General features: G+C 42.8%; 1 protein-coding gene across 1 annotated transcript; it reads right to left on the bottom strand.

Annotated features, from left to right (window-relative positions):
- Window positions 1-2,803: 2,803 nt before the first annotated feature.
- Window positions 2,804-87,654, bottom strand: LOC126455835 (IQ and ubiquitin-like domain-containing protein). Its single transcript, XM_050091597.1, has 4 exons — window positions 85,955-87,654; window positions 47,494-47,623; window positions 16,938-17,120; window positions 2,804-2,980 (listed from the first exon to the last, which is right to left on the bottom strand). Exons 1-4 carry the CDS (start codon window positions 87,652-87,654, stop codon window positions 2,804-2,806), a joined length of 2,190 nt encoding a protein of 729 aa, XP_049947554.1.
- Between the last annotated feature and the right edge of the window lie 34,242 nt (window positions 87,655-121,896).

Raw genomic sequence — 121,896 nt, 5'->3', positions numbered from 1 at the left:
ACAGGCCCACTAGTGCTTCGAAGAGGAAACTTGGAAAGGATGAGAATTTCTTACTGACAAAGAACATCATGTAAACAGTTTACGTTTTATTAGATTTGTGTGTGTTAGGACAAGTTTTATAAGATACTATCTCATGTAAGGTTTGTGGTGGGAAATTTAGCATCTGTGAGGACACATCTGCAAGGACTGGACTTGGTAACAAATTTGTTATTCAGTGCAAAGTTTAAGGCTTTCTACATCATTTTGGACTTCTCAAAAATGCATGAATGACTTGTTTGAGAGCAATGTTAGGTTCTTGTATGGAATGAGGTGTACAGGTAAAGGACTGACTGCAGCTCAAGTATTACGTGCAAAGCTAAACTTGCCAAACTCACCAACCAGATCAATTAAGTACACCGAAGTAATTGGTGAATGTGTCAAATCTGTCACTGTAGCTTCTATGAAAGGTGTTGCTAAAGAAGTAGCATTAAGTAACACAACATATTTACCTGTAGCAGAAGAGAGGTAACACATCTAAAAATTCAGTTGCAAGTGTCACTAGTGTAGATACAGGTAAAATTTTGGAGACACAGGCAAAATTTTAGACATCGAACGGCTCACTAAATACTGCCATCGCCGGCCGGAGTGGCCGTGCGGTTCTAGGCGCTACAGTCTGGAACCGAGCGACCGCTACGGCCGCAGGTTCGAATCCTGCCTCGGGCATGAATGTGTGTGATGTCCTTAGGTTAGTTAGGTTTAATTAGTTCTAAGTTCTAGGCGACTGATAACCTCAGAAGTTAAGTCGCATATTGCTCAGAGCCATGTGAACCAAATACTGCCATCAGTGTAAATCAGTTGACAATGGAACAAGTGAAAGTCATAAATCAAATTGTGCTAAGAATTAATGAGGGAACTAGTGGGGGTGTGGAGGCTACTGCAGTTGTTTCTGTGTTCAGACGCTCACAGCAGGAAAGATGTGTGTGCTACACTGAGTACTTGGGGAGGCGGTGATTCGAAGGCTTTCAGATCAGCAGTGGAAAGTCAACCTGATGGTGAAAAGCATATTTTAAAGATTGAATGTGTGGGCCACGTTCGAAAACGGATTGGAACACGCCGTCGAAAAGGAAAAGAGAAGATATCAGATGGAAAGACTCTAAATGGTAAAGGAAGACTTACAGGAAAAACATTGATGGACTCTAGCAATATTATGGAATGGCAACAAGAAACAATACACATGATCTACAAGGGATGAAAAGAGCAGTGTGGGCTACATTCTTCCACAAATTATCCACTGATGATATACGTATACATGGTCTTTGCTCACCCAGTTCTGACTCATGGGGCAAGTACCGCAAAGCTCAGGAGACAGGTACAGAGGAACAATTTAGACACAAAAATGGCATACCATTTGCAGTGATGGAAGCTATTAAACAAATACATAGAGATGATGACTATGATGATAGAGAGTTAGTTTATCCTGAACTTCCTTCCTAATGTCTCCGTGGTCTAACGCAAAACCCGAATGAGTCTTTCAATAATGTCGTTGGGACCCGCATGCCAAAAAACGTCTTTGTAGGAATGAAAACTATATGCTTGGGTGTTTGTGACGCTATGATGAAAAGATCGTAATAAGGGAGGAATTAGGGTACTAGAGCAACTTGGTATTGCTCTAGGACCCAACATACTGCAAGCCTCCCAGCTAATGGATCGACTCAGAATCATAAAAGTCCAGCGTGCAGCAGAGGCAATAAACAAAGAAGCAAGAGGCAGTAAGACAAAGAAGTTTTAGGTTTCCAAGGTGATCAAGAAGAGGATCCAGATAATGCTTATTATGGGCCTGCCTCTTTCTAGGTGAAGACATGACTCCATATGTGAGTTAACATCAAATGAAAACGTTTAAACTTTATTTCCTGAAAATGACTTTTTTAAGGATTTGACCCATTATCTCATGAACTATTACAGATATGTATATCTAATTTTACACTATGTTACCTTTTAGTATACTGCTGCCGCTGAACCACCAAAACATTTTTAGCTATAATGGTTTTTTACTTACAGAAGCAAGATTGGATTTCAAAAATTGAACAAAAATTTTTAAAAAATCATAACTAATTAATTATCTGCCTGTACGTCATGATTCTGGTTCAGTAATCAGAAAAGGAGTGAAACTATACTTTCTAAAATTTTATATCTCTATCTATCAAAGGTTCTGAGATAATGTCTCATCAATGTTGTAAATGTAACACTTACAGCATAGCATGTACATACCCCCCTTAATGTGTTCTATAGTTAAGCTTGAGCTTCGACAATGATTACCTTTCCATGATATTTATGTCATTCTCCAACATCCGACCTGTCAGTCAGCAAGACTCGGCGGAACCAGAAGCACCTCTGAAGATAATCGACGTACCTCTGCATTAAATGTCAGGAACAAAACAGTTTCATAGGGCGGGACAACATGTAAGACTAACCAAGTAATAAACAACCCATCGTCAAAGCCTACATGGCATAGAAAATGAAAGATGGTTGGGCAAAGAAATGAAAGTAAGAAGATATTTTGTTTTGCAGAAGCAGGGGAAACCTTGTCAATATTTTTCTGCAAACATGACTACTGCGAGTATCTCTCCCCATATTTGAGGCACTCTGCTGGCGAAACTTATTATCACAACTGGATATGCAACGGCCAATATCCGCCCCGGTCACAAAGGTTAGTGGCGGGGAGCGGTAGCAAAATGCCATGGCTACACGCTGGAAGGAAAAGAATGACGTCATTGTGAGTGCGGTATAATTGCGCAGAGTACAGCGAGCAGCAACGGCGGGCAGCCTAGGGCTGGAAGGCATCGGCCTCCAGTGTGGGAGGGCAGTAGACGACATCGTCCTGCACCTTCTCCCACGCCCCGCTGTGCCGGAAGCGGCGCTCCGCCTCCGCCAGGTTCCGGAAGCGCTGCCTGGCCAGCAGGTGGCGCACCCGCACATCCTCCACGAAGCCCGGCTCGTACACCTGCGATAAATAAATACGTACGGTGTTTTCACATGACCGCATCGAGTTTCTAATGATACTGCTCAACGCTAATTCTCGCTGTTTACTAAAAGAAGGCTTGGTTCAAATGGCTCTGAGCAATATGGGACTTAACATCTATGGTCATCAGTCCCGTAGAACTTAGAACTACTTAAACCTAACTAACCTAAGGACAGCACACAACACCCACCCATCACGAGGCAGAGAAAATCCCTGACCCCGCCAGGAATCGAACCCGGGAACCCGGGCGTGGGAAGCGAGAACGCTACCGCACGACCACGAGATGCGGACTACTAAAAGAAGCAATGCCAGTATTACCTTCATTAGTTCACAGTCAAGATTATTTATTCACACTGTCTCTGGAGAAACTCAAACAATTTTAATACTATTTCTCAAAATTAATAATGCTATTTCTTAGGTAACTGTGAAGGAAGAAAAAGAGCTCTGTATGTGTGAAATTCTTGTCCGACGTGGGCCTGATGGTCCTAATCAGATCAAATGAAATAAATAAATAAACAAATAAATAACCGATCCATTAGTTTAATATACAACATGGTACTTAATATAATTCATATACAGGACGGAGAAAAATTGTGTCGCGAAATTTGAACCCCGGATAGCTGATGCCAGTAGGGAGCAAAATTACTAATGTTGGCCGCGGGATTACCCTGTTGCTGGATACTCTGGACAATGCACGACCGCGAATGCTTTGCCTGCCGGAGATCGCGATGTACCCAAGGCAGCCTGCACGCTCGGTGGTAGCGCGCCAGCCTTCCACTCTGGGGGCGAATACGCCGGGGTCCCGGCACATCCATTGTAGTTTCCTGGTAAGACGTACTGGGAAGAAACCCGTCAACGGCTGTCAGTTCGCGTACAGGAAGTCTTCTACAAATTGTGTCAGCCCTGAAAAGGTCCTTTTTTGTAGCTAGAACATTGTTTACATAAAGCAGGTGCTCGAACTGGCGACCCTCTGACGCGACAGAAGCTTGGTAACGTCGAACGGTGTTTTGTCGAACTCTTTCAAAGATTCCTGGCATTGCCCTGATGTGATTGGTGGCATGTTTCTAGACGGTTCGCGTCCGGATGGGTGAACTAGAACCTTGAAGAATCCCCACAGGGAAAGTCCGGTGGCATGAGGTCTGGCGATCACGGGGGCCATGTCCTACGAGCACCTCTGCCAACTACGCGGCCATCGAAGAACTCATTTAAATATCCGCGCACGGCACGCCTGCAACGTGAGGGCGCCCCATCACGCTGCAACCACATGCGTAGCCGTATGTCCAAGGAAACATCTTCCAACAGGCCAGGTAGAGTTTCTTGCAAAAAGTGAAGGTAATATGCCCAGGTACGTCGAGGAGGTAGACGGAACGGCCCAATCAGATGATCACCCACAATGCCTGCCCAAATGTTGAGCGAAAATCATTCCTGGTGTCCGTGGACGTACGTGACATGAGGATTTCCCCTTGCCCAGTAATGAACGTTTCGAGTGTTGTAAAGGCCATCCCGATGGAAGTTGCACTCGTCGGTAGACAGCACAATGGCAGGGAAGTCGTGATCTCGTGCAACATGTCGCAGCAACCACCGACAAAACCCTAGTATGTGTTCATAGTCCGCCACATGATTATAAGTCTTGGTCAGGGTGGAAACTAAATGGATGCTGGCTGTCATCCTTCAAAACCGCCCAGACTAACCGATGAGTGACCCCTATGTCGTGTCCAACCGCTCGAGTACTTGTCGTAGGTGCTTCCTCGAAGCGCTCGAGAACAGTGCCTTCAAATGCAGCATCTCGTCGTGTTCGAGGTCTTCCAGCATCACTATGATATCCCGCTAACGAGTCTGTTTCGTCAAGTCACCGGGGAATTGCTGTAACCATCTGTGGCTGTGCGTGACGTCTTGTTGGGTAGCGTTCCTCATACAACCGTCGAGCTTCATGCGCATTACCGTCGGCTAGTCCATAAACAAAGACCATATCACGCTGTTCTTCAAACGAATACTGTGCCACCATGCTTACTGTATGAGTAAATCACACGTGATGTGTGTGTGCTCCGAAGCGAAGCGAAGCTGATGTGAGGTGGAGACAAACAGCAAGACCTTTTCGACACGTGTGCGTATCACGTTGGGGCAGTAACGCGGAGAGAGATGTTTGTATGTGTGAACCGACAACCATAGCGCTGCCCGTCAACCGACGAACGGCAACAGGGCAGTCCCATGGCCAATCGGTGTGCATGGCGTCAAGTTTCCGTAGTTTAAAAATGGTGCGTTGTCAACCTACACAACATTTCCTACTGGCATCAGCTATCCAGACTTAAAATTTCATGACACAATTTTTCTCTAACCTGTACAATTTTCTTTACGCCAGTTTTTATAACTTGCATACCATTTACACCGCAAATACATTTCTATCATTACTACACTGACAAAAAAAATCGCGGCACCAAAAAATAATTAATGTATAGTAACGAAATTTCTGGAATACATTTGTGTGGGTAACATATTTAAGTGATTAACATAACGAGATCACAGATTAATGTAAGCGCGAGATAAGGCATTGCAAATATGCAATGCTTGTACATTAATAACAGGTGTAACCACCAGGATGTTGGATGTAAGTACGCAAACCTACATGCATTGTGTTGTACAAGCGCCGCATGTCAGTTTGTGTGATGGAGTTCCATGTCTGTTGCACTTGGTCAGTCAATATACGAACGGTTAATGCTGTTAGCGGACGACGCTGCAGCTGTCCTCCTATGACGTCCCAACATGCTCGATTAGAGGCAGATCTGGTCATCGAGCAGGCCAAGGCAACATGTCAACGCTCTGAAGCGCATGCTGGGTTACAACAGCGGTATGTGGTCGAGCGTTATCCTGTTGGAAAACACCCCCTGGAATGCTGTCATAAGTGGCATCTCAACAGGTGGAATCACCAGACTGACGTACAGTTTCGTAGTCAGGGTACGTGGGATAACCACGAGGGTTCTCCTCCTGTCGTACGAAATCGCAACCTAGACCATAACCCCAGATGTGGGTCCAGTGTCTCTAGCACAGCGACGGGTTGGTTATAGGCCCTCAACTGGCCTCTGTCTAACCAACACGAGGCCATAACTGGCACTGATGCAGAACCAGTTTTCATCGGAAAACACAACGGACCTCCTCCTGCGTAGTGATCTATGCCATTCATGCAAGAGCATGCATCACGTATGTCAATTGTAGAGCTCAGAATAAAGATGTCCATGATCGCAATTAGTTTGTAAACATCGGGCCACATACTGTGGGGAAGTACAAACATAAAAAAGTCTTGCATTACCTAGGTTCGGCTACTTACGGAACTAGTAAAGGAAACTGGAATAGAGATCAACATAAACATGATTTCTCCCCTTTTATTGTTCATGAAAATCACACATTGCATGTTGTAACGCCATACAGTGAGACCTTCAAAGCTGGTGGTCCAGATTGCTGTACACACCGGTACCTCTAATATCCAGTAGCACGACCTCTTTCACTGATGCATGCCTGTATTCTTCGTGGCATACTATCCACAAATTCATCAAGGCGATGTTGGTCCAGATTGTCCCACTCTTCAACGGTGATTCAGCATAGATCCCTAAGCGTGGTTGGTGGGTCACGTCGTCCATAAACAGCCCTTTTCAATCCATCCCATGCGTGTTCGATAGGGTTCATGTCTGGAGAACATAATAGCAACTCTAGCCGAGAGATGTCGTTATCCTGAAGGAAGTCATTCACAATATGTACACAATGGGGGCGCGAAATGTCGTCCATGAAGAAGAATGCCTCGCCAATATACCGCCGATATGGTTGCACCATCGGTCGGAGGATGGCATTCACGTATCATACAGCCGTTACGGCGCCTTCCACGATCACCAGCGGCGTACTTCGGCCCCACATAATGCCACCCCAAAACATCAGATATAGCCTCCACCTTGCAGCACTCGCTGGACAGTGTGACTAAGGCGTCCAGCCAGACCGGGTTGCCTCTGAACACGTCTCCGACAATTCACTGGTCGAAGGCATATGCGACACTCATCGGTGAAGAGAACGTGATGCCAATCCTGAGCGGTCCATTCGGCATTGGTGCCATCTGTACCGCACTGCATGGTGTCGTGGTTGTAAAGATGGGTCTCGCCATGGACGTCGGGAGTGAAGTTGCACATCATGCAGCCTATTGCGCCCAGTTTGAGTCGTAACACGACGTCCCGTGGCTGCAGCAAAAGCATTATTCAACATGGTGGCGTTGCTGTCAGGGTTCCTCCGAGCCATAATCCGTAGGTAGCGTACATCCACTGCAGTGGAACAAGGCATATCAACGACAGTTCCTGTCTCTCTGTATCTCATCCATGTCCGAACAACATCGCTTAGGTTCACTCCGAGACTCCTGGAGACTTCCCTTTTGAGGCCCTTCTTGGCACAAAGTAACAATGCAGACACGATCGAACCGCGGTATTGACCGTGTAGGCGTGGTTGAAATACAGACAACACGAGCCCTGTACCTCCTTCCTGGTGGAATGACTGGAACTGATCGGCTGTCGGACCCCCTCCGTCTAATAGACGCTGCTCATGCGTTGTTATTTACATCTTTGGGCGGGTTTAGCGACATCTCTGAACAGTCAAAAGGGAATGTGTCTGTGATTAAACATCCACAGTCAACGTCTATCTTCCGGAGTTCTAAGAACTGGGGGTGATGCGAAACTTTTATTGATGTGTGTATCACTCGACATGTGTGAAATCTAGTTGCCGGAGAGCATTTACAATCTCCGTGCAGCGAGGAGGAACGAAGGAGCTCTGGTGCCAAGGAAGACCACTGGCACCACAGGAGACGCATATGATGTAGATAAGCGATAGTTGTTATACACTATTCAGAGACATGTTAATGAGAGATCTTTGAGATAGTAATATCACTTGGTTTTAGGAGTAGTAATTTCCCATGTAACGTGTATACGTTTATAAAAGTTGGTGACAACATACAGAGTTAACTGGAACCAATCTGCACTTTATTTAAGCAGAGAAGCAGTGTTTTGTTTTATAACCACTTCACGTATAGAAGTCTGCACGGAAGAAAGAAGTTCGACGCCAAGGAAGAACAGGGCACAGAACAGCTGGATCCTGAGAAAAATCACAAGAGTAGCAAGGTTGAATCTCTAGACCAGGCTGTGGCCGAGCGGTTCTAGGCGCTACTGTTTGGTACCGCGCGACCGCTGCGGTCGCAGGTTCGAATCCTGCCTCGGACATGGATGTGTGTGATGTGCTTAGGTTAGTTAGGTTTAAGTAGTTCTAAGTTCTAGGGGACTGATGACCTCAGAAGTTAAGTCCCATAGTGCTCAGAGCCATTTGAACCAGGCTAATAAGAGTTTTAAGGTGGCGGTGTTAAGTGTAGCTGCATGGAGCAAGAGGCTCAGAACAGACGTTGCTCAAGCATTCAGAACATCGCCACACAAGCTGAATATAGAAGTCATCAGCCATTAATAAACAGTTCATGTGGCGACCGTCTGGTGATAAGTGGAATGTGGCAAATAAAAAACAGACTGAAAGGAAGAAATTCCGTAATAAATCAGCACAGAGAAGACGTGATGACAAGGGCAACGGGTATCATAAGCAAGAACGTCGGTGCACCTTGGCTAAGAGTATCCGTCTGAACAGACGAAACATGTTGCCTTAGACGATGCGGCAAGAGCCAGCACGCAACCAGCGACGTCGGTCCGGCACGCAGCCGTCAACGAGTCATCCAACGCTAGAGCGCGGTCTACGCCACCGCGACGCTAGCACACGATCTGCACCACTGCGACGCCAGTATTTCACTTCGAAACTGTTTTTGTGAGCGTAGTGGGGTAATATTTTTGAGTTTATTTATGTTAATACGGAAATGTTACTACAAAAATTGGAAGAGGTACAGAGACATTCAAATGAAAGGTTTCCACAAGGAACAGAACAATCTAAGGAAAAATTTTCAAAGACTGATAAGTGATTCGTAAAATTACTGGGCAGTCATTGCAAATTTCAAGAGAGTTTGCTCAACCACGTCAAGACTTAGGAAATCAGATTAAAGGCACTCACGCGCAACTAATGGAAAACCGAAACAGACTGCGACTAGAATTAGAAACGCAGATTAAAGACACTCACGAAGCGTTAGAGGCGCATTTAAAACATAAGCTAGGTCAAAGACTTAAGGTGTTAAGTGCAGAGATACACACCAAAGTCTTGAAACAATATGACTTAGTTCGGGAAGAGGTATGTTGTGTACATAGTTCCGCTTAGTTAGCGCGTACACAACTTTCCCACTAGAGCACGGCCCGCTAAGAACATCAGCGCAGGCACAGCCCTCGTCCGTCTCTGCACTATGAGATGGCGCTGCCATAGAGACGGACCAAATTCTGCTTCCGCTGATCCACGTATTAATATGTAATGAAGCCAATGAGATTGCTGCTAACGTAGAAACTTTTCTCCTCGCGGATCACACTCGCGCAGTGATACATGAACGCGCGAGGTATTATAACGAGTGTACAGACCTCCGATTAGTCAGTCTGCATTTGTCTGCACCTGTCTGTACCAGTCTGCATTAGTCTGTACGAGTCTAAAGTCAAGTTTTAGTCTGCACCTAATAAGATTATCATATTCCTGTACATAGCCATGAAGGTAAATGTATAGACACTTATCAAGTATCAGAGATATATGTGAGAATAAGATTAACGTACCAATACCAAAGGAACTTCAGATTGTCAATTGTAAATAGCATCCAGAACCATGTTAAGTAATTTTTATACTTGTTATTATTTTAATAAGTGTGTGTGAAAATTAATCAAGTTCTGTTTAAAGTTGGTCGCCGTCAATCTGCTACTCCAAGTGTGCAAGTGGCATTTCCATCGTCTGAAGAGTGACAAGTCAAATAATCTGATGGTGTGTATACTGAAGGTCTTACAGAACACACACCACAAGGTCCATGAACATGTTAAAGATTTGCACATGGACATAGATAGTTTTCATAAACAGAATGTAAGTTGGTAAAAAATCAGATGTCAGATGCGCAAACGCACTTAGAAATTTTAGAACAGAGAAGCGACAACGGAGATTTCGTATATTCACATGAAATACATTCAAGTTTGGAGGAAAAAATACAAGAATTGTTAGATCATAAATTTCAGGAGTCTTCACGCACTTTAGAAAACGGGCAGTTTTCCTGGGAGGAAGCCACTAAAAACACGAATGAGTTTAAAAGACTGTGGGACGAATTGGAAAAAGCTAGAAGGAAACTGAGAGAAAGTCAAGTTAAAGATACATCTTCCAATGAAACAACACTATTAGAGGAATTACAGTTGGAAAGCGGAATGAACTTTTATAAGCATTTTCCAAAGTTTAAACCAGATAGGGAAGTACATCCAACGTACTTCCTGGGAGTATCTTCCAGGTTATTATCACAAAAGTGGGATGACTCTAGAAATACAGATTTCGTTTTGAGTTATTTACTACGGGGCGCTGCTGAGTGGGGCAAGGCCCATTCGGAAGAGTTTCCTCGTGGGACGATTTTCAGGAGAAATTCAAGCGTAAGTATTGGTCTAAAACAATACAAGAGAAACTGACTCTAGAATCATTAGACCCAAATCATTTTAACATTCATGGGGTAGGTTCAAAAAGTATATAGAATGGCGTCTAACAGGATCCAATTATTCTCTCTTAATATCAGAAAAAACGGGAGGTTAATTATTGTCAGGTAAATAAAAGTCACAATAATAAATTCAAATAACAAAGACGGGAAGTACGAAGTGTTGATACAATAGACGAAGTACATCTAGCAAACGTATTGGTAAAGCGTTACCGTACTATGTAAGAAAGGAAATTTTACATAGTGGATCGTCTACCGTGAATGAATTACTGTTGTTTGTTGAAAATCTAGATACGATGAATAATCGCAGTCACGAGGATGCGTGCCAGGAAGGAGGTAAATTGAACTCTAAATATCAGAAAAAACGGGAGGTTAATTATTGTCAGGTAAATAAAAGTCACAATAGTAAATTCGAACAACAAAGACGGGAAGTACGAAGCTTTGATACATAAATATTCACAAATAGTGGCCTGAAGGAAGGTGCTCGAGTAGTGCAGATTTTTCGGCACATCAAACAAAATAGTAACGGAAAACAATCGACGTCCTGGTAAAGATGTCAGATTCAGTACGTGTCCAACTAAGTGTAGGCCCATATGAAAAAAGTTTGTTGCCTTTAGTGAGGTAACACCACTACGAAATTGGTTACTCGCTGAAGGAGACAAAGAAAAAGGTATTGAGATTACTAAACCAATAGTTTCGGAAACAACTGACGATCAGGAAGTGAGTGTGTCCATAGATTCGGGGAATGAAATTTCTATTGTGTCCCAGTTTTTGTTCGATGTAATAAAATGTGAGAGTATATCCAATACTGCCAATTACTGGTGTATATGTAGTAGGTAGTAGAAATAACTGGAAGCAAAGCAAGATAAATTAAGCATGAAGTACGGTTACCGAAAGCACTAAACCATTTTACGTTTATGCAGTCATTCTTAATAGTGCCTAATGTAAATTTGCAATTGTTAGTAGCTATTGATTGGCTGATATGATTTAAAGTAATACTAGATTTCTCAGCATGGATATTAACATGTACTTATCAAGATGAAGTATTTGAAGCATCATTTAGTGAGGAGATTACTAGTAATAACAAGATATGTAACATCCACCTCATAGCAACAAGCACTGTGACGGATTTAGAGAACAGTTCATATCCACAAAGTACGCTGCAAAAACTAATTAGGACCAAAGCTCATGAATCTGATTTGTTAATTGAGTTACAGAAAAATAATCTATACCATATACTGAGGAAGTATAGTAAAGTTTTCTTAAATAAACCTAGAGTACTTCGTAACTATGAATGTAGTTTTATGATCAAAGATGAATCGCCTTTTTTCTATAAACCCTATCTGGCACCATTAAGTGTAGGGCCAGCCAAACAAAAGGAGATTAATGAAATGTTATAAGCAGGAATAATAGAATGGAGTTATAGTGTATGCAATAACTTGTCATTAGTAGTGTCTAAAGCGATTGGGGGAGTACATCTAGTGTTGGACACATGTACTCTAAATTAGCACATAGAACCTGAAAAAGATCGACCAGTCAGTATAGACAAAATATTGATGAAGTTTGAATAAGGAAAGTATATTAGATCGATGGACCTTAGATTTGGGTACTGGTAAGTCAAACATGATGAGATTTCAAAGAAATTTACTGCTTATTTGTATGAGGGTAAGTCATACCAATTTGGAGAGTTACCATTTGGATTAAATATCTCAATGTCGATATTCACGAGAGTCTTGGACGCTGGACTGAGTAATAATTTATTGAAAGAAGTAATAACCTATGTAGATGACATACTTCTAGTGTCCAAGACATGGGAAGAACATTGTGATTTACTGGTTAGAATATTAGGAAGGTTTCACGTTAAAGGAATCGCTATAAGACTGTCAAAGTTGATTTTTAGGAGAGAAGAAGTGAAGTTTCTTGGTCACTTGGTAGATATAAGCGAAATAAAAGCAGATCCAGACAGGATAAGAGCCATAAAATAATGTCCAGAACCTAAAAGTACGAAACAATTGAAAGCATTTCAGGGACTAGCAGGATTCTTTAGGAAATATATTCCAGATCAGCCTATGAATAATCTTAAGTTATTAAACTTACTGAAGAAAAAACTAAATGGCTTTGGAATGATGAAGAGTCTAAGACCTATAATGAGAATTAAGTAGTTCTAGTAGAGGCATCCATTTTAAAACAGCCACAGATGGACAAACCTTTCAGGTTAAATAATGACACATCAGAGTATGGAATAGCGTGTGAGTTGTTTCAGAGAGAGTGGGAAATTATCATGGGAGAACATAATACACTAGCTTCTGCGAGCTGAGCTCTAACCAAACATGAGTAGAGCTACAGAGTAACAGAAAAAGAATTATTTGCTATAGTGTTGAGTATCAAAAAATTTCAAATTCTAATATGAGGATCAAAAATAATAGCGTATACTAATCACGAAGCACTAGATTTAGTTTTCGAAATTAAGTATATAATTACGGTTACCAATGGGCATGAATTATTTTGTAAGAACAGAAGGTCCTGGAGCTACCTTCAACATTAATTTTTTATCAATAAGTTATACTAATAATGAAGAAAGAATCCTAACCTTGAGAATAATGAAGGACATCATTGATGATCCATATTTTAGGGATAAGTGGAAAACCTTAGACCAAGGAGGGACAATTGATAACGGTATGGTAAATCATGTTCTGTTTTGGAGATTAAAGAAAATTAGACTCAAATGGAGACTCTTTACTGAAACCTGTAGGACTTGGTTTAATTACATTTATTCATCAAGCGTATGGACAGTTTGGGGTACGAAAATGTGGAAAACATAGGGTACTTTAAGAACTTAAGTAAAATGATGCTGTTTGTACTACATACATGTGAAACTTGCCAAAACATGAAAGACAACAATCAAGCAATAATGTATAAGTTATACCCGACTCTACCTACAGGCTAACATGAGCTCGCAGCTGTTGACTTCTTTGGCCAAATACCAACGAGGAGAGGAAAGGGGGAGGTAACATATATCTGTATTGGTTGAGTGTTGGTCTAAGTATGTTAAACTCTACCCTATTAAACATGCTGACACAGAGACAGTGATTAGATGGATTGCCACCTATGGAAATAACGGATAAGCCTTTTATAGGAGAACCTTTACTAAAAGTGTTTACTTGGCCTCAGGCTGAAACTAGAGCGACAGAGGAGCTACATCAATAATTGTAGAAAAATATAACAGACAGTGAGGATTCGCGAGTGAAACGGTATAATATACAAGTGTGAATACCGGAATTTAATATTGAAGATCTAGTACTAATTAATGATCAAGAGAGAGACAAGTAAATTTTTTTCCCAAGTATGTCGGCTCGTACAGAGTCGAAGGGGTACCACACCCAAAAGCATTATTTTTGATAGGGCCAACAACGGGGAAAGAGAAAAGTTTATACAACGTGGAAATAATAAAAAGCACAAACAATGAACTACTTGAAGGAAAAAAGTCAGTCGCCTATGAATTTGAAGAACACAGTACAAGATGTGTCATTTCATGGTTATCGAGGACGTAACTGATGGTTTTTGTTAACTTTTGTAGTAATTTGATGTGTTGTAGGTGGGTTTGTGTTTAGCTTTTAGGGGTATGTGTGGAATTTATGCCTACTACAGGTCACACACAAACGCCCTCACATACACAGACACACACACCTACATGCATACACACACTTAAAGACTATGCACAAACAAAGATGCATAAGGGGTCTTCTAGATTTGTCATTGTTTCAAGGAAGTGGACTACACCTGTCAGTATAGACTAACCATTTAGCGGCTACGCATCCACACTTCAACACTTGACTTGCTTCCCAGGAGAAAAACACAATGTCTTCCTCTTGCCACACATACTTGGAGATATTAATCAACCTAAAAACATAAGACTTGTAATAGCTATAATTATTAGTCTACAAACGACATAAATATTTATGTAATGTTCTTCACCACATCATCCTCAGTCACCAATAGAAATACATGCACTCATACCTGTTACACCCCATATACACCATCTAAAAGCTGTTTTTAAGCATTATTTTCCTGCATCTGGTTGCGACTATTTCTTCATCATTTGGCGGACCTTGATGACGAAATAGCAGTTGCAGGAAAATAAAGTAAATAAAGTTTTATATCAGTTCTTTGTTAGTTTATATAATAATTGCATCTTTCTCTGTTCATTCTAGCGATCCAGAATACATCATATAGCGTTTCTTAGATTGATGCTCTGTTTCTTGACTTCCAGAAAGCCTTCATCCAGTTTCGTACCATACTTACACAATATTCGCAAAACTATGTTACTGAACTGAAGACTTCTAGAAAATCGTTGTTGATGGAGACAAGTTGGGAGAAGTGAAAGTAACATTTTGTGTAACTCAAGATAATGTGGTACGCTTGCTTTTGTTCAGCACATATACGAGAAAACTGTTTGCCGAAAAAGTTCCGAGAATGGTTTTATGCACGGCAAATAAGCGACATCAGCGCAGTAATTACGGTGGCAGTTTGAACTAACAACCATAAACTACAGATTTTCATTTGGCCTGTCAGTTGCGAACAGGCAGACGCATTGACTCAACATGGTTGTGTCACGAATCGCAATGAACTGAAGATGCCTAAGTCAAGTATTCGAGATTTCTCCATAATGTTTTGAAAAACAGAAGTATGTGAGTGAAGTTTGCCCCACACACCTTGACTATTGAACAAAAAACAACGACGTGTAGATCCTTGTCGCAATCTGACTGAAATGTAAAACGTGGACAATTTTTTTCTAGAAAAAATCATCACGGGTGACGATACTTGAAGTTATCAATATGAGCCTGCCATGGATAACAATATATACAACATTTTAAAGAAGGCCTTTTCTGACATTTCCACATGGTTATATGAACGTTCTTTACGTTGTACTTGTGGAGGGGAGACTATGTAAAAGACACGAAGCATTAAAACTAACATCTTAATTTTTTTATAGTAAAGACAGCCCACTGGTTGCAATGGATTTTATAGTCGAATTGACCATGGTTTCGACTCCTAAACTAAGGGAGTCTTCATCAGAATTCTTTACTATAAAAAATATTTTCACGGTTGCTGCACACAGCTATGTTTAAAGTGGTAAAATCTTTAATTTTCTTTATTTTTTTGTTAATCCAGTCTCGAAAATTTTTGGACTGACCTAGCAAATAACGGTTTTACACCTATGAGGCTGTTCGCAGAAGATGTAACTGTATATGGGGGTTGATATCGTTAGAAAATTGTTACGAAATGCGAAGAGTCTGACAAAAGATCAGCGCCTGGTGGAAATATTTACTCCTGAACCTCAACATAATTAAACGTAATGCAAGGCGCGTAAATAGACGAAAAATGTAATGTCGTTTGGCTAACGATCGGCAATTACTATTTGGCAAACACCAAGTACTAGTACGAGTTATGATGATAGGATAGCAGAAAAATCAGCTGTGAGGAAGGTAGCTTACGTATTTAGATCTATCATAAAGATGCTACAAAACCGTAATTCAAACATTACCAAGGCGGCTTACAGAATCTTTGTTTGACCAATGCTTAAGTACAGTTCGTCGATCTGGAATTCTTAAGAAATTAATTAAAGAATGTATTGACGATCTAAGAACAGCTCCACTTTTCGTTAATGGCTCATTCAATAAGTGCGAGAGCGTCACAAAAATGCTCAACACATTCCAGCACGAGCCGCTATAACAAAGGCTTTGTGCATCACAGAGAGCTCTATTTTCAAAATTCTTAAGAGTCCACGTTCCAGCAACAGTCAAAGAGCAAATTACTCCTCCCCTCCGCAATATGCATATCATGTAATTATCACGACAGTAAAACTAGAGTGATTTGGACTTATACTAAAGGATGACTCTAATATTTCTTATCGTGTGACATGTATGGAACAGAAATAAGTCACAACGTCGATTCGCTCGAAATCCTAGCTCCAAAATGACTGCCACCTCTGGTTTCCGCCCTTTGCGAAGAATGGGCTGCCATTCTTCCACGACCTTCAAACATTTCATTAAAAATGTACCCAGAAGATTTCAAGCAGTCATAAACTGAACTGGAACGTGGACTAACAATATTGACAGCAGAACTCTCCACTATGCACAATGCATTTCTTGTAGAGTCTCACACTGGAATTCGTTGAGCATTTCTGTAAATCTCTCGCGCTGATTAAACAAATCAGTGACGACAAGCGGAGCCCTTCTTAGAATCTTCTCTACATCTCGCATGAAATGAACTTCTTAATAACCGCCGTGCCGTAGCTTGTACAGGTGCGGATGCAGGGTGAGGACAAACCTTGTGGCTTGTGACGCGCACGTGGGCACGGGCTTCCGCGTCTGTGAGCAGGACACAGTTCCAGGGCGCCCAGTCTTTGCCCACGTCCCAGCGAGACATCCGCAGGTCGCGCACGATCTTGTTCTCACTGAGGATGGACCGCGCGTGCCAGATGTTCGTCACCAGGTAGTGGAAGTCGTCCTCCTGCCACACAACAACACCAGCCCTCTCAATATTTTTATCAGTTTAAATACATTACCCTCCATATGTTTGGAAACACATGCTGCCCATACAGAAGAGCAACATGGGAGTGGTATGTGTGAGTTATTGACTGTAATAAAGAATAACATGCTCAAAGAACGATTAACAATGATACTTACAGTACTGTACAGATAAATATTGTACATATACATACATATTGATATTGCTCAGCTTTATATAAACTGATTTACCTGTCCAAGCAGTTCTACTAAAAACGCTGGGTGGCGCCAGTAGCGCACGACTGTGTAGAGGTACGTTGTTTACAATTCTGTTCGGTTGTAAATCCGTTTGTAATCAGTCCCCTAGACTTAGAACTACTTAAAATTAGCTAACCTAAGGACATCTCACACACATCCATGCCCGAGGCAGGATTCGAACCTGCAACCGTAGCAGCAGCGCGGTTCCGGACTGAAGCGCCTAGAACAGCTCGGCTACAGCGGCCGGCGAAGATAGTACACATGCAGCGCAAGTAATAGAAAATGGCCCCAAAATGCCAGATTCATAATGTTTCATGAGTAAAGATAATAATTACGCACCAGTAAGGCAACACAGTTCGACAAATATCAAAGAAACGGAAGATTTCCGTCAGTAGAGTCGTCAAGGCCATAAAGCGACATCGGGGTACAGGCTCCTACGATATTCATCCTCGCTCAGCAGCAGCCAGGAAAATAGCAAAACACCAGGAAAAGTGAAACTTCCTGGCACATTAAAACTGTGTGCCCGACCGAGACTCGAACTCGGGACCTTTGCCCTTCGCGGGCAAGTGCTCTACCAACTGAGCTACCGAAGCACGACTCACGCCCGGTACTCACAGCTTTACTTCTGCCAGTACCTCGTCTCCTACCTCCCAAACTTTACAGAAGCTCTCCTGCGAACCTTGCAGAACTAGCACTCCTGAAAGAAAGGATATTGCGGAGACATGGCTTAGCCACAGCCTGGGGGATGTTTCCAGAATGAGATTTTCACTCTGCAGCGGAGTGTGCGCTGATATGAAACTTCCTGACAGATTAAAACTGTGTGCCCGACCGAGACTCGAACTCGGGCACACAGTTTTAATCTGCCAGGAAGTTTCATATCAGCGCACACTCCGCTGCAGAGTGAAAATCTCATTCTGGAAACATCCCCCAGGCTGTGGCTAAGCCATGTCTCCGCAATATCCTTTCTTTCAGGAGTGCTAGTTCTCCATGTATAGGAGACGAGGTACTGGCAGAAGTAAAGCTGTGAGTACCGGGCGTGAGTCGTGCTTCGGTAGCTCAGATGGTAGAGCACTTGCCCGCGAAAGGCAAAGGTCCCGTGTTCGAGTCTCGGTCGGGCACACAGTTTTAATCTGTCAGGAAGTTTCATTTCAGCGCACACTCCGCTGCAGAGTGAAAATCTCATTCTGGAAACATCCCCCAGGCTGTGGCTAAGCCATTTCTCCGCAATATCCTTTCTTTCAGGAGTGCTAGTTCTGCGAGGTTCGCAGGAGAGCTTCTGTAAAGTTTGGAAGGTAGGGGACGAGGTACTGGCAGAAGTACAGCTATGAGTACCGGGCGTGAGTCGTGCTTCGGTAGCTCAGTTGGTAGAGCACTTGCCCGCGAAAGGCAAAGGTCCCGAGTTCGAGTCTCGGTCAGGCACACAGTTTTAATCTGCCAGGAAGTTTCATATCAGCGCACACTCCGCTGCAGAGTGAAAATCTCATTCTGTAAACCAGGAAAAGTATTTGATAGTGACTAGAAACGGTAAAGATTCGAAATTGTCCGTGAATTGACTGCAGAACAAAACGCAACTAAGGATACATCAGTGAGTGAGACAACAGTGAGACGCCTCCTGGCCGATAACAATCTCCAGGTTTATGTAGCAGCAAGGGCGCCATTGTTGGGGCGCGTGAATTCCTAAGGGATCAAACTGCTGAGATCATCGGTACCGTTGTTGCAGCCTGTTAAGAGGAAGAAAAGATTTAAATAGGCTACAACACACCAACATTGGATAGCAGGAGACTGGGGCAGAGCCTTATTCTCTCATGAATCCAAATTCGAAATATTTGGAAGTAAACGCAGTCAATTCGCACGCCGTTTACCTCATGAACGCTTGTATCCTCAGTGTGTTGAAAAATGGCTCTGAGCACTATGGGACTTAACATCTGAGGTCATCAGTGCCCTAGACTTAGAACTACTTAAACCTACCTAACCTAAGGACATCACACACCCATGCCCGAGGCAGGATTCGAACCTGCGACCGTAGCAGCACCGCGGTTCCGGACTGAAGCGCCTAGAACCGCACGGCCACAACGGCCGGCCCTTAGTGTGTAATTGGAACTGTGAAGCATGGAGGGTGTTCTGTGATTGTATGTGGATCTTTCGGAGGGAAAAAAGTTGGACATTTGCTGAAAGTACATGAAAAAATGAACCAAAAGAATTATCATGCCGTTATCCAGCGACATGTCAAGATATGCGGTTTGCGTCTGGCTGGCAAAGAGTTACGCCAGCAGCAAGACAAAGACCCGAAAAATACATTCCGCTTGCGTCAGAACTATGTGAAATCTCTAGAGGTTCAGAAAATTCTGAAAAACAAGGAACGGCCTCTCTCGCCCGTACTATTGGGTAAGCTGGACAGGAGGATCCGAAAACGGGGACTAATAAGTGAGGTACACTAGTGGGAAGTCCTGCAGCAAGAATGGAGACTAATTCTAACTGAAACGCTGGCAAAATTGACCCAACGCATATCGAGTGTATGTAAGGCAGTGTAAGCGTGGCTATTTTGGGGAATCTAAAATTTAATAGTTGCATTTACCTATGAATTGTTTGAGCTTCAAAACATTTAGAAAACAATTAAATGCAGTTTTATAATGTATTTTCTTCCCATTGTCCACAGTCCCTTGGTGTTTCCAAACTTATGGAGGGTACTTTATGTACAACGACTGTCATATCTAACATATATGTAACTACTAAAAAGTTTGTGATGTGCTCACATGGAACGAAAAAACTTGAAGAGTTCCTGGAACAGTTATATTCTATCCATCCTAATTTAAATTCGCAATGGCATTTCAAAAAATGATCAACTACATTTCCTAGAGTTGTTGGTTAAGAGAAGACTAGGGAAATCCCTGAGCTCGCGATGAGCTCTAACCCCACGCCTCGAGGCATCCGTCACAAAGAAATTCGATGCTAAAGACAGTTCCACTGAGATCAAACACTTTCAGACAAGGAGATCATAACCGGAGAATTACAACACCTATCAATAGCGTTCCAGAGGAATGGGTACTGAGATCGGCAAATCGAGCGATCTTCGCAGTCAAAATCAAAAACGACTGAGAAAAGAGTTGACTGAGACAGGCAAAGAACCTTATGCTGACTCAACATCTGGTAAAAGCGGTAGACTCCTACAGAAACACTATACCCAGCGTACTTCGCTCCAGTCAACATACATGAAAACTTTTATGTGTATTGTTAAAGACACTCGAGGTCTCCAAAAGCCTAGTATGTACGGCATTCCATGCGAATGTGGCATATCTTATATGGGGCAGACTATTTGTAGGCTAAAGGAACACCTAGAAGTTAAACAATAGAGAGGATCTGCTTCAAACCAAGAAGGATATAAACTAGGGCACATGACTATTTGTATGTATAAATTCATATATAAAAACAAATATATTTTAATATGTGTATCCTCTCGTTGTATAAGAATAATCCTGCTCCTGCTCGTTCTTTTTATTATTCTGGGTGCCTTGGAAAGACATGGTACTGCAAAGTGAGGATACCACAGGGTAAGATAGTACAGATAGTGAGTATATGGTGTACACCGTAGAAGTGAACTTATGAGAGTGTAAAATTGTGAAAATATGAAGATGAATGTGTAAATTTCGTGTGGACATCAAAGTGTTGTTATTCATGTTTTATCTCGTATAGCTTACGTTAAGGAAATTTTCGTTTGTTGTTGGATATTTATCTAAGGGTGATAAATTACATTTTAACTAAATTAGATGAGTAGACGTTATGTTATATGTAGTAATGTAATTTACATTATGTATGCTCCGACTAAAAAATTCCGTGGAAATTGTTTCCAGATGGATTATAAAGAAATGAAAACAGTAGGAGAGAGATACAAAACATCAGCGGCACATCCGACTGAAACAACCAAATAAATCAGTTGTCGCCGTAGACCGCCGGGGACGACCTCGCACATAACCACGAAATGAAATATTACGAAATCAGTAACGTGATGCAAATGCCATGTTTCTGCGACAGTGTAACTAAGAAGTCTATCGAAAGGAGGATGCCGGCCGAAGTGGCCGAGCGGTTCTAGGCGCTACAGTCTGGAACCGCGCGACCGCTACGGTTGCAGGTTCGAATCCTGCCTCGGGCATGGATGTGTGTGATGTCCTTAGGTTTGTTAGGTATAAGTAGTTCTAAGTTCTAGGGGACTGATGACCTCAGATGTTAAGTCCCATGGTGCTCAGAGCCATTTCAACCATTTTTTTTAAAAATTAGGATGTCGGAAACTCTAATAAACACGGATGGATGTTTCAATTTGAACGGAACTTGGGGTCTCTATGCCGATCCCTCGGCCATCACATCCATCCGAACTGGGAAATGTTGCCAGAGCGCAACCTTCAGTTCATAAGACTCCACACAAGCCTGACGTCGTTTTGAAGCCGTACGCTCTATGGAAGACGAAACGACCTGGCTATCGGCTTTCGTAATCGTTCGGTTCACAACACGTGAAGCGAAGGGCGACGTTCAAAGCAATAACGCTCACTTCAAGTAGAGAGAACTCAAAGTTACACTTTGTCGTTAATGCAGGATACGGTGACCTCGAAGCTACAGTGCTTTTAAATTTGTAAAGTTCTGCATTCTTGTGGACTGGGCTGTGAATAGGGGAGAGATTGAAGTATTGGCAACAATTAACTCTGAAAGTTATTGAAAAAGTAAATAAGAATCCTAAAACGCCTTCATCAACCCCGAAAGTGAAACGACTTACTGATTTACATGTAAAAAGAATTACATAAAATAAAAAGGCTGAAGCCAGCCAGCACTGAATCCAGTAACGCATATACACTGTGTGATCAAAAGTATTCGGACACCCCCCCCCCCCCCCAAAAAACATAGATTATCATCTTAGGTGCATTGTGCTGTCACCTACTGCCAGGTATTCCATATCAGCGAGCTCAGTAGTCATTAGACAACGTGAGAGAGCAGAATGGGGAATTCGCGGAACTCACGGACTTCGAACGTAGTCAGGTGATTGGGTGTCACTTGTGTCATACGTCTGTACGCCAGATTTCCACTCTCCTAAACATCCCTAGGTCCACTGTTTCCGATGTGATAGTGGAATGGAAACGTGAAGGGACACGTACAGGACAAAAGCGTACAGGCCGACCTCGTCTGTTGACTGACAGAGATCGCCGACAGTTGAAGAGGGTCGTAATGTGTAATAGGCAGACATCTATCCAGACCATTACACAGGAATTCCAAACTGCATCAGGATCCACCGCAAGTACTATGTCAGTTAGGCGGAGGTGAGAAAACTTGGATTTCATGGTCGAGTGGCTGCTCATAAGCCACACATCACGCCTGTAAATGACAAACGACGCCTCGCGCTTGGTGAAAGGAGCGTAAACATTGGACGATTGAACAGTGGTAAAACGTTGTGTGGAGTAACGAATCACGGTACACAATGTGGCGAACCGATAGCAGGGTGTGGGTATGGCGAATACCCAGTGAATGTCATCTGCCAGCGTGTGCAGTGCCAACAGTAAAAATCGGAGGCGATGGTGTTATGGTGTGGTCGTGTTTTTCATGGAGGGGGCTTGCACCCCTTGTTGTTTTGCGTGGCACTATCACAGCACAGACCTACATTGATGTTTTAAGCACCTTCTTGCTTCCCACTGTTGAAGAGCAATTCGGGGATGGCGCTTGCATCTTTCAACACCATCGAGCACCTGTTCATAATGTACAGCCAGTGGCGGAGTGGTAACACGACAGTAACATCCCTGTAATGGACTGGCCTGCACAGAGTCCTGACCTGAATCCTATAGAACCCCTTTGGGATGTTTTGGAGTGCCGAATTCGTACAAGGCCTCATCGACTGACACCGAAATCTCTCCTCGGTGCAGCACTCCGTGAATAATGGGCTGGTATTCCCCAAGAAACCTTCCAGCACCTGACTGAACGTATGCCTGCGAGAGTGGAAGATGTCATCAACACCATATTTAATTCCAGCATTACTGATGGAGGGCGCCACAAACTTGTAAGTCATTTTCACCCTGGTGTCCGGATACTTTTGATCATATAGTGTATGCATATACGACAGTTTTCATTAAGATGTCTCAACTAAATAAGTTAATTTTTAGACACTCTGAAAACTAATTTAAGGAGTTGGTTTGTAAGTAGAAAGAATGGGTAGCCCTTCTAGTAGACGACTAAAAGCAGTAGCTCATTTATCTTATGTCCAATGAATAAATGCTGTTTCAAAACACCAACACATTGACGATCTCTCGAAAACACGTTGGTATTGGTAAAATTTGTTGTAACAAAAAGATGGAAATGTAGTACTGGTGGTTAAAGACGTAATTTAATTGAAGAGGTTTGTTTAGAAAAGAATTGTCCTAAAAGAACTAGCTCGTGAATTGCGTTTTATACTTTATAGATAGCAGAGGATCAAGTAGGTAAAAAGACGAGGACTAGTGAAGTCCTTGGGTAACAGAAGATATATTTAATTTAATTGATGAAAGGAGAAAATATAAAAATGCAGTAAATGAAGCAGGCAAAAAGGAATACAAACGTCTCAAAAATGAGCTCGACAGGAAGTGCAAAATGACTAAGCAGGGATGGCTAGAGGACAAATGTAAGGATGCAGAGGCTTATCTCACTAGGGGTTAGATAGATACTGCCTACAGGAAAATTAAAGAGACCTTTGGAGAAAAGAGAACGACTTGTATGAATAGACTATCAAGAGCTCAGATGGAAAGCCAGTTCTAAGCAAAGATGGGAAAGCAGAAAGGTGGAAGTAGTGTATAGAGGGTCTATACAAGGGTGATGTACTTGAGGACAATATTATGGAAATGGAAGAGGATGTAGATGAAGATAAAATGGGAGATACGATACTGCGTGAAGAGTTTGACAAATCACTAAAAGACCTGAGTCGAAACAAGTTCCCGGAAGTGGACATTCCATTAGAACTACTGACGGCCTTGGGAGAGCCAGTTCTGACAAAACTCTACCATCTGGTGAGCAAGATGATTGAGCTAGGCGAAATAGCCTCAGACTTCAAGAAGAATATAATAATTCCAATCCCCAAAAAGGCAGGTGTTGACAGATGTGAAAAATACGGAACTATCAGTTTAATAAGTCACGGCTGCAAACTACTAACGCGAATTCTTTACAGACGAATGGAAAAACTAGTAGAAGCCGACCTTGGGGAAGATCAGTTTGGATTTCGTAGAAATACTGGAACACGTGAGGCAATACTGACCCTACGACTTATCTTAGAAACTAGATTAAGGAAAGACAAACCTACGTTTCTAGCATTTGTAGACTCAGAGAAAGCTTTTGACAATGTTGACTGGAATACTCTCTTTCACATTCTGAAGGTGGCAGGGGTAAAATACAGGGAGTGAAAGACTATTTACAATTTGTCCAGAAACCAGATGGCAGTTATAAGAGTCAAGGGGTATGAAAGGGAAGCAGTGATTGGGAAGGGAGTGAGACAGGGTTGTAGCCTCTGCACGATGCTATTCAATCTGTATATTGAGCAAGCAGTGAAGGAAACGAAATAAAAATTCGGAGTAGGTATTAAAATCCATGGAGAAGAAATAAAAACTTTGAGGTTCGCCGATGACATTGTAATTCTGTCAGAGACAGCAAAGGACTTGGAAGAGCAGTTGAACGGAATGGATAGTGTCTTGAAAGGAGTAGTAACAGTAAGATCAACCATGGCACTTATAAGACAAAAAGCTTATTGCAGTTATAGAAGCCAAACACATTAGGGAATTATGTAAAAAATGAATCTACAAAGCTACATTACAGGTCAATAAATGTAACAAAACTTATATCTCTGGCTACAAATGACGTGAAACTTAGACTTTGGGATACCACAGACATAAAACTTAGACTTCTGGCTAGTGGCGACATAAACAAGAGTATGACAGTTCGTAAGTTAAATCTGTAGTAGACCTACTTACATTTCAGCGAACCATATAAACAGAAACATTTCCACCAAACTATATACAATTATATCATTTGTACACAGTTGTGTCAACTGTATCAACTAATCATACAAACGGAAAAATATGAATGAAAGTAATCATCTTGTGGTGCAATTCTTCTTGTTATTGTAAGGGGTCCGTAGGCCCTTACTATAAGTTTTGCGACAGCACAGGTCGACAGGACAGACAATCGATAGTGTGTGTCGGGTTGCGAGAGCGAGAGCGAGTGTTGAGTTAGTAGTGTGTGGTACGCGCTGCGGGCCGAGCCGGGTGGAGGTCTGTTGCTGGAATGCAACACCGTACCGACAAAGGGAGTGGCCATCGCCGTGGTTTAGCCACTTTGTGTTAGGAATATTCGGGAAAGTGAAAAAGTATAATTACTAGTGTGACTCAGTGATATTTTTGTGCCGATGTTGTAATTACGCGTCTACCGCGCCGGCATCATTTGGATTGCAGTGTTGGATTGTAATGGTGGATTACAATGATTGAAATTGCGTGTGACGATAATGAATAACGAAAGGGCCTGTGCTGTGATTAGCCGTTATTAATTCTGTACGACGAAGGCAGTGGCTGTCTCCTTACGTTGTGTTTTTGGTGATAAATATAGGTTGTTGATTAATGAAGCTGTGTTGCTGTTCTTCTTGGCACCAGACATTCATTATTGCAGCATTCGAGAAAAACAAATTGGAATGTAACGAATCTGTAGCAGTCCAATCCGATTGCCAGCCCCATTAGGTACACGGTCACATTAATTAGTATCTATTTTGGGCTGCTATCAGATCCCGATCGAGCGGGATAAGTCAGTTAAATATATCAGGAGTGTTACATTATGTAAGGGTGAAACAAAACTGAAAAAAAGATGTCTTGCATAAAGCGGAATTTCTCATCCCACAAATGAATGTGTATACAAGATAGATACACATTAGTGATTTAAGTTCAAAAGAAGACGATGGACACCACAGCTAACTGCCACCCAATAAGTCTCATAAGCGGGCTTAGCAAAGTATTCGAAAGTATTGTCAAGAAGAGTAATGAAGAGCATCTCACCACAGGTCAAACAATACACCCTTAAAATTTCGGATTCCAACGAAAGGTCTTCGCAGAACTACACCTGCTATACCTGACTGACTGAACAAATAACCTAGAATTTTCAATTAGCTAAGTTAGCTGCCGCCGTCTTCCTGGTCAGTGAGTGTGCGTTCGACAAAGTCTGGAAGGAGAAGCTACTTAGGCAATTATAGGAGTTCGCTAGTAGACGAGACAGCTACAGCCGTCTAATCGCCAGCTTTCTTCACAACAGACGTTTCGTAGTCCATATCGAAGGACAACGGCCAGACGTTAAAACTTTTACCCCCTGGGCTACCACAAGCATCAGCGCTGTCTCCTCTCCGTTTGCAATTTGTGTCAACGACACACTCAGAGCGCACCAGGGGCAGAGCGCCCAGGCCGCGGACGGTAAGGCGTTCTTCTCCAATGGTAGAACCCACACGACCAGCACCCGCCGACTCCAACGACAATCGATTTCACAAGCGAATAGTGTTGGAAACACAAGGTAAAGTTAAGCGCAAAGAAGAAAACAGCTGTCTTCTACAGCTAAAAACAACCAATGTTACGAGACACGTTGCAACAGCAAACATGAACATACCATAGAGTCCAACTTTCCGGTATCGGGTTTGGAACAACATTTGTCCTTCCTTCCACAAAGCTGTTGAGGAGCTTAGAACTAGATCATGTCAATAGCAAGGAAGTTCATACTCATCTTCCTGAGCGACGAATTAAGGGTGACAACAAAGTTCGACTATATAAGCGTGCGGTGTTATCGAAAATACTATATGACAGTTTCGTTAAGAGCCTAACCAGTGAAACTAGAGTCCATGAAATGCTTACCATGGATTCTAAAAGGAAACTGGTATTCGAAAACAGCAGACTAACACCACGACTCTCGCATGGACATGCTGGACATAACAATACGGAAATGGTCAACAACTCCACATAGCCAGGATAGACCATGTAGGGTAAGTCAGGGCGATATGGTGAATCGGGTGAAATGGTGAATTGGTTTAATTCTTTACTGGTTAAGCAGTTGTTTCTGTATGTCTGCATGCCAACAGTGTATGGTCATCTGTGCAGTGTGCACATGTTCAGCTCAGTTTTAAAAACCGTAGGTACTTTGTACAAAACTGTTTTCGATGGTAAATAATTTTTATATGCTGCATGCATTTGTAGATGTTACTTCAGGTAGCGTAGTCCACGGGGTATTTTTTGATATATTCTACCTTCTCATAACCTAGAAATCGTTGCGTCTAGTGTTTTGAACTTCTTGCTGTGCTATTCACCGTTTCACACATAGCAAATGGGAGAAATGGTCAATTCGGGCAGGGGTGATACGGTGAAGGACTTTTCTTGTGTGTAAAGCTTTTATTTAGCTACATCCCAACCAGGGTTTTTGACAAGTCATGAAATGTTAGCGTTTCCTATCCCATCCGAGAGTTATATTCTGTTTTATCCGACGTCTCAATACAATCGTTAATTTAAAAATCAGTCTTTTTTATATTTTTTGCGAGTACAGTTTGGTTTGTCAGTGATTAAAAAAGTAAATGTTCTAACTACCGCCATTGTTCCAGGCAAAGATGCCTACGTTTTACAAAAGACAAAAAGGACCCAGCCGTGCTGATTGGACAGAGCAGCAACTCAACGATGCCGTAAAAGAGGTGCAATATGGAATGAACCTGAATAAAGCCTCAAAGGAGTTTCACGTTCCATGGTCAACGCTGAAGAGACGATTAGCAAACGGGTGCTTTACAAAAAAACCTTTGGGTGGACCGCCTGTACTAACACAAGAATGTGAGAAAAGGTTGGTAAAACATATTATAAAATTACAAAACTTCAGATTTGCACCTACAAGGACAGAAGTACGTACCATGGCATATAAACTAGCTGAGAAATATAACCAACATCACAAATTTAACTGAGAAAAGTAAATTGCTGGAATGGACTGGCTACATTTATTCTTAAAAAGAAATCCGGAACTCTCGATTCCGCAAATCGGGAGGAGTTTCACAAGCACGGTCAAGGGGTCTAGTACGAAAAACGTTTCAGACTATTTTTCATTGCTGCAGAACATCTTCGTAGAGCATAACCTCCATGATAAGCCGGGAAATATATTCAACGTAGATGAGTCCGCACTTCAGCTGAATAATAGACCAGGTTACGTGTTGGCAGCAAAGGAGTCTAAGAGCACTCCAGCGATAACATCCGGTGAAATGGGTGAAACCAAATCATATCTGCAATAGCTTGCTGTAATGAATAGGGCATGTTTTTACCCCCATCTTGTGTTTTGAAGGGAAAAAATGAAAAGGCCGCGTACAAGGACGGTATGCCGCCGGGTTCCACGATTTTATTGTGACAAAAGTCGGCGTACGTAACAACTGATATTTTTCTTCTGTGGCTAAGGAACCATTTTGCACCGAGGAAGCCTGAGGGAGCATTGTGCTTATTTTGGACGGACACAGCTCTCATTGCAGCAGCGTGGATACATTAGAGTTTGCAGAAGAAAAAAAACATAATTTTGTTCTGTCTACCCAGCCACACCACACACTATCTGCAGCCGCTAGACAGAGGATTTTTTAAAGCTCTGAAATCCTATTATTTCAGTGCTTGTAATTCGTACATTAAAATGAATCCAAATAGAAAAATTTCCAGACTAGTGTTCGGAGGACTGCTTACAAATGCATGGGTACAAGCAGTTACGAGTGAGAATGCAATATCGTGGTTCGGAAGCACAGAAATCATCCCGTTTAATCCTGATGTCATCCCCGAATACGCGTTTTTAACATCAGCTGCAGATCAACATCAGGAAGACATCGAACGACATGAAAACAGACCTACTTCAGCTCGACCAAGTTGTTCACACTGGCAGGAGATGCCTAATCCCTCGGAAGAAGCAACTGCAGATGTAGATAACGATCAGGGACTTCAACACATACAAGCTTCACCACAACCGGGCTGTTCGCAACGGGCGGAAAATCCACAGGAAAACATGCAGTTTTCATCAGAAGCAACAGATATGACCTCGATAGTGGCAACAGAAGAATCTCAAATAACCCCTGGCAAACTCTTTGACCGTATTTCGCCGATACCTATCCCAGATAAAGTTGCATCTGCAAGGAAGAAGTCCAGAGCTTTAGCTGAGGTTTTGACTTCTCCAGAAAACATCGATAACCTGCGAAACAAGAAACGACAAAATGAGTCAGTGGAGAGGAGAGCAAATGCTAAAAAGAGGACCAAAGGAGAAACCGTAGCCAAAGGAAAAACCGTAACCAAAGGAAAAATCGTAACCATAGAGACTACCAAGGGAAGTATCGAAAAGAAGCAGCCTAAGAAACGAAAAGCGTCTGCCCCTGACACCGAATCCGACTCGTCGCTGGATATCCAACTGCAAGACGATGATGACGACGCGGATGATGAAGAGTGTTGTTGTGTAGAGTGTGGTGACCTGTACAGTTGCACTTAAGAGGATGTGGATTGGATCAAATGTATCAGCTACCAACGTTGGCTGCATGAAGACTGTTCAAAATATGAATCTGTGTGTGACGTATGTGGCAAAATGCAGGGGAAAATAAGTTCACCATTTCACCCAAAGGGCATTCGCCATTTCACCCATATACATGGGTGAAATGGTGAAATTGATAAAAATAAGTATTGTTTTTTTTTAACTTTTGTAGTGCCTTAAAGAGGATGTGGTACTGTTAATGTGTTACTTATGTATTTTGTGAAAGGAGAGTGTTTTTATTTTGTTTAAATAAACAATTTCTTGTCTTCTACGAGGCTCAAATTTTGTGTTCACCATATCACCCTGGCTTTCCCTACATAGAGCTGTCAGGCAACTAGAACAAACGGGCACAACAGATCCACGCCCCTGTCATAGATACGGAGTTCCAAAGACGTTAACTCAGGTGGTGCAAAACGAATCTTTTAGAACAACAGTGTCAGAGGTAGGCTTCCAAACCCTTCTCTTGCTCCTTCATGTCCCCACCGAAGTGTAACAAATAAAACGCTACCGAAGCCTCAACTTATAGGTAAACAAGATGTGAAGGTCGTCAGAAGGCGATTGAACTTCGATAACACACGGAAAAAAACAATAGTTTACTGCGTGGTTGGACTCCAGGCAGCGAATACACATAACAAAAATGGTTCAAATGGCTCTGAGCACTATGGGACTGAACTGCTGTGGTCATCAGTCCCCTGGAACCTAGAACTACTTAAACCTAACTAACCTAAGGACATCACACACATCCATGCCCGAGGCAGGATTCGAAACTGCGACCGTAGTGGTCGCGCGGTTCCAGACTGTAGCGCCTAGAACCGCTCGGCGACTCAGGCCGGCGAATACACATAACACCTCGATTCACGGCACCTGGTTCGGTCGCCGAAATATTGAGCACAAAATGGAAACAGGAACGCAGCTGAACAACCAAAAGTACACCATTAACTAAACTCCATTATCATGTTTAGAGGCCACGCGATGTTGACGTGAACAGCCATAAGGGGAATCGGATAGAGCTCCTCGCATGGCACTTGACCGCTCAGCTGCTGGCGTGTGAAGAGACGAGGAGGAAGTGTCATTGTGAGACTGAGCAGTATAAGATCGCAAGTATCTCCACAGAAAGAACTACAAAGTGACTATATTTTTTATTTATTCTCGTATAAGAAACATCCATATTATACATAGTCATGACTGTATTAGTTTTGCCCAAAACTTGGCCATTGGAAAAAGTGCATTTTCTGTTCCTTGATCAAATTCATCTTCTATGAAGGAGGCTGGATACAATCGACACTGAAGCATATGATGAACAGTCCGGTCTTCTCTGTAGTCTCACGGAATATATGTTGATCAGAGTAACCTTTGATCTGCAAACTGCAGATCTCAGTCTATTCAGGGCCTGCAAGTCGTCCATTTCTCATCATGGCTAAAAACTCTTTTCCAGCCAGAGGGAAGACAGGTCGTAGGCCTAGTTCAACCTAGCTTTTTTGGCAGTGGTTCTAAGTGCCGTCGATGTTCTAAGAATCTCCACCTTGACATCAGTCGTAGCCACAATATTTCTTTCCCCTTTTTTTCAGAAAATAAGTTCTTAACTGGATTTATATCATATCTAGTTGATCTTCGTTATATATATGCTGGCCATCAAGAGTTTAGATTTGCTACCGTTCATTTTAAACTCCTGTTATTTTAACATTGTTGTGAACCTCAGTATGTTTTTCTGGCAGCCATTATATCAACACAGTAGACTATAGCAAGATAGGAATACCTACAAAGCTTTTATGGACTGAGTAAGGGGATTTAATGTTGTTGACTGGAAAAGTTCTTGAAAGCTAAACCAAGGAACTAGAATAGCTGAAGGTTTGCTTACAATGACTCCTCGTTAAATGCAGAATCTTATAGTTTTAACAGTCAAAACAGATAGTACAGAAATTCGTTTCTACAGTGCTAAATAAAAGAACGACACACCGACAGAATATCCTGCTTGAACTTTCACTGTAGGAAATAAGTAACGCTATTCTAGATTCACTGTGAAATTTCTTAGCGAAATGGATGACGTATTTTGTGAGTAACATTGTGTTTTATTGTACAGCGTCGTACAAAGTAATCTTGGTACTGGAGACAAACGAGAATCATGTCTTTACAAATGAAATAGAAATCCCTTTACCGTAGAAATGACGCACTGTAACACATGAGACTGCTATATAATTTATTTTTAATTGTACGATAGATTTAAGTCAGAGCCCATTACCCAGTACATTATGGATAACGGACAATGTTGTACAACAGGTACTAGAAAATAGTCGCTGATCGAAACTGGTCGTACACTTAAAAGAAAATTATACGGCAGCTCCATTCGTTACAATATCTCATTCTTAGGAATTATCAAAATTGTGAAACACAATCAAAAATGGTTCAAATGGCTCTGAGCACTATGGGACTTAACATCTGAGGTCATCAGTCCCCTAGAACTTAGAGCTACTTAAACCTAACTAACCGAAGGACATCACACACATCCATACCCGAGGCAGGATTCGAACCTGCGACCGTAGCAGTCGCGCGGTTCTACACTGAAGGGCCTAGAACCGCTCGGTCACAGCGCCCGGCCGAAACACAATCGACAAAAACTATTTTTATCTGTTTTATACATTAGTAACTATGTGAGCAAGTATATTACAAATTTTAGTATGGAATTTATGAACCTAACCTAACCTAACCTAACCGCATGTAACAGAAAGAAAAGTAATTACTTTTGTCTCATCCATGTTTCGCTCCTACGTGTTTTTGAAATTCCTAACATCATGAGTTACGCGAGTATTTTGAGAAAGTGTGTCACATGCTCTATACAGTGCACAAACCAAGCTAGACTTTTTAAGAATAGGTGCGCCATCTTCCGCTGTCCGTTCACGTTTAACATTTCTGTCCATATGTGATGCTCTGCAGATTTATTCAAATGACTTGCTAAAAAATGCCACAGTTACTCGCAGTAGCGTAAGGTGATGTAATTTCTTCAGGTTTCAACCTGCTTCTCGTCTAAGAAAGCACTAGATGTCAAACTGTCAATATACATCAGTTGCAGGAGCTTATGAGTATACTTCTTCGTCATCCTCATTTAGTAAACAGGTGCTGAAAACATCGCCTTGTCTTTCTCGAGAAATCGCAGCTGATTCATTGATTCCGAGAATGCTGTTTCTTTTAATTTTTTCTGTGAATTTTTGTTTTATTTTCAGCCTTCAGCACGCGGTACTCATCAATCATATGTTGATTTAATTTCTCTCGGTACCTATTTCTTATCTCATTAGTAGCAGGTGAAACCTTTCACCATCCCTATTTTTACAATTCGCATAATTTTCCAAACATCTACGGACCCTAAAATATGAACGATATCCGTTCATGATACAGACAGATTACATGGCGAAATAAAATTAATCAGTTTTTATTTTATTCCAGTCAGCCAGCAGAAACATCTGCACTTTTTCTCTTACTGACTTCTCGCTACGCGAATGCCTTTGTCAGTCAGCTTTTATTTTTGAGACCCAATCGAAATTCAGAATTACGAGGGTCACTCCAAAAGAAATGCACACTATTTTTGTAAAAATACAGTTTTCATTCTGCATGTGTGAAAGTTTTACAGTGTGTAGATACATCCTTCCCACTTGTTTTCAAACTTAGTTCAACCCGTTCCCGTCAGTGGCGCCGTCACAGCATGTCTTCAAGATGGCTGCTACACTTGACGTTCGTCAGAAGCAACGTGCTGTCATAGAATTCTTGTGCTGTGAAAACGAGCCTGTGGGAGACATCCACAAAAGTGTATGGAGATGCTGCTGTCGATCGCAGTACAGTTAGTCGGTGGGAAAGCAGGTTACGTGATGAAAGCGGGCACGGCAATATTGAGGATTGTCCTCGCAGTGGCAGGCCTCGTACTGCACATACTTCAGACAATGTGCAGAGAGTTAACGAGTTGGTGACTGCTGATAGACGCATCACAGTGCCCGGATTGTCACGCTACGTTGGGATAGGGGAAGGAAGTGTTTGCAGAATACTGAAAGTGTTGGCGTTCAAAAGGGTTTGTGTCAGGTGGGTTCTCAGGATGTTGACAGTGGCTCACAAAGAAACAAGAAAAACAGTATGCAGCGAATCTTTTGGAACAGTACGAGAATGGTAGAGATGAATTTCATGGAAGAATTGGGACAGGTGATGAAACATGGCTCCATCATTTTTCACCAGAGACGAAGAGGCAATCAATGGAGTAGCATCATGCAAATTCACCCAAGAAAAAAAATTCAAAACCACACTTTCTGCTGGAAAAGATATGGCTGTGGTTTTTTTTTTTTTCGATTCCGAAGGACTCTTGCTTGTGGACATCATGTCAAGTGGAACCTCTATGAATTCTGATGCATATGTGACGACACTGAAGAAACTTCAAGCTTGACTGAGTCGTGTTCGACCACATCGGCAAAAGCAGGATGTTTTGCTGTTGCACGACAATGGACGGCCACATGTCAGTCAAAAAACCATGGAAGCGATCACAAAACTCGGATGGACAACACTGAAACACCTGCCCTACAGTCCTGACTTGGCTCCATGTGACTATCATCTCTTTGGGAAACTGAAAGACTCTCTTCATGGAACAAGGTTTCAAGATGATGACTCCCTTGTGCACGCTGCTAAACAGTGGCTCCAACAGGTTGGTACAGAATTTTACCGTGCGGGTATACAGGCGCTGGTTCCAAGATGGCGTAAGCCAGTTGAGAGGGATGGAAATTATGCGGAGAAATGAAAATATTGTTCCTAAAGGACGTATCTACACACTGTAAAACTTTCAAACATGTAGAATAAAAGATGGATTTTTAAAAAATAGTGTGCATTTCTTTTGGAGTGACCCTCGTATTTCACCCATTCGTACTGAAACGTAGTGATGGCTGCAACATTCTCCTGTGTCTAATAGTATCCAGTTAGAGAACTCTTAGCCTCAACGTAGATCACTGAGTGAGACAATGTGGCATGTAAGTTGAAGAGCGAGTCAGATCTCCGTCCATTTACCTTATTTCGATTCCCCACTGTTTTCCTAGATCACGTAAGATGATGACGATAGTGTTCCTCTAAAGTGGCCTTAGCCAATTTTCTTCCCCAAACTTGTTCAATGCAAGCTTCTGCTCTGCTTTTAGTGACTTCAAACACAACGGGACATTAAAATCCTAATGTTCCTCTCAACTTTCATTTTAGGATGTGTGTTTATTTCAGTTTGACAAATTGCAACAAGCTTCCATGTTTTCTTAAGTTTCGTCAGTTTCTTCGAGCGTGGGTACACAGTTTGCCAGCTTGGCTTCCGACAACTAATTATAGTTGAATTTCCAAATTACCATGTCCCATCCACTCCAAGTAGACGAGGTGATATTCCAAAAGGCAGACCAAGGGGAAAATGGTACATGCATTGCACTGAAGAAAACTTCTGCCTCCAAGAAGACAAATAATCAGTCATTGCAGTGCTGATAAACCGAACTCATGCATGTGTTACGCATCGTTTCTGACTCTTTGGCCAGCTTAGTAGACCAAGATAAGCGAAACGTACCTGACAATGTGATCTGTCGCCGATCGCTGGGCACTGACTAATGAAACACTCATCATAGCCGTGGGCGGCTCGCCTTCATATTCCAATATGGCTACTGAAGCGTTATGCTGGACATATAACACATTGACCCTATGGAGCCATGATCGCAGATGAAGACTGCTATAAATTGCAGATGTCACTGACAACAAGCCAGCGGTCAGTCATATGGCTCCTTCCCCAGCCGTCCCATACCATGTTCCAACAAAGCGACGAACATCCACATTACATGTGGGGCATGATTTCTTAGCAGAATACAGGGTGTACATGATAACTTATAACGTACCATGGTGGTTTAGGGGAAGTCTAGACGAACAATTCTATATACAGGATGTTCAAACAAAAGTGTCGCATACTTTGACAGGTGGCAGTACTCACCGAAACAAGAAAAATAAGATGATAATTAAATGGACACCCTAGGTGCTAACAGGTGTTGATATACTTCATTTGGGACGCGTTGAAAATGTGTGCCCCGACCGGGGCTCGAACAAGGCGCACTATGAATGTAGTGGTGTGGACATGTTGGGAATGTGGGTCTCATGGGGAGCGTGCAAGGGATAAGTCCCTGCAGGCACGCTATCCTCTGTGCCCTCGGTGGCTCAGATGGATAGAGCGTCTGCCATGTAAGCAGGAGATCCCGAGTTCGAGTCCCAGTCAGGGCACACATTTTCAACATGTGCCCAATGAAGTATATCAACGTCTGTTGGCAGCTAGGGTGTCCACTTAATTATCATTTCATTTCTAGCAAAGCTGCGTGGTCATGAACGGTAGCTGTTCTTTCGGGAACAGATACTACCGTCATATACAGCATAAGAAAAATAAGTCCAGCACACAAGGGTCCCCGAGAATGCATACTTTCTAAGTCCAATGACCATGGGTCTGGAAATGCATACTTTCTGCGATAAACACGTGTTTAAAGGAGATGTTCAACATGTCGTCCATTCATGACAATGCACCCCTCTACCTTCCGCCATAAGGAATGGCACACCCTTTGAAGTGTACCTGGTTGTTGTATCTGCTGACATGCACTGAATGTCCATCCCTGTAGTGTCCACACATCATTGATTGGCACGGCGCAGGCCAATTCCTTCAAGTGTCCCCATGACCAAAAGTGTCCCCCTGAGGTCTGGGAAAAAAGCAGTCCGAGGTGTGCCCCTCCCTCCTCATACCCCCACCCTCACGCTATCGTGCATGAACCACATTTGCATTCGTTGCTGCAATGCAAGGTGGGCAATCCATTAATGAGAAAGTCCAGATAATTCGCCCCAGTTAACTTATGTGGCAGGACGTATGGCCCTACTAATCTATCGCCAAGTATGCCTGCCCATACGTTGATGGAGAGTTGGTCTTGCTGACCTCTTTCCTGAATTGCTTGGGGATTTACGCTAACTTGTATGCTGGTTATGGAAATCCACAGCACCATCTCTTGTGAACCCTGCCTCATCGGTACGCGAAGTCTTGGATGTGAACAGTGGATTCGCGGCATTCTTCTGCAACAGCCATTGACAGAAGCGCCATCTGCCATGATGATCCTGTGGCTTTAGGGCCTGAACGCCCTGTGGATGATATGGGAACAGCAATTGTTCATGAAGTACCCCCCCCCCTCCTCCCAAGATTAGAGAGTGAGATACGCCTTCTGATGCTGCTAATCGTCGCACGGTGGTACGAGAGGCTTCTTCACCGCACGTAGCATATGCACCTCCATGTCAGGTGGGTGGTCTGCGTGGGGCCTTCCACTGTCAGTCTTCCGAGGTGCAAGGGTAACTGTGTCCCTCAGACGCTAGAAAAGTATGACGAACAGCTTATCAGAGGGCATTTGTGCTGTGGATATTTTTCAGCGTAAAGGACACGGGCCCGCCGGCTACGTCCATCTGCTAAACCATCAGCCACTTCTCTTGTCCATTGCTAACAAGTGGTGGTAGAGAGAAAATGCAAATGTACTACACCATTTGTACGTATAACAGCGTAATAACAGTAAATACATAAGTGAATTCGCGTTTGGAAGAAAGTAAAACACCATGATACGTACCCAGAGTTGACAGTGCTGCATAATAAGGTACACAAATACAACGAAAACTGACGCAGCCTACGACACGACTCGAATCACAAAACTGACTGCCGACCACGTAATGGTAGGCAGAGTACTGTGAGTAAGACATTATAAATCCTGCCGACAGATCTGATGGAGCACCAACGCAACGTCTGTGCTAATATCCGCAACCGAGCGTCGTACAGCCCTTCCTGTAAACACGTGTTTTTCTCGGGAAGTGCGCGAATCCGGACCCATGTTTATTGGACTTATTTTTCTTGTTTGGATGAGTACTACTACCTCTTAAAGTATTCTACACTTTTTTTAACACCTTGAAGGACACATAATCTATCGCGTCGAGAAACAAACTCAGATTGGCGTAAAAAAACCTTGTAAGCTGCAGCGCATGCGCGCTGCGCTATTTTTGTGTATTCTCGCCCTCTTATGCCACCAGCTCAGTCGGTCAGCTTTATAAAATTATTTCGTAAATTATGAAAAGAGCTAGTTTGCTTTTATTCGGCAGCATTAGTTTATTGTGTTAACCGGCTTTCGGCTTATGAGGCCATCATCAGACATTTACTGACTACTGTCGCCAAAGACGTTACAATGTTTGTAAACGACATTGGAAAAGAACTTACACATCTACACTGAAGCACAAACGCACAGTAAATGATATCTTTGACAGTGTGGTGGTAATGCAATGAAAAACTAAAAAGTTGAACAATAAACAAATATAAAGGGAGTAAACAGGAAAACTTTAACACAAAACTAAAAAAAAACCATGCCTGCATAACAGTTTATGTTAATACACAAAATCAATAAAATAAAATAAAATTAATACTTGACAAAGCTACTTCAGGAGGTACAAAACATGGAGAGTGGTATACAAACCAATTAAAAGAAAGAATTACCATTTGTAACTACAGAATACATGAAGAACTTAAGCAGTATCAATAAGATAAACAGAAATGAATAAATGTAGGAAAATCGAGGAATGCGAGGGATCATACAGTAAATACCAGCTTTGAGAGTGTGGTGGTACTGCATTTTAAAAGTAAAAAGTTGAGCAATATACAAATATAAAGGTAGCATACAGGAAAAACATTAACACTGTACTCAAAAACTATGCCTATATAATAGGTTGCATTAAATAAATGAGCCAAGTAAAATAAAAACAGTACCTGACGAGACAACTTCAAGAGGTATTAAACCTGGAAAATAAGTACCAATTAAAAGAAACACTTAACAATGGTAACTATATGGATCACATAGGCAAATTCAATACAATAAAAGAACTCAATGAATACAGGGAAATTGGGGAATATGTGGGAACATAAGTAATTTAAAATTTTCCCTGAGAGGAATGAAGGAAAAAGACATTTGTAAAAATTATGTAAAAGCTAATTACGTTTACTATTCGATTTAACTTAGCTCTCACTAGCATAGTAGTCTCATAGTAAGGAGGTCACAAAAACAAAATGATTTAATTTTTAATTTTGCGCTGTTAAAATTCACAAAATTATGAAGTAAAACTTACAGAAACGTCAATTTTACAATTTGTAAGTACTAAAACGAGGCACATTTTAGTGAGAAAATGTGTGAACTTCAAGCGATTAAGAGCGACTAGGACTTTGCCATATGAGGGCGAGAAGATATTCAAAATCTCGTGCGGCGCACATGCGCTGTAGCCTAGATTTATTTTAGAGGTCAATTAGAGGTTTTTTCTGGCTTGACAGATTGCAAGTGTCCCAAAAAAAAAAAAATTGTTCATCTCCAGTTCCGCTACGTGACCGCGGTACGTTGTAAACAGTTGTGGCGGTTACAAGCAGAGTGGTGTAACTGACAAAAACGGATATTTGGAGACATGTGCATCGTATGGTAGTGGAAGAATCGATCTATGTGGTTGCAAAGGGATGTAGCTATATGTAGTGATTTGAACTAATTTCTATAAGTTGTGTGAAGAACTACTGAACAAGAAATTAATTTACTCATAGTGAGCTTGAAGAGGCGATCTGTACTGATTACTTACGAGAAGAAGAACTTCTTCGCCGAGATCGCTATAAAAAGCTTTATTGAGTATAACCGGTTTCGTTAAAACTAAGTTACCATGTAATAAAATTACAAGAAGTGCTAAAAATAGTTAAACAAGTAATGTTACATTAACCCATAGAAGAACCAAATGACAATATACCTTCATAAAGGTTACTACAAACATCCTGTGCCAGTTACCTTTTTTTGACTGCAACGTTGAATAAGCGACAAACATAGTTACTAAAAAGAAAAATAATTTTTTAAAACTTACTATAAAAGCAGAAGTACTTGTAGTTTTGTAATAATATAACTCAAATATGGTAAATATGATGTGTAGGGTTTCTTTGCAATGTCCTGTCTTGAAGAAATCATCCAAAATATTTTATAAACATTTCAGGATTACTTATGTACACTCCTGGAAATGGAAAAAAGAACACATTGACACCGGTGTGTCAGACCCACCATACTTGCTCCGGAGACTGCGAGAGGGCTGTACAAGCAATGATCACACGCACGGCACAGCGGACACACCAGGAACCGCGGTGTTGGCCGTCGAATGGCGCTAGCTGCGCAGCATTTGTGCACCGCCGCCGTCAGTGTCAGCCAGTTTGCCGTGGCATGCGGAGCTCCATCGCAGTCTTTAACACTGGTAGCATGCCGCGACAGCGTGGACGTGAACCGTATGTGCAGTTGACGGACTTTGAGCGAGGGCGTGTAGTGGGCATGCGGGAGGCCGGGTGGACGTACCGCCGAATTGCTCAACACGTGGGGCGTGAGGTCTCCACAGTACATCGATGTTGTCGCCAGTGGTCGGCGGAAGGTGCACGTGCCCGTCGACCTGGGACCGGACCGCAGCGACGCACGGATGCACGCCAAGACCGTAGGATCCTACGCAGTGCCGTAGGGGACCGCACCGCCACTTCCCAGCAAATTAGGGACACTGTTGCTGCTGGGGTATCGGCGAGGACCATTCGCAACCGTCTCCATGAATCTGGGCTACGGTCCCGCACACCGTTAGGCCGTCTTCCGCTCACGCCCCAACATCGTGCAGCCCGCCTCCAGTGGTGTCGCGACAGGCGTGAATGGAGGGACGAATGGAGACGTGTCGTCTTCAGCGATGAGAGTCGCTTCTGCCTTGGTGCCAATGATGGTCGTATGCGTGTTTGGCGCCGTGCAGGTGAGCGCCACAATCAGGACTGCATACGACCGAGGCACACAGGGCCAACACCCGGCATCATGGTGTGGGGAGCGATCTCCTACTCTGGCCGTACACCACTGGTGATCGTCGAGGGGACACTGAATAGTGCACGGTACATCCAAACCGTCATCGAACCCATCGTTCTACCATTTCTAGACCGGTAAGGGAACTTGCTGTTCCAACAGGACAATGCACGTCCGCATGTATCCCGTGCCACCCAACGTGCTCTAGAAGGTGTAAGTAAACTACCCTGGCCAGAAAGATCTCCGGATCTGTCCCCCATTGAGCATGTTTGGGACTGGATGAAGCGTCGTCTCACGCGGTCTGCACGTCCAGCACGAACGCTGGTCCAACTGAGGCGCCAGGTGGAAATGGCATGGCAAGCCGTTCCACAGGACTACATCCAGCATCTCTACGATCGTCTCCATGGGAGAATAGCAGCCTGCATTGCTGCGAAAGGTGGATATACACCGTACTAGTGCCGACATTGTGCATGCTCTGTTGCCTGTGTCTATGTGCCTGTGGTTCTGTCAGTGTGATCATGTGAAGTATCTGACCCCAGGAATGTGTCAATAAAGTTTCCCCTTCCTGGGACAATGAATTCACGGTGTTCTTATTTCAGTTTCCAGGAGTGTATATTTGGAATCATGATTGGTTTTAATTACATATTTGACGTTTACTGATAGAATCTATATACGACAGCGACACACATTGTGATTGTGGTCAGTTCGTCTCACAGGCTGGCTGTTGTCAGTCTTGTGGTGACCTGGTAAGCATCACATGTTGTTACAGGAACGATGTTTTGTAATAACTTTTATGATGGTATGCTGTCATTTAGTTCTTCTATGGATTAATGTAGCATTATTTGTATAACAGTTTGTAGCACTTCTTGTAATTTTATTACGGATCTGAAGATTGTATCTTAGTTTTAACGAAACCGGTTATCTGCGATAAAGTTTTTATTGGGATTTCAGCGAAGAAGTTCTTTTTCTCCTAAGTGAATAACAAGTGTTTTGGTTTTGGATCCAAAGAGGTACACTCTCTTGCTCAAAATGTTTTGCAACGTGCTGTGATCAGGTGTTTCGGTGCGTTACAATTTGCCGGATTAGAAGCTGTTTTTGCAAAAAAAGCATTAAGAAGAACGGGATTATATTAATAAAAATGGAGAAGATGAACAAACATCATTAAGTTTTGCATTTACATCATTAGGCATGCCTCACTGAAGACCATTTACAAGTTCATGATTTCCAGCCGCTCCTTTACGAAATGTTTTACAAAACTACCCTCAATTATGACAAAAATTTTGACTTCATTAACTTAAAAACGATCAAACCCAGGATGCCCAAGCTCAGTGACAATGTGGTTGAATGTACTGTCACCACCTGCCATATCAGCAAAGAAATATCAGAATCAGCAGCAGTTATTTCAGTTTGTTCTTCTTGTTTACCATCCATTCTACATATATCTTAAGCACAAATCGAAAACATCTCTTTCCAAATGACATAGGAGATAATTAGTAAGTAGAAGACCAAACACACAACTGATAATGGCGTAGTGACTTCTGATGATACTATGTGGGACTTTCTGCAATAAACACATAGGCACTTTCTGTAATAAACACATTTGGGAGTATGTGTGTGTGTCTATGCTAAGAGTTTGCTTAAAAATTTATGTTTCTGTATGTAGCATTGTTGATTCATTTCCCTTATCCATTCCATTGTATGTATAATCAATAAAAGTTATGTGCATAGACTAATGTAATAAATGAAAATGATACAGAATATTGTATCACATTGTTGTGGTTCATTCAAACCCTGATATTAATGTGATCCAAACGTAAGTAAGGGGAAGCTTTGGAGGCAGATAGTTTAAGTCCTAACAAGGTTGTTCACACAAATTTCGGGCTTGCAGCCGGTCGTCGTTCAATACTTCGCACGATATTTCAACTGGGCACCTGCCAGTCATCTTCAGGTGAGTCGTCGCAGACTGTCGACAACGTTTTTTTTTTTTTTTTTTTTTTTTTTTTTAATGGACTTGTAGTCCGGGGTGATATGTTACAATACAGCATCACCGGTCTATTCCGGTCTAACTGTGTTGGTGAGGCGGTAAATTTCCACAGGGCAGTGACTGCGTCACTGCAATTCACTTTGGAGGTGTGGCGGTGGGACTTGTGGTCCCGTACCACCCTCTGACGGTGATAGTGCTACATGTATCAGGCAGAAGGATTTTGCCTAACATGGACAGGTGAACTTGATAGTTGAACCACACTGCCCGCCGGCAGCGCCCTCGCTGGTGGAATAGCGGAACTCAGTCGCACTCTGCGTTGCTGTTTGCCACGGCCGTCGACGCACTCTGTCGTGTTCGATTTGAGCAAATCGTGGAGATGATGGGATTCTATGCACTGTCCAGCTGGTAGCCGCTGTCACGGTTTAACAGATTTTGTGGAATCAGTTAAGGACAATCTGTTACTACGAATGGCCGGAATTTACAAGGTACCGTGCCAATGTGGTATGGCTTACATAGGTCAAACCACACGCACCGTGAAAGAACGCTGCACTGAACATCAACGTTACACCCGCCTTTTGCAGCCAAGCAAGTCCGCTATTGCTGAACATTGTATTTCTACTGGACATTTAATGGAGTATGAGAAAACAATGATTTTGTCCACAGCAAAGTCTTTCTGGGACTCCATTATTAAAGAATCCGTAGAAATACAACTGGCGGAAAATCTGTTACACCGTGACAGCGGCTACCAGCTGGACAGTGCATGGAATCCCATCACCTCCACGATTTGCTCAAATCTAACACGACAGAGTGCGTCGACGGCCGTGGCAAACAGCAACGCAGAGGGCGACTGAGTTCCGCTATTCCACCAGCGAGGGCGCTGCCGGCGGGCAGTGTGGTTCAACTATCAAGTTTTCGACGCATGCGCAGAATAGTTACAGTACGCTATGTATTGCGGAACTGAGGACGTTGTCGACAGTCTGCGACGGCTCACCTGAAGATGACTGGCAGGTGCCCAGTTGTTTGAACACTCAATCACCGGGAAAATTTTAAAATTCACATGCTAACAAGGTTATTGGTAAAAACGTAACTGAGCACAACATCCTGAATTTAATTCATTGATCTTTTATGTACAGATTCATTAATAACAACTGCATGTAATGGTTATTGAAGACAATGTAACAAACGAACATACCGTTTAAAATGTGATATAAACTTCGAAGCTATTTTTCTCAGAATCATGGTTTTGTCGCTTACTGCCCTTTGCTTTTAACCGCCTCAGTTGTGGTTTACAACCTGCAGACAGTATCTTCCGCTCCAACCCACGCTTTCGCCAGGCACGTAGAAAACAAATTCATTGACATCGGGCAAGTCTAGTTAGTTCCGTAAAAGTACAAAATCTCGGATCGAAGCAAATGACAAACCTTTGCGCTTGTTTCATTCGATGATGTGCCACGCAGACACAGGCTATCTCAAGAAGATTCATCCGGTTCAAAAAATGGCTCTGAGCACTATGGGACTCAACTGCTGAGGTCATCAGTCCCCTAGAACTTAGAACTAGTTAAACCTAACTAACCTAAGGACATCACAAACATCCATGCCCGAGGCAGGATTCGAACCTGCGACCGTAGCGGTCCTGCGGTTCCAGACTGCAGCGCCTTTAACCGCACGGCCACTTCGGCCGGCGATTCATCCGGTTTCTAAATCAATGATGATGGAAAATTGGAGGGAGTTTTGATTTTGCACATGGAAACTAAAATTTTATCGTAGCGCTAGTTGTAAGCTGCCATTTCAAGTGGTTGTGTAGGTGTGTATCTCCTCCCCTTCTGCCAACTTTGGATGAATTGAAGACTCGCATACCAGCAACAGTGAATACAATAATTCCGGGTACACTCACAAAAATAAGGGATGAGTTTGACTCTCGTCTGGATGTTTTTCGTGCTTCCGGTGGAGAACACTTTCAATATTTCTGGAAGCTAAATGAAAATTTTGATTCCAAACTCAGATGTAAAAAATATGCCAAGACTGTATGTGCATACGTGTAAAAAAAACCTTGTAAAACTGGTCTGTTCTTTTGAAAACAAAAACTTTGAAGTCCATTGCCCAAGTTACAATTCACCCGACGTTTCTATCTTAATTCATGAAGAATATACAGTCTTGTGAAATCAGATGAATCTTTTTGAGACACCCTGCGTTTCAGGTGATAGTAACTGTTTCGCTACAATGCTTTGTTTGCATTGCTTTGAAATGCCAGTCATTTATTTACATCAATATATTTGATTTTTGGTATCAGGTTCTTTCTCTGCTAATGAGCACATAGTGCTGCTTGTTCAACGGCAAATCTGTTAATCACTTCGTATCTTAAAATTCGTGTTACAGCATGTGTCCAATAAATGGCGGGAATGGGTTGTCCCGGACAAAGGGAAAGAGGGTTTTTAGGCGGTCGTATGGCCAGGAACGGTGTTGGCGTATGTCATGCATTCTAGAAGACTGGGACCCGTTGGCTCCGAGTCTATGCAATGTGTAGATTACTAGTGTGAGAATTGCTCGTGTCGAAAGTCAAGATATAACGAACAACGAAGCAACGTTGTTCGATCACATTTTTTACTGAAATGAACAAATTTCCTACAATGATTTCCGATAAGATAGGCAAGACTTAGAAGGACAAAGATATGTCCAGTGGTTTTGTGTGTCGTAGAGAATTCAGAGGTGACTGGGAATACGTTGTAGATCAAGACATCGCTGGGCATACGACATCGACCCGAACTGATGAAAATGTGGCTCAAGTCAGAGAAATTCTGAACTGTTATCGTCGGTTAAATATTTATTTGATAGCGTAAGAGCTGGAGTTAGTGGAATCCACAGTGTAGTTAATTGTCAATGATGATTAGTTTACGTGCAACATATGTGTGGAAATAGTACCAAAGGTTTTTTAAGGGACAAGCCGAAGGAACAACGTGTCACGAATTTTCGTGAACTACTGGAATGTTTGGAGATCAGTCCAAATCTTTTGGATGGCGCGACAAAACAGATGTTTCGTACAATCCTGAGACCAAAAGACAAGGTGCTGAGTGTTACATGAGCTCGAACATTTGGGGATTACTATCCGACGCCGCCGAAGGCAGATTGCTGATACCTGAATGCTCCATCATGATAATGCGTACAGTCACACGTCACCAACTGTGGAGGAGACACTCGTCAAACGCAACGTCGCTCGCTTCTTCAATCATCCTACTGCCCAGATGAAACGTGGGTCTTAGGGAAAGCAGGAAAAGGTGTGGACGGGGCCTAATCAGTTACCGTTGGTTGCACAGTTAACACATACGCTTTATGTAAGGAAATAATTTTTTTAAAGAATCATTTTAAAATAATGACAGTAACACAAGCTACACTGGCGGCTGAAGGCCTTATTAAGAAAGAATTCAAAATTATTTGTCGGCTGCAGGCCACAAGCAATAGGAATAATTTAAACAAAATATTATTTTCAAACAATTAACACAATCAGACCAAATAAAAAAAGGGGGAGTGATCCACAGACCGTGCTCCAAGGATCGACCTGAGAAAAGTCCCTACAGCTGCGTAAGCGGGGAGACAGGCAGCCAAGAGTTATGCTCACCTAACAGGATGGCAACTCAAACTAGGGACAATTTAAACGTCGATCATTGCTTCTACAAAATCCACCTAACGTTTGATAACCAGTACAACGATGGAATAATTCAAGCGAGGGCGGAATGACAGACAGCACTGCGTCTTCAGAATCCGGTATTTAAAACATCGAAAGGCAGAAGGAACCACTACAACCAAAGTAGACAAAAGAAACAGCAATCCACACCGCAATCAAGGAGGCTGTCGAACTACACGTCATGCCAGACAGCATCGGCGAGACGAGGAAAAGTACACTGCCGCAAAAATACGCTAACCCCAGGGCAGGTAACTGGGGCGTTGGCGGCCACTAGGCAGTAAAATCCCGCTGGTTGCACTTCACCAAATAATAACACAAAATTCAAAACTAATAACAGCCATTAGAAGATGGCTAATAGATTCCACCAACTCGACACGCTGCACTTGTTGCTGTTCGCCTCTCGGCGACCCTGCAAGCAGCAACGCACGAACAAATAGCGTGATCACAAAATAGTGGAGGTTTCACTTCTGGATTAATGTTCACTCAACTCAACGTGGTGGGTCCGGTGGACAACGAGGTTGTGGCCGTCGCAACTATAGCCCCTCGATCCGGCATTGGCTGCGTGCCGCCAGCGATCTCGGCATGTCCTCGCGCTGCCAGACCTCTCTGCTGCTCCGTCCCAACCATACTCCTGACACACTCCACCCGGAAAACACCTCACGCCCTTCCAAAGATACTACGGGTACTACATATCGATAAACGCTGCTGCTGCCACTCGCGGACAGACAACGCAAGCAAATGTAGTGGCGCCAGTAACAGAAGATGAAAACGAGACGCCACTAGCCCTATTACGTGATGGCAACCTACCAACGGCACCAACGTGAGCCGCACACGGATCACCAGATTTAACTCTCTCGCAGCTTAAATCAAAATCAGGCTGAAAAAGTACAGTTTCGAGAAGACTGAGGAGGTGCCAGTTTATACGACGCGGTTCCCAAGCAATTCTGCCTTGCTCAGTTCCAGGGAAGCCTGAAGAGTGGACGGAACATTGGCAGCGCAGGAGGATCATATTCTGGAGAATATTAACTTGCTACTGTACCTGCATGATGAAGGCCACAGAAGAGAAACAGCGGCGACGTTTCTCATCTCTCCGCAAGGCCCGCAGCATGAAGCTGTACGGAGTGAGGTCCGTCCTCGAAAGCGACGCTTTCTCCAACCATCGGCACGACCTGCGACAGCAAGCGACTCACTCCGCAGAAAACGGGCTCCATCGCACTTAAAAAAATACAGGTATTTAATGGTAAAACACTCGTATCGATTGCCGAAGTAATTATATTTTATCATCTCGCGATGCGTTTCGGGGAAACACCATCACCGGATCTGTGACGTGAAACGCGGGATAAAAGACAAAATATTGAAAGGGAACACTGCGGAAACGTAGTAAAGCGAATAACATGTACATTAAAATCAATACAGAGTATCTTGACACTTACTACGCTACGACACTAGGAGTGCCCAACTGACATCCGCATTTGAACACTATACACAGAAAATAACTTCACCAGTAGGTGGCGTTAGTCACAGCAATGCCTACGACATTAGGCATGATTATTATTTGACAACACATACCGCTTATCCTCTCCTTCAGCATCTTAACTGTTTCATCCACGACACTACATGCGTTTACAACCTTATCTACACTAATGGCCATTAAAATTGCCACACCACGAAGATGATGTGCTACAGACTCGAAATTTAACCGACAGGAAGAAGATGCTGTGATATGCAAATGATTAGCTTTTCAGAGCATTCACACAAGGTTGGCGGCGGTGGCGACACCTACAACCTGCTGACATGAGGAAAATTTCCAACCGATTTCTCATACATAAACAGCACCGGCGTTGCCTGGTGAAACGTTGTTGTGATGCCTCGTGTAAAGAGGAGAAATGCGTACCATCATGTTTCCGACTTTGATAAATGTCGGATTGTAGCCTATCGCGATTGCGGTTCATCGTATCGTGACATTGCTGCTCGCGTTGGTCAAGATCCAATGACTGTTAGCAAAATATGGAATCGGTGGGTTCAGGAGGGTAATACGGAACGCCGAGCTGGATACCAACGGCCTCGTATCACTAGCAGCCGAGATGACAGGCATCTTATCCGCATGGCTGTAACGGATCGTGCATCCACGTCTTGATCCCTGAGTCAACAGATGGTAACGTTTGCAAGACAACAACCATCTGTACGAACAGTTCGATGACATTTGCAGCAGCATGGACTATCAGCTCGGAGACCATGGCTGCGGTTACCCTTGACGCTGCATCACAGACAGGAGCGCCTGCGATGGTGTACTCAACGACAAACCTGGGTGCACGAATGGCAAAACGTCATTTTTTGGGATGAATCCAGGTTCTGTTTACTGCATCATGATGGTCGCATCCGTGTTTGGCGACATCGCGGTGAACGCACATTGGAAGCGTGTATTCGTCATCGCCATATTGGCTTACCACCTGGCGTGATGGTATGGGGAGCCATTGGTTACCGGTCTCGGTCACCTCTTGTTCGCATTGACGGCGCTGTGAAAAGTGAACGTTACATTTCAGATGTGTTACGATCCGTCGCTCTACCCTTCATTCGATCCCTGTGGAACCCTACATTTCAGCAGGATAATGCACAACCGCATGTTGCAGGTCCTGTACGGGCCTTTCTGGGTACAGAAAATGTTCGACTGCTGCCCTGGCCAGCACATTCTCCAGATCTCTCACCAATTGAAAACGTCTGGTCAATGGGGGCCGAGCAACTGGCTCGTCATAATACGCCTGTCACTACTCATGATGAACTGTGATATCGTGTTGAAGCTGCATGGGCAGCTGTACCTGTACACGCCATCCAAGCTCTGTTTGGCTCAATGCCCAGGCGTATCAAGGCCGTTATTAAGGCCAGAGGTGGTTGTTCTTGGTACTGATTTCTCAGGATCTATGCACACAAATTGCGTGAAAATGAAATCACATGTCAGTTCTAGTATAATATATTTGTCCAATGAATACCCCTGTATCATCTGCATTTCTTCTTGGTGTAGCAATTTTAATGGACAGCAGTGTACATAGATGCTCCTCAGCCCATCATACGTTGCGTGGCGAAGGATACCCTGTGCCACTACTAGTCATTTCCCTTTTCTTCCAAACAGAGCGATCGAAAAATGACTGTCTTTATGGCTCCGTACGAGCTTTATCTTATCTTCATGGTCCCTGGGCGAAATGTACATTGGCGGTAATAGGATCGTCCGAGGTCAACTTCATATACCGGTTATCTAAATTTTCTCAGTAGCGTTCTTCGACAAGTAAGTCGCCCTCCCTTCAGGGATTCCCATTTGAGTTCCGTAAGTGTCTCTGTAACACATTTGCTTGCCGGCCGCGGTGGTCTCGCGGTTCTAGGCGCGCAGTCAGGAACCGTGCTACTGCTGCGGTCGCGGGTTCGAATCCTGCCTCGGGCATGGATGTGTGTGATGTCCTTGGGTTAGTTAGGTTTAAGTAGTTCTAAGTTCTAGGGGACTAATGACCACAGCAGTTGAGTCCCATAGTGCTCAGAGCCAGTGCCAACACTTGCTTGTTGGTCGATTATCGGTAATAGCCCACCTGTGAATTGCTTCGATATCTTCGTTTGATACGACCTGGTGAGGATTCCAACAACTCGGGCAGTAATGAAGAATGGGTCGCACTAGTGATCTATATGCAGTCAGCTTTACAGACAAACCACACTTTCCTAAAACTCTTCCAATAACCCATACTACACTCCTGGAAATGGAAAAAAGAACACATTGACACCGGTGTGTCAGACCCACCATACTTGCTCCGGACACTGCGAGAGGGCTGTACAAGCAATGATCACACGCACGGCACAGCGGACACACCAGGAACCGCGGTGTTGGCCGTCGAATGGCGCTAGCTGCGCAGCATTTGTGCACCGCCGCCGTCAGTGTCAGCCAGTTTGCCGTGGCATACGGAGCTCCATCGCAGTCTTTAACACTGGTAGCATGCCGCGACAGCGTGGACGTGAACCGTATGTGCAGTTGACGGACTTTGAGCGAGGGCGTATAGTGGGCATGCGGGAGGCCGGGTGGACGTACCGCCGAATTGCTCAACACGTGGGGCGTGAGGTCTCCACAGTACATCGATGTTGTCGCCAGTGATCGGCGGAAGGTGCACGTGCCCGTCGACCTGGGACCGGACCGCAGCGACGTACGGATGCACGCCAAGACCGTAGGATCCTACGCAGTGCCGTAGGGGACCGCACCGCCACTTCCCAGCAAATTAGGGACACTGTTGCTCCTGGGGTATCGGCGAGGACCATTCGCAACCGTCTCCATGAAGCTGGGCTACGGTCCCGCACACCGTTAGGCCGTCTTCCGCTCACGCCCCAACATCGTGCAGCCCGCCTCCAGTGGTGTCGCGACAGGCGTGAATGGAGGGACGAATGGAGACGTGTCGACTTCAGCGATGAGAGTCGCTTCTGCCTTGGTGCCAATGATGGTCGTATGCGTGTTTGGCGCCGTGCAGGTGAGCGCCACAATCAGGACTGCATACGACCGAGGCACACAGGGCCAACACCCGGCATCATGGTGTGAGGAGCGATCTCCTACACTGGCCGTACACCACTGGTGATCGTCGAGGGGACACTGAATAGTGCACGGTACATCCAAACCGTCATCGAACCCATCGTTCTACCATTCCTAGACCGGCAAGGGAACTCGCTGTTCCAACAGGACAATGCACGTCCGCATGTATCCCGTGCCACCCAACGTGCTCTAGAAGGTGTAAGTCAACTACCCTGGCCAGCAAGATCTCCAGATCTGTCCCCCATTGAGCATGTTTGGGACTGGATGAAGCGTCGTCTCACGCGGTCTGCACGTCCAGCACGAACGCTGGTCCAACTGAGGCGCCAGGTGGAAATGGCATGGCAAGCCGTTCCACAGGACTACATCCAGCATCTCTACGATCGTCTCCATGGGAGAATAGCAGCCTGCATTGCTGCGAAAGGTGGATATACACTGTACTAGTGCCGACATTGTGCATGCTCTGTTGCCTGTGTCTATGTGCCTGTGGTTCTGTCAGTGTGATCATGTGATGTATCTGACCCCAGGAATGTGTCGATAAAGTTTCCCCTTCCTGGGACAATGAATTCACGGTGTTCTTATTTCAATTTCCAGGAGTGTAGTTCAGAGTTACAGATAGCAGAGCTGTATGGTCCCCTCATACTGAAAGACTCTCAGCTTTCTACATTCAGCTAGAAATACAAAGCACTGAATTATCAGCCCAATATCTTCTGTCAACCCGGAGGGTAGGATCCGTTATTCACTTCTCCTACTGGCATCTCCCATCTGATTGCATCAACGTTGCTGTCCTCGCCCAAACTATTCACCGGCAGCTCCGAAATGAGAGGGGGGGGGGGGGTTTACTTCTGTGAGGAATCACTACCTCGGTGTGTGACCCTTGGACATGGGACAAACCGGTTCGACGACGTACTTATTGTCACGGTTTCGAGGTGTGCCCTGGAAAACCTAGAAAAACAGCAATGGAACTCCAACACTGTCCGACATGTGCTTGATGTAATTCAGTCAATCCACCAGTGAGAAAACCGACATAAACCTGTTCAATTGTTATGTATGAAGGTCCACTCTGGTGTCTCATATAACGAGTTGGTGGACCGCCTAGCGAAACAAATTGTGACTATTGGTCAACCGTGGCAAAAAAAAGAACCTTTAAGAATGTTAGCAGATGTGGCAGATCTCACTGCAGTCCAAAGGAAGACACTGCGCCGCAATGCAGCTGAACATCTCCCCCCCCCCCCCTTCCCTGCCAAAAAAAAAAGTTTCCACAAATGAAGATATCTTTTTTTTTTTTTAATAGGCGTCACACCTTTACTTTAATGCGCATCTGGCTAGAACATGACTGTTATCCTTCACATTTTCATAGGATGAAAATTCAGTACAACGAGCTGAGATTCCACGTCTCAGCCATGTGATACTTGGGTGTTCGCGTTACGGCAGATAAGCGCGCAATTTTCACAGGGCTTTGGTCAGAGTAGGAATTCCCCAACCTACATCTGTGACAGACCTGTCTGAGCAGCTGTCCACAGCGAACTGTTAGTATTGACCTGTTTCTGCAGGAACTGGATCTACAGTTACAAATAAGCCATAAAGGATCCGTCGTGAGAAGGTAATACCTGAACTGCGTTGAACGTATAAAGTTTAACCCTGTTAGCGTAATGTAATATGGCTATGTTGTATAAACAATATTGTATACCAAGTCTGTCATTACTCACTTCTTTGCCTAAATGATTAACGCCAAAGGCAAACAGATAAATTTAAACTATCGTTATTTGACAAGATCAACGCCAAAGGCCAACAGATAAATTTAAACTATCGTTATTTGACAAATGCTCATTAAAAACTACACATATTATTTGCTTTCTATATATTCGAGTAAAAAATATTGTTAAAAAAAGGGACGAAATCTGTACTAACAAGGTATTAGCTGCGGCACTCAAAGCTGCTGGAATTTGAACATAGGAAACTGCCACACTCCGGAACAGCTCAGTAAATAAATATCAACCCAAATCGTTAAGAGCAATAGTACACGGCAAAATTAAATTATAAATTGAGTATTATGTATATATAACTTTAAAATGAGGAAGGAAGAGAGACGGGACACTTATTACTACTACGAGGAACCACTGATATTATGGCCTAGTAGCAGGTAATACTTAAATCAAGGTCATCAGTCATTAAAACAAATTATAGTACAAAACACTGACAATCTGTCATTACATTTAAAAATTTGTTCAAACAACCCCGAAGCTGCAACCCTTCTAGCTGCTGGAATACGGTGCATGTCGAAATACAGCCTTGTTGGTAGAAATTTGTAAACGCAGTGACTGATGATCTCAGTGTTTTGTACTATAATTGTAATGATTGATGATTTTCATGTAACTGTTACGTCCTACTACGCCATAAATATCCGTGGTTCCTCTTAACAGTAACAAACGTCGTTACGCATATTTAAAGTTTCAGATTTATTGAACTGTTTATAATTTTGATTTATACAATACCTATTGCTTTCAAACGTTTTGAAGAAATCGATTTCATTAGGTGCCAATTTCCTCCACTTCAAGTGGTCCTCGTCAGAAACAGTTTTTTCTCTATATACCAAAGAGTTCAAAACGGCTCTCTTTTAAACAGTGTTATGGAAACTCTGTGCGTTAAGGTATAAATCGTTATGCGTCGGTATGCGTTAGTATATAGAGCAAATACAGTTTCTGACGAGGACCACTTGGAGTCCGAAATTAACCATCTGAAGTACGTGTTTCGAAAGAATGGCTATGGTGCACGCGATATAAATAAAGGCGGCGTTCTCCAAGAAAAGGAAGCGTGAAAATGCTGCACACTCACAGGATGAAACACCGATTGAGGTTCTTCCTTTTAGTGGCGCTATGTCCAGCAAAATAGGCAGAGTCCTTCCTAAGAAAGTTAAGGAGATGATGCACCCTGTTAAGGACAATCTCGGCCTCGGGGTTCCTGGAATTTGTAATATCCCCTGTGAGTGTGGAAGCAATTATATAGGTCAAACCATTCGTACCGTTTCCAACCGCTGTGCAGAGCACCAACGGCATATTAAAAATAGAAAACTAGAGAAATCGGCAATTGCGGAACACAGCCTCGCAAACAACCATAAAATACTGTTCGATGAAACAAAAATTTTGTCCATGCTTCCACATACTGCAATTCTGTTATTAAGGAGGCTGTTGAAATAAGAATGAGCGAGAAGAACTTTAACCGTGATAGCGGATACTACGAGTACCTGAGCGGTGCATGGAAACGAGCGCTCGATGCAGAGAAGCAGCAGAGACATTCCTTCCAAGGTTTACGTTCCAACAGAAGCGGTGGCGCCAACAGCGCACACATTGACACCGTCTGCGAAAGCAGTACGTAATCGCCAACCAATCACAAGCCGTCCACAGGCTACATAAGGCCGCCACAGCAGCAGTGACGACAGACAGTTGCTCCTGATGATGACGATGGAGACTATCGTCGAAAGCTTGAGATTTTATCCCGAACTGACGCGGCAAGAAAACCGAGAGTGTTTTACATATCACTACTTTATGCTCTCTGAGGGAAAGGAAACGGTACTACCTTAAAAGACAAGGTGGCTTCGTTCAGAAACTGGTGAATTATTACACACCTTGCTGATGGATAAGACATAGGCAAAAACACAGACAAAACTTATTTTACATCAATCCCTTACGTACATATAAAGGACGGATGGATCACGTCTGAGAGAATTACCTACTAGGAAAAAAACCTACATGGATATTCCAGAAAGGTACAAGCCAATAAAAGTGGACAGCCCATAATCCCAAATTACAATAAATTCCAAGGAGCCGCGGATAATTCACTCTGTACCACGAGTAATGGGGTTCGATAGGCTCGTGGGCCTGAGATCTTTCAAACTAAGTAGTTACAGTTTGAAACACGTATGTTGTGTGGCGGCAATGGCGAGGCATTGCAGAGTCTCTGACCAGAGAGCTATTTGTCGTTCCCTAGTCTGCGCTTGACCGCGCGAGAGAGCAGTTCTGTTGCAATCGAGTTACGAGACAGTTCAGTTGCGGGTTAGCAGTTGTGTGTGAGCAGTCGGCGGGCGACGACATGGCATTCTGGTCAAGATTCAGGATGAGGTATATTATTTATTAAATAAGGTAATGAAGCAGCATTGCGCTCAGCTAATAATGTAAATTAACTGTAACTAATTTGTCCAAGAATCGCCCCAATAATAATTTTGTTTTCAAAACAAGCACTTTAGCAAAGAATCCTTTAATGAAAGAAATATTTCCCTTGCTATTCCTTAAAGAAAAGTTTCCCTTAAATTCAAAATTTTTGCAATGAATCTCCTCCAAGCTATGGCGAAAAATAAGAGCAGATGCAGTTTTACTAAGGTAAGAATTTCAGTTTAATTAGTGAACAGGGCCTAAGATCGACATTTCGGTCTATTTGTGTTTTCATTGTCACTGAGATTTTATTATCACTGAATTGACTTTCATTTTTGTGGGAAACTTATACTTGGGTCAGATTGCTAAATTTCATTTAATTGTCGTTGTCATTAAATTCAATTCCTGGGAGGTTACATTAGGTTTTATTCTGGGTAACATTCAATTATTGTGTTTCAAAATTTCTCTGGGGAGCTTACACTTAGCTCTAGGTCCATTTAACATTCGAGTATTATCTTTTCATTTTTTTGCGGGGAGGTTACACTTGGCGACCCTGCCAGGATCGTATTTCGTTGAGAATCTTCTGAAACGTAGCCAAATATCTGCTCTTATTTGCTTAAATATAATTAGAACTTGGCGCAACGCTTTTACTAATTTTGTGACCTTCTTGCCTCAGATCATCGGCAATTCGTTGCTCTGTTGTATTTGTGTGTTGCTTTTGCATTGTGCTTATTTCTTTAGTGAATAATTGTGACTATTGTAAAAATGCCGCGAAAGACTATGAATAGTGTATTGCGAGGTATAATGAATGAAACTACCGATTTAAACAGCTTCACCGATTGTAATTGTGACACGCAGTGTAATGATGACAATCCTGCGTTCACTAACAATCAGTGCGTTCCAACCACTAATGATGACTTTTATCTTAATGATGAACAAACGAACTCAATTGTCTCCTCTGTTAATTTGACGACTATTGATGACGCGGGGCGCTCTATTGTAATGAGCGCTGCCCAGCTTAATAATTTTTCGAATGAAAATGATCAGTGTACTGAAAGTACGCCGGATTCATTTAATTCCGAAATAGTGACCGACAGTGTACATTCGACTGGCAAACATTTTTGTAAACCTCAGAATAACCAAATGGTTACAGAAAGCGAAACAATTCCACATCCACCATTAAACAGCACAGAGAATAGAAATGCTGACTTTGGGTCGAATCCAATCATGGCAATGCTGCTACAATTTAGGGAAGAATTCAAACAACTTAATGAAAAACAAGACAAACAGAATAAAAAATTAGACAACCTTAATGAAGATAACAAACAATTTAGTGAACGGGTCAGACAGCAGAGTGAAGATATCAAACAGTTCAATGAAAAATTAGACAACAATTCCAGGCAGCTTAGTGAACAAATTACAGCCGTTGCCGCGCAGTGCCATGACACTGAGGAACAGTTACGCGAGGAAATTGAGGCTTGTTCAAGGAAAAGTAGCGAAGAAATTAAGTCTGTTACTCAGGAATTAAGGGAATTGCAAACAGCTGCAACAGAAACACTCAGAGACGAAGTTAACGGAGTCGCTAAACAATGCTCTGAAAAAGCTACACAATTACGGGACGAGTTTAAAGCAATGACGGTAGAACTTTCGCGCACAATGGACGCAAAGATAGACGCGAAATTCGAACAACAGAACACTCAAATTGACGAACGCTTTAATCTCCACATACAAAACAGTGATACGCGTTTCCGCAAATTTATTGAGGATCAAAATAAAGTAAAACGTCAAGTAATGGAAACAATCAGTGCTCAGAGACAGGAAGACAAACGTAAAATGTTTGCGAAAGCAAAAACGTATGTAGACAAAAATATTGCTACAGTGTCCGACGAAATTAATACTATCAAACAGTCGAACACAGAATTACGTGACGAAATTTCGGATCTTAAATCGAAAACAGACACATACACAACCGACTTTCAAACGATGACCGACAGACTCGAACAATTAGAACTAACACAGGATTCCGATGTCGCCAAAGCTGATGTTAAAAAACTGAACGAAACTACACGTAAGTTGCAAAAACAGATTAATGCCACTGACACTAAAACCGATGATCAGGCAAAAATACTGACTGAAAAATATGATGAATTGGCCAGTCGTATTGATGCTATCGAAAGTACTAATGACAAAAATCAGACGATACTTCACCGGTTTCATTTAATCAAACACCTGAATTTCAAAATTTACAGCAGACAATTAATGAGATCGATTCGTCTAATAACACCTTGCATAGAAAATTGTCAAGTTTACAACAAGAGGTAGCAGAGATAAAAAGTATTTCAGTTAACAACACATCACAGCAGGCGCCACTTTGCGAACATTTGTCAGACTCACGCAGCGCGTATAATTTGAGTAATCTACAGAGAGTACGGGACTTAGATTCCAAACAACCACAGTTCAATAGATTCTCTTACAATCCTGAACCTGTTCCATCACACAGAGATGATAATTTTGATTACAAACATTTTTTGTCAGTGAGAAAGTTTAAAGTGTTTAAAAATGATAGAACACAGATTCACGCACTAGATTGGATACAACAGTTTAGCTTTGCTTTTCCACCGACTTGGCCCGTTACGCATAAACTTGAATTTATTTGCAGTTTTTTGGAAGGCGAACCGGCAACTCGTATGAGGCCGATCGCGAGACAATGTTATTCAGTAGAAGAATTTCAGAATGCTTTTCTATCAGCGTATTGGTCGAAGACGACACAGCGCGGAATTAAAGATCAATTAATTAGTTTACTAAATTATGAGAACTCCAATTTTCCCAGTGTCACGCAATTTTTTGAGCACATGGTGCAACAAAACCAGTACCTAAGTGAACCGTACAGTGAATCTGCACTCATTCAATTATGTATCTCTAAGTTACCACGGTCATTAAGAGTTTCACTTCTAACCGGTCATCAAAAATAAAATATTTCAGCATTCAGAGATCTGTTACAGCTCTTGGAAGTACAACAATCTGATTATTCCTTCGTGAACAAAAATTTTTCGTATAACAACCAAGGTCAACAAACATACAGCAATTATGATCAGACACGCAATTTCAATAGAAAAGGTAACAGACGCTTTAGGAACGACAACCACCAGAACTTTAATAGCAGGCAAAATTTTGATTATCAATATCGTCAAAATTTTCAGCAACAGGAACCACATTTTAGTAACAATAGACGTTTTCCACCACGACAGCATGAAAGTCAAGCGGTTAGAATACCTAACCAACAATGTAATGCACAAGGTCAACCAAACTTTAATGTTTCGCCGCGTGAACGTATAGTCCCTGGTACAACAAACAGTAACGCACGGCAGCAAAGGAACAACTACGTACAGAAAACACAGTATTTCAATTCCTATCGCAATGCACCGTATAGGAATGACTATTACGACAGACGTAAAAATAATGAGGACAATTTTCAGCGTACATCTAACAACAGTCGGTCATACCAACAGCAAAATTATCCACAAGAAAATATTCTCATGAATGAACCGGACAGTAGGTATCATCCAGAGCGTAACACGTCTGGAAGAAGTAATAGAACTGTTCAAATAGTAGAAATGCCACAGCATCCTCCTGATAATAATAACACGTCAGATAGAATCTGACTAGATACTGTGCAGGTCGCATCTTCCAATAACACAAGCACTACTTTTGACACGCAAAATGTTGTTCACGAAAATGCTATTACTTTTGACGACATACGAGACACTCTTTTACAGGAAAGACCAGTTGTTCAGAAGACCATTTCACATCCTGTTAACGAAATTAAAATTGGTTCATCGAAATTTTCAGCAGTAATCGATTCAGGATCACCTATGTCAGTAATAAATGAAGAAACTTTTAACGAGTGCAACAAAGAGAATACGTATCCTACATTACCATTAGGCAAAACGAAAGTAAAAGGAGCAGTATCGAGTAAAGGAATAGACGTTAAATTACAGACGCATTTATCATTTTGTATTGCAGGTCACAAATTTTTGGATTGTTCCTTTATTGACAACAGACGTTATTTTAGGTAATAATTTTCTGGTACAACAAGACGCTGTTATTGATTTTCAAAATTCCTATTTAATGTTGAAGGATGAAAATGTGCAATTGGCTTTAGAATTTCAGCACTCATTATCGGCAGAAGAGGAAACAATTAATAGTACACAGGTCATTTCCGTGTTACGTAACATAGACTGTAATTCCGCATTGTTCACAGACACGTACGTACATAACTATAATACTCCAGACGAAGCTGACTACGACGTAATGCAGATGATTTCAGATAAAGTTAAACAAAGCAGTGCAAATACAGACGACGAACGCACGCAATTACACAAAATTCTTTTACAGCAAGCTCCAGTTTTTGACAATGTTCCTGGTACTATGTCCGGCTTTATGTATGAATTTCAAGTCAAACAGCACGACACATTTAAAGCAAAGCATTATCCCATTCCGTATATTCATAGAGAGCAGGTTAAAAAAGAATTGCAGGATATGCTTGACCAAGGAATTATAGAACCAGCAGTTAGTCCGTACATAAACCCGCTACATATTGCTAAGAAAAAAGATGGCTCACTTCGCCTCGTACTTGATTCACGTCACATTAATGACATTATTATTAATGAAACAGATCGACCACAGACTTTAGAGGAACTTTTACAGAAATTTCATGGTACTGCTATTTATTCCACACTAGATTTGAAATCGGGATTTTGGCAAATTCAACTTCATCCGAATTGCAGAAAGTATACAGCTTTTCTCTGTTTTGGCGACTGTAATCAATTTTGCAAATTACCATTCGGCTTAACTATTTCTTCTGCAGCTTTTATTCGCGGTTTGAACACTATACTTCCGACAGAACTTAAAGACAGAATCACGACGTACGTAGACGACATTCTTATTGCAGAAGCTAACTGGTCTGAACACAATATGATTCTTGAACGTCTGTTACAAACTTTTCATGCACAAGGACTCACAGTTAACCTCAGTAAATCGCACTTTGGCAAAACTTCTATAAAATTTCTTGGATATGTAATTTCAGCAGAAGGCATTGCGCCTGATCCGGAAAAACTTCAAGCTTTACGTGACATTACTGTTCCAACAACGAAGAAGCAACTACGCAGTTTTTTGGGCTTAATTAACTTTTTTCGTAAATTTATTCATCATTCTGCTTTAGACACACCTAGATTATGCCAATTAACAGGTAAAAACATTATTTGGTCATGGGATAAGCAAGCACATTGTGAATTCGTGAACCTGAAACATGCTTTGTTGAATGCTCCACTTTTATCGCACCCAGATCTTACCAGAAATTTTTCCATTGCCACCGACAGTTTCAACACCGCTTTAGGCGTACACATTTTTCAGGAAATTGAAGAAGATGGCTCAACAGTAATTAAAAACATCGCATTTGCAAGTCGCATTCTGTCACCTGCTGAACGAAATTATTCCGTTACAGAACTAGAAATGTTATGTGTTGTATGGGCTTTTACGAGATTTAGGCACTTTCTTTATGGAAGACATACCACCGTCTACACAGATCACAGAGCAATACAATTTTTACTTTCGGCTAAAGTCACTCACGACAGGTTAAGTAGATGGAAGCTGTATTTACAGGAATTTAATTTTACGATTGTTCACATTCCCGGCACACAAAATGTTATAGCAGACGCACTATCGCGTTCTCTGAGCAACAATCAGCAAGAAGTAGCAACCAACTTCTGCAAAGCAAATTTCAGTGTCATGTACATTCAGCAAGTTGCATTTGAAAATTTTATTTCATCGTCATTACAGGACATAGCAAGAGAGCAAAACAAAGACAATGTGTGGAAAGAAATTAAACACCTTTGGCAAGATAAGAATAATGTTACGATTAGAAACCATTACACTGTACGCAATGACATTCTGTTTCGCCGCTCTCATCCAGACAGCAACAATTGGTTATTATGCATTTCTGACGAACTGGTTAACAAATTAATATGGTATACTCATTTAAGTTATGCACATTATGGAGCCAGAAAATGTTTTCTTATACTGAGACAGAACTGTTATTTTGCCAATATGGAAAAACGTATACGACGAGTTTTAGCGTCATGTAAAATTTGCCAGAAAGCTAAGTCAGACACCACTTCACATATTCCTCCATTATATCCCATTATACCTGTTAAATTAAGACATATGGCCGCAGTAGACATTTTTGGTCCGATTCCCAGAAGTAATAGAGGTTTTTGCTACATCTTTGTCGCTGTTGAACTCACTTCAAAATTTGTTACTTTCACTCCGTTACGCAAAGCTACTGCTAAAACTGTTTCGAAAGCATTTGTAAAACATTTTCTATTTCATGTAGGGCATGTGATGAGAGTAATTTCTGATAATGGATCACAATTTCGTTCTGCTATATGGACACGCATGTTACGAGCTAGAAACATTTCTCCGATCTATATATCCAAGTACCACGCTTCTTCGAACCCTTGCGAACGATTAATGAAAGAAATTGGTAAACTGTGTAGAATATACTGCCACAAAAGACACATTAATTGGGATACACACATATTCTCATTCCAAGATGTAATTAATTCCATTCCAAATGAATCCACTATGCTATCTCCGTCTGTTATACTGAAAAACTTTGAACCACCAAACAAAATTAAAGAATTAGTAAACTTCCCTACCTGTCGTCGACTAAGACACCACGAAATAACTGACATTGCGCTGAACAACATCAAACGTGCCGCAGAGCGCCGGAGAAGACAGCAAAAACAGGTTTGTACACGCCGAGACTTTCACATTGGACAGAAGATATTAGTACGTACACACTATTTATCCAGCAAATTAAAAGGTAGGTGCAGTAAATTTGAACTTCTATACGCAGGTCCATATCGGATTCGCAGTATTCCTCACCCCAATGTAGTACACGTCGAAACTCTGAGAACCAGAAAATCGAAAGGAAACCACCACTTATCCAACATAAAACCCTTTATTGAGTGAACATACTTTACGATTTATCACGCTGTAATGCTATTTGCTAATTTTTATGAACATTTATGCAATTATATTCACATGACTAACTATTGATGATTATCGTATTTTTCTTGGCAAGTGCCCGGCAAGGTAAGGTTAGCAGGTCGCTTTTCTTGTCGTTACATATCTGACTGTGCACATTTTTTTTTTTTCCAGAGACACGTATTTTATGAACAATTATGCAATGTTATCTAATGACATGTTAATTTTGTTACATTTTTTCTCCATTAAAGTCTTTAATTCTCGCCTCTATTAACTACACTACATACAAGCTGAACACAACGAACATCACTTTTTTTTTCTTTTTTATGTATATACGATTTTTTCATGTTTTGTTTGTGTGCACTGTGAGATAGTTGAGATGTAGCACACACCAGTTGACTTTGCATTTTTTTGCCCTATGACATCTCAAGATCGTGACTGTTTTACATTTTTTGCTGCTGCATTGTGATATTCTGTGTACACTTTTTGCGTCTGAACACTGTCTATGCTTTTGACATATTACGTTTTCTGTCATGTTATGCTGTATGCTTAATTGTGTCACCATTAACCAGTCATTATTTAGTGGGTATATGATTTAAATGCAAGGCATTAATCTCTGTTCATCAATTTCAGAAAGAAATGATGCGTAAAGGAAATAAATTAAACAGAAATGAGAATTTCAACTACGGAATAGATGAAAGAAGATACAAAAACCTTATGGGAAAGAGTAAATGGATCAGAATTAACAAGCATTAACAAGAATATACTATACACATTGTAGAATAGCAGTGTTAACTAATTTTTTCTTTCAGAATACAAGGCGATTGATGCAGGCTGTCAGACAGAACTACACATCTTAGTTTTAAGTGATGAAATATGCTAGAGATAAGGAATAGTTGTGTAATGAATAATGAAGTGATTTTTTTTTTTTTTTTGCAGATGATAATGAATGCTGATGAAGAGTAATGATGAAGAATATACTACTATGAATTATGAAGTTTTTCTTTACAGGTGATGATAATAATGAAGTTATGATAATATGGATAATGAAGTTTTTCTTTACAGATGAGGATGATGTTGAAGTTTATGTATTTATGCTATGTAGTTATTTAAGTATTTGTTGCAGTTTGTTTTGACAGTATGTTTTATATCGTATGGTATGATGACTGAAGGTTTTGGAAAGGACAGCTATGGAACACATTTTTTATACACATTTCACTACCTGTTAATTCCAAGTTCACTACTTTTCAGCATAGCCTGCGTTTCTTCTTTCAGCTCAATAATCCATTTTGTATTTTTTTTTCAGGAGATGCTTTTCATGATACTTACTAAACTTGTTACTTATTATACCTTTTCTAGTACTTGCAATTTTATTTTTTACCCATTTGTGTCTATAATTTACAAATGTGATCGCATATACTGCCTTGTGTCACAACCTTGCTACAGCTGACTCATGACGAATGACGTTACACATTTTTCATTTACAGAAACAACCTAGAAGCAATTTTTTTTTCTTTTTTCTTCTTGCTTTCCCTTATAATTACCCAAAGCAATGCATTGCTAGCACAAAAACAAAATGTATTACCAGTCCCAAATAATGTTACTAGTTTAAAAGAATTCTGAATAACACTGATCAGCTCTGAATAGTATGTCACTTCAGTAATGACTTCTTAATGATACAAAAAAAATAATAATGCTTTGTAACTGGCTAATAACTGCCACTGTTTATTGTAATGAGACTACTTATAATGCCCATGATTATTAATGCTATGATTGTAATTTACTGATTTTTTAATAATCACTTCTTAATGATCTGAATAATACTGAATGATGAACAATGTTTTATACTACTCAATACTTGCTGGCCACCGAGTGCCAATAGTTAATATAACTAAATGAATTATGACCTTTCATGTTTTAGTAACTGGCCACTGAGTGCCAATAATTAATATAACTAAATGAATTATGACCTTTCATGTTGTGTAACTGGCCAATGAGTGCCAATAACTAATGTCACTTAATGAATTATGTTATTAATTATGACATCAATTAGGTCCTGTTTTCAATGATGACTTTTCATGTTTTAGTAACTGGCCACTGAGTGCCGATAATTAATGTAACTAAATGAATTAGCTCTTGTTTTCAATGACGACTTCATGTTTTGGTAACTGGCCAATGAGTGCCAATAATTTGTATAACGCAATGTATTATGTTAATGCTAGGCCAATAATTGACTCTCCTTTTCAATGAAGACTTCTGATGAACATTATACTGTCATACTAAATATGGTTTGCAACCGGCCAAAGACTGCCGCTGTTTATTGTAATACGATTACCCATGAGGCCAATAATTTAATTTTATGAACATTATTCTGTAATACTAAATACATGATACAGAAATGTTCAATAACTAGGCTATGAATGCCGCAAACTACTAATGTAATTACTAATCAAGACTTGTCTGTTACTTAATGTCCTTCACCTTCTGACCTAACTACCTGGAATTACTGTAATATCCATATGTCCTGTACATCCTCCTGATCATGGAGCACTATATTTGGTTTTTGCACTAATTCTACGTTGGTGTTGCCTTGTAAGAGCGTGGTGTTGACACGACATGCTGTCCACCACCGTGAGCGATGGAGACGTTATTATGGTCCCACTGTTTGGTGTACCTGATGTACTGCCCAAAATGATAACATGGAAGATTACTACGACATTTCAGTGTCTTGGCTACGCTGATAAATACTAATGGGAAAAGAACTTCAAATTGTGTCACTTGGTGTTGTACTTTTGTGGAAAGATATGGACTTTCAGAGCAGCTGTGTGCAATCTAAAGTGCTACAACCATGATGCAATCCTTCCCTTTCCTATCCTAGTAGTGAAAATCATTTTTTGCCAACATCATTTATGTTCATGGCCTATACATTTTTTTCGATTTGTTGAACTCCAGTGCAAGTACACTTATGTCACTTGTCGACATGATTTTTTTTGCCATTATGTTTATTTGTTGTGAAAATGCTAAAGACATTTTTCGATTTGTTCTGAAGTACAGTATATGTGCACTCTTGTCTTTTATATTGTTTATACATTTTTCTGATTTGCTGATACGCTCTGTACTCATTGTATACATTTTTTGTCATTGTCTAATGTTTTGTACTCGGTGCGTGAGCATCACGTTTAATTCATGTTCTGAATATTCTGTAAATTGTAAAAGTTGATTAATTAAAGAAAAAATTTTGCCGCGCTTGGCAAGTCCAAATGACTCACCATCGCTGCCAAATTTTTGCCCCCCCCAGTGGAGGGTTATGAAACACGTATGTTGTGTGGCGGCAATGGCGAGGCATTGCAGAGTCTCTGACCAGAGAGCTATTTGTCGTTCCCTAGTCTGCGCTTGACCGCGCAAGAGAGCAGTTCTGTTGCAATCGAGTTACGAGACAGTTCAGTTGCGGGTTAGCAGTTGTGTGTGAGCAGTCGGCGGGCGACGACATGGCATTCTGGTCAAGATTCTGGATGAGGTATATTATTTATTAAATAAGGTAATGAAGCAGCATTGCACTCAGCTAATAATGTAAATTAACTGTAACTAATTTGTCCAAGATTCGCCCCAATAATAATTTTGTTTTCAAAACAAGCACTTTAGCAAAGAATCCTTTAATGAAAGAAATATTTCCCTTGCTATTCCTTAAAGAAAAGTTTCCCTTAAATTCAAAATTTTTGCAATGAATCTCCTCCAAGCTATGGCGAAAAATAAGAGCAGATGCAGTTTTACTAAGGTAAGAATTTCAGTTTAATTAGTGAACAGGGCCTAAGATCGACATTTCGGTCTATTTGTGTTTTCATTGTCACTGAGATTTTATTATCACTGAATTGACTTTCATTTTTGTGGGAAACTTATACTTGGGTCAGATTGCTAAATTTCATTTAATTGTCGTTGTCATTAAATTCAATTCCTGGGAGGTTACATTAGGTTTTATTCTGGTTAACATTCAATTATTGTGTTTCAAAATTTCTCTGGGGAGCTTACACTTAGCTCTAGGTCCATTTAACATTTGAGTATTATCTTTTCATTTTTTTGCGGGGAGGTTACAAGTTGAAGTTGGAATGGCCACGTGGTGTCCGATACAATGGCAGGAAAAATCATACACCTTGCTCAACACTGAATTTAGAGCAAACGAATTGATGCTATGTGTACCTAGCTGCATCTGTGAGAATTACGAGAAAGAATTGCTGAAAATTAGCTACAAGTTTCATTACAAGGGCGCGCAACATTTCGAATTCATGATTCTAAGTTCCACTCGAAAAAAATTAAATTTACCATTCAAAAATGAAAACAAGTGAAATAATATCAATCGCTAGACTTGAGGGTGCTGATATCAACAGGTTTGAACGTGACATAACTCATAGGATCTCAACCCTACTTAATATCCAACACCACGTTCCATCATAAATGTGTGTACTCACCAGCTGCCAGGATCTGAGTGTCTCTTGCAAAAAAAGTTTACAAACCTCCCCTGGACGCAGTGTTGAGAGTCAGTTCTTTATGAAGTGGAGACAACTGACCAATTTCCGGAGCCTGTTAAAAATGCGTGCGTCGCTGAAACAACCAGGGTGACTGAAAAAGCACAGGCGGCCGTTGCTCTTAGGCCCTTCCCGAGCAATGAAACGTTCGAGAAAGTTTTAAAAAGATCCTAAAGTGACAATCAAAGGACTCGGTTTAAAAACGTTAGGAAGTCTGGCTTTTGTCATCATGACTTGTTCCCGCCAGACAGGCATAAATAAAGCCAAAGAACTTTATCACGGCTTCCGAAGAAAGTAAGAAAGAAAAAAAAGAAGTTTTTCTAACTTAAGACTATCCGCCATGTTCTCATCTCACGATGGTGACTCGGAAAAGGATTGAGGCTTATGACTGCCGAAACAGAACACGAATAAAATCAAATGTCGAGCAGAAAATCCACGGCTGGTCCCGGCAGAGGTTCGAGTCCTCCCACGAGCATGAGTGTGTGCGTTTGTCCTTAGGATAATTTACGTTAAGTAGTGTGTAAGCTTAGGGACTGATGACCTTAGCAGTTAAGTCCCATAAGATTTCACATACATTTGAACATTTTTGAGAAAATCCACCACCAAACATCGGCATGTAATGATTACAGTAGCCTCCGCAGCTCACTAACGCACGCTAGTACGACGGCGCTCTATGACGAATGGTAGTGTAACAAATTTTTTGTTAACATCGGCAGCAGAGAGAGCCCTTAGTCCAGAGCCGCTGGAGACACGGCTTAGTGGGTGTGCTCCATTGGTTCCACAGGATCCCACACGGTGGCTTTCGGCACCTGATGGAAACTTGCAATTGCGTTGCCAACTCTGAGACGTCCATGAGTTGGTATCGATTCTTGTTGTAACACTAACAATTACGATCTTCATACTTTATGGACAGTACTTCAATACCGCGGTATCATCACCATCTGTTTGACATCTCTCGTCCATCCTCGCAACATGCATAAAATCACAAATAAATTACAGTTAATTATTAATAATTTTTCAGAGAAATATCTTTGATAGCCTCTAAGACACGTTAATCACCCTAGTCGAGATAGTAGTTGCCACCCATGAAGGGTGTTGCATCACAAGGCAAGCATATTGGTGGCGCTCCATAGCGCGATACTGAACTGTGCATGTTTATTTGTCCTGTATTACCTCGTAATTAAATAATCATAATATAAACTTTACTATGCAGATCGATAAACAGATATGTGATGTTTTCAGGTGTCTTACAAGGGAACCTCACCATCGCACCCCACTCAGATTTAGTTCCAAGTTCGCAGAGTGGATAGGCCTTGAAAAACTGAAACAGAGCAATCGAGAAAAGAGGAAGAAGTTGTGTGGAACCATGAAAAAAATAAGCAAAATACACAAACTGAGTAGTCCATGCGCAAGATGGGCAACATAAAGGTCAACCTCAGCTAAGGAGCGCCGTCGTCCCGTGGTTAGCGTGAGCACCTGTGGAACGAGAGGTCATTGGTTGAAGTTTTCCCTCGAGTAAAAATTTTACTTTCTTTATTTTCGCAAAGTTACGATCTGTCCGTTTGTTCATTAACGTCTCTGTTCACTGTAATAAGTTTAGTGTCTGTGTTTTGCGACCGCAGCGCAAAACCGTGCGATTAGTAGACGAAAGGGCGTGCCTCTCCAATGGGAACCGAAAACATTTGATCGCAAGGTCATAGGTCAACAGATTCCACCACAGGAAAACACGTCTGATATATTCTATACGACACTGGTGACGGCATGTGCGTCACATGACAGGAAAATTTTGTTGACCCACCTAACTTGTACACTTGGCGAATGGGTAAAAAGATTCTTCTACCTTGCCCGATATAGGTTTTCTTGTGGATGTGATAATCACTCCCAAAAGTGTGATGAAAACATAATAGTTTGTCACATAAACTGCAACAAATGAGTGCAACAGTTTCACAGTCGCCCAGTTTTCCCTGCACTCTGTCAAAACGTATGTTTTTAACGTTTTCAATTTTTTCCTTGTGTAGACCGTTAAAACCTAAATATGTCCAAGCAAATCTGAACATGTCCTGGAATTTTGGAGAGCGAAGTTGATTATGTGTGAGTGCCTGAACTTTGATAATTGTCTGAAAATAAAAAATTAAACTTTTCACTCGAGGGTAGACTTTAATCAAGAACCTCTCGCTCCGTAGCTGCTCACGCTAACCACGGGACCACGGAGCTCCTGAGCTCACATTCTCCTTGATTTTGCCTATCTTGCGCACGGACTACCCAGTTTGTATATTTTGCTTATTTTTTTCATAGTTCCACACAACTTCTTCATGCTTTCTCGATTGATCTGTGTTCAGTTTTTCAAGGCCTATCCACTGTGCCAACTTACAACTAAATCTGAGGGGGGTGCGATGGGGAGGTTCCCTTGTTAGTGTTACAGGTGTCCCTATGCGCAGAACTTCGAGAATGGATTAATAGAAAAGAAAAAGAAGTTAACATGGTGGTTTTAACGTTTCAGATGTTCTACACAGTCTCCCCCCCACCTGAGGACAATGCACAGAACGTCCATACGATCATGTAAAACTCTCAGGAAAGTCTTTTTTTGGGATGTTGTACAGCTTGCGCATCAGATTGGCTTCAACATCAGTTTTATCGTCAAGGCGTTGACCCTTCATGTGAATTTCTGCACTCTCCCGTTCTGCGGTATATTCGTATTGATAGCTCCAAGTCTCTTCATCCACGATGATCTTTTACAGAAAAGAATTCTCCGCATTTCGCATTTCAGGAAAGCTGCAGTAAGGGTTCCTGCTTCAATGTTTCTGTTCGGGAGTCAACGCCTTATGCACAAACATTGCACACACTTTTCTCTTCTTCAAAACATTCTGGCGAATGTCTGGAGCACTTGATTTAGAAATGTTCCTCAACTAAGATTTGTGACACAGCAACGTTGACACACCACGGCCGTATGTCCACTACTTAACACTACCTCCTCACAATTGACTAGTCAAATGCACAGCTGTTGTTCGTTCAACCTGGCACCATAGTTACTAATATGCCATGAACAACATCAGTCTCGGAACTTTTTCGGCGGACGGTGTAGGAGCGAGGATACACTCGATTATTCAGCGTCCCAAAAGTCCTGTCATACTGATTTGTGTTTGCAGGTTTTCATCTGTCATCATCCAGAACAGACTGTGGGCTTTCTCATGATGTTGATTCACCAAGCTCAATGTTACAGCGCTACAGGTGCAGAGCAAGGTAAAGGATAAGGGCTTTCCAGATGACAGCTTCCGTGTCATACCTACAAAAGGAAGTATCTCAGTTTCAATGGCTAAAACGCAATGAGAATTATAGATCTGATATAAATAAGCCGAAGATGTGAACTGAAGTTCGTGTTAGGGAGAACATTCGAGGAGGGTAGTCCGTGCAATTTTCTTAACTATAATGCTGTGGTGATGTAGTGGTTGGCATACCTGCCTAGTAAGCAAGGAGGCCTGGATACAAGTGCTGACCACTGCTCAAATTTTAATTTATTTCTTCAGCTTCATCCATTATCATAGCGCTGAGAATTATTTTAAAAATGGAGATTTCTCTGTTGTGCCTACCGTCAAGGTCTTTTATCTGTTAAACTCAGCATTTGTGTACAAATCTAAATACAACAGTAGCACCAGCTCATAGCAAATATCTATACAGGGTGTTACAAAAAGGTACGGCCAAACTTTCAGGAAACATTTCTCACAAATAAAGAAAAGATGTTATGTGGACATGTGTCCAGAAACGCTTACTTTCCATGTTAGAGCTCATTTTAGTTTCGTCAATATGTACTGTACTTCCTCGATTCACCGCCAGTTGGTCCAATTGAAAGAAGGTAATGTTGACTTCGGTGCTTGTGTTGACATGCGACTCATTGCGCTACAGTACTAGCATCAAGCACATCAGTACGCAGCATCAACAGGTTAGTGTTCATCAAGAACGTGGTTTTGCAGTCAATGCAATGTTTACAAATGCGGAGTTGGCAGATGCCCACATGATATATGGATTAGCACGGGGCAATAGCCGTGGCGCGGTACGTTTGTATCGAGACAGATTTCCAGAACGAAGGTGTCCCGACAGGAAAACGTTCGAAGCAATTGATCGGCGTCTTAGGGAGCATGGAACATTCCAGCCTATGACTCGCGACTGGGAAAGACCTAGAACGACGAGGACACCTGCAATGGACGAGGCAATTCTTCGTGCAGTTGACGATAACCCTAATGTCAGCGTCAGAGAAGTTGCTGCTGTACAAGGTAACGTTGACCACGTCACTGTATGGAGAGTGCTACGGGAGAACCAGTTGTATCCGTACCATGTACAGCGTGTGCGGGCACTATCAGCAGCTGATTGGCCTCCACGGGTACACTTCTGCGAATGGTTCATCCAACCATGTGTCAATCCTCATTTCAGTACAAATGTTCTCTTTACGGATGAGGCTTCATTCCAACGTGATCAAATTGTAAATTTTCACAATCAATATGTGTGAGCTGACGAGAATCCGCACGCAATTGTGCAATCACGTCATCAACACAGATTTTCTGTGAACGTTTGGGCAGGTATTGTTGGTGATGTCTTGATTGGACCCCATGTTCTTCCACCTACGCTCAATGGAGCACGTTATCATGATTTCATACGGGATACTCTACCTGTGCTGCTAGAACATGTGCCTTTACAAGTACGACACAACATGTGGTTCATGCACGATGGAGCTCCTGCACATTTCAGTCGAAGTGTTCGTACGCTTCTCAACAACAGATTCGGTGACCGATGGATTGGTAGAGGCGGACCAATTCCATGGCCTCCACGCTCTCCTGACCTCAACCCTCTTGACTTTCATTTATGGGGGCATTTGAAAGCTCTTGTCTACGCAACCCCGGTACCAAATGCAGAGACTCTTCGTGCTCGTATTGTGGATGGCTGTGATACAAAAAGCCATTCTCCAGGGCTGCATCAGCGCATCAGGGATTCCATGCGACGGAGGGTGGATGCATGTATCCTCGCTAACGGAGGACATTTTGAACATTTCCTGTAACAAAGTGTTTGAATCAGTAAACTCTTCCGGGCTAAGTTGCCGTGGTCGATCTGTAGAACTTCTTCTCCCTGACGTTTCGTTCTCAACTACGGAGAACATCTTCCGAGGTGAGTCGACGACTGGCTGCTAGGAGCTGGGGCCGCCGCTTATATAGAGATCGTAGGGGGCGCCACCACACGTCACATGGCGTCGATGTGCAGCTATCTCTGGCTATCGTCTGTTCTCTCGATTGCAGGCAATCGATTGTCACGTGATTGATGCAACGTCGACCGCCATATCTTATCCAATTTTAATCCTTCTTCTTTACGATTAAAATTGTATTGATGTTTGTGGATTTCAATTGCCTCTCTATACATACGTGTATAATAGTGCGACGTCCTCGCTAGCACGCTTGTTTCATCAAATTTTATGTCGTGATCTCCATCCTTAAAAACATGTTCCGCTACTGCCGATTTGTCGATATGTCCCAAGCGACAGTTTCTTTTGTGCTCCGTCAACCGTGTATTGATGCTTCTTTTGGTAGTTCCTATGTAAACCCTGCCGCAACTACACGGAATTTTATATACCCCTGGGGTGGCTAGGGGGTGACGAGCATCTTTTGTTGATCTTAGGCATTCACTAATTTTCTTAGTAGGTCTAAAAATGGTCTCTACCTGAAACTTGGCTAGTACTTTTCCAATGCGATCCGTGATATTATGGATGAACGGAAGAAATACTTTTCCAGCTGATGGTCGTTGCTGTCTCCTATTTTTAGGCATTTTTCTATTTGGGTGAAGTGCTCGATTAATCTCGTTTTTTGTATAACCATTTTTCGCAAAGGCCATTCTATGGAGAAGGAGAAGAATGGACAACTTAACTTCTTGGATGTATCAGTTATCAAACGGGCGGATGGGACCTTAGGCCATAAGGTCTACAGGAAAGGTACACATACCGATCGCTACCTCCATAAGAACTCAAACCACCACCCTAGGCAAAAGAGGGGGGTCATAAAAACACTAGTGGATAGGGCCAATAATATTTGTGAACCAGGCTACTTACAAGAAGAACTAAATCATTTACGAATGGCCTTTGCGAAAAATGGTTATACAAAAAACGAGATTAATCGAGCACTTCACCCAAATAGAAAAATGCCTAAAAATAGGAGACAGCAACGACCATCAGCTGGAAAAGTATTTCTTCCGTTCATCCATAATATCACGGATCGCATTGGAAAAGTACTAGCCAAGTTTCAGGTAGAGACCATTTTTAGACCTACTAAGAAAATTAGTGAATGCCTAAGATCAACAAAAGATGCTCGTCACCCCCTAGCCACCCCAGGGGTATATAAAATTCCGTGTAGTTGCGGCAGGGTTTACATAGGAACTACCAAAAGAAGCATCAATACACGGTTGACGGAGCACAAAAGAAACTGTCGCTTGGGACATATCGACAAATCGGCAGTAGCGGAACATGTTTTTAAGGATGGAGATCACGACATAAAATTTGATGAAACAAGCGTGCTAGCGAGGACGTCGCACTATTATACACGTATGTATAGAGAGGCAATTGAAATCCACAAACATCAATACAATTTTAATCGTAAAGAAGAAGGATTAAAATTGGATAAGATATGGCGGTCGACGTTGCATCAATCACGTGACAATCGATTGCCTGCAATCGAGAGAACAGACGATAGCCAGAGATAGCTGCACATCGACGCCATGTGACGTGTGGTGGCGCCCCCTACGATCTCTATATAAGCGGCGGCCCCAGCTCCTAGCAGCCAGTCGTCGACTCACCTCGGAAGATGTTCTCCGTAGTTGAGAACGAAACGTCAGGGAGAAGAAGTTCTACAGATCGACCACGGCAACTTAGCCCGGAAGAGTTTACTGATAAAGACGCCGGCCGTGAAAGCCTACATGGAATGAAAGTGTTTGAAGTCACGCTGGTACGTTCTGTTGCTGTGTGTTTCCATTCCATGATTAATGTGACTTGAAGAGAAGTAATAAAATGAGCTCTAACATGGAAAGTAAGCGTTTCCGGACACATGTCCACACAACATATTTTCTTTCTTTGTGTATGAGGAATGTTTCCTGAAAGTTTGGCCGTACCTTTTTCTAACACCCTGTATAATGTGATGACTGTGGCTTCGGATACTGGACTACCATAGTGCGAATGGACTGAAAACGACGTAGCGTGTACACACATTGCTTCTCTCAACTGTGCATATCGTTTCATTTGGCTGTCTTTCAATCACTTCATCAAAGCTCCACATTTGCACCTCTATGATGAATAAGGGAAGCACGTACCACAATACAGTAACTCCTACTTCGGAAATTGACTTTGTAAATACTGCATGATTTAACAACAGCTTTTTTTTTTCAAGCAAATGTTATTTTCTTGGCAATGAACACCTCATTTATGAGTCTCTGCTGATCACAAATGTCTCTTGTTTCTGCGACGACTGCAGCTTCAGTAGCCGTTCGATTCGTTAATCTTCAAATATTAATTGTACACACATGCAGAGTTTTACCGATTAATGACGGTCATGGGTTGCGTAACAGACAAATATCTGTTTTTTAAAACCAAATTTATTCGGTTTTAGCCTTTCGGACTGAGCTATTTCCATTCTTAGGAAATGTTTTCGTTGGAACAGGTGAGTTCAAAAAATGGCTCTGAGCACTATGGGACTAAACTGCTGAGGTCATTAGTCCCCTAGAACTTAGAACTAGTTAAACCTAACTAACCTAAGGACATCACAAACATCCATGCCCGAGGCAGGATTCGAACCTGCGACCGTAGCGGTCTTGCGGTTCCAGACTGCAGCGCCTTTAACCGCACGGCCACTTCGGCCGGCAACAGGTGAGTACTTAGGAAACACCAAATTCGGATCTTTCGTCCTCCAAGCTAAAACCCCGGTGCTCCTTTGCTCGTGAGCGACGAGTAAGCTCTATGCAAGACGCAATTTTAGAGGCCTCCGTGTCGTGTTTTAATCAGCAAAAATTAAGGCGCATCGTTCAGGAACGCGTTGTGCAATACGAGAGCCACATTCGCCTACTGCGACCCAGCAGATCCGCTGTTACAGAACATTGAGTTTCGACGGGTCATTCGCTTTCCTACAGTAAAACTAAAATTGCTGCCCACGACTTCATCTTTCATGACTCCATCAATTAGGAATGTGTGTAAATTCGGTCGGCAGAAGGTCTCATGGTTATTGTTTGAGCTACCTCTGTGACTGTACTGCACTGAGTGAAAATTTCTATCTGCACACTAGAGCAAATGCGTGCAATGAGGAATGTCGTTAGCATTCGTCAGCAAAAACTTTTTTACTGACCCGTGGTACTCGTTGCTGATAACTCAGTTGCAAGATTCTTGCCTCATATTCTGCTCTGTTCTGTCTCTGGTTTTTCTCACATCACGGTTAGTTATAACATCACGGTTAGTTACTAGTAAGCAGTAACACAGAATGAATCAGTGTTCCAGTTCGTACCAGAGTGATACACATAGTTGTCTGCTGGTGGTGTGTGGGCGAGGTGACTGGCAAGAGGAGGCACTCACCCACCACCGCACCCCCCCCCCCCTGCCCCCGGAATCTAGAATAAAGGGTTTTTATTCATATAATGAGCGAATAACCATTATTTCTAGGGATATCATGAGTTTTTTTGTATCACCTTGAATTTTAGTTCTTGTGGTATGACATGTCACGTAGCTGACCAACTTCAATATAAAAAAAGGAAATTTTTACAGTCTTCCTCCCTGGAAAAAACTCTGCAGACGCCCATGTACAGACCTCGTGTATAGTGCCTCAGGATATATTGTAGGAAAGGCATAACGACGCAACGGACTGCTTTTGTTGCTATGATACCAACCTCATCACAGCACTTCTGTACTTGTACATATACGCCTACGAGAATCGAGGCCTTAATACAGTGAGACAGTGCATTCTCGCCGTGAAAGGTATGCTCGAATACCAGAACCTACAGAACACGTGTTAAACGGGATTAGTGCCAATCCAATAATCGGCACGTTGTACATCACAACATAATCATAAGCAAAACAACTGTTTTGAGAATGCCCCGTCAACAATAACTACATACCATCCACCGAAGGTAGACGTCTTTCAAACAACGTACTTCACACATCGAGTGTAATTTGTAAATTTATTCCTAAACAATGTGCAGAAAACATCATTATCGTGTTTCATATTATGAAGAAAATAAGTTTTATGTAACTCAAAGAGAGTCAAATCTGTCTTATGTATATCCTCCATTGTCTGATGATGATACTGTAGACTGAAATTGGCAGCAGAAAATGTTTCGTTTGTCAGCAGCTCCGTCTGCACAAAAATTGTGAAACATTTTGTAAATATGGTGTCTTTATAAGAGCTGCGATGGGTCAAAGACGTTTATAAAAATGTCTTACGCATATCTTTTAAACCCCATACTATCCTACATTTGTGAGAGCTGAAACCTTGAGGCGGAGAGCAAAGGAGTGTCAAAGAGCACCATGGGTCCCTAGACACGCTTTCTCTACAAGCATGTCACACATTCCGTATTCTCGCACCAGTAGTTATGTACTTGTATTTTCTCTATCCGACAGTCACCAAAGTAACTGGGAGAACAAACCGAATGAATTATTTTGCAACGAGTCCCTGGAAGTCAAAGGTTACCGACATCAAAACACTGAGCAAAAACGCCTTTTCATTGTCTGAATGACTGTCGATACACCCCGTAATCTTCCTCTATACGAAGCAGTGGACTTAGAGGCAAAACAAATCACTCAAATACTGTAACTTGATTTTTTGGAGCCAGTTATTAATAATATATAATATTTTAGATTTCCTTCTGGGAAACAACTACGTAAAGTACATAATAACGAATTTTATTCGGCACAGATCTTTGTAAATATATAGTTTAAAATGAAAACATCCAAGTAGTATTAATTCACTCTGAATTTTAATTGTTCAGGAAACTCTCCAAATTCATCTCCTCGTATGCCGTATAGCAATACTGTTATGTGATCATGTATACAAGCTTTATTATTTCCAAGAATCTATCATGTTTATCGTACAGATAATTCCACTGTTATTTCAGCTCTTATTCTATTCAACAATTCAAGATTTAAATTGAATTAATTAATTTATAAATTCAAATTAAGGAAAAACGAAAAAATGTAAAAATAAGTTTCTAAAAAAAGAGGCTGCGCGTTTATATGATCTCTAGTTTTGCTGACTCAGCAGCAAGACAGAGTATAAATGCTGTAGACCAAAAATCACATTTTCTCTCTAAATTACGTAAGGCTAGTACCCTGTTGGTTGCCTTGAAGAAGAGAGGAACTTTTTCCTTCCCTATTATCCATTCTGAGTTTTAGCTGCCCCTCTTCGTCAATGGGCTGCTAATACTGTAATCTCCCATCCTCCAGTCTGAGAACGTATAGAGCCGCGAGAACTAAATTTCACCGCAATTACACAAACTTTATTGTGCCTTAAATGATTGATAGGCATCCACTTAATGTTTTCTAGGTAGATAGCTTTGATACTGAAATTGTTTGCATATTTCATTAGTACATGTTTCTATATTATTAGCATGAATGCCACCATTTTTTTTTATTCAACGACCTGTTTGTGAGTAAATCCGGAGTATTCAACTAGTTTTTTATCCACGTACCATTACCAGTAATGTTAGTTTGTCACTGAAGAAGACAATCTGAAACAGGAAAAAAATTTGAACGACTGAGAAAATCCTGTTAGGAAGCAACAGAAATTATCAGGAAAAAGGCAAAATTAAAACTTCTCAAAACGGTGCAATCAAAATAAATTATCAGAGCCACAATAATTCACATAGCGCTCGGCAACGCTAAATCTGCAACTTTGTAGGATCGTGGGCAATCGCTGAGAAGTTCGTAAGAAGTTAAAATCTGTAACCAATATTACAAGAAGAGACGAATGACCCCTCTTGTCTCCCTTGGAGACGTCAAGGGTGGCAACGGAAGTAAGTTAATAAACTATAGTTTTCTGCATTATTCGAACAGCAAAATAATGGCTTATTCGTAGCTAACTTACGCACTCCGTTAACAATGGTTGTAAGCTAGCGTGCTAGTATTAATAGTTAGGTTGCGGCTGTCGACATGTGTAAATGTCCTGCATAAGACGAGCAATGGTTGCGGCTGTCGACATGTGTAAATGTCCTGCATAAGACGAGCAATGAGTACCGCATAACTAACTGTTTCACATTTATCTGAGCTGCTGTGGTTGATAAAGTTTACGTAAACATGTCCAAGTATTACGTGTATTTAGAACTAAGAACATAAATATGACACACAAGTTTCAGTTTAACGACACACTAACAATTTAAGGTGATCTGTTACGGTCATTTGCGTCACTGATAAGTGGTTTCGGAATTCCAGCTCGCCCTACAGTTCCCTACTTAAGGAATCACATTATTGTTGTTTTGCTACTGACAGGGCTCTCTAGTGCGACAGTCAATTCTGCAACGCCTTCCACAGCTGTCGTACTCTTACACTACTGGTCATTAAAACTGCTACACCACGAAGATGACGTTCTACAGACGCGAAATTTACCCGACAGGAAGAAGATGCTGTGATACGCAAATGATTAGCTTTTCAGAGCATTCACACAGGTTTGGCGCCGGTGGCGACACCTGCAACGTGCTGACATGAGGAAAGTTTACAACCGATTTCTCATACACAAACAGCAGTTGACCGGCGTTGCCTGGTGAAACGTTGTTGTGATGCCTCGTGCAAGGAGGAGAAATGATTACCATCACGTTTCCGATTTTGATAAAGGTCGGATTGTAGCCTATCGCGATTGCGGTTTATCGTATCGCGACATTGCTGCTCGCGTTGGTCGAGATCCAATCACTGTTAGCAGAATATGGAATCTGTGGGTTCAGGAGGGTAATACGGAACACCGTGCTGGATCCCAACGGCCTCATATCACTAGCAGTCGAGATAACAGGCATCTTATCCGCAAGGCTGTAACGGCTCGTGCATCCACGTCTCGATCCCTTAGTCAACAGATGGGGACGTTTCACAACAACCATGTGTACGAACAGTTCGACGACATTTGCAGTAGCATGGACTATCAGCTCGGAGACCATGGCTGCGGTTACCCTTGACGCTGCATCACAGACAGGAGCGCCTGCGATGGTGTACTCAACGACGAACCTGGGTGCACGAATGGCAAAACGTCATTTTTTTTCGGATGAATCCAGGTTCTGTTTACAGCATCATGATGGTCGCATCCGTGTTTGGCGACATCGCGGTGAACGCACATTGGAAGCGTGTATTCGTCATCGCCATACTGGCGCATCACCCGACGTGATGGTATGGGGTGCCATTGGTTACACGTCTCGGTCACCTCTTGTTCGCTCTGACAGCACTTTGAACAGTAGACATTTCAGATGTGTTACGACCCGTGGCTCTACCCGTCATTCGATCCCTGCGAAACCCTACATTTCAGCAGGATAAGGCACGACCGCATGTTGCAGGTCCTGTACGGCCCTTACTAGATACAGAAAATGTTCGACTGTTGCCCTGGCCAGCACATTCTCCAGATCTCTCACCAATTGAAAACGTCTGGTCAATGGTGGCCGAGCAACTGGCTCGTCACAATACGCCAGTCACTACTCTTGATGAACTGTGGTATCGTGTACCCGCCATCCAAGCTCTGTTTGACTCAATGCCCAGGCGTATCAAGACCGTTATTTCGGCCACAGGTGGTTGTTCTGGGTACTGATTTCTCAAGATCTATGCACCCAAATTGCGTGAAAATGTAATCACATGTCAGTTCTAGTATAATATATTTGTCCAATGAATACCCGTTTATCATCTGCATTTCTTCTTGGTGTAGCAATTTTAATGGCCAGTAGTGTATTTCTCATCCCAATCCTTTTCAATGACCGTCTGTCGCGATACTCAACAGATAGTTTCGTCCGCATTGTGACTTAGCGGACGTTGTTTTTCCGCTTTTTATGTATGTATGTATTCGTTATGGTGCCTCTTAAACACCACACACTTCGGATCCCTTGGTTACGGAAGCACCCACTACACGAGCACTTACAATTTGACCACGTTCGAATTCACTTCTCTCAGGCCCTGTGCAATGACAGCTACATAGAACAGTGCTCTGACCACGACTGACATTTGCAACGTATCGAGGATATTGCATAGGTGCTGTTAGTGCTCAAATACAACAGCACAACCTGCAAGCTTCGCTAGCATCTACATTTACGTTCAGGTATGCATTTCTCGCGGTGATTCCATAATACTGTCCAACACTTGTACATCTAGATCTAAACCTACATGACTACTCTATAATTAACACTTAAGTATTCAGCAAAGGGATCGCGAAAACGCTTTCAGAGTATTTCTCCATCGCTCCATTCTCAAATTACACGTGGGAAAAAAAGGACACCTAAATATTTCCGTGCGAGATGTTATTATACACTTCTGGAAATTGAAATAAGAACACCGTGAATTCATTGTCCCAGGAAGGGGAAACTTTATTGACACATTCCTGGGGTCAGATACATCACATGATCACACTGACAGAACCACAGGCACATAGACACAGGCAACAGAGCATGCACAATGTCGGCACTAGTACAGTGTATATCCACCTTTCGCAGCAATGCAGGCTGCTATTCTCCCATGGAGACGATCGTAGAGATGCTGGATGTAGTCCTGTGGAACGGCTTGCCATGCCATTTCCACCTGGCGCCTCAGTTGGACCAGCGTTCGTGCTGGACGTGCAGACCGCGTGAGACGACGCTTCATCCAGTCCCAAACATGCTCAATGGGGGACAGATCCGGAGATCTTGCTGGCCAGGGTAGTTGACTTACACCTTCTAGAGCACGTTGGGTGGCACGGGATACATGCGGACGTGCATTGTCCTGTTGGAACAGCAAGTTCCCTTGCCGGTCTAGGAATGGTAGAACGATGGGTTCGATGACGGTTTGGATGTACCGTGCACTATTCAGTGTCCCCTTGACGATCACCAGTGGTGTACGGCCAGTGTAGGAGATCGCTCCCCACACCATGATGCCGGGTGTTGGCCCTGTGTGCCTCGGTCGTATGCAGTCCTGATTGTGGCGCTCACCTGCACGGCGCCAAACACGCATACGACCATCATTGGCACCAAGGCAGAAGCGACTCTCATCGCTGAAGACGACACGTCTCCATTCGTCCCTCCATTCACGCCTGTCGCGACACCACTGGAGGCGGGCTGCACGATGTTGGGGCGTGAGCGGAAGACGGCCTAAGGGTGTGCGGGACCGTAGCCCAGCTTCATGGAGACGGTTGCGAATGGTCCTCGCCGATACCCCAGGAGCAACAGTGTCCCTAATTTGCTGGGAAGTGGCGGTGCGGTCCCCTACGGCACTGCGTAGGATCCTACGGTCTTGGCGTGCATCCGTGCGTCGCTGCGGTCCGGTCCCAGGTCGACGGGCACGTGCACCTACCGCCAACCACTGGCGACAACATCGATGTACTGTGGAGACCTCACGCCCCACGTGTTGAGTAATTCGGCGGTACGTCCACCCGGCCTCCCGCATGCCCACTATACGCCCTCGCTCAAAGTCCGTCAACTGCACATACGGTTCACGTCCACGCTGTCGCGGCATGCTACCAGTGTTAAAGACTGCGATGGAGCTCCGTATGCCACGGCAAACTGGCTGACACTGACGGCGGCGGTGCACAAATGCTGCGCAGCTAGCGCCATTCGACGGCCAACACCGCGGTTCCTGGTGTGTCCGCTGTGCCGTGAGTGTGATCATTGCTTGTACAGCCCTCTCGCAGTGCCCGGAGCAAGTATGGTGGGTCTGACACACCGGTGTCAATGTGTTCTTTTTTCCATTTCCAGGAGTGTATTAGGATAGTTCCTCCGATGTAGGAGGGAGTCAAAAAAAGATGGAGGCAGTTGGCGATTGATACACTACTGGCCATTAAAATTGCTACACCAATAAGAAATGCAGATCATAAACGGGTATTCATTGGACAAATATATTATACTAGAACTGACATCTCATTACATTTTCACGCAATTTGGGTGCATAGATCCTGAGAAATCAGTACCCAAAACAACCACCTCTGACCGTAATAATGGCCTTGATACGCCTGAGAATTGAGCAAACAGAGCTTGGATGGCGTGTACAGGTATGGCTGCCAATGCAGCTTCAACACGATGCCACAGTTCATCAAGAGTAGTGACTGGCGTATTGTGACGAGCCAGTTGCTCGGCCACCATTGACCAGACGTTTTCAATTGGTGAGAGATCTGGAGAATGTACAGGCCAGGGCAGCAGTCGAACATTTTCTGTATCTAATAAGGGCCGTACAGGACCTGCAACATGCGGTCGTGCATTATCCTGCTGAAATGTAGGGTTTCGCAGGGATCGGATGAAGGGTAGAGCCACGGGTCGTAACATATCTGAAATGTCTACTGTTCAAAGTGCTGTCAGAGCGAACAAGAGGTGACCGAGACGTGTAACCAATGGCACCCCATACCACCACGTCGGGTGATGCGCCAGTATGGCGATGACGAATACACGCTTCCAATGTGCGTTCACCGCGATGTCGCCAAACACGGATGCGACCATCATGATGCTGTAAACAGAACCTGGATTCATCCGAGAAAAATGACGTTTTGCCATTCGTGCACCCAGGTTTGTCGTTGAGTACACCATCGCCGGCGCTCCTGTCTGTGATGCAGCGTCAAGGGTAACCGCAGCCATGGTCTCCGAGCTGATAGTCCATGCTGCTGCAAATGTCGTCGAACTGTTCGTGCAGATGGTTGTTGTCTTGCAAACGTCCCCATCTGTCGACTCAGGGATCAAGACGTGGATGCACGATCCGTTACAGCCATGTGGATAAGATGCCTGTCATCTCGGCTGCTAGTGATACGAGGCCGTTGGTATCCAGCTCGGCGTTCCGTATTACCCTCCTGAACCCACCGATTCCATTTCTGCTAACAGTCAATGGATCTCGACCAACGCGAGCAGCAATGTCGCGATACGGTAAACGGCAATCGCGATAGGCTACAATCCTACCGTTATCAAAGTCGGAAACATGATGGTACACATTTCTCCTCCTTACACGAGGCATCACAACAACGTTTCACCAGGCAACGCCTGTCAACTGCTGTTTGTGTATGATAAATCGGTTGTAAACTTTCCTCACGTCAGCACGTTGTAGGTGTCGCCACCGTTGACAACTTTCTGTGAATGCTCTGAAAAGCTAATCATTTGCATATCACAGCATCTTCTTCCTGTCGGTTAAATTTCGCGTCTGTAGCACGTCATCTTCGTGGTGTAGCAGTTTTAATGGCCAGTGGTGTATTTCGTATAATGATACCGTCGCAGTGAAGTAGGTCTTTGTTTTAATGAGTTTTACACCAATTCTCGTATTATAACCGTGACACTCTTTCCCCTATTTCGCGCCAATACAAAACGAGTTGCCCTTCTTTGGACTTTTTCGATGTGCGCCGTTATTCCTATCTGGCAAGGGTCCCACACCGCGCAGCACTACTTATGAGTGGGACGGACAGGCTTACCGCAAGCAGTTTGTTTAGTAGATTTTTTTTCGGCTTCTAAGTGTTCTTCAGATTAAATGCAGTCTTTGGATCGGCTTCCTCAAAATGTTCTCTTTGTGATGGAAATTGCTCTACCGACTGAGTTTCCCAAGCATTACTCACGAGCCACCATCACAGCTTTACTTCTGCCAGTACCTTGCCTCCTACTTCCCACACTTCACAGAAGTTTTAGTAATTGCAATTTCTAGGATGAATTGACATCCTATAAATTTGTGTAATTTATCGTGTAACTGAAATTTAAAGAACTTTCTTTCTGGTATTCATGTGGGGGATCTCACACCGTTTATTGTTTGAGGTCAATTGCCGCTTTTCACACCATACAGGCATCGTGTCTAAAACATTCTGCAATTAGTTTTCATATTCGGATGACATCATCATCTGCAAACAGTCTAAGAGAAACTTCATGACAGACTAAGACTGTGTGTCAAACCGTGACTCGAACTCTATAGCTTTGCCTTTCGCGGGAAATTGCTCTACCGACGGAGTTACCCAAACACTACTCACGAACCATCCTCCCAGCTTTACTTTTAACAGTACTTTGACTCCTACATTCCAAACTTCACAGAAGCTCTCCTGCGAACATTGCAAGATTAGTGCACCTGGAAGAAAGGATATTGTGGAGACATGGCTTAGCCACAGCTTACTGGATGTTTTCAGTATTGAAAGGGTCTCAGGAGAGCTTCTATGAAATTTGGAATGTGGGAGACGAAGTATTTGCGGAAGTAAAGCATTGAGGACTCGTCGCGGGTCGCGCTGGAGCAGCTCATGTGGTAGAGCACTTGCCATCGAAAGCCAAAGGTCCGGAGTTCGAATCTCGAACCTTGCAAAACTAACGCTCCTGGAAGAAAGGATATTGTAGAGACATGGCTTATCCACAGCCTGATAGGTGTTTCCTGTCTTGCAACGTTCGTAGGAGAGCTTCTATGAAGTTTGGAAAGTGGGAGAAGAGGTACTGCTTCACTTCCGACAGTACCTCGTCTCCCACCTAGGTTGAGCTGGAGTATCTCAGTTTGTAGAGCACTTGCCAGCGAAAGGCAAAGGTCCTAAGTTCGAATCTTGGTCCAACAAATAGTTTTAATCTGCCAGGAAGTTCATATCAGTGCACACTCCGTTGCAGAGTGAAAACTTCGTTCGGATTCATTTGCTTCTACATACACTACTGGCCATTAAAATTGCTACAACACGAAGATGACGTGCTACAGAAGCGAAATTTAACCGACAGCAAGAAGATGCTGTGATATGCTAATGATTAGCTTTTCAGAGCATTCACACAAGGTTGGCGACGGTGGCGACACCTACAACGTGCTGACGTGAGGAAAGTTTACAACCGATTTATCATACACAAACAGCAGTTGACAGGCGTTGCCTGGTGAAATGTTGTTGCGATGCCTCGTGTAAGGAGGAGAAATGTGTACCATCACGTTTCCGAATTTTGATAAAGATCGGATTGTAGCCTATCGCGAATGCGGTTTATCGTATCGCGACATTGCTACTCGCGTTGGTCGAGATCCAATGACTGTTAGCAAAATATGGAATCGGTGGGTTCAGGAGGGTAATACGGAACGCCGTGCTGGTTCCCAACGGCCTCGTATTACTATTAGTCGAGATGACAGGCATCTTATCCGCGTGGCTGTAACGGATGGTGCAGCCACGTCTCGATCCCTGAGTCAACAGATGGGGACGTTTGCAAGACAACAACCATCTGCACGAACAGTTCGACGACGTTTACAGCAGCATGGACTATCAGCTCGGAGACCATGGCTGCGGTTACCGTGGACGCTGCATCACAGACAGGAGCGCCTGCGATGGTGTACTCAGCGACGAACCTGGGTGCACGAATGGCAAAACGTCATTTTTCGGATGAATCCAGGTTCTGTTTCCAGCATCATGATGGTCGCATCCGTGTTTGGCGACATCGCGGCGAACACTCGTTGGAAGCGTGTATTCGTCATCGCCATACTGGCGTATCATCCGGCGTGATGGTATGGAGTGCCATTGGTTAAACGTCTCGGTCACTTCTTGTTCGCATGACGGCACTTTGAAGAGTGGACGTTACATTTCAGATGTGTTACGACCAGTGGCTCTACCCTTCATTCGATCGCTGCGAAACCCTGCTTTTCAGCAGGATAATGCACGACCGCATGTTGCAGGTTCTGTACGGGCCTTTCTGGATGCAGAAAATGTTCGACTGCTGCCCTGGCCAGCACATTCTCCAGATCTCTCACCAATTGAAAACGTCTGGCCAATGGTGGCCGAGCAACTGGCTCGTCACAATACGCCAGTCACTACTCTTGATGAACTGTGGCATCTTGTTGAAGCTGCGTGGGCAGCTGTACCTGTGTACACGCCATCCAAGTTCTGTTTGACTCAACGCCCAGGCTTTTCAAGGCCGTTATTACGGCCAGAGGTGGTTGTTCTGGGTACTGATTTCTCAGGATCTATGCACCCAAATTGCGTGAAAATGTAATCAGATGTCAGTTCTAGTATAATATATTTGTCCAATGAATACCCGTTTATCATCTGCATTTCTTCTTTGTGTAGCAATTTTAATGGCCAGTAGTGTAAATGAACAGAATTGACGATAAAATGTGCCACCAACCTGCAGAACTGCAGCTGCTCGTCGCGATTCCCAGGCAGAAACTTCTCCCGCGGCAGCAAGTTCTGGCAGCGCACGCACAGGGAGAGCGAGAACTCCAGCCCCTTGTAGCTGTACTCGAGCGAGTACTTGGCCACCTCCGGGTTGAACTCTGGCGTCTTCATGAGCTGCAGGAAGAGGCTGCGCAGGCGCGCCCTCAGCGCCTCCAGCTGGTCGGTGTTCAGGCCGCGCACCAGCAAGTCGCACTCGCGGTCTACCAGCTCGATGATGTCGTCCACCAGCGGCGGCTCGCGGTGCACCACCAGCGCGTCCTTGACGGCCATCAGCAGGTCGACGCGGCTCTCCAGCGGCGCCTCCTCGCGGCACAGCGCCGAGTACAGCTCCCTCAGTTCCCTCGCCCTCTGGTTGCGCAACGTGTCCATCGACACCTTCATCCCCTTGTAGCCGGTCCAGGTGATGGGCTCGGCGCACCTGTCGATCACTTCCAGCTCCTTTCTGCGCAGCCTCTCCTGCTTGACGGACAGCCTCTGTTTCTCGATCTCGAACAGGTTCTTCACCTCCTTCTCGAGCACCTGCGCGTACTCGGCGCACTTGGTGGCCTGGGCCTTTTGCGACCGTTGGATGCGGTCGACCTCCGCGGACCGCCACTGCTCCACCGCGGAATACAGCATCTCGAAGTCGGCGCGCCTGCGCGGGAAGGTGCTCTTAACGATGTCCGCCTTGATCCTTGTCTCCCTGGCCTCGATCCGCAGTCTCTCCTGCTCGACCTCCCTGGCGACGCGCCGGCGCTGTTCCTCGCTGGCCCGTCTGATCATCCTCCTGACAAGCCACGCGCGCACGTACCGCTGGATGACGCGCACCTTGCGCTCCAGGTCTCGGCGCCTTTCCTGCTCCTCCGCCGTCACGTACTCCTTCGCCGTCTTGATGACGTCGCCCTTCCAAGGGATGTAGTAATCCCTGCGATAATTCTGCGTCGCCCTGTCACACACTGTCATCTGGTGCTCGTCTCGCCACCAAGCTGTCTGAGTGTCGCGGTCGTTCTTCTGCTTGTACGGCTTTTGCGGAAAAGGTTGTGTCTGAGAGAAAGCGTGGTGGTATTCGACAGCGGTTTCCTTATGCCGAAAACCACCGAGGAACGGTTTCTTTGCAAGCTTCCAGACAATTATTACTCTCACCTCTTTGAATTCCCCGTATTCCACCTGGACTCTGACTCTAATGATGCGCTTGTTTCTCATTTTCTCTGGAACGTTGCTCAGTAGTACTGGATAAAAGGGATCCGCTGAAGTAATTTCCATGATAGCAATTTGGGAAGTACTGAGTCCCAGTGACTGCAGCGAGGACTCATCCGACAGCATCTCTCCATTCAGTGTCAGAACAATCACGCAAGTTGGAATTTCAAACGCCTCTGATAAAACTTCCTTTACTTTAGAGATAGTAGTTATAGGCCAGAATTCCTCGACGAAGCAAGCCCCAGTTTCCATCATGAATTTAACTGTGACGCGATCGAGGTCAGTTGGCTGGTAGAAGGCAGACTCTTCTCCAACGTAGCGATGTTCCTCAAAAAGTCGCCGGATTTCCTCGAGCGTGGCTTCGCTCCTAGCAGTCGACGTGGTGCTTTCATTTGGGGTACATAGACACTCCCCCTCTTCATCCAAGCTGCTTGCATCTTCCCGCAAAGCATCTTCTTCTATTATCACGTCCATCTCCGCTGACTCTTATTAATTTGCTGTTTCTGAATAAAAAGACACTATCAATAATAACAAAAGTATTAAGGTATAAAGCAAAACTGCAGAGGGAATAAAGGCAGCAGGATGGAAAATGTTGAAAAGTGTAAAATATCAGAATAAAATTACAGTTAAACGCAGTCAAGAAAAAGCAAACTGGGATAAGAGATTGCCAATGAGATGACCAAATATCACCAAATGGAGTGACAAGATGAAGCCTAAAGGAAATTTAGAGCATTGCAGTTGTAACGTAGGGCGATCTGTAATTATCGGAGATCAAGACAGAATGTTACTGAAGCCTAACGATTAAATGACTACACGACATAAACAGAACATCGAAGCTCTCTGTAGCGAAAAAATATCAAAATTTGGCATGTGTATGACGTACTTAAAGATGAAAAGACAACCGGTATTCTTGACATCTCTACAGAATTCACGAAATTACAGGAAAAAGTGTTCAACAAAATTAATGAATGCTATGAAAATATTGTCTTACCAGACGATATGATAAACAGGCAATTTAAAAATATAGCAAAGGCGGTTGACAAAACCAATTAAGGGCACTGCATGTCCTTTCTCGTGTCTCTTAAGATACCTCCTTTCTCTTGTCTCTCAAGATACCTCTTAACATACGGAACAAAAGTTCAATAAAAAGAAAAGCCCATCAGTGCATTATTGCAGAACAGTCTGGGTTTAGAATAGCTGCAAGAACAAGAGAAGCAATTACAGACTCGCATCCGACGCTGGAAGAAAGGTCAAAAATGACCAAGTAGTCCCGTTTCTGTTTCTATAACGAGGAAGAGACTTTCGCTTATTTCAACTAGACTAGTGTTTTCTCACTATGGAGAAAACTGGGACGGTTCAAAAGAATAATTTACAGCTTACATAATAAACGGACCACTGAAACCTGTATGAATGTGATTAAAAATGAGGAAAAAATCAGAAAAGCAGTAAAGCTGGAAATCCCTGTGCCTTCATAGCTGTATAACATATAGACTGAAGACCGTACAAAACAGGAAAGGAAACACAACAAAAATTAAATCAAAAAGTAGAAATATACACGACATTGAACTTGCTGACACATAGTGATGGTTGCAGATTCAAAATGGAAATGAACATAATGCTGTACATGCTACCTGATGCACAAAAACAGAAAATTATAGTAATGGCGATTAGGAATCATGGTAAATAGACTAATATTTAGATTAAAATTCACAGCACTAAAACTAATCAAGTAAAACCTGCTGACACATCGGCAGTATGATTACAAAAGATAACAGAGATTTCAGGCAAACAAAGAGAATAATAGCACCACCATACATACATTCACGGCTCAAAAAAGCATTCTCACAAGCACGCAAATCAATGTGTAAATACGGAAATCCTTCACAGATTCATTTCTACGGGGTAAACATTTATATGGGTGTGAAATCGGGACACTGGAGAAACAATGTAAGACCTGGCAGGAGGTAACAGAGGTGTGAATATGGCGGAAAATGCCCCATAATTCTGTATAAAAACAAAATCTACAAAACTGGGAAAACTATGTGATATAAAGGAGGTCAGAAGGCCAATAAGAGCGATACAGGTAAATTTATAGAGACAAGGAAGTTTAAATTTACGGAACGTATGTTTAGCCACAACAACTTTTTCATAAACGTGTATGAAGGCACGTTATCAGGCAGAATTCAAGAGGACATCCTAGAAAAATGTACTATGAAGACATCACGACCAGAACAAGTTGCGGCAAGTATGAGAAGATCAAAAGAGTAGCAAATGACACAACAGAATGGTTGGTAGTGAATGAATGAAAATAGCTTTCGGTGGAGTACATCAATCGGAACTGACATTACAACTATAAATACACATTGCAAGCATAAATACGAACTTTCGTAAGTGATATAGCAGATTACCCAGGAAGCAATCTACGCTAGGGCATACACTGAAGCGCCAAAGAAACTGGTATAGGCATGCATATTAAAATACAGAGATATGTAAAGAGGTAGAATACGGTGCTGAGGACGGCAACGCCTATATACGAGGACAACAAGCGTCTGTCGCAGTTGTTATATCGGTTTCTGCTGCTACAATGGCAGGATATCAAGTGTAAGTGAGTATGAACGTGGTGTTATAGTCGGCGCACGAGCGATGGGACACAGCATCTTCGACGTAGCGATGAAGTTGGGATTTTTCCATACGACCATTTCACGAGCATACCGTGAATATCAGGATCCCGGTAAAACATCAAATCTCCTACATCGCTGCAGCCAGAAAAAGATCCTGCAAGAACGGGCCCAACGACGACTGAAGAGAATCATTCAACGTGACGGAAGTACAACCCTTCCGCAAATTGCTGCAGATTTCAGTACTGGGCCATCAACAAGTGTCAGCGCGCGAACCGTTCAACGAAACATCATCGATACGGGCTTTCGAAGCTGAAAGTCTACTCGTGTACCCTTACGCCTCGCTTGGGCCCGTCAACATCGACAATGGACTGTTGATGAATGGAAACATGTTGCCTGGTCGGACGAGTCTCGTTTCAAATTGTATCGACTGGATGGACGTGAACGGGTCAGCATTTCAGTCCCTGGTGGAGGCTCTGTAATGGTGTGGGATGTACGCAGTTGGAGTGATATGGGACCCCTGATACGTCTAGATACGACTCCGACAGGCGAAGCATACATAAGCATCCTGTCTCATCACCAGCATTCATTCATGTTCATTTTGCGTTCCGATGGACTTGGGCAATTCCATCAGAACAATGCGACACCCCACACTTCCAGAATTGCTACAGAGTGGCTTCAGGAACACTGTTCTGAGTTTAAGCACTTCCGTTGGTCACCAAACTCCCCAAACATGAACATAATTGATCATTTCTGGGAAGAGATCTCCATCCCTTGTGTCTTACGGATTTACGGACAGCTCTGCAGGATTCGAATGGCGTCAGTTTCCTGCAGCACCACTTCAGATATTAGCAGAGTAGTGTTGCACTTTTGCGTGTTTGCGGGGGACCTACACGTTATTAGGCAGGTGTACCAGTGTCTTTGGCTCTTCAGAGTAAATAACATTTAAATCAAATACGCTGGGACTTAACAAAGTAAGAGCATTGCGCAAGAAGAGTAGCGCATCGTCAGATGAGAGTATACGTTTTGGGTTTCCTGCAGCCTCAGTTCTGCTGCGGTACGGATAACATATTCATCACAGTGTGCGACTGAAATGGTGAGGAAACCTGAAACGTATTCCAAAGTTTAAGTACGCAGGACAGTGCGATTCTTGTGGGTAAAAAGGCCACGCTGCAAGTAGATTCGCCATGGAATTCTGTCGGTAAGTAGACGAAATGGAATGCAGCGCCCATCAATAACGAAATCGTGCCAACAATACAACTAAGGCCGCACAGACGTGGGTGATGCTGAGCGGGAGTCCAGATCGTCACCAAACGATTTCCATCTTTTCGGCAAGCTGAAAGAACATCTGGGCTTGAAGAGATTTTCCAACGATGAGGACGTCCAGACAGAGATTCTCGAATGGCTCCGTGACCAAGGCGCAGATTGGTCGTTAAGGAATTGAATGATTGGTAGGCCGTTCCAACCGTTGTTTACAGAGACTTGGTCACTATGTTGAAAAATTCTGTCATGTATCTGTGCCACTGTAAACTGTAGTGCAGCATTAAGTAGAAGTTACCTGGTCTGTCGTTGTTGTTGTGGTCTTCAGTCCAGAGATTGGTTTGATGCAGCTCTCCATGCTACTCTATCCTGTGCAAGCTTCTTCATCTCCTCAGAACATGTCTTACCAACCGATCCCTTCTTCTAGTCAAGTTGTGCCACAAACTTCTCGTCTCCCCAATCCTATTCAATACGTCCTCATTAGTTATGTGATCTACCCATCTAATATTCAGCATCCTTCTGTAGCACCACATTTCGAAAGCTTCTATTCTCTTTTTGTCTAAACTACTTATCGTCCACGTTTCACTTCCATACATGGCTACACTCCATACAAATACTTTCAAAAATGACTTCCTGACATTTAAATCTATACTCGATGTTAACAAATTTCTCTTCTTCAGAAACGCTTTCCTTGCCATTGCCAGTCTACATTTTATATCTCCTCTACTGCGACCATTCTCAGTTATTTTGCTCCCCAAATAGCAAAACTCATTTACTACTTTAAGCGTCTCATTTCCTAATCAAATTCCCTCAGCATCACCCGATTTAATTCGACTACATTCCATTATCCTTGTTTTGCTTTTGTTGATGTTCATCTTATATCCTCCTTTCAAGACACTGTCCATTCCGTTCAGCTGCTCTTCCAGGTCCTGTGCTGTCTCTGACAGAATTACAATGTCATCGGCGAACCTCAAAGTTTTTATTTCTTCTCCGTGGATTTTAATACCTACTCCGAATTTTTCTTTTGTTTCCTTTACTGCTTGCTCAATATACAGATTGAATGACATCGGGGATAGGCTACAACCCTGTCTCACTCCCTTCCCAACCACTGCTTCCCTTTCATGACCCTCGACTCTTATAACTGCCATCTGGTTTCTGTACAAATTGTAAATAGCCTTTCGCTCCCTGTATTTTACCGCTGCCACCTTCAGAATTTGAAAGAGAGTATTTCAGTCAACATTGTCAAAAGCTTTCTCTAAGTCTACAAATGCTAGAAACGTAGGTTTGCCTTTCCTTAATCTGTTTTCTAAGATAAGTCGTAGGGTCAGTATTGCCCACGTGTTCCAACATTTCTACGGAATCCAAACTGATCTTCCCCGAGGTCAGCTTCTACCAGTTTTTCCATTCGTTTGTAAAGAATGCGTGTTAGTGTTTTGCAGCCGTGGCTTATTAAGCTGATAGTTCGGTAGTTTTCACATCTGTCAACACCTGCTTTCTTTGAGATCGGAATTATTATATTCTTCTTGAAGTCTGAGGGTATTTCGCCTGTCATAAAAACGCATAATTCACTTTTTGAAGACACCGCCCATATAAAAAAAATCTTAAAACTACACCTTTGTATTACTTCTCCACCCAGTCAGATTCAACTGTTTCTAATACGTCGTAACTTATTGAAAACGGTCCCGGCGGAGGTTCGAGTCCTCCCTCGGGCATGGGCGTGTGTGTTTGTTCTTAGGATAATTTAGGTTAAGAAGCGCGTAAGCTTAGGAACTGATGACATTAGCAGTTAAGTCCCATAAGATTTCACACACATTTGAACATTTTGAACTTATTGAAAAATACCCCTTGTATCAAATTCAGCCGCCTTAGAATACTTGCTGAATTTCTTCGTCGGAGTCAAAGCTTATGGAGCATAGCCACTTTCTCACATGTATAAAGAGGCGTAAATCACGTCGGATTAGGTCTGGGGTGTAGAACGCATATTCAAAACAGTCCGTTCGAAAAGACACAACAACTCACTTGCTTGCCGGGCAGAGTATGGCTGAGAACCAAGGTGAACATTCGTCCCTCGATTCTAAAACAAACGACGCCACTGACGCCCAACTCATCACTCATCGTATTCGGTAAAAACACAGCGAAAACTCTGTGATGAGTTCTTTGAGAGTTTTTGCTACTAAAAATCATATTTTACGTAAGGTAGGAATTTCAATTGCTGCGCTCATTTTGAACGGTGACTGTACGTCAAAGAAATGCAGTGTGGTTTTCTCGTCAATACAGCTCTAAGTACACTGACCTACTGCATCAGTCAGTACAGTCACTTTCCCAAATTCTTGGATAGTTTTGCCGCTAAACATTGTATTTTACATACGTCGAGAATCACAATTCCATTGCCGACCGCGTGTCATGTACTGCCAATTCCGTCATTGGATCTACATCTACATCTACATCCATACTCCGATAGCCACCTGACGGTGTGTGGCGGAGGGTACTTTGAGTACCTTTATCGATTCTCCCTTCTATTCCAGTCTCGTATTGTTCGTGGAAAGAAAGATTGTCGGTATGCCTCTGTGTGGGCTCTAATCTCTCTGATTTTATCCTCATGGTCTCTTCGCGAGATATACGTAGGAGGAAGCAATATACTGCTTGACTCTTCGGTGAAGGTATGTTCTCGAAACTTTAACAAAAGCCCGTACCGAGCTACTGAGCGTCTCTCCTGCAGAGTCTTCCACTGGAGTTTATCTATCATCTCCGTAATGCTTTCGCGATTACTAAATGATCCTGTAACGAAGCGCGCTGCTCTTCGTTGGATCTTCTCTATCTCTTCTATCAACCCTATATGGTACGGATCCCACACTGGTGAGCGGTATTCAAGCAGTGGGCGAACAAGTGTACTGTAACATACTTCCTTTGCTTTCGGTTTGCATTTCCTTAGCATTCTTCCAATGAATCTCAGTCTGGCATCTGCTTTATCGACGATCAACTTTATATGATCATTCCATTTTAAATCACTCCTAATGCCTGCTCCTAGATAACTTAGAGAATTAACTGCTTCCAGTTGCTGACCTGCTATACTGCAGCTAAATGATAAAGGATCTTTCTTTCTATGTATTCGCAGCACATTACACTTGTCTACATTGAGATTCAATTGGGCGTTAGAGAGAAAGAAGCTAAACGATGTCAAAGTTAGCGTAAGGAGGGCTATGCGTGAAGCGTTCATTGAATTCGAAAGTAAAATTCTATGTACCGACTTGACAGAAAATCCTAGGAAGCTCTGGTCTTACGTTAAATCAGTAAGTGGCTCGAAACAGCATATGCAGACACTACGGGATGATGATGGCATTGAAACAGAGGATGACACGCGTAAAGCTGAAATACTAAACACCTTTTTCCAAAGCTGTTTCACAGAGGAAGACCGCACTGCAGTTCCTTCTCTAAATCCTCGCACAAACGAAAGAATGGCTGACATCGAAATAAGTGTCCAAGGAATAGAAAAGCAACTGGAATCACTCAATAGAGGAAAGTCCACTGGACCTGACGGGATACCAATTCGATTCTACACAGAGTACGCGAAAGAACTTGCCCCCCTTCTAACAGCCGTGTACCGCAAGTCTCTAGAGGAACGGAGGGTTCCAAATGATTGGAAAAGAGCACAGATAGTCCCAGTCTTCAAGAAGGGTCGTCGAGCAGATGCGCAAAACTATAGACCTATATCTCTTACGTCGATCTCTTGTAGAATATTAGAACATGTTTTTTGCTCGCGTATCATGTCATTTCTGGAAACCCAGAATCTACTATGTAGGAATCAACATGGATTCCGGAAACAGCGATCGTGTGAGACCCAACTCGCCTTATTTGTTCATGAGACCCAGAAAATATTAGATACAGGCTCCCAGGTAGATGCTATTTTTCTTGACTTCCGGAAGGCGTTCGATACAGTTCCGCACTGTCGCCTGATAAACAAAGTAAGAGCCTACGGAATATCAGACCAGCTGTGTGGCTGGATTGAAGAGTTTTTAGCAAACAGAACACAGCATGTTGTTATCAATGGAGAGACATCTACAGACGTTAAAGTAACCTCTGGCGTGCCACAGGGGAGTGTTATGGGACCATTGCTTTTCACAATATATATAAATGACTTAGTAGATAGTGTCGGAAGTTCCATGCGGCTTTTCGCGGATGATGCTGTAGTATACAGAGAAGTTGCAGCATTAGAAAATTGTAGCGAAATGCAGGAAGATCTGCAGCGGATAGGCACCTGGTGCAGGGTGTGGCAACTGACCCTTAACATAGACAAATGTAATGTATTGCGAATACATAGAAAGAAGGATCCTTTATTGTATGATTATATGATAGCGGAACAAACACTGGTAGCAGTTACTTCTGTAAAATATCTGGGAGTATGCGTGCGGAACGATTTGAAGTGGAATGATCATATAAAATTAATTGTTGGTAAGGCGGGTACCAGGTTGAGATTCATTGGGAGAGTGCTTAGAAAATGTAGTCCATCAACAAAGGAGGTGGCTTACAAAACACTCGTTCGACCTATACTTGAGTATTGCTCATCAGTGTGGGATCCGTACCAGGTCGGGTTGACGGAAGAGATTGAGAAGATCCAAAGAAGAGCGACGCGTTTCGTTACCGGGTTATTTGGTAACCGTGATAGCGTTACGGGGATGTTTAATAAACTCAAGTGGCAGACTCTGCAAGAGAGGCGCTCTGCATCGCGGTGTAACTTGCTCGCCAGGTTTCGAGAGGGTGCGTTTCTGGATGAGGTATCGAATATATTGCTTCCCCCTACTTATACCTCCCGAGGAGATCACGAATGTAAAATTAGAGAGATTAGAGCGCGCACGGAGGCTTTCAGACAGTCGATCTTCCCGCGAACCATACGCGACTGGAACAGGAAAGGGAGGTAATGACAGTGGCACGTAAAGTGCCCTCCGCCACACACCGTTGGGTGGCTTGCGGAGTATCAATGTAGATGTAGATGTAGATGTAGAGGCGTGGGGTCAATTAGCTCCTCAACCGGCATCAAGAGGCTACGTGCGACCTTCCAGTCGTCTCCTCAAGGAAAAATACCTGGCAGCAACGGAAATCGAACCCAGGTCCTCCGCATGGTAGTCAGCCGTTCTGACCAGTCAACTGCAGAGGCTGACACTTAACCAGACACCCGACGTATTCAGTATAATTATTTGTTGTGTAATGCTAGTTGTCACTTGAAGTGGTATGCTAGTGTTGTGGTGTGACTGGCTAATCAAGAAACAAAACGAAGCCCGAGTTTCGTTCGAATTTCAAAAATTCCGCACACTGTAATGTGAAACTGAAGAAAATAATTTATTTTAGAAATACCTTTGCAGGCCTTCGATATCATCCCCATTCTTGCTCGTGACAGTTTCCCAACATTTTGGCAACTTCTGTATTCCCGATAGGGCACCTTCATCAATTGAACCAAAACGTTTTCCACGGAGTTGTTCCTTCAGTTCTGGAAACAAACCGAAGTCTGTTGGGCTCATATCAAGATTGTGTTGTGGATACTGAAGTACAGTATTTCCCAACCATATTTGTCAAGCGTTTCTCTCACTGGTACGACAATAAGCGATCTTGCATTACCGTGCAAGATGGGGACACCTACTGCAAGCATATCAGGGCTTCTTTGACGAATTTTCAGATGCAAGACTTCTCATAGAAACACCTTGCAGTATACGCCTGTTTCTAGCTATGACTCCATTCATGTCATACGCACAGAGTGTCATCAGTTTCAGTCTGTTGAAGTTGATGATCTTCCTCTTCTTGCGTTGTCCTCAGTGCTTACCCGACCTACAAAGAGACAAGCAGACCATCGTGATTTTTTCTGTGCTATCATTTGCTAAACTATTCCCACACACCTTTCACAAAGCGGTGTCAATTTCTGTTGGGTACTTTCCACGAAGGGATTCGATCTTGCTGTAAGAATACTGGCCACTACGTGTGATCCTACCTGACACGGTTTCAGGTTCCATTTTAAAACTGATTTACGCACGACACAGCAACGAAAACGAGAAAACACATATACCACCGTCGGGCCTTAAGTCTCGCTCACAACTGATATGAATTTCAACTTGATCACGCCTACGTAACGCACGCGTAAGCGCAGTGTCTGGGACTTCTGAAATGGCCCGCATAATTATCAAATTTAACGACCATAGAAATGCGACTATGCAACAGGACCACCAACGTGACCACCTGTTTCACACATTGGTTCAAAAATGGTTCAAATGGCTCTGAGCACTATGGGACTTAACTTCTAAGGTCATCAGTCCCCTAGAACTTCGAACTACTTAAACCTAGCTAGCCTAAGGACATCACACACATCCATGCCCGAGGCAGGATTTGAACCTGCGACCGTAGAGGTCGCGCGGTTCCAGACTGTAGCGACTAGAACCGCTCGGCCACCCCGGCCGGCCACACATTGGTGATACATTTGAAACTCATCTGACGGCGTATGGTAAACAAAAGAAAAGATCTAGTAAACTTCCGTTACGGAGTTTGTGCATTTCCCGATAAAAATTAAAACGAATTGGACATGAGACAGGTCAGCGTTAAAATCGTACGTCATATTTTTAAAGCAACAAAATGTAGTGTTCATACCGAAAACATTTATATGTATTAAGTGAAAACCAACCATTTAATCAGTACAGTGACTGCTTTCGGTACGCTGAACAAGAAATTAAGGGCGTCATAGGGAACATGTTTCGACCTAAAAGGCAGGTAGTTCTGGGTTTAATGTCCCGTCGACGACGCGATTGGAGACGGAGCAGAAGTTTCGGGGCTAGAGACGGACCACAAGGGGTAGACTAGGGAAGGATAGGTCGTGCTCCGTCAGAGGAACTATCCTAGCATTCGCCGTAACTGATTTAAGGAAATAACAGGAAACCTAGATCCAGACGGTCGGACGAGGATTGGAACCACCGTTCTCCCTAAAACGAGTCCAATGTCTTAACGCTGCGGCACTTCGTTCGGTATTTTTCGATTTCACCAGCCATAAGAAACCGACCTGGTGCAGTAAATCGGCGTAATTGTGTACAAAGATTTTTAATGCATAAACGAGTCATTAAAAGATTTAATGTGCGGTACTGATTGTGATCTGTTGGTCTAATTAGACAATTGTGGCGCTGGGAACCATAAGGGCCTAAACTATACCGTCGTCGATTTTGAGACTATAGCACATATGCATGCTCCTGACATCTTTTGATCTTATGGTGAGCCAGCGATATCAGTACTGTAACCCAACGCTGTATATATGAACATACGCGAAATGCTGTCCCACCGATTTCTCTCATATTAACTCCCATAATTGGCCAAAGCATAAATTTTCATTGCTGTAGGAACGCTCACTAGCAACACTGTCAATTTCTTCATAAAAGATGGAAGCTCTTGAGGGAGTGCTCCCACACATAACCTCATATTCCTTGGTTTCAGTAATCCAGTTCGTAAAACTGACGCTTAGAACTTCAGAACGATTCAGCATTCCAGTCCGTAAAATTGACGCTGAGGACTTCAGAATCTTTAAGAGTGTTACGAACCTTATTATCAACCCAAAACGTGACGTTTGTGGTAACAATTTACATTTCAGAAATTTTACACTGATGAATTTTCAATAGGTTGCCACGAACTGTTATTTAAAGTATCACATTCTTCATAGGAGCCATGGGAGGCCATCATTTCTTCACGTCATGTTGAGGTAGGCCAAAAATTGTTATTTCCCCCCAGTTTGTAAATGTCTTGCAAAATCTGGTGTCCAAATCAGTAGACGGAAGGAAAATATCAACCTTGAAACATAAAGACTTAACAAAAGTAGTTGATCTAACTTGAAACAGGTAGACATAAGAAAACTACTAGATTTCGTGCCTAAAGTGAACGGACAGTTTCATCTGAATCTCAAGCCAGAGAATGTACTTAATGAAAATGATGATAACGCGGATCATGAACTGTTGGGATAGGACATAATTGTGTGTGGTACATTTAGTATGAGTTCTTTACGTTCTGATTTTAGTTTCACATTCATTGCAAACTACACAATTCAGTCAAAAAGATACGATTGCCACTAGCCCATGATATGAAAGTTTTATGGATTAAGATTGCAAAGAAAGCAGGTGCTGACAGGCGTGAAAATTACCGAACAATCAGTTTAATAAGTCACGCTTGCAATATACTAACACAAATTCTTTACAAACGAATGGAGAAACTGGTAGAAGCCGACCTCGGGGAAGATTAGATTGGATTCCGTAGGAATGTAGGATGACGCCGGCCGCGGTAGTCGTGCGGTTCTAGGCACTGCAGTCCGGAACCGCGGGACTGCTACGGTCGCAGGTTCGAATCCTGGCTCGGGCATGGATGTGTGTGATGTCCTTAGGTTAGTTAGGTTTAAGTAGTTCTAGGGGACTGATGACCTAAGATGATAAGTCCCATAGTGCTCAGAGCCATTTGAACCATTTTGTAGGATGACGCGAGACAATACTGACCCAACGACTTATCTTACAAGCTAGGTTAAGGAAAGGCAAACTTACGTCTATAGCATTTGTAGACTTAGAGAAAGCTTTTGACAATGTTGACTGGAATACTCTCTTTCAAATTCTGAAGGTGGCAGGGGTAAAATACAGGGAGCGAAAGGCTATTTACAATTTGTGCAGAAACCAGATGGCAGTTATAAGAGTCGAGGGGCACGAAGGGAAAGCAATGATTGAGAATGGAGTGAGACAGGATTGTAGCCTATCCCCGATGTTATTCAGACTGTACATTGAACAAGCAGTAAAGGAAACAAAAGAAGAATCTGGAGTAGGAATTAAATCCATGGAGAAGAAATTAAAACTTTGAGGTTCGCCGATGACATTGTAATTCTGTCAGAGACAGGAAAGGACTTGGAAGAGCAGTTGAACGGAATGGACAGTGTCTTGAAAGGAGTATGTAAAATGAACATCAGCAAAAGCGAAAGGAGGGTAATAGAATATAGTCGAATTAAATCAGGTGATGCTGAGGGAATTAGATTCGGAAATGAGACACTTAAAGCAGCAGATGAGTTTTGCTACTTGGGCAGCAAAATAGCCGATGATGGTCGAAGTAGAGAGGATATAAAAGTAGGATGGCGATGACAAGGTAAGCGTTTCTGAAGAAGAGAAATTTGTTAACTTCGAGTATAGGTTTAAGTGTCTGGAAATATTTGCTGAAAGTATTTGTGTGGAGTGTAGCCATGTATGGAAGTGAAACATGGACGATAAACTGTTTAGACAAGAAGGGCATTGATACGCCTGGGCATTGAGTCAAACAGAGCTTGGATGGCGTGTACAGGTACAGCTGTCCATGCAGATTCAACACGATACTACAGTTCATCAAGAGTAGTGACTGGCATGTTGGGACGAGCCAGTTGCTCGGCTACCAGACGTTTTCAATTGGTGAGAGATCTGGAGAATGTGCTGGACAGGGCAGCAGTCGAACATTTTTTGTATCCAGAAAGGCCCGTACAGGACCTGTAACATGCGGTCGTGCATTATCCTGCTGAAATGTAGGGTTTCGCAGGGATCGAATGAAGGGTAGAGCCACGGGTCGTAACACATCTGAGATGTAACGTCCACTGTTCAAAGTGCCGTCAATGCGAACAAGAGGGGACTGAGATGTATAACCAATGGCACCCCATACCATCACGCCGGGTGATACGCCAGTATGGCGATGACGAATACACGCTTCCAATGTGCGTTCGCCGGAATGCGCCAAACGCGGATGCGACCATCATGATGCTGTAAACAGAACCTGGATTCATCCGAAACAATGACGTTTTACCATTCGTGCACCCAGGTTCGTCGTTGAGCACACCATCGCAGGCGCTCCTGTCTGTGATGCAGCGTCAAGGGTAACCGCAGACATGGTCTCCGAGCTGATAGTCCATGCTGCTGCAAACATCGTCGAACTGTTCATGCAGATGGTTGTTGTCTTGTAAACGTCCCCATCTGTTGACTCAGGGATCGAGACGTGGCTGCACGATCCGTTACAGCCATGCGGATAAGATGCCTGTCATTTCGACTGCTAGTGATACGAGGCCATTGCGATCCAGCTCGGCGTTCCGTATTACCCTCCTGAACCAACCGATTCCATATTCTGCTAACAGTCAGTGGATCCCGACCAACGCGAGCAGCAATGTCGCGATACGATAAACCGCAATCGCGATACGCTACAATCCGACCTTTATCAAAGTCGGAAACGTGATGGTACGCATTTCTCCTCCTTACACGAGGCATCACAACAACGATTCACCAGGCAACGCCGGTAAACTGCTGTTTGTGTATGAGAAATCGGTTGGAAACTTTCCTCACGTCAGCACGTTGCAGGTGTCGCCACCGGCGCCAACCTTGTGTGAATGCTCTGAAAAGCTAATCATTTGCATATCACAGCATCTTCTTCCTGTCGGTTAAATTTCGCGTATGTAGCACGTCATCTTCGTGGTGTAGCAATTTTAATGGCCAGTAGTGTAAAACTACGTGTGCAGTTCCGGCAGTGGGCACTTTGACAAACATGTTTCGAGCAGTGGTTCGCCCAACTTGGGAGTTTTGTTAAGCGGCAGTAGTGGCCATTTTTAACAACTGAAGAGCTTTGGATGTGGGCTGTGACTGGTAACCACCTTCTAATGTTTGCCTGTTTAATATCAGTATGTTTACACAGGTTTTTTTTCATTTGCTATAATTCGTAGGCTTAATTTGATACCTAATGCATACTGGATGTCCCAATTTTTAGAGTCAAAATTATACAAGCGCTAGAAGATTCTAAACTGAGTATTATTAAATAATAAAACAGTGGTCAGAAACCATTATTTCAGGTGTATGAGATCTGTGCTACCGAGCTCTCTAAACTTTTAATTGATCACAGATGGACCTCTTTCAACTATGTCGTCGGTTTCAACTGCGGCAGCAACCGTCCCTGAAGCGGCGAGAAATCGATACGCCATGGTGGTGTTGAGTCACCACAACTATTCTCTATCAATAAGTTCGAATTACACAGAATCAACAAGTAAGACTTCCTTGCCCCCACTCCATTTTGGTTTGTAGTACGTCACCTGACGTTCACTGGAGTTGTAACTGTATCTCTCGTTATCAGCAAGGAGATGTTGTTTTAACGCAACTATGCACCATCTCAATTCGATACTAACACCTGCGAGCATCTAAATGAAGGTATACTCTCATAGTTGGTTTGTACAGGGTCAAAACATCCTGCAGATAGTAGCAGCGTATCACGGTTTAAAAGAAATACATCCAACACGGCTGGAGAAGAAATTATGAAGGTGTGTGTATAAGTTAGTGTAGGTAGTATGGGAAGAAAAAGTTGATATGCTAATGACATTGCAGTACAATAAGAATTGAAAATAACTGATCATTGAAAACTGACGACCAAAGAGAAAAATTTGAAAATTTACATAAGACGCCATAGATAGCAGGAAATTCACTAACAGTGACATATAAAATAAGGATTCTTGCAGTGGTAGATATGAATGATGACAAAGACTGTATACTACATTTCAGCACTACATCTACTGCTTTATATCTTCAGTGCTATAATTACTTTGAAATATTTTACATTCTATCCCAGTAACTGGCTCTCCCAATTTACTCGAGAGCTTTCTGCTGAAAGCATGCCGTCTTTCTTCCAACTTTTCCCGTGTAAATTCCCTGAAAATCTCAGTAACACTGTCGTATAGAATTCATTGCGCTACTAATGCCGAATTCCCTCGAGTTCTCCCTATAAGCTAATTTAATCACGAGCCCAAATACTCGTAAATAGTTCGTCCAAGAGTCTGACAAGCGACTCCTAAGTGCTTCTGTATCGTAGCGTTCTTCCAATAAATCAAGTTTTCAAATGAATTATTCAAATAAGCACATAATGGAACAAATATTTTGTAAAAAGACTGGCTCCAGAGAGGTAGACGTTTACAAAATAACTTGACAAAAAAATTAATTAATGACTAGAACTGGAAACCACTGATTCTTACAATTATACAAGGAAAATTTACATATGTTTCAAAATTTACATATATTAATACCACAGCCACAAACCTAGAATTTAAGGACCAAAGACGACGGATAATAGAATGCATATTGAATTAGAATTTCATTGTGAGGACTCAAATATCTAAACTGATTTTGAGGACCGTTTCATGAGGCGCCAATAGAAATAGGAGAAAATAAGAAGTCGTGTTGATGCCGAATGGATTAACAGGATAGTTGGAAATTCGTCTTGAGCTATGCGGTTAGTTATACAGCCGAAATGGCAGTTAAATGGGGTTGGGCGGATCACGGGAAACTGTATGCACAACCTTTAGGAAGTTAGTGGGATGGTAATCGAGAGCTTCAAGAAAAACTTTGGTGGGTACTGCTGCACTTCTGGTACCGACAGGGCGGAAGACATCTGACGTCACAGCAAATTTCTAGCTCAAGGTAGCGTGACGTTGGACAGTTGGTACAGCAAACGACAGCTTAAGCAGAGGCTGACGTACACTTAAAATCTCGGGTATGACATTATTCATTAAAATCAATTTGAAATGCAACATCGTCTAATGTTGCGCAGTCTGTAGTTTTATCAGGTGTCAACCTGAGCTTGTACATCGGCGGGGGGCAATGGCTTGTGGCGCTTACATTATTATGATATAAGGTAGACATCCCGTGGTCAATTTCTGTACTGTTAATAGTCGTGAAGTTATGGTTCTAGAAGAGGATAGATACAGATCATGTTCTCCACAGATAATCATAACATGGAATTACATACTAGATGCATCAAAGATCTAAGGTGTCGATAGCATAATTTGCGTTGACACAGCGTTGGCTAACACCTGTCAAATTACTAAGGTCAATACGATTACCACTATCAAAAAAATTAGATTCTTAAATACATGTTTACACGGGGTACGGTGAATGTTGATCGATCAGAAAAGATGCAAGGAACAGTGCTGCAGCTGTGAAATGAAAGATGTGTTCTGTTGAAAGAATGAGGCGTGGGTTCAACTTCTAGAACAGGAATCGAAAACGCAGACGACAGAATGGAATCACACATTGCCATTGTCGTAGAAAATTTCAAAATTAAGCAAGAAGAGTTTTTGGAGTCACGAGGGAGTGATCCCAGTGTTTTGGCTGAGAGACAAACAATCTAATCTGTACAATACATCAGCCGCTAAAGAAATTTGTTACAACTTTTCAGGAAGAATTCCCAATAAAAAGCGTTTGTACTTTTGCATGACAAAACAAAAACTCACACGAGTGGGTATGATATTGTAAAATTGGTGGGATGTCTTCATCTATCTACCACACATCTCACATGTAGATACATCAGATAGAAGTCTTTTCGAGTCTCTAGAGAGATCGTTGCTTTGAAGATACAAAAAATCTGAAAAATTCAGCAGGCTAATGGCTGAACAATAGAAACACTGATTTTTACTGCACGGAAATACATACTCTTGTTCGAAGGTGGATAACGACCCTTGTAAATATGGACACTGTGTTGAAAAGTGGAGAATTACTCGTGAAGGTTATAGCTACATGCCGTACAAACCTCACCCCGTTTTATTCTTTTTTTCGTCATTTACAATAAAAATATATTAAAAGGCATTACTTTACGAGCGTCTTTCGCAGAAGCAACAACTGAAATGAACCAACGATACAACAGCAGACAAAATGAAGAACTCTAAAGGAATATTTAAGAAGTTGGCGCCGTTTTTAATCTAAAACGACGTTCCGTTGAACCATGCTAGCTGAGGCCTGTCATGGATGAACTATGGTTCGAAACTTTGCGTTCCAGGGGATGGATGATATTTCATTTCGTACAAATGTGGTGTCCCATGTCATCTTCATTGGATGACTGAACGTCATGTTGTGTCCACGCCGCTGCGTCTGCGTTTAATGTGGTATAGGTACACAAAGTGGGAACGACTAAATGCTGAAGGCATCTATAACACTATGAGAAATGAAAAGTTTCTCCAACTACAGAGTGTTTTCTGCGACTATTTGCACACACAAAATACTACAAACAGATATTTATCGATAAAATACTGATCGATCTAATTATTTGTTTTCAGTTGTAGAACGTTGATTTGCTCTAAATATACATCTTTGTTAAGCTTCCGCTCACCAACAGTTTGGTCCTTGTGATTCAAATTTTTATATTTGAAAAACTAATAACCTTAAAGCAAGTCCATAACAAGCATGCAAATGTGAAACTAAAGAATGAACTGCTTTTGTCGTTTATGATGAAGGATCTGTTCCTTACCTTTCTGCGACACGTTCGCTACCTGAATTTGTTACGCCCCCGCTACGGTGTTAGCTGCCAATCAGGGGCTACCTCTTTTACAGCAAGGTCTGAGGGAACAGGTAATCTGCTCTAAAAGTAACATTACACGAGTAACTGAGGCACTAAGCTTGTACCTCAGAGATACTAATGTATGCTTACAAAGGTATTGCTATACGCTTTCACAGATTTTATTGCATTTTGGTGGTTAATTCGCTACTGGATTAATTTGAGCAACACGAAAATTTCACAAAGATCTTTACCTGAGTTTAGGTGAGAGAATCAATTTGTAACGGCACCAGACCATCAGTTCAAATTTTGAAACATTTTCAAGGCTACAAAGGAACAAAATTCGTAATTAAGGTAAACTGACGGAAAATAAAGATGCGCCCAGCAGACATGGTCGTTCGTCAACGTAACTTTGTACACTACACCCCATTGACGTATATTTAAAAGATTAGAGCTTCAATTCTGTGCAACCGGTAGAACGGCTATCTGAATGCATCAGTATTGCCGTGTTTAATGTTGATATCAGACCTAGTAGATTAGGCTATACGAGGTCTGTTCAAAATATTCCGGAATGTTCATAATTTCGCGCCAGTGGTGTATTGGAGCGAAATCCGGTTGGCATCCCTGCACACTCCCGTATTTAATGTGTAACTGCCGGATGTTTCATTGTTGTATGTCTATTAATTATTGTTCAGTGCTGCATTGAATGGAGTGTTGTGTTGCACAGTTTGCGAATTTCGAGATGGCAGAGTTAGAGGAGCAACGTGTCTGCATTAAATTTTGCGTGAACCTTTACACCACCAAATGATGCAGGAGGTCTACAGTGATGAGTACTTAAGCCGTACTCGGTGTACAAATGGTTCACATGGTTAAAAAATTGCCAGACAGAAGTTAAACATGACCCTCGTTCAGGATTCCCTTCGTGCCAATCGAAGACTGACTGTCTGAGAGACTGCAGAAGAACGTAACATATCAGTTGAATCATGTCATGAAATCTTGATTAGTTCATCATAAATTCGTGCCACAGGGACAAACTATTAATTGATGGTACTATCGGGACGTATTACGACGCCTTTGAGAAAATGTGAGAAATAAACGGCCTGACATGTGGCGAGACAATTCATGTCTCTTGAATCACGATAACGCTACGGCACAGTCATCCCTGTTTGGTGCATGACTATTGCACAAGAAACGATATTACTGTGCTGCTTCATCCTCTGTACTCTTCAGACTGCGGACTTTTTTTATTTCCAAAGTTGAAAAACCAGATTTGCAACGACGTACGAGATAAAAGGAAATTCGCAAATGGCGCTTCACGCAATCCAGCAAGAGGCGTACCAAGACTGCTTCTGGAAATGGAAACGGTGTTGGAAGCGGTGTATCAGTTGTGGAGGAGTTTATTTCGAAGGAGACGATGCACATAAGCAAAAGTAAGTGCGGAAAAATTTTGTGGGGAAAGTTCCGGAATTTTCTTGAACAGACCTCGTATAAGGGACGTGAATAGCATCAAATGTTGAGTGAACGTTGTGCAGGATATGGAGACGCTACATACTCGTCAGAGCCAGAGTTATCAGCACATGACAGAGTTTGAGAGGTACCTCGTTATGAGTCTCCAGTAATAAGTGGGTACGTTGGGTGCACTCGCAGATAATTTAATGATGTTTTTCATTTTCTTATAAACAACTAGGCTGAGCACACTAGCCATTTACTTACTAACATTTTTCATAAACGGATGCAAACCAACACACCCACAAAAAATAAAAAAAATTTTAAATTTTCAATCAAAATTCTGCAGCCTCGAAAAGCTACACAACGAACTCCAGATCATGAAATTACTTTTAGTACTCTTCATTCCTTTATATTTTAGTTTAATGTCACCATCTTTAAAAAACTGGAAGTCCCAGTTATCTATTATTTTATTGAACCTTCCTGGCAAAATAATTTTAAATTTATTATTGAGCTCGAGAGAAATTTTAGCTCCACATCTAGTTTTTAAACATTCAGAATCAGTGATTTAATACCACTCATTTATCTCAAGCTCACTAATCTTTTTAAACAGATTAGAATTCCTTGCATTATTGAGCTTCTTCAGTAGAGTGTCCATTTATACAGAACAAAATTTTAATAATCTTTTAAATTTTTAATATTTATAAATATGACTAATGTGAGGGATGAATCTCTATTTGACATCTTTGTCGAAAGAAGTAACAATCCAAGAGAGAAACAAGTTAAGTGTAATACTTGCAAAGAATATTTTAATCAGTCATTAATCATAGAACACTTGAGAAGTCAGAATAATACTGAACATGTTAGTTTTTTAAAGAACATTTATGGAGAACAATACAAAAAGTACTTTGATAGCTATGAGGAAACTGATATAGAAATGTGAGAGGAAACAGAAAACTCCAATTCTCTCTTTTCTATGATCGTAAAGCAAACAGTAAATTCTAATTTACCAATTAATAATCTCCCTAAAAAATAACATTAAAGCCTATTCTTTACTTTTAAAAGTTTTTCGCTCTATAAGCAAAATGTTAGATAGTACATAATATAACAACATGCAACTAACTACTTTATATTATTTATATAAAAAATGTGGTATGAATTTTGTTGAAGAGATTCAATAGCCATAAGGCGCTGTATTATAGTTATCTAGAACAACTCTTTTGTCATACTGAAACGAGAATTCTTTCTTAAACTGCTTATTGACTAGATTTTTGGTATCAACATCTCTTGTTATCTGATTGTACTCTAATTGTATGTTTTCTTTCAGTTCGTTCTCAATTAATCTAATCATAGATTTACCATTCAACTTTTGAATATCCTTGTAATTTAATGTGAATCCTTTCACCTTCATTTCTGTTTTTCCGTCATTTTTCTCATAATAATAACTTTTCGGTCCTGTCGAAGCCCAATCTGTAATCCAATTATTTCCTAATTCATTAGTCCATTCACCTAACATACAACCTGTTTCCACAGTATTTTTACCATTATCAATATATACAACAGAATCAGTATCAAAATATGCAACAGATTCTCCTAGCTTATCTAACATATCATACAATCAAAGCCATGCATCTGATGTAGTGAATGCTGCTATGAAAATATTTGTGGCTGCATTGTTTTCCACATAATAATCCTGGAAATTGTACCTCGTCTGAACCATCTGGTCTGTAACAAAATTGAAGTCTAAATTATCTAATCTGTCATCCAACAGTATCTCATAAAAACGCTGTAAACTGGTTACATATTCTGTTTGACTCAAATTTATCCTCTACCCAAATTTCCCCATAATGAATTCAGACAAATCTTAGCAACAGCTCGCTTTCCAGGATTTTCCTTTATTGTATCACGATCTAATTCAATGTCCAATTTCTCTTTACCTGTTTTGATGTATTCTTCGTCACTTCCAAAATTGTGTGAACTCGTTTCTAATTTTATTTTCGTAAAGTCTTTTACAAAATTTTTGAACAACTTGTTGCTTTTGTTTCTGAAATCCCATACTTCATAGACTTCTAAAACTTTATTTCCTTTTTTGACAGCTTTCTTTTATTTGTTCTTCTGCACATTTGACACACAAAGGAAACAATAGTTTTTCATTTTTATCGATTTGCATGTGTGCAGGCAAAACAGGGTGATACAATCATCTAGGAGCCAATATTTACATTTTATTAAACCATACCAGTTTTAGAATAATATCTTGGTCTATATATTCTTCTTTCATGTCACTCAGGATAATAATCATAATATTGTACAGTAGGATAAAGATTACAAACATCAATATATTTTATTTTTGTGCTAATACCATCTGCTTAGCTCTTAATTTTATTGTATTTGTTCGCCCACCATAAAAAGCATCTCTTGGATTCAATTGTTCGATAACTTCTGGTAACTGTTTAAGATTTTTATAGTCTGCTGAGTTCAAAAAATCACATTCCCACATTTCCACTAAATTTTATCCAGCATTTCGTACTTCTGCACTTCTTGTTAAAGTCTTTTGATAAAGATCATCCATCGTATCCTTATTTTTATTGTTAATCGTTTCACTTTTGAAACATTTTTTACATCCATGCCAATGACAACCATGATATTGATAAGCAGTATTAGTTTCTTTATCAAATCCTTCTACTTTTGCTCCTGCAACTCTTACGTCTTCACCATTAAGAGCATATTGAACGTTGCTATTATTTAAACTATTCAACCAAGCTATCGATTTGAGACCTTAACTTTTCCCTGCAAATTGAATCATCAAATAACTTACGGGTTTGCTGCCGGGTGACATCGTCGACCTCCGCCGATATTTCGACAGGAGCACACCCTGCCATTCTCAAGGCACAACTGCAAGGAGGAAGCAATGTGCCAGGGAATTTAATACCTTGGTTCACAGAGAAGAAACAAGGAAGATACCACACACAGAACAAGTAACCGCAGAGTCAACACACAACCAAAGATAACCAACATGAGAAATATCGATAGTAACTGTTAATCAACAGGTGAGGTAGCACTAATTCTGTCCCTCTGTTTTTTTATGTGAAACAGAGCCGGATTCCAAGCAGCATTTAAACAAAATCCGCCATCTATGTTTATAAGGTTGTTTGATAGTTTGATTTCAACAGCTACCTTAATAACACTATCCCAATAGCTGGATGTGCAAGCCAGAATCTCTGTGTTGTTGTATTCCATAGGACGACCAGTGTCAAGGCAATGTTCTGCAATAGCGTATTTGCTCGGCTGTTATAAGCGTGTGTGACGATTATGCTCAATACACCGGTCTTCCACAGTCCTGATTGTCTGACCAATAAATGACATGCCACAACTGCAAGGAATACGATAGACACCAGCCTTACGCAAACCAAGATCATCTTTTACAGACGCCAACAGGGCCTTAATCTTAGAAGGTGGTCGAAAAACACATTTCACATCATATTTCCGCAAAATACGGCCAATCCTGCTGGAAATGCTTCCTGTGTAAGGCAAAAAGGCCGTAGACTTAGGTGCCATTTCGTTGCTATCGTCAGTCACCCGTTACACTGAAGGCTGATAGCGCAACGCACTTTTGATCTGCCTCTCACTATAACCATTCTGACGAAAGATGACAGAGATGTGATAGCTCAGCTGCCAAATTTTCAGGGTCTGAGATAACGTGGGTCCTGTGAACCAAGGTACGAAGTACTCCTTCACGCTGAGCTGGATGGTGACAACTATCAGCTCGCAGATACAAATCAGTGTGAGTAGGCTTCCTATAAACAGAATGTCCCAACGTACCATCAGTCTTCCTTCTGACCAGCACATCAAGGAAGGGAAGGCATCCATTCTTTTCCACCTCCATAGTGAACTGAATATTCGGGAGGATTGAATTCAGGTGTTCTAAAAACCGATTTAAATTCTCACTACCATGAGGCCAAACAACAAAAGAACCGGTTACATATCTGAAAAAACACGCAGGTTTCAAGGTCACTGACTCCAATGCACATTCCTCAAAGTCCTCCATAAACAAATTGGCCACAATAAGTGACAACGGGCTTCCCATTGCAGCTCCATCAGTCTGTTCGTAGTACTGACCATTGAATAAAAAGTAAGTGGAAGTCAGTACACGTCGAAACAAATTTGTTAACTCGGCACCAAACTTAACCTCAATTAGCTGCAACGAATCAGAGAGAGGAACACGAGTGAAAAGAAAAACCACATCAAAACTGACTAAAATATCAAAGTCATTCAAACGCAATCCCTGCAATCGACGTAAGAAATCTGCAGAGTTCTTAATGTGGTGTTACACCTACCTACTAGTGGGCTCAACAAACTAGCAAGATGTTTAGCTACACGATATGTCGGAGCACCAATATTAGAAACAATAGGCCTCAACGGGACAGCCTCTTTGTGGACCTTAGGGAGGCCATATAATCTGGGTGGTACAGCACAGTAAGAATTAAGACTCTTGATAGTCTCCTGTGACAATGAACTTTTCTTCAGGAGGTTATTTGTCTTTCTTTCAACACTCTTAATAGGGTCAGCACCGATTTTGCGATACGCCGAATCAGAAAGTAGACACTGCATCTTTTGAAAGTAATCGTGCTTGTTCAACAAAACCGTGGCATATCCCTTGTCCGCAGGTAAAATAACAATATGAGGATCCGTTCTGAGTGAACGTAAAGCAGCCGCCTCCGCTACTGAAATGTTACACTTGGGTGGACGGGCCGCACTCAACACACGACAAGCTTCCCTCCTAACCTCTTCCGCAGCCTCGGAAGGTAGTTTATAAACAGGCTGTTCAATAAAACTAATAAATTCAGCGACTGGCAAACTCTTAGGCGTCGGTGCGAAATTCAAACCTTTCCCCAGCACAAACAAAGCTGCGTCGTCAAACGTTTTCTCCGTGAGATTGATCACAGAACGTCGAGAATTACAATTAGAATTAGACACTGAGCCAAGGAAACGTTCAGACTTCGACGAATGACGAGCAGTTACAATTGAAATTCCCAGTCAGACTGCGACCAAGAGGCACCGTCCACCCAATCCCAAGAAAATTCAGAAACATTAGACGCCATCATTAAATGAAGCTGGAATAATTCCTTAGAAACAAAATCTAATTCACGGCGAGTATAGTGGATCCTTTCACGAACAAGAGCTAAACCAGCACGTTGTTTGATGCGATTGGCGGCAGGAGAATTAATATGATGTACAACCTTAACAAACGTTGGAACCACACTAACAATGTTTACCTCTACGGGGAGGAAATGTATCGTTGCTTGCGGAGGTTGGATAAACTTCGCAGCAGTAGAGTAAGGTTGAAATGTGCGTTATCACTTTTATTGAAGTGTCGAAATCATATTTCAAGCGAAAGGTGCATCCGCCAAGGCGGCGGAGGCACGAGCTACAAAGCTTAACGACCTGACAGAGCCACGGACAAAAGAAGAGCAATACTCAACTTAAGAACGAGATCGAGACAGAAGGCCAGGAACATGGAGCCCGGTCTAACGAAACAGTTCCTCTGGCAACGGCCAAGTCGTCAAGCCCCGATGCCACGTCCCACCGTACCGGAGCAAGTACACTACACTCCGCCCAACTGAAACATCAACTTCAACATCACACTTGTGATTGCACATCGAAATTACATAAAAGAATAAAACATAACATTGAAACGTGAAGGCTCGCCAATTTTTTCTCAACCCTTAAAAATTCATTTAAATACTGCAATACACGCGTAAATAAGATTGTTCCTTGAAACGTACAGCAACAGCCGAGTATTACCTTAAATGGGCAAGAGTCCACCCGAACTATACCCGGGCCGGTGAAACATGTCACTTGACAGCTCGCGTGTGGTTGGCTATACTGCGATTCCGAGGTTGCAATAGCTGCCACCACAAGCTACAATCAACGTTTATATGTTAAGTGCAACAAAGTACGTTTCTCTAACAATGGAGAGAACGACGACGGAGTATAAGCCTTTGATAGTATATGAAACCGGGAAAGAAAAACACCGGAAGTTAATGACAATATCTATGAAAAGTCGTTCCAAATTGTTACCGTAATAGCTGTACATAAAACGTCGTATAATAATGTAAACCTAAGCATACCAAAGAACACGCTATCAACACTCATAGAAAGAAATAAAGCAAAACATGCATAGCCTTCCCGATTGCAGAGAGAAAGAATTAATTCTGTATGCATTTACACTCACCAATCGACGATGTCAATAGCGCCGTTCCATCCAGTTCCCCTTTACTATCATCGGAATCGGCGCCAAAACTGTTGTCTTCATCATCATCATCGCCATCATCATCATCATTAAGAGAAATCATTAATTGTTCGTTTTCGTTTATAATGCCGTCTGTAGTCTGTGCTTCTCTTATGAGTTTAGCAGCATGGTCTTCTTTTTTCCTCCGTGAGGTAGCGTCTACAGCAGCAAGACCTTCACGTAGCAGTCTTTCCACTTCTGTTTATAGTAAAAGTCTTATCGTTACTTCTAATGTACGCCTTGACTTCACTCCAAACCAATTCAATTGGATTAAAATGGCAGTTATAAGGCGGTAGCCTAATTACCAAGTGACTCTGTCCGCTTGCAATTTCATCTAAAACGTATTTAGGCGTCACAGGCTTATTTCGTTTTACGAGCGAGTATAACAGCAGCTTTGTCAGTCTCATGTCCGCAGCAATGTCTCTCGCCTGCAATCACTGCACCATAGTTTCTTTACGCTCACTAGTAGTGGGAGTTTTATCTAAAATCACGGAACGGTACGGTGCATTGTCCATCACAAACACTGTCGGGACACTGAACTGGAGCAACAAATTTTTAAACCACGGTAGAAACCGTGGGTGGTCCACATCCTCATGATAGTCACCGGTTTTTTTCGATCGAAAAACTGAAAGTCCTTCAGGCTCAAAGCCGTTTGAAGATCCTGCATGGGCCGCAATTAATTGGGATCTCTTCCTGTTGGCTGATTACAGCTGCTATTCGGTCATCTGTCCAGCATTTAACAACTGATTCTCCAGCGTTGACCCAGGTTTCGTCTAACCATACGACTGATTGTATGTCCTTTCCTACAATTTTGTGTAAGAAAATGGTACGAGCTGCAACGAAATGAGCTTTTTGAAGTAACAGTTTTTGTCCATCTAACTTTTTAAAACGGAAGCCCATACTTTTTAATATCATCTTAAGTGACGTTTACCCACTGAGAAAAGTTCACTTTCTTTTAAAGAGATTAGCAGCTTCGCTATTGTGGGGTATTCTTTCCTTTTATGGTATCCTTATATGTGCCGACGAATTGCATCGGATTGGAGAGAATCACTATCTGTAACAGGACGAGGCTGTTTTTTTTTTCTTTCCCTGACTACTTAAAAACACACTGTTTCTCCCACAGGGGCTTTCTTCCACACGGTTTACTTCACTGTCTTAAAGTAGGACCCCCTTCCTTAAAACTGTTGTTTCACCCCCGGTAGCTGACTGGTCAGTGCGACAGAATGTCAATTATAAAGGCCCGGTTTCGATTCCCGGCTGGGTCGGAGATTTTCTCCTCTCAGGGACTGGATTTTGTGTTGTCCTAATCATCATCATTTCATCCCCATCGACGCCCAAGTCGCCGAAGTGGCGTCAACTCGAAAGACTTGCACCCGGCGAACGGTCTACCCGACGGGAGGCCCTAGTAACATTTGTGATTCTTGAGAATCACCCGGCGTATTTGATAATCAAAATATCCACGTGTGTACTGTCGGTCTACAGTGTCCAACGGGCACAATATTTCGGCGATCATACATGTCGCCATCAGTCTCCGAGCAAGTCGGCGGTCGCTGAACATTGTTTGTCGGAAAATCACGCCATGGAGTATGAACGCACGAGGATTCTGGTACAGACGTCGAGATACTGGGACAGCGTTGTTAGAGGGGCCATCGAAATTCGCACCAATGACGACCTCATAAACCGTGACTGTGGCTATAATCTTAGCAAGGCTTGGGAACCGGCGATTGGGTTAATCAAGAGTAAATCGAGTAAACGTATAGTTCTGACGACCACGGCGGGCAGAGCCATCACACCGACGTCATCTCAGACGCCGTCGCAATCTGTTCCACCGCGCGACCGTGGAGCAGGGGCTCGGACGGTGGAGGGAGCGCGCCGCGGGCGGAGGGTATTTAAATCGGCCGCCGCCCCGAACGAACCCAGTTCCCTCTGAGCAGCCATAGCGTAAGGATCTCCGTGCCGGCACGTTCACAGGAGCTCAGTCCGTCAGTTCACCTGATGATGGCGACATGTATGGGTCAAAAATGGGTCAAATGGCTCTGAGCACTATGGGACTTAACATCTTGGGTCATCAGTCCCCTAGAACTTAGAACTACTTAAACCTAACTAACCTAAGGACATCACACACATCCATGCCCGAGGCAGGATTCGAACCTGCGACCGTAGCAGTCCCGCGGTTCCGGACTGCAGCGCCTAGAACCGCACGGCCACCGCGGCCGGCGGCCACATGTATGATCGCTGAAATATTGTGCCCGTTGAACACTGTAGACCGGCAGTACACCCGTGGATATTTTGACTAGTAACATTTATTTTACTGAGTCCTAGAGTTTTCGAGGCACACTCTAAAACTTTATCGGCAGGAATCGACGCATGCCTATGAACAGAAACAAATTCTTTTCCCTGCTCTTAAAACTCACGCGTTTCCAAAGTCTGACTTTTTAATGGCACTCTACGGCGCAACGGATTGTCGCTTGGTGAACGACATCGTTTTGGTGACATAGTTTAACAAACAAAAACTGTAGTCGAGGCGGTAACACAACACAACAGCTGGCGTTCACGCACTAACATACAATGTTTACGCGGAAGCCGGCAATCGGCCGCTGTGATCGAGCGATTGTAGGCGCTTCAGTCCGGAACCGGGCTGATGCTACGGTCGCATGTTCGAATCCAGTCTCGGGCATGTATGTGTGTGATGTCCTTAAGTTAGTTAGGTTTAAGTAGTTCTAAGTCTAGGGGACTGATGACCTCGTATGTTAAGTCCCATCGTGCTTAGATCCATTTGAACAATTTTGAAGCCGGCAACGTGGTAGGATCGACGCCGGAACCGGCTTTTGTTCGTTGCTGTTACTGGTTCAGAAGACGCGGCGCCTCTCATTCCTCACTGGTTTGTTAGTTATATTCCCAACTCTGCGGCGCTTGAGGAGTGACCTTGAAGTGACACGATTCAGCAGCCCGGGTATACACTTTCATGGAATAGTATTTCGTTATTCGTTAATTAAGGTGCAAATTTAGGTACATAATCACCAAAGTTTCCACAATTTTAGATATACCATCACTCAATAATGAGGAGCTCACCGGGTTTCCGTACGTCTAGCTGCAGATCCATCATCAAGTGGTAGGAAACTCAGATGGAGAGCCCACCCTCCATTATCATGTGACATAACTTTGACATATCAGACTCGTCACTGAAGACAATGTTAGATAACTATTAACAAAATAGATAACCACACAATTGCACCTGTTTAAATGAAACACACACCATGTGCCCAGGCGAACGGTTAATGCTAGGCGACGCTCCGGCAAGCTCTTCTCAACATGCACTGCGTGGCGAGAAAGGTCAAACACCAAGCCTCGTGCCGGAACCTAAGCCCTCTACGTCGTCTTCGGCCGCAGCACTCCAGTAAAACCACGCGCAAGTAGCATGAGCACCAATTAAGGGCCAATCTCCCTACGGTGTTGTAACCGCAACAGACAGACCGCAGAGTGAGAGCCACTATCTCGACTCTGCAAATAGCCGAACCCACGGTGAACAACCAACTCACGGCCGGCCAAAGCGAAATCGATGGCAAAGATGGCACTACAATAAAAGAGTACTGGCGCCAGCCGCGCGACGTTTCAGTTTCATTTCGTTTGCTCCTCCCCTTCTGGTTGTTTTACATTTTTGTCAGGCAGTGTATACAAATGTACAAGTATTTAGTTACTTAAGGTCTAGTTTGACAAGGGCTTGCCATGACCTTACTCAATAAACCATCAGAGTTGCCTGATATAATTTTCGGAAACAACGTAAAACCGGAATTAGGATGACTAGAGGAGGATTAGAGCCACCATCGTCCCAAATACTACCCAAGTCCATTAAAAACAGAGCAGCCTCGTTCGGTTTATCCCTAGTGTTCATGTTATGAATGTACTAAGTAAATGCTAGCGTTAATTCATTCCAAATATCCACGGTAGCAGAAATTATAACAGATACACTATGTGATCAAAAGTATACGGACACCTGACTGAGAATGACTTACAAGTTCGTGGCGCCCTTCAACGGTAATGCTGGAATTCAACATGGTGTTAGCCCACCCTTAGCCTTGATGACAGCTTCCACTTTCGCAGGCATGCTTTCAATCAGGTGCTGGATGGTTTCTTGGGGAATGGCAGCCCATTTTTCACCGAGTGCTGCGCTGAGGATAGGTATCGATGTCGGTCGGTGACGCCTGGTACGAAATCGGCGTTCCAAAAGATCCCAAATGTGTTCTATAGGATACAGGTCAGGACTCTGCGCAGGCCAGTCCATTACAGGGACGTTAATGTCGTGTAACCACTCCGCCAAGGCCGTGCATTATGAACAGGTGCTCGATCGTGTTCAAAGATACAACCGCCATCCCCGAATTGCTCTTCAACAGTAGGAAGCAAGAAGGTGCTTAAAACATCAATTGTAGGCCTTTGGTATGATAGCCCCACACAAAACCACAAGGGGGGTTTACTCTCACTCTCCATAGTCGAAGCTTTGAAGCAATCTATCTTGGAGGAGTCTGAGGGTCTGACACTCGTCTCCACTCAGTTTTGCGCAATGTTTCCCACGGTTTTTACGGGGGATGCAGATGTCTCGTTTGATTGTCCTGCACTGCAATTTTGTGTCCCTTCCCCCGGCAGTTGGAACACGTGACCTCTGTTTCTTTGCACTGCTTTGTGGTGTGTCCAAGGTCACAGCACTTGAAGCAGCTGGGGACTTGAGCAAAGTTTTTCACGGTTAGGGACTGAAATTCTATATAGACTCTGTCCAGTTTTGTCAGAGTTTTGTGTAATTTCGGTGTGACCTCAATTACCTGGTGGTTCTAGCCCCTGCTTCTTGGTCCTGTGCGGAAAAACACGGCCACACCATAACACCACCGCCTCCGAATTTTACTGTTGGCACTACACACGCTGGTAGATGACGTTCACCGTGCATTCGCCATACCCACACACTGCTATCGGATCGCCACATTCTGTACCGTGATTCGTCACTCCACACAACGTTTTTTCACTGTTCAATCGTCCAATGTTTACGCTTCTTACACCAAGCGAGGCGTCGTTTGGCATTTACCGGCGTGATCTGTGGCTTATGAGCAGCCGCTCGACCGTGAAATCCAAGTTTTCTCACCTCCCGCCTAACTGTCATAATACTTGCAATGGATCCTGATGCAATTTGGAATTCCTGTGTGATGGTCTGGACAGATGTCTACCTATTACACATTACGACCCTCTTCAACTGTCGGCGGTCTCTGTCATCAGACGAGGTCGGCCTGTACGCTTTTGTGCTGTACGTGTCCCTTCACGTTTCCACTTCACTATCACATCGGAAACAGTGAGCCTAGGGATGTTTAGGAGTGTGGAAATCTCATGTACAAACGTATCATACCCATTCACCTGACCACGTTCGAAGCCTGAGAGTTCCACGGAGCGCCCCTTTCTGCTCTCTCAAGATGTCTAATGACTACTGAGGTCGCTGATGTGGAGTGCCTGGCAGTAGGTGGCAGCACAATGCACCTATTACGAAAATCGTATGTTTGTGGCGGCGTCCGGGTACTTTTGACCACATAGTGTAACTTTTACTAAGAATATGTTACAAAGCTGAACTTAACTTTGGTACAGTTTCGTGCGTATGCTTGATGTGATAGATCTTACGCAATGATATCTAAGTAAGTTTGCTGTTCTTGGCAGTCTATGAATTGTCATTATAACTGAACGTCGTTCTGCAGACTCTCTGGATTGTTTCACGTTCTCCATAAATAGCGTCTGTTAAGTCAGAAGGCAGTCTTTAGAGAACTATACTGAGCTAACTGCAGGCACGGAAGTGAACTGTCCAAATGGCTCTGAGCACTATGGGACTTAACAGCAGAGGTCATCAGTCCCCTAGAACTTATAACTACTTAAACCTAACTAACCTAAGGACATCACACACATCCATGCCCGAGGCAGGATTCGAGCCTGCTACCGCAGCGGTCGCGCGGCTCCAGACTGTAGCGCCTAGAACCGCTCGATCACACCGGCCGGTGAACTGTCTGATAGCTGGTTCGTAACAGTGTGAGCGTCCACAGCATGTCGTGTTTTGATGCCTGTCAGGAGGAGAATTTCCGTGTCCACCAGTACGAGACGGAAGCTAAGTAGCCCGCAGCATTCCCTGTTGGCTGCCCTCACTATCAGTAGATGTGCTGGAGGAAGTGGTGTGAAAAGTAGGAATAGTTCTGCGTTTGCGACCGCCAACTGGAAGCTGCGGGACATGCGAGACGAGTGGCTGCGTTCTCTCGCGGTATTAGTTGTTTACCTGTTGCATGGTGCACAACATCCCTCCCCTTGGGAGAGGGGAGTGGGGGCAAAATTGATGTAGCCAGCTGGCTTCATTGGCATCCTGTTTCCTTGGTTGCTAGCGTGCATACTTGGTGAGTGTATGCATGGTGCTTCGTCTGGCATTCACCTGTGACACTATGGAAAACCCCTACAAAACCATGGGGAGAGGGCAGCTTGTCCAACGTTCGCCATTGCACCGTCCGTAGGCGAGTCTGAGGTGAGAAGCATGATGTCCACTTCTATTGGTTCGCCGCAGGCTCGAGATAGCTGGGACCGCCTCTAGAGGCGCTGGCGGAGGTGGATACCGGCTGCATCGAAAGGTCTCTCAGATGGCTGGCTGCATTTAGCCTTCTGATTCTGTAAAAGAAAACAGCCTAAGAGTCCTGCCTAATGTACATGAGCGCGGGATGGGTTGATCTGGAAATTTTGGAAATTTGTGGTAAGGTCTTACGGGACCAAACTGCTGAGGTCATCGGTCCCTAAGCTTACACACAACCTTATCTAAAATTAAGGACAACACACACATCCATACCCGAGGGAGGACTCACACCTCTGAGGGGGAGAAAGTCGCGAAACGTGTCAAGAACACCCCCTAGAGCTCGCGGCTACGCTGCGCGTCTATGGGTTGATTTCATTTTTGTATTGCGTTCCAATTCCATGTTAATATTTAATTTTAAACATAGCATTGCTGAGCTCTTCTAGGACTGAGGCTGGTACTCATGTCTTTTTCTCATAATTTTATACTGAAATGAATACCGGACAGTTCAGTTTAAAAAAAGTTTCGAATGTTGGATGGTAGATGATCGAGTAGCTTTAAAAGTGGCATTAGTGTTCGATGCGGACTTCTGTGGAGTTACACCGCTGAAGATTGTGCATCGTGTGGAGCGATTTGCACTGAGATAGAAAGATCAATGAAGCATTGTCTTTATTGTACTGTGAACCAGCTTCGCCGTGTGCGACTTGAAAGTTCGTACGAAGCGTTCAGTGCGCCCACTGGCCTCAGGATGGATCGATACAATCCTGAAGTGTAGAATGCCGTCTGTTTCACAAAATAGCTTATATTCCTGAGAAGAAAATATTACTGAGAAGAAAACTGTGTGCTGTTGTCAGTGACAATAATTTCGGAAGTCTTTCAATAGAAAAGACCTTTGACTACGCCTGAACAGACTTTGCTGAAGATATCGATGGCATCTGTATCACAAATGGAAAGGTGGTGAGGGCAACGACGGGAAAGAGCCAGTAGCTTCCGAAAAACGGTCCTGCAAGGTCAGTACGCAGACGGGATCGGAGTTTTGCTGCCTGTGACAGAGGAAAATGTTGACGAGGCGGAGATGACTCGTATTTTTGACATAAATGACATTTAGCCAACGTTATTTCAATGTTTTGTCAATATGTTTTCAGTAGCAATGCTTTCTGGCAATGCGTTTGGTACGAACTATGCTCCAGTAGCATATGTAGTACCTTATGTTTAAGCACCGCAGGAATAACAACTCGTTTCTTGCCTATTTCTGAAGGTACCAGAATGGCACCTTTTTAAACTGTAACTGCATGCCTTATATTCCAATCAAATGTAATCTCTGGTTGATTAAGTAATTTCATATCATTATGACACCCAATATGAGTATACTGTTTGATCTTCGACGAAATACGATCTTTAGGCACAGTTTGCCAATTAAATTTGAATTTCCTGGGGAATTTTCCACAGTGACTTGCTACTGATATCTATTGCAAAATAAACATCAGCTGATGAGTCAAATGTTTTGCCTTGTCCTACCAGCAAAGCGAAAGCAAATCTGCGTTCACGTGTTGTGCTGTGGACCTGAATTAATTTCATGGTCATAATTAACAGAAGTAGTACCGGTGTCGCAAACTTTCAGCTGAACGGTATTGTTCGGTCGAAATATAGCCACTAAAGGTTTGTTGCCGGTGAGGAGATGAATTTATATCCACAAATGAAATCACGAAATATTTTGCCTGCAAACATAATAGTGAAACCTTCCCGTTTCCTCAACATCTCTTTTGTTACGCAACCTTCCCTTCTACAATAACCTATGAAGCCTTCCCTTAGGCTTTCCACTCTTGCTTAATAACAACAAATGAAATCTTCCCTTTGAAATTAATTATCTTTCTCAATAATAATAAGTGCAATCTTCGCATACAAATTTAAATGCTGCTTATTAAAAGTGATTTTCTGATTATTTCGACGAAACATAGAATGTGTCGTCGTCGTGGCTCTCAGTCGTTACCTGCAATAACCCAAAACTGTTCCTTACCTTTTTTACTGTTACTGGATCGCCATCTGACTGCTACATCGAACTGCGACATGGATATACTTACTCTGTTTTACGATACTCTATTAGCTGCTGGTGGCCTGTCATAATAAGTGGCTGTATTTATGTAATTCATAGTTAAACTTTTTCTTGACAACAATAAAATTTTGCAAAGTTTTACGTTGATGGTTTTTGGGATGGCTTATAATCAGTA

The sequence above is a fragment of the Schistocerca serialis genome, chromosome 2, assembly GCF_023864345.2.
Source record: "Schistocerca serialis cubense isolate TAMUIC-IGC-003099 chromosome 2, iqSchSeri2.2, whole genome shotgun sequence".
NCBI lineage: Eukaryota > Metazoa > Arthropoda > Insecta > Orthoptera > Acrididae > Schistocerca > Schistocerca serialis.
This window is presented reverse-complemented; position numbering and strand designations above follow the sequence as displayed.

Bases quoted from the DNA above. Each gene is read 5' to 3' on its own strand.
- LOC126455835 (XM_050091597.1), bottom strand. From the start codon at position 87,654: ATGGACGTGATAATAGAAGAAGATGCTTTGCGGGAAGATGCAAGCAGC. The intron at 47,624-85,954 runs GTTGGTGGCACA...TTGCTGTCGCAG, and splicing joins GAGCAGCTGCAGTTCTGCAG to GTCGTGCCGATGGTTGGAGA. The intron at 2,981-16,937 runs GTTTGTCCTCAC...TATTTATCGCAG, and splicing joins TGCGCGTCACAAGCCACAAG to GTGTACGAGCCGGGCTTCGT.